Raw genomic sequence first — 144179 nt, 5'->3', positions numbered from 1 at the left:
AAATGATTTCAGAATCCCCTATTCTGACTTTGGAAAATTATTAAAAATTGTATAAAAATAATTATGGGTTAAAATTTATATGTTTAAAATCTTGAATGAGCCTACTTTCAAGAGAAACAAATGGGAATATAATTCGAATTCTTTATGAGAAGATAATCAATTTTTAGTGCAGAAAGGTCAAAACTATCAAACAGCAAAATAGGGGAAACTTTAAAAACAAACTGTACTTATTGACTAAACCAATAATTCTAAAAATTTTATGGTAAGAAGATATGTGAGTCTGGTTTCAAGAAAATTTGCGGATTTTAATTTGAAATTTTGTAGCTTAAGATACAAATAATTTAGTAACAGTGACTCAAGTAGACAGCTTTAAAGGATCATATAAGTAAATAGTGGAAACACATATGAATAAGCACGGGTTACATTAAAATGGATCACGAGGCAGAGGCCAATTTGGGTCATGTGGGCCATACGGGCGTGTGGGCCCACATGGTCGAACATCATGGGCTTGTTGGCCCATTTTCACTGTTTGACTGATAAGGTTGCACAGGTTACCCAAGTCGACTGTGAACCTAGTGTAGGGTCGGTAAGTTTACCTAGACCCCTAATCGACTAAAATGACTGTATGATTAATATGATTAAGCCTGATGATGTCCCACTAATTTGATACTGTATGCCCTGTTTACATGCATGATATTATGTTATAGCATGCCATATCTGTATATTGCATTGCTTTGGGTTGAGGGATTATAATGTTTGGAGGAAGTGTACTGAAAGGCCTCGAGCCTAATTTATTGGTAGCTCAGCTGCAAAGTACTGTCTAGTGCTGCATTCGGTACTACTTGGAGTGTAGGGATGGGTGGGTTGATTATATCCCCACATGGAGTGTAGGGTTGGACAAAGATGGTGTGTAGAGGCTAGATGGGTAGGATTTTTGTGACTGCATATCTATTACTGCTACTGATACTGTGATGGGCTAAAACCCTACTGCATGACTGTTTTTGTACTAAGATGGGCTAAGGCCCAAACTGGACTAATATTGATACTGAAAAGGGCTTAAGTCCAGACTGTGATTATTTGTTTACTGTCTGTTCATTTGTATGGGGATTACACACTGATTTTACATAAACTCACCCCTTCTGTTTAATCTGTACATGTAATCCCTAAATATAAACAGATCGGTGCGGCGGAGGACTTAGTGGTGGCCACACAACTTCTTTTACACTGTTTATTACCTATTTATGATTTTAGTTTTATTTGAGAATATTTTGCTGTAATTATGACCTTTAAGATTTTGATTTAAATTTGGATTTTATACGGTTTTATGATTTAAATCTACTAGTGTTAGGTAAAACTCGGGTTTTCAATTGAAATTAATGTTTTATAAAAAATACCACGAACAAGCAAACTGTTTAAAAGCTTCCGCAATAAAAATAAAAAAAACGTTTTGAAATTGAATAGTGATTTGTAAATGAATAATATTTTGAAAATGAACTACACGATTTGAACATAAGATAATTAAAAAATAGTTAAATAGAGAAAATGATTTAGCGACGACATATTTTTCGAAAAGCACTACCATGTGATGTTGTCAAATTCGGCCATAACATCTAGGTCAGGTTTAGGGTGTTACATAGTCGGTATAATCATCAAATGAGTATGTCTTTTATTAGGTTTTAACATGGCTACGCTAAAGGTAGGGATAAAGAGAAGTGAATTTTTAGGTTTAATCATCTTAACCCTAACTTTGTCTTGGATCCTTTTGTGTCATAAGTTTCATACAAATGGGTCTTTGGAACCCTTCCAAACTTATTTTGAACTCATGCTCAACCTTTATTTCTCAAAATTTGAGCAACCTTTTTTTGCTATTCATTGTTTGAACAAACTTTCCTTTATTCTTTCATCTTTCTTTCCTTTTCTTAACATGTGAAGAGCATGTACATCTTTTTTATTTTTCCTCAAACTTTGATCACCAAGACAAATTTAGTCAAGATAGGTCCACAAAAAATAAGATAAAATGAAAAAGATGATAATATGGCTCATGGTGTAGGTAATTTACAATAAACAGAACATTAAGCGCCAAAGTAAAGTTTCAATGGTTAATTTAATAAGGTCAGTTTCAAAGGCTCAAACGATCCAACGAAGAGTGCCTATATCATGTTTAGATTCTTATACCTCCTAGGATTTAGCCTCAAGAAAGTTACTAAGTCAATTCTGAAGACTTAAACCTTCATGCATGTCTACTTCCAAAGAAATTAATTTTTCATGGCAAATACTACATAAGACTAAAGAACATACAAGCATTCCATCACTTAAGATAACACAAAAATAACTTAGATAAAATCATAAATCATGCTTGCATTTCAACAAACTTATGAACAAAATTTCTCTCCGAACATTCATTTACCCCAACATACTTAGGTGAAAAGATTGAAACATACTTGAAAATTTTAAAAATTCATGCAAAATATTACTTTAACCTCCTTTAAAAATAAGAATTGTCCTTATTCTGAAAACAAAGTAATGAATGAAAACTAAACACTAGGTAGGGTTGTAAGAAAAGAGAGGTGAGTCATAAAGGCTACTTAAGTATCAAGTCTTTCTTAACAACCTAATCTTAGACATGTTCATTCCCATTACCACATCAATTCTTTGTTTCTAATGAAGACGCATATAGTTTATTTTATTCATGCTTGCAATATCCTATTTATTATGCAAAAGTAGAATACTAGCTAGGAAATAAAAATAAACACTTAAAAAGAAATAAATACTAAAGATAAGAAATTCCCCCATTTTATTTATTTAACTTATCCCCATTTTCTTCCTCCTTTGATGTTTCATCCTTGCTTTCATTCTCATCCTCTTCCTTTCATAACTTGAAGATATAATCTAGAAACTCAAGAACAAAATTGTTAGAGATATTTTTGAAAGTATTTCTTACAGAATCATCTCTAATCTTCACATATTTCCAATAAGTCTGTTGTTGGTTATTTATAAATTTCATCATATCCATCATAATTGAAATTTTTAATTTCTTCGTAATGTTTGAAGAAGTGGGCATAGGAATGGTCAACTCAGGATCAACACTTGGTTCAACGGGCTCATCAGCATTCAACTCCTCTCTTGGTTCAGAAACTTCTGGTTCCTTTATTAGTTCTGGATTGTTTTGTTATTCTTCAGATTATGTTTCTTATGTCTCATCAATTGAGTTAGCTTCCGATTTGGATTTTTTTGATGACTCGTAAGTTTCTGGTTCGGTTGGTTCAATTGGGTTTAGCTCATGGACATTCTCCACTAACCTTTCAAGATTATGGGCTGTGATTCAACCTTGAACATATGGGCCATTCAAGTTTGCTTTGTTTTAACTTGGGCCCTTAAGCAAAGGCACTTCTTGTCTTATTTCTAGCATAATCGTGGATCTCCTTGAGAATAAACTTCCCAACATTGATAGACCTTTTTGTCACAATTGCATACAAAAAAAGTATTCACTCCACCAAGATGGTGGAACTATGTGAGAGAGGCATGAAACTATATTGAATAAAGTAGAACCATACCTTAGCCACTGGTTTTAGATATTCCCTTCGACAAGAATGACTACCATACTTTCTTATAATCCATTGGGATCCCAGATTTCTCACAACATTAAGCACTTGTTGAAGAGTGATAAAAGATCTAAATATAAGCTCCTAGAGAATATTTACAAGAGAAATGAAAGAAAGAAGATTTGAAAAATTTTCTCTTGATGTTTGATGCTTGGATCTCTTTCTTGACTCTTGAAGTGTATTTATATCAAGGAACAAGTTTGTGGATGTTTATGGCTATTATGGATGAATTCTAGTGTTTGGAAACATTAACTTCGAGCTTAAAAACTATCCTTGCAACGTATTTCTCGAGACTTAGCAAGATCTCTAGAGACATGGCTGAAAGATAGCCAATGGCAGGCTATATCTCGAGACAAACTGGCTTATGTCTCTAGACATACTAGTTAATATTTCTAAACATGCAGCTCCTGAAGCAGAAATTTGCTTCGAAGTTTTCATTTCTTCAGGCTTACCCTTTAAAAACATTTAAACACCTTAGAACACTTTGATATTAATCTAAAAATATTTACATAAATTAAAACATATTTAAAGCATATATTTTTTAGTATATTTGTAGACCTATTCATGGGTCGGGCCACCCGGCCAAGCTCGAAAGCCCGCCTGAAATGTGGGAGGTTTTGGGCAAAAATATAGGCTCAAAAAATTGGTTTAGACAAAAAAATAAGGTTGTCTTAAAAACCGACCTAGGGTAAGGGAGTTTTCGCCCGGGCTTGGCCTAGCCCGAATTCACTAAAGAACAAAAAATCTACTATTTTTTTTGTTTTTTACTGTTATTTTATTGTTGTTTTCTCACTATTTTGCTACCATTTGACTATTATGTTGCTACTATTTTGTTGTTATTGTTTGGATATTGTATAAAACTTTTTTTATTGTTAATTTTGTTATTATTTTAGAGGCATTTGTTAATTTTATTATTATTTTAGAGGCATATACTTGTTAAGTTGCATCTATCTTAGTGTTATTTAAGTATACATATTTTTTAAATTTTATTTTCAATTTGCTGGGAAATATTTATTTTTGATTTTTTAATATTTTTGATGTATTGTATATATTTAAAAATTATATAAAAAATTAATACAGGCGGGTTGGGCCAGAATCGAGTTTTAGCTTTTTTATTCGGGCCGGGCTTGGGCAAAATTTTAGGCCCATTTGTCAGGCCAGACCCAGGCTTAGCAAACAGGCCTAAATTTTTAGTTGGGCCCTACCCGAACCCAGCCCGGTTCGACCCATGAACACTTTTATATATTTGTAATAGCCCGTTTTCACTGTTGCCAGAAACAGTAGTTTCAAGACCATAATTCTGACAAGTAAATCAGTAAATATTATTTATTGAATATTTATAAGTATTTATTAAAGTCGTAGTAAAGTTTGTTTAATAAATTTTAATGTTTAAATAGTTAATTATATAAAAGGATTAAATCGTAAAAGCTACAAAAGTTAAATTCTATTAGTTAAACGTGTTAAATAGTTAAATTAATGAAGTCATAAGCGTTTATGCGGCAATAATACCATAAGCAAATGGTATTCATGGTTGGTGCTCAATATTAGTTAATTTATATGTTATATTATAATTAAATTAAAAGAAAAGTTAGGTTAAAATAAAATAAACAAAACAAAACATCACTTTTTTTAATGCAAACTGAAACCCACCATTGAATTGTAATTGAAGTTCAGTCAAGCTTCCTTCCTTGCATGCATGTGTTTTTTAGGTCTCTTTTTTTTGTAATTTTTATGTTTTTGTTATTGTATTAGCTTAATCTAGCTATCTCGGGGGGTCAATTTGTAAAACTGTTAAAATTTTAGGGACCAACCATGAATGGGTTAGGTGTGATTGTGAACTTATTTGTTAGATTCTTGAGTTTAATAGCTAAATATAAGTATTTTGTTAAGTCATCTTTGGTAATTTTAATGTTTAGGGATTTATTTGTGAAAATAATAAAACTTCATGTAAATAGGTTAAAATGAGGATAAATATGGGCTGATTATGAACCCTATGAAATTTGGCTAGTAGGAATTTCAGTTAATTATGGTTAATTTGTGTTTCTGGTTTTGGGACTAAATTGCATAAAGGTCAAAATGTGAGGGTAATTTTTTAAATTCACATTGATTATGGTTATAGACTTTAATTAATTATGTAATCTATTTGAATTGTTTGATTGAATGAAAATTATTATTTAGATTAAGAAATGGGCCAATCGAACATAAATCGTGGAAAAGCTAAAATATCAGATTAGTCGTCGGTTTTGTTTTTGCAATTGTTTTTGTCGAGGTAAGTTCGTATAATGATTAAATTATTTCTTATGGAATTTTTTAAATGATAATGAATAATTATGCTAGGTAACTTAAATGTTTATTATGTATTATATGCTAAATTGGATTAAATTGCCATAGTGATTATTTGACAAATTGGTTGAAAATGTAATTACATGAATGTGAGCATGAAATGTTGTAATGAAAATGAAGTTCAAGGATAAGGATATATAATGTGTCCCGTTTGAACCTTGTGAATACCAAGGATGCAAATGACATGTCATTAGGGGTTATACAGTTTCGGGTGCTGGTATTGAATGTCCTACTGATGGCTAAGGTATTGCATATGTTGTGGATTATCCATATCTTGTGTGAGCAACATCGTATAGCTTAACATCTCGACTGACAAATCGTGTGAGTATAATATATATGGTTACAATTACAGATACAAGCACACTTTGTGTGAGTATGGTTCTCGTGTATCCGACGTTGTTTCATTTGGTTCAACGGGTAATAAAGGCCTAAATGAGTGAATTCAATCATATGAAATGTTATGTGAACATGATTAATGAAATGGAAAATGTTGGCGTATTTGCTTGATTGGAATGAATAATTGATACATGTTGGAAATGTGATAATGTAATGTAAATTACTATGCTTGTAGTTTATGTGCATGATATGGATGAATCACATGTTTCATGTATGAATTCACTAACTTACAAGTTTGGTGATGTAAATAGAAATTGGGTAAACTTATGAGCATGTTAATGGTGTTATACATGAATTATATAAATTGAACCTAATAGGTAAGTTTACGTTTATGATTATATGAGCTTACTAAGCACTAGTTGCTTATGTTAGTTGTTTTTTGTAGATCATCAGAAAGCTCGATCAGTTGGAATCTAGTCGGAGCACATTCACACTATCCATCCATCATTTTGGTAGATATTTGGTTATTTTGTTGATAGTTATAGATGCCATGTAATAGGAGCTTTTATGCTATTTTACCAATGTGGTATGGTTTGAGCTTATTACTAGCTTACTTGCATATATGACTTTGATTTCGGGCTTGTAAATGTCTAAGTATATAAGTGTCTTTGGTCACTTATTTATGCTTTTTGAAAGTAGTTAGCTAATGGTGGAATGGATTGTGAATGAATTTGTTAATTGGTATGTTTAATACATGTTTATGATATGGACTTGTAGCCTTGAATTTGAATTAATTTGGTGTATGAATTGTCATGCCAAGTGATGGCATTTTTGTAAGGCACATAGGTTGAATGTTTCTAGCATGTTTTTGGTGACTTTGAATGTGTTTTAAACATGTGAAAGTAATTAGAAAAAGTTTGGCTTGGTGTTTAAGAAAGGACTGATGAATTGGCTTGCATTAGGGGTCATTCTGGAAGCACACGGCTTGGGACACGAGCTGTCACATGACCATGTGCCACACACGGTCACACCACACGGCCATGTGTCATTTTGATTTTAAGTGCAGGTTGGTACACACGGTTACATAAAGTTACATAGCCTGGCGACACAGCCATCTGACCTTACTTTTAATATACACACATTTCGGCACACAACCGTGTGACGTTATTTCGAGTACTCACACAGACTTGCACATAGGTTGGGACACAGCCGTGTGACCAATATTTCGAATTGTACACAGTTGGCCACATGGCTATGTGACCCATGTTTCCAAAATTTTCAAATTTTTCTAAAATTTTTTATTTTGTTTCAAATTAGTCCCTAATTGTTCCCAAACTATTTTTTAAAGCCCCGTAGTCTCGATTTAAAGCTCGTAAATGTATTTATGCTATGATTGAAATTTGAAATTTAATGTTAATATTTAAATTTGAATAATTGATTCATATAATGTTGAATGTTTTGATTTGTACTATAATGATAACCATAATTCAACAACCGAAATGGGTTAGGGGTGTTACAATATTGCAAGTATTTGAAATTTTATGATAAAATTTTTAACCATATTTTCACCAAATGACTTAAGAAATATAATACTTATAAAATTTATCTTAAAATGTTGTCATATCAAAAGCTTGAGTTATCAAAGCTAACAATCTCCCCCTTTTTGATATAACAAAAATTTAAGAGAAATTTACATTTTGAAAAAGCTAATTCTAAATCATTTAGTCATTTTCAAAATGTAACTCCTCCTGAATAAAATATTCCTTGAAAAATTATAAGCACAAACAATTAAACAAGACATAAACATCTTGAATTTCAATAAGGTATATAATAAATAAGCATTAGAGAAATTCAATAAAGTCCAAGACTTTAAAAAGACTTTATGTATGCACTCAATGTAAAACATGAGTAGGCCTATATGCATAAGATACCTATTAATGTCATGCGTTTACATAATGTATCAATAAAGCATATATGCATGAACATTAATTCATTCGCATAAGCATATGAAGATATGCATTCAAAACAAAGTGAATATGCAAATTTCATCTTTTTCTCCCACTTTTTGGTATATCAAAAAGCATTTGAAGAATGATACCAATTTTAAAGATATTTTGAAAATTAAAATTTAGGAAGAAAGATCGATGTAAGAATGCAAAGAGTGGTAATAGATTGATGTGAAGAAAATTCAATTTCATTATCACAAGTAAACAATGAACTTTGAAAATTAATGATATGAAAAAGAAGCATACTTGAAATCTATTTATAAATAACATTTTATGCAAAATTTAAAGGTCATACAAATAAGTCCTAATTGCAAAAAAGTTTGACCAATTTCCTGCCTAATGAAGGATACCAATTGATACTGACACTAAGATACCAATTATTAACAAGAAATGTGAACAAGGCATGAATTGAGAATCGAAGAATTGCATGCTAAAGATAATTCAATAAAGCTACAAGTGATTCTTATTTCTAATACTCCCCATTAATAAATGCATATCTTAATGATTTTCTCCCTTTTTTGGATACCAAATATTATTAAACAAAATAAGGTATGAAAAAAATAATGAAATCAACAATGTGGAAATTAAAATCTCATCAAAGCTACAATTATATCAATTATGAAGAGCTTAATGTGGAGAAATTCATACAAGACATAAATTATTGAATTAAAAAACCATATAGACAAACAAGAAGCATTTCATTTAATAAGTATACTTAGCATCACACAATTTCACCATGCTTAACATAAAATGAAGGTTTTCTAAAGCATAAGACATGGAAAAGTGTCATGGTCTATCATTTTGGCTACAATGCTGCATTAACATCCCACTTGGTAGACAGGACCAGGCTGAAACCTTCGGATGAGAGACCCCAATGGTGGACCTTGAGCGGCAGCATCTTGCAAGAACCACCGAGCAAATAGTATAGCGGGGGTTCCATGAGCAGACGAGGCCAATGGGGATGGTGAACCCATGATATGAGTTGAGATGACAAGGATCCCATTTATGGGACAACAGTGCTTGGAGAATGCCTATGAGATGGGTTTTGAGTGCAAAGTAAGAAAACTGTCTTTGTTTCAAATATTTCAATATTCCTTGGGAGCATATATGTAGAAGTTATTTAGCTCTTTAGGGGGTGAAAGGTGTAGCTCTTTAGCGAGCTACACCATGGCAAGCAAGATGTGACGGTGTGCAGTCATCATTAAGTGGATGCTCGATGTCTCCTCAAGAGGAAACTTGGGCCTCTTAACGCTCAATGTTTAGAAAGTTGGGGTTAGACCTTAGATTTTAATTAATCCTTGTGGGACCCTCCACCGAAAGTCTATCGGGTTACCTTTGGGATCATACGGCGATCCTTTGTAGGAGGAGCATCAAGACGCGATAGGACATTGAGATAACTAGTAGACAAAACAACTACTAGTAGTGTGGGAATTAGAGATTGAGCCTAATGCTTTGAAGTTGGGACGATGTGCTTGGCGGGCCTTGCATGATGTTTAGTGTCCATCATGCTTGGGATGAGCCTTTGGTGGAGCAATTGAGCTTGGTCTTAGAGTCACCTTGATGAGCAATGTGACAAGCTAAAAGCAACCTTTAGTTGGTATGCGACCAACATTCAAGTAGTGCCATTGGGTTCCAACACATGAGACACCTCAACGAGCGTGAACTTAGTGTTGGATTACCCCAAGCTTAACAAGATACCTTGAGTCTTGGACCGTGATGGTTGGAGCTCAAGATCATCATAGAGATGATGCTTGAGACCTCTTACAAGCACGAATGTCACATGTGCGATGCAAGTGGGTGTCCTCCCTTGATTTAAGCGATTGGGTGTAAGCATTTTCATAAGGCTAGATCGAGCGAGAGGCTTTTGGAACAAGGCATCGATGGGAACTAAGATAGTCTGTAGAAAAAGGACATGAGAAAGCCTGATTAGGGTTAATAGCAGTCATGGTATGACACAAGATCGTGCAGGTCAAGGAATGGACAGTCCGTGACACAAAGGCATCCATTCAATAATATAACAATGTAACTGTACAATGGATACCAATGTGAGTGTGACGTGAGGGAGGTGATTATGATGTATTAGCACAAAACAAATTTTAAATTTAAGTACAAAATATGTCATGGAAATGGTACCTAAAGAATTTGTCAATTAATAATAAGATACCAATGAAAGGAGTCCTAATTCCTAAGCCTAACTAAGAATATTAATCCTATATCATAGGCCTAAGTTTAATCCTATTTTTCATGTCTAATTTTAACCATAATTCTAAGTTTAATTCTAACCCTAAAACTAGTTCTAAATGCTAATCCTAAAACCAATTGGATTTCTATAGGCTAATCCTAGACCTAATCATATGCCGAGCCAGGTCAGGTTCTGGCCAAACCGATGTAGAATTTTAAGCCCGTTTTTTGGGCCCAGACTGGACTAGGCCCAAAAATTTGGCCTAAAATTCTACCAAGCCCGACCCAGATTAAAAATGCTAAACTTAAGCTCAACATGGCATGCCTATATTAATTTTTTTAGATTTTTTTATATAAAAACAAATTTAAAAAGCATAATACATCAAAAACACTAAAAACTTTAAAATAAAAGTTTCCCAACAAATTGAAAATACACTAAAAAAGTCTTTATACTTAAATAACACTAAGATAGTTGCAACTTAGCAAACAAATGCCTCTAAAGTAGTAGAAAAATTAAAAATAAAACAAGAGTTATACAATATTTAAACAATAACAACAAAATAGTAGCACTATAATAGTGAAATGACAACAAAACAACAGTGAAACAACAACGAAATGGCAGTGGGACAACAACAAAAAATGGTAGCGGAACAACATTAAAAACAACAATGAAATAGCACAAAAAACAACAACAATGAAATAACACCAAAAGCAATAAAGAAATAGCACCAAAAGCAACCTAGAAAATGTAATCAACCAACCAAAATATCTATATATATATATATCTCAACCAATCAGCATATTTAATTTTATAACAAGCTATAAATTGTAAGCTAAATTAAATTGTTAACAATTAGGAAGATAACATAAAAAGAAAATGAAGAAACATCGTCCTCATCATTCTCATCATTTTCACAATCCATTCCTGATATAAAATAAGAATAAATAGTTAGATAATCAAATTGACGAAATGTTATAAAATTATAACAATAAAACAAGAATAATAATTATTCATTGAAAACCTTTTAGGTCTAAACCTAATGATTCTCTTTTGTAACTTCGAACCTTTATCAACTCAACGAGTAGTAATACAACTATATTCATAAGGTTTAAATTTTAAAAAATTAATTAAATGCTGATGTATCATCCATGTGGCAATCCACGTGTATGCTACATCAGCAAAGTTAAAAAATAACTTTTCCATCCATTTTGGGGTGATTTGACAAAAAAAAATTAAGAATTAGAAAAAAAAATTAAATAGAATACTTAGATAATTTTTTTGTAAACTTGAATGGTCAAAAAAGTCACTATGATTAATATAAAAGTTGTAGTTGTTGCAAAAGACTACTCTCATTGAACCTTTTTAGTTTAAATACGGATGATATTATATAAATTATAAAAATTTCATTGTCATCTTTTGATTTTTGTGAATGAAGAATACCTTTCTTATTAACAAAAGAAAAGAAAAGAAACAAAAATTAGCAAATAAATTGAGACTTACTTTATTTTATGAAAGAAACTACTTGGTTCGTTTTGCAACATCTATGAATGCCCCTTGTCCCAGTCATTTATGCCCACAACTTTTGCGATTTTCATCAACTATTTGTCCCAATAAAGCATCTATTTTCACTTGGAGTAACTGATTATCTAGTTTTAATTTCCCATTCTCCTCCACAAGTAGTGCCCCATCACTCAACTTCAAAATTTCTCTTAATCGGGCATTTTCATCTCTAAGCTTTTTATTTTGGAGGCAAAGATCTGGACTGACCTGAAAATAGTTCCAAATATAATATTAATAAATCAACTTTTTGATCATAATCTTGAATAATCATGTGTAATGTAACTAAATAGGGGAGAAAAAATAAAGACTTTACAATCATTTTCACTACTAACTACCATAATTTAGTTATTGAATTTTAAGACAAAAAAAACAACCTAAAATCAATGTACAATAGGTTATGGCACTACTGTTTACATTTAATTGATGTATGATTTGCTAACAGTCTTTTGATCTAATGGCAAGTGTTGCTTTTTATTGTGTGGTATGTGAGTTTGGATTCAATATTTAATTTCTTTTGTAAGGCCTCAAAAAGTCTGATATGATATCTGACACTGTTTTGAATTCGAATACAATGAAATTTTAAGAAAATTTAGAAAAATAAGTTAGAAAGAGAATTTTCTAACACTGATATTCGCACTTTGATGCCCATGTTTTCTAGTATTTTTTAGATGGAATATGGAAAATGAGAAGAAATATGACATTGGATTAAAATCATTATGTTGGGATATTTTTATTATTTTATTATTTTTATATTAAATAATTAAAGAAGTATGAGGAAAATTGTTCATACTTTTCTACAACCAACGTCAATGAAGAAGAGAATGAAGGAAACTTTGATTTTCTTACAATTTAGGCCATTTCTGTCCAATTTCATATTCTCCATCCAAAACCTTTGATTTCTAAGTGAATTTCCAAGTGAAATAAAGTGTCTAGCAATATCAAAAGATTAGTTTCCAACATAGATTTTATAAGTTCATTGATGGAGGTGGGAGAAAGTTAAGAAAGTGTAAGAAATCAAGGTGAGAAGGTAAGAGATCAAGAGTTCTCTTGTGAATTTTGTGATTTCTTGAAGTAGAGACAAGAGATAGTGACATTTTATATAAATTTTGATTATATTCATATTGTGTTCATGAAGAGAAAAAAAGAAGTAATGGAAGTGTTGTAGACAAAGGAATGGAAGTGACAAAAGTGTGGAAGGGAGAGAAGAGAAGCAAAGAAAGTAAAATCTAGCTAAAGAAAGGTAAGAACTGGTATGAATTCTACTTGTTTTCTAAAGGACTAGATTGAAATATGTGATAAAATAAGTGTGGCATATTTGAATTTAATTAAAAATAATATTAGCGTAAAGGATTTCCCTGAGAGTTGATAACTAGAAATTGTAATAATTTAAAGTGAGCAAGCGACATACTAATTGACATGAAAGTTGGAAGTATGAACAAGTTTACGTGTACATGATATGCAAGTTGTTTTGGGGGAAAAAACAGTAGCAGTGGTGTAACTTTAAAAGTTTACCAAAAATTGTATAAAGTGAATTAGAAAGAAAATTTTATATGTCTAGAAATCTCAAATTCTAAATATCAGAAGTTAGTGAAGAAGACTCAATCTATTAGGCAGTAGCCCCTGAGTCGACTTAAAAAACAAGTTGGTAGTAACTTGCTTTGATTTAAATTCTAAATTTTTTATGATAAAATGTCATTGAGTTACATAGAAGAAATGATGTAAGAAACTAAATTGTAATTAATAAGAAATTCAGTTTTGGTGAGATAGGGTCAAGATGATTTCAACTTTGAAAAATCATCAAAAATTATACAAAAATAAATAGAATATAAAATTTAAATGCATAAAAATTTTAATGGGTATATTTTAAAGGGAAACAAATGAAAACATTATATGAACTTTGTATTAAAAGATAAATAATTTTTAGTGGAAGAAGGTCAAAACTCCCTACCAGCAGAACAAGGGTGGACAAAATAATTGTATTAATTGACTTGCTTAGAAAAATTGATCATAATTTTTGTATTAGTTACAGGATGTTTAATTTCCAGAATTTCATAAAACTTGATTATGAATTCCAATGAATGAGATATGATTAAAACTATGACTATTACTTAGACGATTAGTTTGTTTTGAAAGTTAAGAATTAAATATATTAATTATGAACGAAAATGTTCTGTGTATTTTGTAAGTGGATTAAGTGTTAAATCTTAAGAATTATTCGCGTAATAGTGAATGATGTATTTGTGTCGTGTGTTAGAGGATACTTGGAAAGTGAACTGTAATCATGAAAAGAAATTAAAAAAAGAGTGCATAAGTGAAAAAAAATTGTGTAATGACCCTAGTAAACAAGGAATAACTAGTGATATATAATTGGCATACTATAGGAATACTAGAGTGCTCCCATATTATTGGCACTTTGGTACCTGTGATATTCGCACTTCGATGCCCATATTTTCTGGCACTCTTGTGCTCCATGTAAGTCGTGTTTATTTCATGTATCTTTTTCGGTTCTTCATCGTTTACTAAGGGATTTGTGACATAAATGAAGTTAGGTGAAGTAAATGTGCTTCGTGAAGTAATTAAGCTACGTGAAGCTAATAGTGTGCATGAAAAGAACAAGGTACATGAAATGAACAAAGTACTGAAATATTTGGTAAGTGAAAAATAAGTGGTATGTAACAGACTATATCTTTGAAGCATGTTACAGGAATTAAATACTTGATATATCTATAATGAAAAGATCTAGACAAGACATGAAATAAACTAGCATGTATAAATGAACTAATGTATATAAAATGAATAAGAGGATTTAAATGAAATAAATGATAAATACTTGGAAAAATATAGAATTCATGTGAGCATTTACTAAACTTCTATGAAACTTAACGCGTTGTGTTCAAACACGTAGTTTTGCCAAAAGTGTTTGAGAACAAAGAATTTGAGTTAGGCTTGATGAATACATCCCATCATCAATGTAAGAATCATGAAGTGTAAGTTTTGAGTTATGGATTTAGTGTGGCATGTCCGTAAAAGTTTAATAAGTATACAAGTGGTAAGTAGCTAGTGCGATGGTACAAAATTGTGTGATGACCAAGTGGTAATGTTTTAAACTTTGTGGTATACTGATTAGAGTTTGGACATGGATGAGTTACATGATGACGGGAGTAATGTTTTTAGGTATTTTAAGGACTAAAAATACTTGAGAATGTCTATGGATGACATGTTTGATTCTTGAGTGAAGTGTTTGGATTGAAATTTAGCATTCCTTACTCGGGTTTAGGTTCGAGCTCGAGCAAGGGTTGTTACATTATTTTTGGAGTTTATTACTTTCAAGTCTCCCAATGAGTGGCAAGTGTTAAGTTTCAAGCACGATTTTTAACATTTCTAGGAGTCTTTCTTCTAGTGTCAAAGGGTTAGAACTTTAGTTTGCAAACCATACGGCCTTAGGTGATTTCTTCACTTCAAATCTGCCTAAGTTAGCCTAACTTTTGGAAGTTGAGAGTTCTCAATGGAAATTCTCCAAGACACCGAAAATAAATAGGACGTGGCTCAAAGCAAAGAAGAAACAAGAGAAAAAAGACACAAGAAAGCAATAGCAAACCAAGTGTTTGAGTAAATGCTCTCAAAATTTTTTTATGACTTTGGATGGGATACAATAGGATGATTACAAATTAGGGAAAATGCTTTTATTTATAGTTGAGCTCCCTCGAACCAACAATATATTTTAATTTACATTGACGATCAATATCAAAGCCAATATACAAATTGAGATTCTTAAGGGATTTATAAGATCCTCTAAGATTAAAAAAATCAAATCTTCTAAGCTTACAAATCTTATAAGATTATTTTCCATGTTTACCACGATAACTCTAGTTTTACTTGAGTGCTTCATTGGGCCACTAAGATTTCAAGTAGATGACTTTTTCCACATGTTTTACAAATCAGGTCAGTTTAAGTGGGTTGAATGAACCACATTTAATCAATTGACCTCTATGGGATGCTTTGTGTGCTTTCTTGACAGGCTTTAATTTATAGTTGAGCTCCCTCAAACCAAAAATATATTTTAATTTACATTGACGATCAATATCAAAGCCAATATACAAATTGAGATTCTTAAGGGATTTATAAGATCCTCTAAGATTAAAAAAAAATCAAATCTTCTAAGCTTACAAATCTTATAAGATTATTTTCCATGTTTACCACGATAACTCTAGTTTTACTTGAGTGCTTCATTGGGCCACTAAGATTTCAAGTAGATGACTTTTTCCACATGTTTTACAAATCAGGTCAGTTTAAGTGGGTTGAATGAACCACATTTAATCAATTGACCTCTATGGGATGCTTTGTGTGCTTTCTTGACAGGCTTTAATTTGAGACTCGTGACATTCTCTTTCATCCATTCTCGTGATGCCCTTTTTGCATCCTTAGGATGACACTGGTTTGACTTGTCTTGGAACTACCTCAACACCTCGATCGATTCCCAACTAGCATCTCTATTAAGTATTCCATCCCTTAAAACATTTGCCTCAACTAAAGTCTCCGCTATTGCCTAACTCAAATCATTTCTCTCCTTTGTACATCTTGTTCGCAAAAGCTCACCACTCTTACGTGCCCCCATTGTGCCTTGCCTCAATTAGGATCCCCTTGATTCACACAAATAGGCTTAAGCATGCCCACATTGAACATTGAGTTAACATTAAGTATTGTCGCCAACTCTGGTTTGTAAGCCTCTCGGTTTACATGCTTCAGAACTCGAAGGGCCCTTATGTATTTGTCAAGACAACGATAAGTCAAAATAAAAAACACTAGGAAAGTATTTGAGATGTACCTCACTCATAACATTTACTCGATTTGACTGCCTAGTTTGCATCACTACTTTTCCCACAGTTTGATGGACAACTCACCTCTCTCATAAATGGTAGCCTCATTGATAACTTAGTAGGCTTCACATCAATTTGTTATACCTCTAGCATTTCCAAAGGGGTCTTTTTAGTACTCTGATCTATCGAGTAAATGTTCTTTCCATAATAAACATCCTTGGCTAGTTGGCTTGCTGACAATAACGTGATTCCACCTTTCTCATCACAACTCATTAGCACAATGCAACGTCATTGACAATAATCCAAGATACATATACAATTGACAAGAGCATTACATCGATTAAAGAAATTCAAGCCAAGCGCGAAATTATAATCATATAAATGAATTACCTAAAAGTCTTCCTTGTCTTTCCACTCATTGATTTGTAGCTCAGCTCCTTGTTCTACTCCCATAGTTAGGCCCTCTTTGAAATTACCTAGAAGTCTGATGCCCCCGTATCAATAAGGGTACTCCTCCTTCGGCCTGTGATGTTGATGTCCAAAAACATTAACCATTTCTACTAGTGATCCCTCTTCACTTTAGCATAATTGAACATTATTGATCCAAGCTTCAATAGTCTACCATCCTCAGGTTCTGCTTCCTCTTCTTTGTTGATCGCGACAAACTTGGATTGTTCTGGGTAGTCTCGCACTCTATGTGGACTCGCACTTCTTTTCCTTCAAGTTGTTGGGTTTCTCCTTTCCATTTCGTGGTTTCTCATTGCCACCATTACCAGTTGTATACTCAAATTTGTCTTTCTTCATCTCCCTCACTATTGCTCTTCTCTCTAGGCTTGGAAGACTCAAGCTTGTTTTTCCTCAAAAAACTCTTAATTAAAGACTCTGTCACGATCATTGCTTTGGATAGTTCTTGGACTCCTTAACATTCTAATTCCTATTTAACCCACAACTTCTACCCATCCATTAAAAACAAGAATCCCTATTTCTCACTCAAATCTGTGATTTAGAGAATTAATTCATTGAACTCCTTCACATACTCTTTAATTGTACCTTGTTGTGAAAACCAACGTAACTTAGTTCGAGCCTCTTCGACATATTATAGGTAAAACTGTTCCTTAAACATTTTCTAGAACTCTTCCCAATTTCTAATGTGATTTGACCACACTTTTTATCTGTGGATCTATGATGCCACCATAAAAGAGCGAAACCGATAAAATATCTAGCAATAGTATTTATCTTAACATCATCATCCTTGATGCGCACAACACGAAAGTATTGCTCCATTCCCCATAAGAAGTTGCCCACATCCCTCATTGACTTTACCCCCTTAAACTTCTTCAATTTAGGCAATTTAGTATTGCACTCAACACCCCTTTTCCTACGATGACTTTGCACACAACTAGCTCTACCTCGAGCTCCTCAATTTTTATGTTCAAAGCCTTCATCATGACCTTAGTTTTCTCCTTCAAATTCATCTTCACAACTTTGATATCATCATCCCTCATTGTTAGCCTATCCACGATGAAACTGAACACCCCTTGCATCGCTTCCACATTAGAACTGAGAGACTCTACCAAAAATTCTCTGAATTTCTCTTCCATCAAATCCAACTCTGCAGTGTGTCCCTCAACTACCTCGAGTGTCTCCTTCACATAACCCATGGATCCTTCGAGATTGGCCACCGATCTTCCAAAGCCGACAATATATCTCTTGATCGGCTAGCTATCCTGCCCCCATTAAGGGTCTCCCTAGGATCAATCTGCTCATCTACTCCTTTCGTTATTTTGACTAGTGCCTTCAAACCTTAGCTCGGATATCAACTATCACGAGGATAGAACTTTAATCTTGCAAACTGTACAACTTTAGACAATTTCTTCACTTTAAATCCGCCTAAGTCAACTTAACTCTCAAAATTCAAAAATTCTCAATGAAAATTCTCCAATGCACCAAAAATAAAATGGAAGCAAATAAAAGATAAAAAAGCAACGAGAGAATAGAAAAGCTACAAGAAAGAAATAGCACACCAAGTGTTTGAGTAAATGCTCTTCAAAGTGTTTGATTACTTTGAACGAGATAAAATGGGATGATTACAAATAAGGGAAATTACCTCTATTTATAGTTGAGCTCTCCCAGATCCAATGGTACAATTTAATTTATATCGACAGTCGAGATCGAAGTCAATCTACAAATTGAGATTCTTAAAGGATTTACACGATCCTTTAATATTACAAAGTCAAATCTTCTTATATTACTTTTCATATTTATCATGGTAACCCTAGTTTTACTTGAGTGATTCATTGGCCCATCAAGTCTTCAAGTAGATGCACTTCTCCACATGTTCCACAAATCGGGTCAGGTCAAGTGGATCAAATGAGCCACATTTAATCAATTGACATCTCCATAAGACATTTTGTATGCATTTGTCACGGGCTTTTATCCACTGCCCGTGACATTAGGATCATCATGAGTTAGTCTAATTATTGTCATTTTTAATCAAAAGTCCGATTATTGACCAAGAAGATTTTTGTTGATTCATTTCATATTGAAAACTTTATAGAGCTGAATCCAAGGAGTTAGATGTTCACATTGATTGTACTTTTTGCAAGCCATTATAAGATTATTGTAGTGTAAAAATTGTTGTAAGCAAGTTGTTCTTGTAGTTTAGTATGCAACTAAGCTATCAAGGGGAAAGGTCTTAGTGAGAGAGTGACTTAGATTATTATTTTTATACTTTACTAAGTTTAGTTGCAACTAAACTTGCATAGCTTCCCTCCTAATTTAAGAGTTTTTCTTTGTGTATGTGTGTGGGGATGAGAGGGGGAGAGAGAGGGAGAGAGAGAAAGAGACTCACAAGACGATGGGAAAGTGTTTGGACAAGTGTATTTTGCATCTCATTCTTATTTCTCAAGTCGTCAAGTTGATATTTGATCTCATTTAACTCGTTCGTTTGAGATAACAAGCTTTGATTTAGAAAAACATTCCTCTCCTTCAAACATTGGTTTTCTGTCTTTAAATCTTCATTTTCTTTACCAACAGTCTCCGATTTTTGCATCATTTTCTCCTTTTTCATCTGCACAATATATGTTAAGGTTAATTGAAGAGAAAAGTAGAATTAATTTACAAGTATCCATTCGTAGTATATTCACTAAGAAAGAAGAGAATAACGTAAAATTTATAATTTCATGGAAAATATTCAAAATAAGAGAAAGGATTTCTGCTATTCATTAATGATTCTCACAATTAGTTGGTTTTTACTAAACTAATTACATAACATTATCTTAATAGAAGTGCGATATCTGAGATCTCACGCTTATTTTATAACATTCTTCCTTCGGTAAAAGTATCATGTAGGCTCCTATACTATGAGTCAGATTGCATTTTATTCTCTTTACTTAGAAAATGTACAAGTTAATCCATGTACATTAGCTCAAAGAGCAAACTGATCATCCTATTAAAAATTTCATCTATTTCTATTATTAAAAGTTTATCCATGTTAATCAAGTATGAGGTACACATGGCATGTCACATGTCACTATATGGTTATTCCATCAATCACAACAACTTTTAATAGTACAAATGAGTAAACTTTTAACAGAAAAGATCAATTTGTTCTTTAATTTAATGTACACGAATTAGTTTGCCTATCTTCTAGGTAGAGAAAACAAAATACAATCCGACTCCTAATATAAGGGTTTCAATGATAGTTTTACTTTCTTTCTCTTCAAGTAATATCTTCTATTGTTTTATAACTCTGGATTAAAATTTTTGTCCTTTATATCGGCCGATCTTACACAAGAGACAGCGACAGTGAATTACCTTGCATCTTTCTCTATAAGCTTTATATGTTTTTCTCTTCTTTTCAGCTTTTTGTAGATCTGCATTACCCACAATTGAAGCTGATGGCAATGACCATTCCTCGTGTACACTACTTGCTGCTGATTGGAGATAATGTTGTCCACTCAATTTCGGAGCATCAATCTTATACATTTGTTGTACGATTTCCATATTTCCCTCATCTGTGGACATAACATTCAAATGAAAATTAATTAAGCAATTCAATTATATTTCCTATTAAATGTTGGAAAACTTGATGGAACACTAAAAGAAAACTTATCAATAAACCAAAATTTTTAATTTAATAATAATTTAATAAGTAATCAAACATAAATTTACGTTTGTAGTTTTTATATTATCATATACACAGAGGTGAAGACAAGGGCTTGACTTCCAAAATGGTAATTTACAGTAGAAGTCCTTTAAAATTTGTCAAATTATAAGTTAGTATAATGAAAAATTATATTTAACTCCCAAAAATTTATTATTCATTTCTGCCTCTAAAGTAATTTGCTGATTTTGCCCTGCACATATATATATATATACATTGTTAGGACATTCTGATTATAAACTTGAGCTGCAAAATATTCCAATTCTCTAAAGTCTAAATGATATTATAAAATTCAATTAACTAGGTATTTATAGTTACTCTAATTATTATTGTGAACTGAGAATTTTCTAAAAACAATTAAGCTTTCTACAAGTTAAATTTACAAAGATTTATTACTTAGTTTGTAAGCTGACAATAAAATGAAAAAGAAAAAATAAAAATAAATTAGGAAATTTATTTGGGAAAATGAAAATCATCAAAATTCTGAAAATTAAGTTTAGGAAGTCATTGGAGCATGGATTATTACTTAATTACTTAGCCTAAGAAGTTGAAAACATACAACAAAAACTTGAATAAAGCATAAGATCATCACAAGACATTTGTAGAAAAAAAATAGATCACCAAAATAGGCTCGTATTTAACACTTACATGAGTTAAAGCTGCGCTTGTGAGGGCGTTGAAGGATGTCTTCTCCAGTATTCTTACCGGCACAAGTGCTATAAAAATTTGGTTTGCCGAAGTTATTCATGGATTAACCACTCACTTTCTTCTCTTTTCTTTTCTTAACTAAATAGTTCACTTTTTTTTTCTTTTTCTGGAAAAATATCTGTTGGAATCTACTGGAGATTTATGAAGCAACTCAAGAGTCAAAAGGGAAGTGCAGGATGTTGATCGATCGTACGACAACTTGGCGTTTTCTCTATCGTGATCGCTCAATACTCAACGATAACACATGAGCCCCTTCAAATGGGACCACTTATTTTTTATTTTGGAGAAAAAGATAATATTGGATTAAGTATTAGGCAAGACACAAAATAAAAGGGATAATGGCACCATTGGCCCTTCTACTTCAGGTTTGTTCTAATGTGACCCCTAAACTTTAAACTATCCAATTAAGCCCTTGTAACTTATTTCTGCTTATTAAAGTGGGCCCTTGATCTTAACGGCGTCAATTTTTTGCTAACATGACCCTTTGTCCAATAAGAGCGCACCACGTGCATAGATGCATAAAATGAAAGTAATTATGCCTCTGCGCTGTTTTTGGAAAATTAGACATTATTATGAAACTAAAATGAAAGTGAAGCGGGGATTAAATGAAAATGTTAACAAAACACCAAAAGAATTTAAAGCGAATCGTAATATTATGATAGACCATTGAACTTGAAGATGCATTAATCAGGAATTGAGATACCCAAAAATGAATCACTGCACTGTGGAGAATAGAAAGTGTAATATTACATTCTAACAAAAAAAAACCACTATTGATTTAAGATTTGGAAGTTTTGATTCAATAAACGTAGAAATTGAAAAAGGAAACAAATCCATAATTTCAAAATTTCATCATCGTCTTTTTCATTTGAACTACAATTTCACCATCTTCTAACCAATGCCATCACTCAAGTAACCCACAAAGGATTCTCCATTCTCTAAAAGTTAAAACTTTGGGAAAAGACAAAGAACCCTAAACAAATTTGCTTTACTTTTTTCATAATAGCCATAAACTCTTATCTTCAACAGGAAAAAAAAAGGTAGTTTAAAAGCCTAACTTTAAAGGCCAAGCTGGTTAGTATTTCTTGGTCCCTAAACATAATCATCATTCTTCTCATTTTGTTTACAAGTTCTCTACCAGCTTTCCTTATGGTAGAGACGTTACAGAAAAGACAGAAATAGGAGAACAGGAGAGAAAAAACAAAATTTGAGGAGAAAAGAGAGAAAGGGACATGTGAATAAACAACCACAAATTCATCTGCTTTTCTTGCACTATTACTACATGCATTTAAGTAGAAACCCTAGCAGACCTAGCTGTTGCAATAGCTATCATAACATCTCATAGTACCTAAAATAAAAACAAGGCAAAACGCCTCGTATTACTAAAGCCAAAACTCTTCGTTATGGTTCATGCAAAAACAAGCAAAACATACTAAAACTTTTATTCTATATCAGTTAGAATGGCTGCCGTATTTTCTTATAATCTATTGGGATCCCAGATTTCTAACAACATTAAGTACTTCTTGAAGAAAATCGCAATTGATATTTGTCATCATGGCAGAGTGCTATCTTCTTCAACATCAGGTAAGTTAAACAAATCATTAATGGACTTAGAAGTAAGGGGTACCTTCTTCTTACAAGTAAAAACCTCATTAGCATCTGGCATGACCAAATTGACGTAGAACTCTAGCACTAATTCCTCTTCAGGCATTGATCGTGCATTACAAAATTGATTCAAATTTAATGTATCAATCTAATTCCTCTTCAGGCATTGATCGTGCATTACAAAATTGATTCCAATTTAATGTATCAATTTTTTTTTGAATTGAAAAAGGCACAGACATCTTGTCATTTCTCTCCAAATTGAAACTTTTTTCCAACATCATAGGTTGATTTTTGAAGATGGAATCAAATCTTTCCCTTGCTTCCTTATCTTGAATCACAATTGGATTTTTGGAAGAATTCTTTGAAAATCTAGTTCTTTGATGAGACATGATAACTTTTCTCGAAAGAAAAGAAAATTTTTGGCTTTTTGAGGTGAAGGTTGCGACGACAATGAAGTTGCAGCGGCAAGAGGATTGCGATGGCAAATAAGGATGGTAACAACGGTTGCTGCGGTGAAAAGGGTTGCTACGATAAAAAGTTTGTGGCGGCGATAGTGGGGAGGAGTTTTTGGAACTTGATGTTGACGACAAAGAGAAAGAAAAGAAGGTAGGTTTAGGGTAAAGGTGAATTGCTTAGGTGTTGTGGAAAATATGATGGTAACAAGGGGTTTATATAGTAATAAACTAGGGAAATTTTTTTAGCTAAAATTTTGCTGCAAGGGATGCTTGGGCGACAATGTATGGAGGGAAGTGAAAGTGGCGACAAATTTAGAGTTTTGAGGGTGTTATGGACAGAAATTAGGTAGTCTCTTCTCCTCTTTATTGTTTTGGGCCTCTAGCCCAAACTGCAATTATTTCCTGTATTGAAAAATTAAACTGACTAGAAAAGTAAACTGATTAGTACTTGGGCCAACTTTGACCCTCTTATTTAACATAAATAGATAATAATTAAAATTGCAAATAAAAAATAAAATTAATAATTCCTTTTAGGCTACTTAGAAAATTTCTTCTCGAGACATTACATCAAATTAAATTCCCAAGAAAGGTTGGAGGGGTCACAAATGGTCGTGCTTAAGTTCCAATCTCCTTAGACAAAACTAATTTAATGTACTAATGTCATTTATTAAAAAAAATTAAGAGCCATTAACTTTAAATGTACCCCCTTTTTATCTTCTAATTTTCCCACTCCATACGAATAGACTTTGTAAATGGTGTATAGCCCTTTCCATTGGTATTTGAGCTTCCCAAGAAATAATCTTAGCCTTGAATCGAACAACAAGACTTCTCGACCTTCTATGAATTCTCCAGGTTGTATACGTTTTTCATGCCATCTCTTAGTTTCCTCTCTATACATCTTGGCATTCTTGTAAGAAAGCAATCTTAATTCTTCCAACTTGTCAAGTTGTAACATTCTTCTTTCATCGGCTTGCTTTAAATCCATATTTAATTTTTTTAAGGCACAGTGATTTATTTTCCAACTCGAGCGACAAATGACATAACTTTCCAAAGACTAACTGATGAGGAGTCATTCCTAACGGTGTCTTGAAAGTTGTTCGATAAGCCTATAGAGCATTATCGAGCCTCTGTGACCAATTTCTTTTGTTAGGTCGACTGTCGGATAATGTGATCTCCAACAATGTTCCAATCGATATCAAAAGTCTGACAATCTACAAAGAATAAAACCAAATAGAGTAAGCTTATGTAAAGCTTAGTAAGCTCGTAAAATAAAAACATTATATACCTGTCAGTTTAATTTACATATCATATTTATAACATAGAAATTACCAACCTTTACCTTGTTTCATCATTCCAACTATACAAAATGATTAAACCTGAATCGTTCACATCATCAATACATAACATGTTAGGATTCACATACCAAGATATAATCAACAAAATATAATTCAACATAGCATCTCATTTCATTTCCACTTTGATAGTTAACTGTTTTGTTGGGAGGACAATAGTAAATCAACTTTGGATACAGGAGAAGGTAATGCTTACACAAGCTAACATAAGGACTTTAATCGATACATGATGCTGCTCACACTAGTTTTAGAGAATCCGTAACACATGCAGAATCTCAAGTACTGTATCCATCACTGATACATAGTACCTACTAGATATAACACTGACACAGAGTTCCTGCTAATACAACATCGGCACAAGGTACCTGCTACTGAGATTACCAGCAACTAGTGTCACGGGGCTAGACCTTTCGTCTCGCGATCCGTGCAGCCTTAGGCGATTCGCTCGTCCAAACTCGCCCAAGTCAGCCTTTGCTCGAATGAGGATTCCTTAAGAACTCCTCCAAGGCACCAACTCGTACAGCGGAAGCAAACTTATGCCAAAGAAGCTTATAAAGAACAACAGAAAGGGACGCACACAAAGTGTTTGAGTAAATGCTCTCTATTCTCTTATTCACAAAGAATAATGAAACAATGAATGGAGTGAGTACAAATGAGGGGGAGGCTCTCTATTTATACTTGAGCTCCCCCAAAACCGACGGTCAAGATACAATTACATCGACGGACGAGATTAAAGGTTACCTACCATCAAATCTTTAAGAATATAATATCATATCTTCTAAGATTCCATATCTTAGATAAGATATGTAATCTTATAAAATAATATCTTATAAGATTCCATATCATATCTAAGATCTCTAAGATTATAATATCATATCTTCTAAGATTAGTTACCATATTAGCCTAAGTTGCCATCTCTTCGCTATCGGGCCAACCAGGCTTCAATCTGACAGGCTTCTTTAGTATCTCATTGAATCGAGCCAGTTCTCGTGAGCCAAATGATCCCCATCTGAGCAATAGACCTCCCTTGGATGCATTTGGTGCGATGGTCACGGGCTTTGAACTGCGGCCCGTGACATTCTCCCCCACCCATTCTCGCAACGCCCTCGTTGCGACTTCCGAATGGCACTGGCTTGATTCGTCTCGATCTCGTCTCGACGCCTTAGCCTTTCCCTTTATTTGGGACTTTTGCCTCAGCTTTCGTCGCTTCTTAACTCTAGCCGTCCTACTCGTTTGTACATCTCGACGACAAGGAGTTATGTCACTCCCTTGCCCACATTCTAACTTCCCTCGAACAGAATCCTCATGATTCGCGACACTTGGCTTCACTTTGCCCACAGTCTCTCGGCCTCATTGCTCAAGAACTTCGAAAGGGCCCCTACGTTCTCGCCAAGTACACAAGTTAGAATGCAAAACACTATCAGAGTGTTTCGAATGTACCTTTGCATTTACTCGGGTCAACTGTCCCACATGCATCACTTCTTTTTCCTTGAAGTCCGATGCACCACCCACCTCTCCCATAGGTGGAAGCCTTGTCGATGACTCGGCCAACTCCGATGCTTCACTCGATTCGAGCCTCATTGTTCCTAGCTTCACTGTTTTCATCGCAACTTCTTCCTCTAAGTTCGATGACAAACTCACCTCTCCCTTGGGTGGAAGCCCCTCCGACGACTCTCTATGCTCGGACGTTGCCTTTCCTTTGACTACGGCTTGCTTTGGACAGTTCCGCAACTCATGCGGACCACGGCACAAGAAGCACTTTACTCGCTTTTTTTTGCTCCTCTTAGCCCTCTTGGCTTCGGCTTTACCCTTGCTCGAACCAAGCTTCTTGGGCTCCGTATCTGCTCGATCATTCCCATCGATAACAGACTTCCTCGGACACTTCCGCAACCGATGCGGACCATGACATAAGAAGCACTCGACTGGCTTCTTCTCACTTTTGGCCTCCTTAGGTTCAACACCCCTTGCGCTCGAACCAAGTCCCAAGGCCTTACCCACCGGCTTCTTCTTAAGCGCGGATTTCCTTGGACATTTCTTCAACATATGTGGACCGTCGCACAAAAAGCATTTCAGCTTGTCTCTTTTCCTCTTGGGTTTCTTCTTCCCAACTCGTGGTTTCCCATTACCACCATTGTCGCCGTTGCCATTGCCATCCACACTATCTTCCTTGTGATCCATTTCACATACGCCCCTTCCATCGGACTTGGAAGACCCAAGCTTGTCGTTCCCTTGACCAAGCTTCACTATGGATTCAACTACCGTCATGGCTTCCGACAAGTTTTGGACACCTCTTTGTTCCACCTCCTGTCTGACCCACGGCTTCAATCCCTTTTGAAAAGCAAGCAATGCTTCTTCATCGGTCACATTTGCAACTTGGAGCATGAGTTCCTTGAACTCACGAACATACTCCCCCACTGTGCCCCGTTGCGTTATTCCGTGCAACTTTGCCCGAGCTTCTTCCTCGGCAAACTCTGGGTAAAACTGTCCCTTCAATTCGCATTGGAACTCCTGCCACGTCCCAATCTCACCTTGCCTTTTATCTGTGGTCCTACGTCGCCACCATAAAAGCGCAATGTTAGTAAGAAACATTGAAGCAGTAGTTACCTTAACCGCATCATCCACGATTCCTTTGGCACGGAAGTAGTGTTCCATCCTCCACAAGAAATTGTCCACATCGCATGCAGACCTTATCCCAGCGAACTCTCTCGGTTTCGGGACATCCTCGTTATTGAGTGCTGCACTTGACACTCCTTTCCCCACGGCTGCTTGACACAAGGCTAACTCTCCCTCGAGCTCCTCTATTCTTGTGCTCAAAGCCCTCGTCGTGGCTATTGTTTCCTCCTTCAAAGCCATCATCATGGCTTCGAGAGCATTGTTCCTCTCCGTCAGCTTCTTCCTTTGGGAATCTAGCAACTCTTGCACACTATCCCTGTGGAAAGTGAGACACTCGGTAACAAAGTCCCTTGACTGTTCCCTCAAGTCATCAATGCTTTCCCCAAGCGCATTGCTCGACTCTTTGGCGTCCTCCATGGACTCCTCAAGTTTCCCCACGCGTTCCTCAACAGCCGACAACATCTCCCTCAAAGACTTCCTCGCCCACCTTTGTTCAGACTCTTCTCTTGACATCCCAACGGTGCCTTCGAACCAATAGCTCGGATACTTCTTGGTTCGAACTCTAGCTCTGATACCACTTGTCACGGGGCTAGACCTTTCGCCTCGCGATCCGTGCGGCCTTAGGCGATTCGCTCGTCCAAACTCGCCCAAGTCAGCCTTTGCTCGAATGAGGATTCCTTAAGAACTCCTCCAAGGCACCAACTCGTACAGCGGAAGCAAACTTATGCCAAAAGAAGCTTATAAAGAACAACAGAAAGGGACGCACACAAAGTGTTTGAGTAAATGCTCTCTATTCTCTTATTCACAAAGAATAATGAAACAATGAATGGAGTGAGTACAAATGAGGGGGAGACTCTCTATTTATACTTGAGCTCCCCCAAAACCGACGGTCAAGATACAATTACATCGACGGACGAGATTAAAGGTTACCCATCAAATCTTTAAGAATATAATATCATATCTTCTAAGATTCCATATCTTAGATAAGATATGTAATCTTATAAAATAATATCTTATAAGATTCCATATCATATCTAAGATCTCTAAGATTATAATATCATATCTTCTAAGATTAGTTACCATATTAGCCTAAGTTGCCATCTCTTCGCTATCGGGCCAACCAGGCTTCAATCTGACAGGCTTCTTTAGTATCTCATTGAATCGAGCCAGTTCTCGTGAGCCAAATGATCCCCATCTGAGCAATAGACCTCCCTTGGATGCATTTGGTGCGATGGTCACGGGCTTTGAACTGCGGCCCGTGACACTAGTGCCTGTTAAATATAACACCGACACAGAGTGCCTGCTACATCCTAATAACATGTCATTTGTATCCTAGCTATTCACTAAGTGCACACAGGCTTAACTTGTATACCTTGATCCTTTCATGATATTAACCATATACCAAGATTAATTTGATACCAATTTTTCATAGCATAAAATGTTTCAATTCGAACAAATACAAAGCCATATTTTTCCATTCAAGTCTTTGATCACATTTATATCTTATCTTTATCAACAATGTTTATTAAACACATATACACAAACAATTATATACAACTATGATTTCAACAATAATAAACATAAGAACATCTAATACGAACATACCAAAAAGTAGTAGTTACCAACACTTCTACGATGACTATTCAACGACTTTTCATTTCCTGTGATTATAAATCAACTGATTCATTTTTTGATCTAATATAATAATTTAATTCAATTAACCAATTCAGATACCTTAAAACACTTAAATCCTCATATTTGACCCTTTATCAACATTTTACACTTTTACTCTACACTTTTACCTTTTATTCATTTTAGTCTCTAAACCCAAAACTTACGCAATTATCACAATTAATCCCAAAACCTAGCCAGCCGCATTTTATTTATTCTAATACAACCCATAATTATTGAAATTTCACAACAATTTCATGTCAAAATTATTATTTTATCAATTTAGTCCTTAAACTTAAAACTGACAAAAATCACTTTACAAAATAATCCTATTTAACTATCAAGCTTAATAATCTATCATCAAACTTAAAAAACATCACAAATACATCAATGGTATAATTCAAAAAATTTAACAGTTTTATGAATTAGTCCTCGGGTTAGCTAGATTAAACTACAACAATCTCAAAAACATAAATTTTACGAAAAATTAATACCCAAAAGACTACATGCATGAATAAAAGCAAGACTGGAGCTTGGAGAAGTTGAAACTGTGGAGTTTCAGTGAGGGAGACTTCAATTAGGGAAGATGATAACAATTCACTTATGTTTTACTTTTAATATTATTATTAACATTTGAACATATATAATTAAAATAACATATAATTTAATTACTATCAATTCATAAATCGTCCATCATGCTAAATTTTGGTCAAATTACTATGTTAATCCTCCCACTTTGACTACATAAGTTGTGAAAAATAGCGATAATGACAATGTATCGCAAAGAAAAAAATAATAATGAACATACAGATTTTTACGTGCAAACCCTTTCGGAAAAAACCACGAGCAAAGTAGAAAATAATTCATTATGTCAAATTCGAATGATTACAAGAGGAGTAGACTATCTCTATTTATAGGTGTGTAAAACTATATTTTAATCAAAATAAAATAGAAGTAATGCAATAAGGTTAAAACACCTTATTCAAATCAACATTAAACAAAGGAAGTATACTTCTACTTTAACTTCTCTTGCACACTTGTATTTTATTTTATCGTGAATTTAGGTCATATCCCTAACAATCTCCACCTTGACTCGAATTTTTCAACAAACAAGTTCTTCATCACGAACTCTCAACGAACAAGTTATCTACATTTTCCATAAAACCCCTTAAAGGTTTAACTTCAACAATGAACACCAACCAAGTCTAAGCAATGCTCAAACTTGGTTATGGGAATAATATCACGAACAAAATGATACCAAACATCAATGTGCTTTGTTCTCTCATGAAACATTTGATCTTTTGTAAGGAAGATGACACTTTGACTGTCACTAAATACTGTACTGATTTGAAGGTCTTCATTGAGTTCACTAAAGGGTCCCTTCAACCAAATGGATTCTTTACAAGCCTTAGTAATAGCCATGTACTCAGCGTCAGTGGTAGATAAAGCAACTGTAGTTTGCAAAGTGGCTTTCTATATGATTGCACAACCTCTGATTATAAAGACATAACCTGTGAGAGATCTTCTTCTATCAAGGTCTCCAGCAAAATCAGTATCAACATGCCCAATGACTACATCTCTAGTTCTTCCAAACTGTAAGCAAACATCAGTATTACCTCATAAGTATCTTAAAATCCACTAAACTGCTTTCTATTATTTTTTATCGGGATTCTCCATCTATCTGCTAACTGCATTGACTGCATATGATAAATCTAGATGTGAACAAACCATAGCATACATGAGAGATCCCACTGTACTAGAATATGGAACATGTGACATGTACTCAATCTCATCATCTGATTGTGGAGACAAAGCCAATGAAATTCTGAAACGCATTGCTAAAGGAGTACTAATAGGCATAGCACTCTGCATATTGAACCTACAAAGAACTTTCTCAATGTACCCCTTCTGACTTAGGAACAATTTACTTGCTTTTCTATCTCGGGGAATCTCCATATCAAGTATCTTCTTTGCTGGTCCCAAATCTTTCATCTCAAATTCTTCACTAAGCTGGGCTTTGACCTTTCTTATCTCTCTTTTATCTTTCAATATTATCAATATGTCATCAACATAGAGGAGTAGTACACAAAAGAACCATCACTATTTTTTTAAAGTAAACACAACTGTAAAAGCTACTTCTTTTGAAATCATGAGAAGTCATAAAGGAATCAAACCTCTTGTACCACTGTCTTGGTGACTGTTTCAAATCGTAAAGAAAATTTCTCAATAAGCAAACATAGTTCTCTTTTTCTGAGACTGTAGAATGCTCTATTTGTTGCATGTAAATATCCTTCTCAAGTTCTCCATGAAAAAATACAGTTTTTACATCTAACTGCTCAAGCTCCAAATCATGCATAACCACAATACCAAGCAAAGCTCGAATCAAACTATGCTTCACAATTAAGGAGAACACATCTGTGAAGCCCACACCTAAAACTCGACTGTAACCCTTTGCAACAAGACTTGCTTTATACCAGAATTCTTCATCTCTTGGAGTCTCTTTTTTTTACACACCCAATTTCAATGAACAACCTTTTTGCCTTTAGGAAGTTTCACAAGATACCATGTTCTATTTTTATGGAGTGATTCCATCTCTTATTGCATAGCAAACGTCCACTTTTTTGAGTCTTCATAGCTAATCGCTTCAGAATAAGTAGATGGCTCTTGATTTGCATTTATATATTTAGTCACATTTAAAGCATAAACAACTTGATCAATTCGGCATACCTCTTTGGAGGTTTAATCTCTCTCCTAGTTCTATTTTTGGCGATAGAATATTGTGGTGAAGAAGCTATTGTATTCTTAATTTATGTACTGGCTTGAGGAGTGGACTCTATTGTGGATTCTGAATTAATTTGATGTTCCACCTACTTTTTTATTATTTATTGGAAGATTTTTTAAGAGATAAATTAGGTAGCATAACAGTTTCATCAAAAACAACATCTCTGCTAATCACAACTTTTCTATTTTCAAGATACCATATCTTATACCCTTTTACACCAACTTTATAACCAAGGAAAACACATTTAATGGATCTCAGTTCCAATTTTCATTATCAACATGAGCATACACAGAACACCTAAAGATCATTCAATCAAAAAAATTAACAAGATTACCAAACCATACCTCTTGTGGAGTCTTTTTTTTTAATTGCAACAGATGAAGATCAATTGATCAAAAAATATACAATAGAGGCTGCTTCGGCCTAAAACAACTTTGGTAAGTTGGCATTGACAACATACATCGAACTTTCTCCATGATCATTTTTTCATTCATTCTACAACACCGTTATGCTGTAAAGTATAACGAATTGTCAAGTGTCTCACAATCCTTTCTGACTTGCACAGTTTATTAAACTCATCAGAACAAAGCTCTAAGCCATTGTTTGTGCAGAGGTTTTATTTATTTTTTCTATTTGTTTTTCAATCATAGTTTTCCAAGACTTAAATGAGGAAAACATATCACTTTTCTTCTTTAGAAAAATGCCCAAACTTTTCTAGAAAAATCATCAATAAGTGGTAGCATATAATTAGCTCCACCTCTCGAAGGCACTCTGGATGACCCCCATAGATCAAAATGAGTATACTCCAATTTTCCCTTCGTGTTATGGTTTCTTCTAGTGAATCGAACTCTCTTTTACTTCCCAAAAATGCAGTGCTCAAAGAGCTTCAGTTTGTAAATTCCTTGCCAATCAAAAAGTCCTCTTTTGCTCAATTTTACCATGTCATTCTCACTCATATGACCTAGGCACATATGCCAAAGTCTAGTAATATCATCATCTAACAAGGAAGAGGAAGCAACAGCTGCATCACTAGTAACCGTAGAGTTGAATTTCATTTATGTGTCTTTCCATGATCATCATTAATATTTTGATTTTGTCTCCCATGAATAATAAGACCCTTTCCCTAATACTCGGATTTAACCACAAGATGTTTCATCTTATCATATGAGGTCAAAGAATCATAAACGACATCAACTGTGAGAGACTCGCGGCTATACAAAATTGTGTCTCTAAAGGTTGAATAAGACAGGGGTAACGAACAAAGCAGAATCAACCCTAGATATTATTTATCATACTAAACCTTTATGACCTCAAGGTCCGAGAGAATTTCTTTAAACATTGTTTAGTGTTCGTGCACAGACGCACCTTCCTCCAAATGATCAGCATAAAGTCACTGCTTTATATGCAGCTTGCTGGTTAGAGTTTTTGACATATTGATCGACTGTTTAATGTCACAGCAATAATGTACAAGTGTACACTATCGATGCAAGTATAGTACACAGATATGAGTCTATCGGATATCAATCCCACGAAGATGGTTGTCTTTTGTCTATTAATGTCAGTGCAATAAATAAATAAAATGGGATAAATTGTTAAAGTAATTGTCGAAGCAATAACTTGAAAATAATAAGATAAAATATGATAGTGAGAAATTGGGATCCCTGACGTGAATATTTAATAGAATGCTAAGTGCTCACAAGGTAAAAATGATAGGTGATTGTCGATGCATTAAACTGTAATGAATATCTTACCAAACTTAACCTCTATATTTAATCTAAGACTTAAACACACACATTAGCCACACCTTTCAGTGATGGAAATGAAACAATATTAAGAACAAGTGGATAAAATTTCTCTAATCCTCAAGCAACTTCCGTTGTCATACTTGTTAGCTTGAACTGTCACTGCACCTTCCAGTGTCAGTGGCTGCAATAACACTTCCATGCTAAAAACATTCAAACCCAAAGATTAAACCATAGAAGCAAGATTAAATAAAATAACATTAAACCCATAAATAATGTGTATTTCCATGCTAACATGAAATCGAAAGTAATCACCAGCGTTAGAAAAAAATAAAAGAAACAAGTAGATAATACTATTTCTAGACAACTCAAATTGAATCTATCTATTCCCTCTTGTTTCACACTCTAACCTCCTCGTCAAGAGCTTGTTTGCATCCTTTTCACGTTGGTTCACCCGTCGGAGCTTAAGCCACCATAGCCGAAAGCTTCATGAGGTACGTTGAAGTAAATGACCCAAAAAGCTTTCTTCTCCTATTTTTTTTCTTTTGTGAATATTTATATATTTTTCCCCAAATAGCTCAGATGTCCTTTCATCAGAATCATGCTACCTCTATACGTACAAGTTAGTTGTACCAGACTAAACAGCTCACACATTTTTGTTCCTATCCAGACAGTTGTCAGGTGCGGAAACAATTCTTGGTGCAATCTAAAATTTCTCATGCAGTGACATCAGTACCAAATTATGACAAAATTAAGGATAAATAGGCTGAAATCCATTGAGTTATAAAATGTAATTTATTGAACTGAAAAATGCTAAAATATGTGCTAAAGATAACTGAATGGGTACTAATTAACCAATAAGTAGGGAGAAAACATATGTTCGTTCTAGTTCTATCACACCCCCAAACTTGAGTTTTTACTTGTCCTATAGTAAAACAAAAACTAGCAATGCTACACAAGAATTCACTAAGGCAATTGATCATTCTAGCAACTTGAATCACCTAAAATCCCAATGAATGAGTCATTTTGATGTCAGAATATTGCATCGACAATACATAAGTATGAAAGAATAAGATTGCAACTTCATTAAAACCAGTATCATGCTTTAAATCTTAAATTATATCTACCAATACAACAATTATGTACAATATATGTCTCTTTTTTTGTGAAATGAGGGATATCATTACATTACTGTACCCTTGTTCTTGAGAAGTAACGATGGAGTGCAACAAATCGCTAGGGTGTACGTAATTGCGTTGAAACATACTCATGCAACAACAACCTTTGGCTACATTCATTTTTCTAATGCTTACATTGGAGTGTTCCCTTTTCAACATTTCACAATGCACCACTTTGGAGTGTCACTTATTCATAACTATATATACATATGAGTAGCTATAAAAGGCAGATTCATTCAAGATTCAAGAAATGCTACTAGTCATCCATTACTAATACACGCCTAAATCATTCATCAATGGATTGAAGATACAACATTCAGTCAAATTTATCCAACTCATTCATTTATAGTTCACATGATTCAAGAATTAAGCATCGAATGTAACAAAAAAAATTTCAACATATTTGCATTAATCACATATAAACCTTACATGCTTCGTAAAAAAAATTTAAAATATAGGTGTATTTCTAATCCCCATATGCATTCTCTAAAACTTAAAGTAAAATGCGATGACAATAACAATGCAACGACAATGTTCACTAACGAAATGAAAATTACAGCTACATGAAATGCATGAATACTACAGCTAAAACGTAAAATAAACTAACTCAGTTTTCCTCAGCCATTAATGTGGCTGCACAATGTTTCTTCCTCCTCTTTTTCTCCTCATTCTTGTGCTTTTTATCTTTGGAGCACTTTCTCCTCTTTTCTTTGGGCTTTGCACAGTCCTCGAATCGTTCCTCAGGTTCCGGCTCTACCCTGGCATCATCGGCTGCTTCTTGTAGAGGAGGGATCACCTTAAGTGGTCCGGTATAGACCACTATAGCCAACGAATTGTAGTACTCCTCACTTATTACCTCTGCAACTTCCACCGGTCTGGCTCCATCTTGCTCCTGATTATCTTTAATTGCATCCACAAGCTCGGATGCATTGACAATGTCCTCAATAGATTCTTTCTCAGCATCTTCTGTCTCAGTATTTTCTTCCTCGGCCTTCTCATTCACAATTTCAACATGGACATCCTTCTCTTCCATAGCAACTTCCTCCTCAACAACAGGCACTTTTTTACCAGCAATGACTTCACCCTCGACCAAGTTATCAATCCTTCGCATGCACTCCTCGATGTCCCTTGATTCCTCTTCTTTCTCAACATCAAAGACGTGCACAATGGGAGGAGATTCCACTGAACTATCTCACTCCGTTAAATCATCTTTCTTGGAGGAGGGTTCATATTCTCAGATAATCGGTGGGAACACTAGAAATTCTAAGAGTCGGGTCAGGCTTAACTAACGTAATGTGGCTACAATAGAGCTGTTATAGGCCCTAGTATAAGCGTAGAACAAATTTTGTGATTTGTCCATATCCTCTATTGTAGAAACAAGCCTGATCAGCTTATTGCTGATGGAATTGGCCAACTTCTCGATATCTTTAATTTTGCGCAGCAATGATGTCTCTGCAGTCAAGTTTGTTCCCTTGCTTTCTATTATGATTTTTCCCTTCCTTGTCTTGCTAGTCTCTTCCACCGTCATTGTCGGCGTACATTTTCCACGAGTCATTCTTTCAATAGATGCTTCATTGATCGGGCCCTTATTTTCCAAGATCTGTTCATCATCACGGGGCAAGATCCCTTTCTGCTGGCATAGTAGCATTACCAACGACAGGAAAACCAAAATTTCATTTTGTCTTGTGGCGCAGTCATTAATTTCCTGGTGGAGTATTGTGTTGACATCAATCTTTCAGCCCTTGACAATTGAATGTATCAGGCAGATTTTATCAATGTTGACCGTAGTGCTGTGAGTAGATGGCAGTAGCCTGTAGTTGACAAAATGAAACTAGATTTTGCTTTCTAGTGTTAGGAAATGACGGTGCATCGTGTAATTCCTTTGATGTGAACCCGTCCACAATGCTCCTTCAATACATAAATCTGTCACCAGCATGTCCCTTTTGTCGTCTATGATATCTTTAATAAACTTGGAGTGTTTATCGATATCCACCTTAGTGTTGTACAGCTTATTGATTTTTGTAGCATCCCATATGATTAAACCTTCTTGAACAAAGATAAACTCCAAATTATGGTCATAAAGGTTAGCGTAAAACTCACGTACCAATGAAGGAGAATAGCTTCCAAGATGTGCGTAAAAAGTTTCCCACTTCAAATTAGAAATGGTTCTGGAAACTTGTTTGCCCAAGTCTTGTTGTTGTGAAAGGAGCATGCCCTATTCTGGGTGGAAGTTTCGCTTTAAGACGTTTTCAAACCGGTCCTTGGTCACTTTCTTTAAAAAGATCACCAGCTCCTTTTTCTTTGTTGGCATGGAGGATTCCGACTCACGAACTGCAATTGTAGAGGATGAATGTTCTTCAATTTTTCTTTTATGAATATTTATATATTTTCCCCAAATAGCCCAAGTGTCATTTCATCAGAATCATGTTGCCTCTATATGTACAAGTTAGTTGTACCAGACTGGATAGCTCACACATTTTTGTTCCTTTTTGGACAGTTGTCAAGTGCGATGACAATTCTTGGCGCAATCTAAAACCACTCGTGCAACGACATCAGTACCAAAGTATGAAAAAATTGAGGATAAATAGGCTGAGATCCACTGAGTTATAAAATGTAATTTACTAAACTGAAAATGCTAAAATATGTGCTAAAGATAACTAAATGGGTACAAATTAACCAATAAGTAGGAAGAAAACATATGTTCTTTCTAGTACTATCACATACATAGTTGTTCTAGCCTCTTCCATAATGTAGCAGCAATCTTCTCCTTCATCACATCTTGCAAAAATTGGTTAGATAAATGTAGATGTAATTGCGTCAAAGCCTTTCGATCTTTACGCTTCTTTTCTTCATCCATCAATGTCAAAGGCATCTTATCTATCCCTAGCAAGGCATCCTCCATATCCATTCATCTTAATCTACCACAACGCGAATCTAGTGTTGTGATCCAACAACGAAATTTCATATTTCAGCGACACCATTACTGTGATTGAGAAAAGCAACCCGGAAAGATCAGATACCAATTTGTGAAAATTAGAACGTCGATAATGACAATGTATCACAAAGAAGAAGAAAGAAAAATAATGAACACACAGATTTTTACATGGAAACCCTTTTAGGAAAAAACCATAGGCAAAGGAGAGATAATTCATTATGTTGAATTTGAATGATTACAAGAGGAGTAGATTATGTCTATTTATAGGTGTGTAAAACCATGTTCTAATCAAAATAAAATAGAAGTAATGCAGTAAGGTTAAAACACCTTATTCAAATCAACATTAAACAGAGGAAGTATACTTCTATTCGAACTTCTCTTGCACACTTGTATTTTACCACTTGTATTTTATTTTATCATGAATTTGGGTCACATCTCTAACATAAGCCATTTAATTAATAAAATTTAATAGCGATTAATTTTTGCAACTTTTACGATTTAATATTTTTTGCTTAATTAGCTATCCAAACGTCAAAATTTTTGGATCAAAATTCATTATACCTACATTGTAACTCTAAAAAAATTTAATAAAAAAATTTACGGGCTCTAATTATAGAAACGAGATCTTGATACCTCATTTTTCAAAACCACTTAACTTTAGGGACAAACCACTTGATGTTAACTATTCGTCCAATTAACAAAAATTATCAAATTAAAATTTAATATAATACTATATTTGACTCGTAAATATTGAATAATAATATTTACGGACTCACTCGTCAAATTTGTGGTCTCGAAACCACTGAAAAATGAGATGTTACATCTTTAGCATATGTAAACTTTGGTAATTGAATGACTTGTTTTGTGTTTTGATTCATGGCTTGAAATGTTAAGTTTATTTTATGCATAGATAGTAATTTTCTTGAGAAGACGTTAAATATGAGTGTTGAGCTTGTTTGGTATGTTCTCAGGGTATTTTGATTCAAATGAACTTCGTACTTGGTGCATAAATTGATAGGTTGGTTGGAGAGTTTGAGATAGGTACCAAATTTTCTATTTTTATGAAAAAATAGGGGCCATGTTGCAACCTCGAATTTTGGGTGTTGCAACTTTGCCATTACAGTGAGTGATATCGTGACGAGCTAAGCTCGTCGTCGTGACGTGACATACTGAGATGGCCACATCGTGACGAGCAGTAGATAAATCAATTATGTCAGTCCATACATTTTACAATTTTGCAGTTTTTTTCCTGTCTTGTACTTGGGTTGAATAAGAGCGTTCTTAAGCTCGATTAAGGCTCAGAATTGTTTGTTTAACTTGAAATGAATATGATTGACAATGAATTGCATGTGTAAATGAGTGTTTTACTGTAAATTTGAGAGTAGTTGTTCCAAAAATGAATGCGACATGCTGTAGCTCAGACCTAACGATCGGGTCGGGCGAGAAGTGTTACATTATGCTACTTTTTATTCTATTCAATTAGTCATTTATTTCCATAATCAATCCCAATTATATCAGTTCAATTTAATTAACTATTTTCAACTCACCTCAGTATCATAACATGCAAAATATCATGAATATGAAACAATTAAATTGATCCAAATCATAGAAATACAAACTGAAAACTCGAGTTACTCGTCGTTGGCTCTCGCCTTTCTTTTCCCTTTCGACAGCCCAACATCGTCTTTAGCTATGATAATAAAAAAAAACATAATATCAAATTCCATATTAGATCACATTTAGTTACAAAGCCAAACATATTTTGCAATTTATTCAATTTAGTCCATAAGCTCGGGACAAGCATAACTTTCGATCTAGAGCTTCAAATTAAAATTTGATTTCACATATACTCATTAAGGACCTTCTACTTTCTATTCCTACCAAAATTTCATAAAAATTTTACATTTTATTTAATTTGGTCCCTAATTTATGAAATCATCAATTAAGCTATTCAATTTAGTCCTTTTCTTAAATTAAGCTTAATTTCTATCATTTACACACCTAATTCGTCAATTCTCAACAATGGAAACTTTTAAAAATTTTAATAATTGAAAATTTTGATACATGGGTTAGCTAAATCAAGCTCTCATGATAAAAATATATATAAAAATAAAAGAAAATGACTTAAGGTCTTACTTGCAATAGTGGTCAAAGTATAAAAGTTTCGAAAGCTTCACTTCCTTCTTAGAAATGTTGGACGGTGATGAGGTTGAAGATGATGACTCTTTTTCTCATCTTTTTTTCACTATCTAAATATATATAGTATGATTAGTTTAATTAATTTAATTAGTTAACTTAATTAAAGTTTATTTTAAATTAATCACTTGTTAACCACTTAATGATTCCATTAACACCGTCCACCATCTAATGGTTATTATTGATTTATTAACCATTTTAGTGCCTTAGATAATTTTTATATAGGTCCACAAGTCTTTTCCTAATTAAAAATTTTTTGTTATTAAACTTTTACAATTTATTCCTTGGGCCTTAATTAACTATAATTTCGGCTAAATTGACTAACCAAATTTTAATTCATGTATACACTTACTCCATAAATATACCTATTTAATATTTATGAACTTAGTTTACAAAAACGGGGTTCCAAAATAGCATTTTCCAAGACCACTAGAAACCGGGTCATTACAAGAATATGTTTTCAATTATTATTAAAACTTCTCTAAAGCTTGGTGATAATATGTAATGTGTTTTATTTCATTCAAAACTACTTTCAAAAAGTGATTTCAAGAAAATTTGTCAACCTACAAAAAATATTTTACTTACACTCATTCAAACACCAATAAATATAAACTTTAAAAAAAATGGTTTCATGCTCAATTTGGCCCCTGAACTATGTCTATTTTCCCACTTTGGTACCTTAAATTTTTTGTCTCAGTTTGTCACTTAAATTACCATTCTGTTATCTAATTTAGCCTATATTTTGTAACGCAATAAAAAATTGGTTGACATGTGGCACTGGTTAGAATGTGCCACGTGGTACATCCAACCAATGAGAATGTGCCACGTGGAATTTAGGTTTATTTAAATCAAAACATTAAATTTAAATAAAATATTAAAGATTTAAAGATTTAAAAAAAACCTTTGACTTTGACCAATGTTGACCAATATTGACCGACACTGATCGATAGTTAACATTAAATTTTAAATGTTTTTCATAAATATAAATTTTCAAAAAAAATACTTTTTTCTAAATTTTTTTAAAAAAAGTTATTGATCTTTTTAAATCTATATATTTTGATTTTTAAAATTTCTAAATTTTAATGTTAAACTTTTTTTCAATTTCTAAAATTTATATATATTTTTAGTTAAAATTTATCTATTTTTTAAATTTTAGATTTTTTGAAAAGAAAAATTATGACCAAATTTCTAGAATATATATATTTTAAAAAATTTAAGTTTTTTTTGAATTTTTTAAAATTTAAATACTTTTTTAGCTCAATAAATCAACAGAAATAGCCAAGAGGGGGTGAATTGGCCTTTTAAAAATTTGTGGAAGCAATACAATAAAAATGGAAACAATGAACATAAGAATTTAGAGTGGTTCGGCCCGAATTGCCTACCCCACTACCTTAGCTCTTCACCACTAAAGATTTTTCCAAATTCACTAATTTGATTCAACCTTTGAAGACAAAATTTAACCTTACAACTCCCTCAAGACTTCTACTTAAATCTTAAGACTTAAACTCTCTCAAAAGAGTAAACAAATGAGCAAACTAAGAAACAATCTTTACAAGATTTGGATGTTTCCCAATTAAGCACTCACACAATAAAATCACTTGAGTTGATAAAACACAAAGAATTGCTCACAAGTGTTTGTAGGAAAAAGATGAAGAATTGAAGCACAAAAGGTTGATGATGAATTCTTTATGTGTCTTTAAGCTCTTAACCTTTTGTAATCTCTCTTGTAGGGTTGGTGAGGAATTGAATAGAGTCGTTGCAGATGTAAGAACCAGTGCGTTAATGTCTCCTACAAAAACATGTGTAGATACCTTTGAAAAAGAATCGATACTTTGAGCATTTAATGCCTAAATTTAGTGATTGTTAAAGTCTACAGTATCGATACAATAGAGGAAATGTCGATACTTTTATGACCTTGGGGAAGATATCGATACTCAAGTAATTTCTTGTTTAATTTTCAAAACATCGAACCTTAAAATGGTATCGATACCAGGGGAGGGTATCGATAAATTTTGCTAGGTATCGATACTTTTATGAAGGTATTGATACTTTGTATTTGTGCTCAAATTTTATTTTATTTTTTTTGTGAAATGGAAGCTCAAATTGGTATCGATATCAGGAATGGGTATCAATAACTTTTGAAAGGTATCAATACTTGGTTACAGGTATCAATACTTTAGATTTTTGCTTGATTTTCTAATCTGCCATAAATTGTTGTGTCAAATTGGGCCTCGTGTGTAATTTAACAAGCTTGTTTTCAAGTGTTTTTAGTGCTTTTAGTGTCTTTTTAGTAGTTTTTATGTTATTTTAGATTTTGCAAGTAGAATTGTGAAATCGCCTCTTCTTCCTCAGTTTTGATCCAAAATGGCCCATTTGTGCCATTGGCAAAATTAGTGGTTGATCGAGTGTTGTAAGATGTCATCGGAGGCCTGAATGTGAGCGAAAATGTCACCTAGAAGGGGGATATCGTAGCACCGAAGCGTGAAAGTCGCAACATCCTACAGACATGAAATGAAGAAAAGAGAAAGTCTTCTACAGTGGTATTGCGATACCTACCCTTGGGTATCGCAATATCCACTCAAAGGACCCCCTACTTGTAAACTGTTGTGGGTATGACAATATCGTTGTCTAACGTGGAGAAAAATGACTGTAAGGGGTTGTTTTTGTCCAACACCAGCACCAATCAAAATACAACGTCTAGGGGCATTTTGGTTACTAAAAGTCGGGTTGTAATAAACTATTTAAAGCCATTTTTGGCCGAGAAAAAAGGAGGCTGTAGTTTTAGGATAGAAAGCTCTTTAGTTTTAGGATTTCATTCATCTTTTATTTTAGGAGTAGGGTAGTTTTCTTCTCTATAGTTTTAGGGTTTTAGTTTATGTTTCTTTCTAGTTTTATTTACTTTCATAGCTGTTAGTTAAGTTAGTTTTTGTTGTAGCTTAGTTTTATTTACATGTTAAAAACTTTAACCTTAGTTGTAATCATGCTTTAATCTTTGAGTTAATGCTATTTGAGTTTTCTTTCTTTTCATTTCTTAAATCAAAGCTTTCATCTTTTTGTTTAATTTTATGTTAATGCCTTCCATAGTTGTTTCTTTCATGTTTGTTAGCTTTAATATGGTAATGGGTAACTATACCCAAGGGGGGTTGGTTGATGGAGATGTGGGTAAGTTGATTTTTGGACAAAGGACTAAATTGTAACAACTTGGACTAATTTGAATAGAACTAAGAACTTAGATAGAGTAAGACCGAAAGGTAACCTTGTCGCACACCCGTTCGTTAGTCCCGGATTAACCCACGAGATCAAGAGATAAACCAAACCTAATCCGTCTAAGTCAATAAAATTGAGATCGAGAGATAAAATGGAGCCCGTTAGTAATTAAAGTATTGTAAGTTCCTTGTTCGAAGATCGGTGAACCACATCAAAATCAACTAGCCACCATTAGTTATTTATTGGATAATTTCTTAGTTTTGTGTTCTTTACAATTTAGTTTTTAGGATAGTTAATTTAGAAACTAGTGTTAAAAATCTTTGTTTATGCTTTGTTGTACTATAGTAATTAGTGAGTAGCTAGCTAGACTTGTAATAACCCGTTTTCAGTGAAATCAGAACAGTGGTTTCATGACCAAAAGTTTGTCTTGTAAAATTATTATTTTATTTTCTATGGGACGTTAGTAAGGTTGTATTAAAATTTCGTTAAGAAATTTTAACGTTTGCATGCTTAATTATGTAAAAATGACTAAATTGTAAAAGGTGTAAAAGTAGAGTTTTATTAGTTAAAGGTGTTAAATAGCTATGAAATTTTAATATAAGGGACATGAATGGTAAATAGATCAATTAAAGGGTTAGTGGACATTCATGGATAAGGTATTAGTGAAATTTTGAATGATTTTAAAGGTTAAAAGGGTAAATGAGTAAATAAGTTAAAAATTAAAGAAAACAAAATGTAAACATCTTTTTCAAATGCTAAAACCACCAAAATTTTAAGGTGAAATAGCAATTCTTAGGGTTTCTTGATTTGAAAAGCTTGGGTGGTGCATGTAAGTGATTTTTTATTCCGTTTTTAATGATTTTTATGTTTTTGGGGTCGTTATAACTTAATCTTACTATCCTGGGGATCAATTTGTAAAACTATTAAAGATTTAGAGTTTTGCCATTAATTTTCTTGCATGATTCTTAATTTTTAAGGAAATATTATGAGTCATTGTTGATAAATAAACAAGTTTTGTAAAGTGATTTTTGATAAAAATGTTATTTAGGGACTTATTTGTAAAAGTAGTAAAATTCATGGTAAATTTATGAAATAACAGTTTATATGGTGGATACAGGTCCCTAATGAATTCGGCTAGCATAAAATAAGGATGAAAATGCTTAGATTTTAAATTATGAGCTTAAAGACTAAATTGTGAAAAGTTAAAATGTTAGGGGCAAATTTGTAATTATGCATAAATATGGATTATGGATTGAATTGAATGTTTGAGATTGATTGAAACACTTAATTGAATATAATTATTTATTTAGATCAAGATAAATCTCAACCAGATCTAAATCGAGGAAAGACAAAAATTACGGATTAGCTTGATCGTATTTCTATGCTCTAGTTGTCAATGTAAATTCATAGTATTTCAATATGTAATTGATTTTCTACTTGTATATTTTTACATTATAGTTATGTAATTAAATGCTTATAGTTAATTATTCCCTGAATTGTACATACGTGTCCCTGGTTGTACTCCGGTACCCCTGAATTATACATATGTGCCCCTGATTGTACTTCGGTACCCCTGAATTACACATATGGGCCCCTTTTTACACTCCAGTAACTTTAAATCGAGTAAAATATGATTTGTATTCAAATTTTGTTAAGTTTGATATAATATGTTCTTACTAAGCTCTATAAGCTTATTCGTTTTCTGTGGATTATTTTGTAGATCGTTGTTGCTGATTTTTGGATGAATTGAACCTTCAGCTCACACTATCCATCGATGTTGGTAGTTCTTGTGTCCCTTAGGGTAGTGGCATGTATATGTGGCTATAGAGGTTTTTTTGGTACAATATGACAATATACTAAACTAAGTTGTTAGGTACTTTATTAAGATTGTAAATAGGTGTCTTTTTAGTATAATTAGATTGGTATGAAATTGAACACTTGTGATTTGTTTTGGCTTGTGAGTGAATTAAGTGCTACGCTAGAAATGGATCAATGTTTACATGTTTTAGTTGTTGATGGTGGATATAATTGCGGTGTCTATGAAGGGCACATTGGTTGGTTGTTTTTAGGACATTAAAATGGTATGTTATGTTGAGTTACTTGTAGTCTTAATTGTGGTATGCTTTAAGATGATATTAACTTAGTTGTGTATGTTTTAAATGTGGTAATGCATATGTTTAAGTAAGCTTGTTTGATTGTGACTGAGATGTCTTATACGACATATTGGTTGAATGGATTTGGTCATTTGAATTGGTCAATTCAAGCATGTTTTGTTATGTTTTTAATACCTTGGTCATGGGGGTAAATTGCTTGTAGGTACACATTTGGCTTGCTGATGGAAATGACTTGATTTTGGCAAATTTCATGTCCACACGGCCTAAGACACGGGCGTGTGTCTTAGTCGTGTGTCCCCTGTAGGTTTTAAAGGCATTCAAGTTAGGCAGTTACACGGCCTGACACACTGGTGTGTGAGGTCATTTCGAGTGTTACACGGCTTGGCACACAGGCATGTGGCTTGGTCGTGTGACCCAACTCAGAGAGTTACACGGGCATAGACACGGGTTGGGGCACGGCCATGTGTCCCTATTTCTATTATTACACGACCTGAGACACGGGTGTGTCTCTCATCCGTGTGAGCCACACAGCCATGTGACCCCTGCAATTTAATTTTTCCAACTTTTTCTTAAATGTTCTAAATGTTTCTGATTTAGTCTTGAATTGTTTCTAAAGTGCTTCTAAGGCATCGAAGGCCTGATTAAGGGACGTTATGCATGTAAATGAATGGATTATGCTATATTAATATTAATGTTTGGAAATGCATGCTTTTTAGTTACATTTATACGATAATACTCCGTAACCCTATTCTGGCGACAGATACGGGTTAGGGGTGTTACAAGACTATTTTCTTGCATGTATTTTTTAATAGAAATCATTAAATCACCAACTCCTTTGGGTTCATTCATTGGAATACTTTGATGTTTCATTATAACACTACAAATATTACAACTGACACTGTACACATGCACTAAAACCAGAATTTAAAAACAGTTTTATAAATTCAATATTTTAAAGCGCACGTGCGTAATTGGTCATTTTCTGAACTTCGAAGCTCAAATCGATGCAATGCTTCCATTAACAAATGTTGTAACTAAATTGAAATAAAATGCATGTAGCATATAAATAGTGGATAGTGTTGGTGTTAAACATAACAAATAGGATTTGTTGTAATTATACTCCTACCTCTACTTGGACACGTGAGAACATGAAAAGCGATCGGAGAGACACATATAGATAACCCTTAATCTTATACTGCCCATATGATTACTCAATAACCAACCACCCGCATGCTCCATACCACCCACTGGAAGATCATCCATCCTTAACCACCCAATTGAACCCTCCGTTAAGCCACTCGTTATTAATGAGTATACCCTCCTCAAAAGGGGGACCACCTAGGGACCATTGAGGGGACGACCTCGTACTACCCCAACAAAGGGAATGTCAAAATCGTACATGACAACCAACATGTAACTGTCTTGGTACCTAGTCGACCACACATTTATCATATCTCGAGTTTATTGACGACGTGGCTCTATCCAATAAGAGGTACCCACCCACTTTGTAAAGTTATACCTCGTATTTTTTTTAATTTTCTTCTCCCAATTAAACTCTTTTTTTAGTTTACCACTTAAACTTTAATTAGTGTAGGTCATTTTATTATTAGATTCCCACTTAAACTATGATTAGTGTAGGTTATTTTAATATTTTTGACCTACAAAATTAGCCTATAAATAGGCCATTTTCCCCCTAGAAAAATAACTCATTAGACATTTAGGTATTAGCTTTTACAAAAGAATTTTGTGTTTACATTTTGAGGGTTCTTATTTTGGGTTTTGGGATTTAGTTTTATCTCTATCTTTTGTACTCTTCAATTTTTCCGTTTTAGTGAAATTAGTTTTTTATCCTCTTCAGAGGGGATTTTTTTAAGTAAAATATTTGTGTTTGATCTTTTCAATTTTCCTCATTATTTTACTTATTCGTTGCTTAACTGGGTTTATCCCCAACAAATTGGCATTAGAGGCAGGTTTAGTTTCTGCAATTAACACGTTCAGAGATGGAAGCAATAAGGTTTGATATTGATAAGTTTGATGGCATCACAAATTTCAATCTATGGCAGATTCAAATGACAACAATTTTGATTTAGGGTGATCTTGAGAAGGTCCTTACAGAGAAGAAGCTTGTAGACATAAATAAATCAGAATGGGATAGGTTAGATAAAAGGTTTTTATCCACGATTCAATTATGTCGAACAAATAATGTGTTGCAGGAGGCTTTGATGGAGAAAATGGCATTCACCTTATGGAAAAGGTTAGAAACCCTTTACGCGAAAAAGTCTTTGGCTAATCGATTAGTACTAAAACAACAGGTGTACACGTTCCGCATGAATGAAGGTGAGCACCTTAGAGACTACATTAGTCAATTTATTACTCTTTTTAATGATTTAAAGAATGCTGAGGTTTAGATTAATGATGAAGATCAGGCTATGCTATTATTGTGCTCTTTAACCCCTTCATACAAGTTTTTTAGGGAAACTCTGATTTATAGCAGAGATAATATCTCATTTGAGATGTGAAGGGTCGTCTATTGAGTAAAGAAAAACACAAAAATGAGTTTGGTTTGAATAACAAGTTAGATAGGCAAGCATCGATTTTGGTAGCATTAAGGAAGCGAGACAAAAGATGTCGCTATTGTAAGAAGTTAGGTCACGTTAAAGCAGATTGTTAAACTTCAAAATAAAAGGGCTACTAAGAGCAACGAGAAAGATTTAGTTGGTGTTAATTTGGCCAATGATAAGGGTGATGATTTCTTGTTGGTGTCAACAAGTGAAAACTCTCAGCTTACGTCCAAGTGGATCTTGGATTCGGGGTGTTTATTCCATATGTGTCCTAACAGGGACTGGTTCTCCACATAAATTTCAATTGAAGATGGAATTGTGTACATAAGGAATAATTCACCCAGTAAGGTAACCAGTATTAGTATTGTCTAGATCAAGATGCACGACATGACAATTAGGATACTGTTAGATGTCAGGCATGTGTCTAACTTAAAGAAAAATCTTATCTCCTTGGGAATTTTGGACTCGAAGGGTTGTAGAATCAACATCGAGTCAAACATCATTAATGTATCTCGTGGGACTCTTGTTTTTATGAAAGGTAAAAAGATTGGCAATCTTTATGTTCTGGAAGGATCAACGGTGACCAGTGAAACAAGACGTCCCTCGCATGTTAAGGAGTTGAAGTCGATTTGTTTGAAGTGGAGACAACTTGATCATAGGAGAGAAAAATTTATGACCATTACATATAAGAAAGGTTCTCTTTTGGATGCAGGTTTTGAAAAGATAGGGCATTGTGTTTGTGGAAATCAAACCCAAGTTAGTTTTGATTTGGCAGTGCCCAAGTCGAAAACTAGAAGACTTCAAGCTTCTAAACATAACTTTGACTCAATTAATATCTTGCATAGTTCGAGATAAGCCCGTGGTAGGCTTTGGCAAAGAAGACATTGTGAAAATACGAGTCAAGGTAAAGATTTGTGGAGTTATGCCTCGTATTTTTTGGCTTTTCTTCTCCCAATTAAACTCTATTTTTAGTTTACCAGTTAAACTCTAAATAGTGTAGCTTATTTTAATATTAGTTTCTCACTTAAACTTTGATTAGTATAGGTTATTTTAATATTATTTGAGCTACAAATTTAGCCTATAAATAGGTTATTTTTCACCCTAGAAAAATAACTCATTACATATTTAGGTATTAGCTTTTACAAGCTTTCAGAAAATTTTGTGTTTACGTTTTGAGGGTTCTTATTTCAGTTTCAAGGCTTAGTTTTATCTCCATATTTTGTACTCTTCATTTTTTCCGTTTTAATAAAATTATTTTTATCCATAGTTTTTTATCATCTTCGGAGGAATTTTTTATGTAAAATATTTGCATTCGATCTTTTCAATTTCTTCATTATTTTGCTTATTCGTTGCTTAACCGAGTTTATCCCCATACACTTTAAATACTCAAGGCACGATAAATAATGGATCACCTCTACTTAGTAACCTTAGATTTATAGCCACACATAACCTCCTCCTCATTCTCTTCATCTCCTATATGTTTGTTACTCTCAAGTATTTGTACTCTCCGCCTATCATAAATGAATCAATTTTTTTTATCACCACTACCATCTTCTTGTCTTCCATACCAATTATCAACAATTGCTACTAATTTAATTGGTTTTATCTTATTTCTAGTCTCAATGGGATCAAAGTCTGATGTTGACGATTTTGAAACTTACATAAAAGATTGATTTGACATTTAAAACAGAACATTATGAATGGAGTTCGAATCCACCCTATTAATCTTTTGAAAACTTTCATTCAGTTCAAGCATATATATGTATATAATATTTTTTTTCTTTTTCAGTTCAATGGAAACATAATAAATGCACCAAATGATAATAATTCTCAAAATAAAAAAGAACAAAATACAAATATCATTTGCAATTAATTTATGAGATAAATAAGAGGATTGTTCAGACTCAGGTCATTCGCCCAAATGTTGGTTTTATCTCCTCACTTCTTCATAAAGTTTGTTCTGTATTATAAGCCCAACTCCATTCATGTAAAAGAAAAAGTCACTTTATAAAAAAAGAAAAAAAGAGTATTTGTTACTCGCTTGTGATGAATGGAAGTTTCAAGGTTTGCACCAGAAAGATAATTGTAAACAAAGAACATCTCATATTCTTCTACATGATACCCAATAAGAGTTATGAAGAATTCCTCTAGTGACGAACTCTGCTTTGTAAGTTGACTGTACCAGAAGGGTTTGGGATGCTGAAATTACTATAATTCAGCTCAATAGGAGAATCTGCAAAAGCCATAACCATTTTTTCCTGTCAGGGCACCAAGTCTGCTCAACTTCTTCCTTCTAAATTGGTAGACGATTACATATCAAGGGAACCTCTTAAGGCCAGCCTCTATTACTTCTTAAGGCAGTGTGAACTACTCTGTTGTTAGAGATTAGGTATCAGACCAGAAAGTTCAATTAAGGAAAGGTCCAGAACGGTCGGACGAAAGCAAGTTGTGGTTTGAGTAAGAGAATTATGGAAAAGGTGAAGAACCTTGAGAAAGGCCAATTGACCAAGTTTGGAAGGAATTCCATGTTTGGTTCTTTCACTTAACCAGTTCATCAGCAAAAACCCAGAGAGCCTATTAGCTCTTAAATGCCTCCTGCATTCCACCTCTTATTTGGTTTGCACTCAGGTCAAATAAGGGCAAGAAGACAAGGTTGAAGTACTAAGTATACCTTCCCACAATGATCAGTCCAACAATCCACGGCTCTTAAAGGCACAAGGAATGAATCATAACAGCCCAAGTTTAAAATGAAGGGCCAGTGGCAATAGTCAAAGGAGAGTACAGCAATACACATTGATATAAAGAGTAAATAGGACAAAAAGAAGCTACCAAACGATCATGAATTAGAAGATTGATGAGGATGGATCTGGTCAACCAGATTAGCTCTGGATTTATTGACAGCATCAAAGCAAAAGTATATATGATCCTCAAGTTCTTTGAGCTTGTCAAAAAATTTGTTGCGGCTATTGCGGAGATATTTCACGACTTCATAGATGGGATATATGTCCCTACTTTTCAATGCAATTCTTATAAGCTCCCTATCGCCCTTAACAGCAGAATGCAACAAGTCAACAAGGCAGACAATAGACTCAAGATAATTGATATGGAAAAAAGTTCCACTTCTGGCAGCAGCATACAGCTGAGCCATATGCGCAAGCTGTTTCTTCTTCAGATGACTTGGAACATAAATAGGACAAAGTGAGGTAGAGACCAGGCATACAAAGGCAGCCAGGGCATGAGTGGAGATAACCACGGCCGAAATGGCAACTCCAACAACAGTGCCAATTAGGCAAAAGGCAGAGCCAGAAGTTGCGCGGTGCAAGAAGCGAAATCTAGAAAGGGATTTGTTGCGGTGGTGATCAAGCTGCTCCTTGAGCTGGGAGAAACTGTGGTGCATTTCGTTGAAATCATGGGAATCAGGAGATGGGAAAGGATTGTCAAGGCTATCGAATTGGGTGAAAACATCAATGGCGGAGTTACATTGCGAGATATGGATAGAACTTGGGTCATAAGGGAACTCCTGAAGAAGATGAGTAATAGGGGCATACAGAGTACGAGCACGAGATACGCATTGGCGGAGCATGAGGCAAAGAGTGGTGATATTTTCGCTGTGATCAAAGTATGTAGAAAGCAAGTGAGTGAATGTAGCATTGGGATTTGTGTGGAGAAGAGCTTGGTCGACGCAATCTCTGTTGGGGCGCAGTACCGGCGACAAACGCAAGTGATGGGTATCTGTACCCTCGCCTTCAATCACACTCTCGACTTGCATTTGAGCTTCAATCATGTGGCGTATCTCATTGTAAGAATTGTTCTGCAAAGCGAGACTGTACTCGTGACTGAGATTTAAAGTAGGCGAGAGCTGAATGGTGCTGGATCTGGGGGTGTCATCAGTGAAATTCCCGGATAGAGAAGAGCAAATTTGATTGAGGCATTTACACAAACAGTTCTCGTGCTCGCGAAGAACATCGGGGAATGGCGAAGCAACATTACCTTGGGAATGTTGGGGACAAGAATTTTGACTCATTGAATGAGAACGAGTTTGAGTTTCCAGCGGGCTTGGGAACGAGGACATGAAGTTGAACGAGAAGCCGCCAGGGTGCGGCACGCAGGGGAATGTCTTCTGAAAATGTCGAAAATTCTAGGGAGTGCTTCATTACCGTGTAATATAGTAAAAGAAAAAAAAAGGGGAAGGGGGGGGGTAGATTTCTTCCTTAGGCACTCAATAACTTAACTAAAAAAAATTATAATTTAACGACTAACATTTTTGAAATTCTTTTAGTCTCTATAATAAATATTTTAGCTATCTTTTCTCTCAATTTAATTAGGGTTGAACAAAACTCGATTCGACTTAAAAAAATGAAAGAAAAATCAAATTTTGAGTTAAACAAATTAAATTATTCAAGTTAACTCGAATTTTTTTTTTAATTTCCAGCTCCAATCGAGTTTGTTTTTCGAATTCGAATAATTCGAATAAACCAAATACTAAACTATAATATTTTACATTTTTACCCAAAACTCTCAAACCTCTATACTTTTTCCCAAAACTTTTACTCTCTCCCATTTTCTCCCCAAAACTTTTATTCCCCTCCCATCCCTCCCCCTTCTACCACAAAATCTTTTTTGAATATTCTCCCCCCCTAATTTTACTCCCCTCATTTATTTTTCCCTACCTCAAGCCCCAAAACTTTTTATTTTCCCCTAAAACTTTTATTTCCCTCCCATCCCATCCCTTCTACCCTAACTCATCCCCCCAAATTTTTTTTAATATTCTCCCCAAAATTTTACTCCCTCAACCCCAAAATTTTTTATTTCCCCCTTAAACTTTTACTTCTCACCTTTTACCGTGAAACCAAAAATTAAAATCATCCAAAAAAATCCCTAAACCTAAATAATAATAATAACTTTATTTATATATACTATTTATATTATAAATTAAATTTCACATTTTATACTATTTATATTATTGAATTGTTTAATTATATTAAATTTTTATAAATTTTTGTTAAAATTGAATTATTGATGATGCTATAAATTATTCGTGTTAAAATTTTACTTTGGTATTATTTTCACATTTTATCTTTAAGATAAATTTTATTAAAAAAATCACATTTTTACATTTAATATGTTTTTTAATTTCAAAATACATAGTGACAATAATCAGAATAAATGTAACACCCCTAACTTACATCCTTCGCCGAAATACAGTTACAGAATGTTACCATGAGTGAGTACTGGAAGTTTATGATGAATTATCATAGATTTGAAGCTTTAATTTCATTATATTATGATTTTATTAAGTGATTTTAGTAGAAAATTATTTTTAGGACCTAATTGTGAAAAAGATAAGAATCGGGGTTTTGTACTGAAATTCTGAATATCAAAGGTTGTATAATAGTCTAAAATGACTAGATAAAGTGTTATTTGAGGAAAAATTTATATTATAGATCGGGAATCCGAATATAAACGCGAAAAAGAGAAAATATCAAACTAGTCCTTGAATTTTTACAAATTCTACTGATTGACCCAGATAAGTTCATATGGATAAATTTAATGAATTGTTATGAAAATTTTATGAATGCTATGGTATGTTATTGTATATGAATGTTATTAAACTAAGATAATTATGAAAATATGAATGTTTGAATAAAAGCTCTAATTTAGTGGAACATTGGATTGAGTACTTTCGTTCAGTGACTCATACACATTGACAGAAAAGGCCATGGTTGGACCATGGTAATATGTGATATGTGATTTCTGTATAAGACCATAGCTAGGCTATAGCATCGGTGTGATATGTGCTTTTGTGTAAGACCATGGTTGGGCTATGGCTTTGGTGTGTGATATATGATTATGTGCAAGACCATAGTTATACTATGGCATTGTGAAAACGAAGTACTCAATTTCTAATCGTTCCCTAAATTGATTAAGAAAAGTAAGCGATAAATGCACCCAAGAAATTGAAATTGATTATTATTTGATATTGAGCTTAATTAAGTAAATATTGAGGTAAGTAACTTTATTGAATTGAATTTAAAAAATTGAATTGAATGAGAAATATGTGTTAGTATTGAATTATGTTATATGTGTTATTAAAAGTAAAATATATTGATACATGAAATTTTGTGCTAAGGACTAAATTACAATATATATATATATAAAAGTGATATGTGAAATACATGATAAGGATTATTAGTGAATTATGGATGAATAATGAATTTAGAAACATATTGCATGTATTAAAGATAGTGAAGATATAAGCATACGGATTATCGGTGCAAGGATTAAATTATAAAGTATATAGAAGCATTATGCGAAAAGTGTAAAAGTGATATATGTGCATAATATAATTTTCCCAAGTAGACGAGATTAGAACTACTAGAATATTAGTGGCATGCCATTAAGGAACCTTAGCGTGCTCTTTATTATTAGCACATTAGTGCTCTCTAATTATTAAAACGTTAGTGCTCTCCAATTAGCACATCTGTGCTCTCTGTATAGCACTTTAGTGCTCTCTGTTCATTAGTGCATAATAATGCACCTCTGTATTTGTTCCGTATATTTGGTGTGTTCTATAAAGTCTACTTTGGGCTAAGAATATGAAATAGTGAATTGAAAATAGAATGTGAAATATGTTGCAAATATATGGAATATATGAGTTATATACTTATGAAATGACTATGGAATGGATATTGCAATTGTATAATGAAATGTGAAATAAATTGTGAAAAGCTATTTATATAGCAAGCATGAGAATTGAGATATTTGTGAAACAAATGAAATATGATATGGTTGTTGTAATAAACTCAAGTGTGACATGTCGAGAAATTAAGTTTATCAAAGTTGAATTTATATATAATATGTGCAAGTACGCTAACCAGTGTGGTTGCTTGATGCATAGGCAAGTGCCAAGCCATTGGTGGAATGGTAATATGATTATTTATATAATGCATTGAATTGGTAAGGTTTAAATTATGTAATTTTTTTTATGAAATGACTCATCATGCGATCAATTCAAAAAAAAAGGCTTTGGTTAAATGCACTAACTTGTGACCATAGTTGAAAGATATGATTATGACTTGTGTTTTAGGCATATGGGATAAATGTGGAAAGTAAAGAAATGCAAATGAAAATAAAGAAATTTAGAAGAGTTAAAGTTATATATAAAATCTTACTAAGCTTACATAAGCTTACTCCTGTGTGTTTAATGTTCTTTGTAGATTGATGTGAAATTAGTGGATCGGATCAACACATCAGGGCACACTATCCAGATTACTTCGGTAAATTTTATTGTGCCTCTTAAGGTTTATATGGCATGTATAGGGTTTAATTGAAAGGAAGTGAAGGTATTATAAACTTAGTTATCAACATTTTTCACTAAAACAGTTTTGGACAATAGTAGGACTTTGAAAATTCACCAAAAATTGTGGAAATTGAATTATAGGTTGAATAAAATATTAAATTAAATCTTATTGAATCTAGTTTTACATAGAAGAAACGATGTATGTAAAATAACTTCATATTACGAGATATTTAAAATTTTATGAGACAGGGTCAGAGTGATTTTAGAATCCCCTATTCTGACTTTGGAAAATCATTAAAATTTGTATAAAAATAATTATGGGTTAGATATTATATGTTTAAAATTATTAATGAGACTATTTTCAACAGAAACAAACAAGAACATTATCCAAATCCTGTATGAGGAGATAATTAATTTTTAGTGAAGAAGGGTCGAAATTGTTAGACAGTTGAACAGGGATGACTTTAAAGAATAAACTGTACTTATTGGCTAAACCATAAATTTTGAAAATTTTATGGTAAGAAGATATGTGAGTGTAGTTTTAGAGAAATTTAGCAGATCTTAATTCAGAGTTCTGTAGCTCAAGATCTAGATAATTTAATGATGATGACTTAAGTGGACAGCTTTGATATGATCATAAGTAAATAGTGTAATTATGTGTAATTATTCTGTAAACTCTGGTAACATTCTGTAACCCTATTCCAGCGAAGGATGTGGGTTAGAGGTGTTACATAATTAGAATAATTGAAGTAACTAAGAAAGTAAAGAAGCTAACCCGTATATAAAAAATTAATAAATAAATTATGAGGGATTGAAAGTTAATAATAAATTTGATTATGGTGGGCAAATTTGATTACGTTGGGTGACAGTGGTTACAATAACTCAAAATATTTTTTTTAATTTAACTCGAACAAATATATTTGATTTTATTTGATTCAAATTTCATCTCACTCGACTTGATTCGAGAAAATTTCAAATCAAATTAGGATGATAAAATAGGATTCGTCAACTCGATTAACTCAAAATTTTTTCATTCGATTCGATCGAATGCTCAACCCTAAATTTGACCATGATTTTATACAAAATAATAAAAAATAAATTCTTTTTAAAAATTTAGAAAATTTTGTATAAAAATTCTAAAAATTCTAAAATTACATAGAATATTATAAAAAATTAAATAAAAATAGATAAAGTGAGAAAATATAAGGGGAAATTATTTTTTTATTATAAGAAAATAAAAGGAAAAATATTCAAAATATACTTTGTTTTCATGATTTGGGTTTTGAAAAATAATTTAAATGAATTAAAATTTTGAATTGAATTTGAAAAAAAAAACACTATGTAATTATGACACTTTTTTCATGTTGCAACATTTCACAAAAACCAATATCGGAGTCAATTTCCCCTTTTGATCAAACTACAACAAGTGAAACCTTTAAGAACACATATCATCCACTTCATTCTCAATATCCTTCAGTTTCAAATTCGCATAAGACTTTTTTATATCCGATGTTTCTTTCAACCTATCCCAAACCAATCAAATCTTATTTTCGATCTATTAAACCAAATCCAAACCAATCATCCTCCTTTTTCCAAGCCCAATCCAACACAACAGAGTTTGACATTTCTATCGATACGAAGCCTCATATAAAACTTGTAACACCCCTAGCCCGACCCAATTATCAGATCCGAGCTACAGGATGACACATTCGTTGCAAGAATAACTACAATCAATTAGACAATAACATAATCATTAGAACATACAAATTATATGTTAAACACATTTATATTATGATACAATCAAATCCGAGTCTTAATTGAGCTTACGAAAACTCTTTTGTTGACTCGAGCATGAAATACGATCAAGTTTGTTGTTTTCTCTCCTTTGTAGATTGTCACCTTAGGAACTCGTAGAGTCGAATCATCACAAAGCTCACACTATTACCGAATTTATCATAATATGTTCTTTTTTGGTTGTTAAAGTTGTAGCATGTAAATAAGGATAAGGTGACATGGAAATGGTCATTTTCTTATTAAATGGTATGCTTGATATTTGTGGAAAAGGTTGACTTGAATGTAAAGCTTGGTATGTGACAAATTGATGCGACTGTCAAAGGCCGAAAATCAGGCTCATGAACGTGATGGGCTCAAATTTCCTCAAGGCCCAATAACGAGGTCGAAAGCCAAGTAAATCCAAGTAATATTGAACAATACCATCCCATACTTCGTTACCAAGGCCTAAGATGCGCATACGACTGAAAAAGAAAATCAAGATTCACTTTCCTGTTTTAAAGAAAATCAAGAAACTGAATCTTGGTCCAATTTTGTTGTTTTAGACAATTTCAAGAGTTAAGAAAATCAAGATTTCAAATCTTTGAAATCTTAGTCCAAGAAACCGAATCTTGCAGCCAAAATGCCTTGGATTTCATGTACGACCTTGAACGAGCCAATTTCGAGAGCAAACGGATCACAAGACCAAGTTCTTGAAACAATGGCCCATTAAGATGTATACAAACTCATCCTAAAGTTTGGAAAGTAATTTAATTGAATATCAGACAAAATTATCGAAGTGGTCAAATTGTAAAATATTTAAACTATAAGTCTAATTTTATTTTAATAGGTAGATCATCATGTAAGAATTCAGCCCAAGGAGCCCATTTAATTCCTTTGGCTGAATTCCTATTAAAAGTCCACACTTAGAATTATTTTGTATTTTTATTTGATGAGTTGTCATGTTAGTTATTCCATTAGGGTTAGGAAAACTTATTTTGGGGGCCTATAAGTAGCATGAACATCCACCCTTATAGAAGAACAATTGATTTTTGTTTTTTTTAAGTTAATACTAATTCTCTTTGAGTTTTTCTTTAAGAGTTGTTGTTGGGTTTCTTTTAGAAGTTGTTTTAACAATCTTTTAGGTTGTGGGAATCATCTTCAAGTTTTTCTTGCCAAGATATCTTTCTTAGAGCGAGAATTAGAGCCATTGAAAGGAGTAATGGATTCTTAATGTTTCCAAGGCTTCTTAGGACGTCATCTTCTATTTTTAAGTTTTAATTTATCATTTCTTATTTATTTTTATTTATTTCTTACTGTTTTGGCTTGCTTATTTTATTGATTTTCGTTCTAGGTTCAAATTGGTTTAAGAGAGACGTTCTTCTATCTTGTTCCATCAAGAAACACATCAAAATTAGGAGTTTTAATATTTTCTTGTTGTTTCAAATATTCTTGCACAAAATAGTTTGCTTTTGTCTTTTAAATCACTTCTAGCAAATCTGTTTTGTGTTTTGTTTTTCTAGATTTGGTTGGGGCGTTTTCTTGAGGTCTAAGGACAGTTTATTTCCTTCCAAGAAACCCTAATTCATTTTCTATTGGACTCTTTACCAGTCGGTTTATCTTTCTTTGCAAAATAACCTATAAGCAATTTGGTATTAGCAATTTGGGCGTTTAGGTGTTCGTGGTTGATTTCTAAACTGATTTCCATTGCAAAACAACCTATAAGCAATTTGGTATTAGTAATTTTCATTGACTCTTAGCCTTAGGTTTTCATTTGTTTTTGCTTTTTATTGTTCCTTTAAGCATTCTAACACTTTATTGTTTCTTGTATTAGTAAGTTAAAGCACGTTTCACATTTTGTCCTCCATGCAACACAATTCTTTGGTGTCTAGCCGATTTTGGACTCATAGTGCTATTAGGTTTACTTTGTTAGTTGATTCTAATACATTCTAATTAATTGATATAGACACTTTTAAAAGAATCACAAGATTAATTCTTACCTCATTGAGAATTTAATTTTATTTTTGAGTGCATAATGGTGAGATTTGTTTAATTTTTTCTTTTTGAGTGCTATGTTTTCTTTTTTTAGATTTGTCACAATGTCTTGTAGTGGCAAAGGGAGGGATGACCAGAGTGACACACCAGTAGTGACCATTGAAAGTCTTGCTGGTTTCGCAATGAAATTACAACGTAACCTAAATGAAGTCAATGATAAGTTCAAAAATAGGTTCGGTAGGTTGCAACGAAGTCTAGAGGATCAAGATGCAGCAGAAAGACAAAGGGATGCTATACTTCAGACAATGAGCAATACATTGAATTAGTTGTGGACTGAGCAAAGGACTCAAAATTGGGTGCTAATGATGATGAGGTTGAACAGCCTCATGCTCATAGACATAATGCTAGACGTGTCTCTCATGCAAATGATGAGACTTTGGTTAATAATGACAGCGAGCAACATTTTTTTTAGCTAAATAAAAGTTCTCAGTTCTAGAATTTCATGGAAAGAATGATCAAAAGACTTATTATGATGGAAAAAGTGATTATAAATTAGTTTTTCAATCCAAGAGGAGATGGCCAAACGAAATGAGGAATATAATTGAGCTATCACCTTTTGTGCAATGTTATTGGTGTAGTTTAAAAGATCATAAGGGTTTCCAATGTCCAATCAAATATCCAACTAGAGAAGAAAGTAAGTATGACTTTGTACCTTTTGTTGACTAATACTCTAATGGAAAAGAGATTTGTGATAGTGAACTTTGTGAACCAAAAAAAGATGATGGTGAGAATTTTTTCCTTGAATCTATTGAGTTAGAAGAGATAGAAACGTCATGTTCTCCTATTGAGATGTATTGTACTTAATTAAATATTCATAATACTTGTGAGGGGGATATGGGAAGTGAGGCAGAATCATGTGAAAAGATCGAGAGAAAGATACTTTGAGTGATAAAAGTCTACTTGATGGTCCAAATTTGGTGAGTGAAAATCCATATGAGCTAAAATTAGAGAGTTCTCAAGTAGAAAAAGAAAAAGAAAAACAAGAAAATACCCATATAAAAGTGAGAAATGATTATGTTTTAACTAACCCTAAATCAAATTTGTTTAATGGTGTTTCTTTATTACAAGATTTCAAGGATCCATTGACGAACTTCCAATTATATTACTCTACCATCGATAGATGATTTTACTTATGGGAGAGAGGTAAGTTGAACATTAATACTTCTCCACAAGTGCTACAATGTAAGGAATGTAAGAAAACATTAGAAGTTTATTTAATAAGGCATACCTTGAATGTTTTTAATAAGTATGCTACTAATTTTAGTTGTAAAATATTTTTTTACAACATGTTTTCTTGTTGGTCAAATTTTATTAAACCTTGGTTTGATAGTTCAATTGATTTTATGGGTTTATCTAGGTATGTCAAGGTTACTTTTGTTGCATTCGATAGGTTTATTAAAGAACTTTATGCATTTGATCTTGCAACAAAATTTTCTACCTTAGACTTTAAATATAAATTTTTAAATAATAATATTAAACTTCTAAATTTTGATTATTATGTGAAATTATTGACTAATCTTTGGAAATTCTTATGGATGACCATGCATATTCAAAGAAAGTTACAATTTATTTTTTACTTGAACACTCATGTGGCTAACATTTCTTTGTTTAGTGTTGATACCTTATTTTTAAAGGAAACGTCCATGATCGAAGCTAATTTGAAGGATTAAAATAATGTCTTTGATCTTGAGATAGTTTTGGTGTACAAGAAAACTTAGGTAAGTATTTTTTTATTTTATTATTATTTACTCTAATCCTTTTTATTTTTCTTCAGCTAAAGATTCAGGGATGAATCTTCTTGAGGAAAGAGGAATGATGCGAGTATTAAGGCCGAAAATCAGGCTCATGAACGTGATGGGTTCAAATTTCCTCAAGGCCTAATAACGAGGTCAAAGGCCAAGCAAATCCGAGCAAGATTGAACGGAACCATCCAAGACTTTGTTACCAAGGCCCTAGATACACACACGACCGGAAAAGAAAATCAAGATCCACTTTCTTGTTTTTAAGAAAATCAAGAAACAAAATCTTGGTCCAATTTTGCTGTTTTAGACAATTTCAAGAATCAAGAAAATCAAGATTTCAAGTCTTGGAAATCTTGCTCCAAGAAACTGAATTTTGCGGCCAAGGTGCATTAGATTTCATGTACGAGCTTGAATGAGCCAATTCCGAGAGCAAACGGATCACAAGACCAAGTTCTTGAAAAATATGGCCCATTAAGATGTTTACAAGCCCATCCTGAAGTTTGGAAAGTAATTTAATTGAATATCAGACAAAATTATCGAAGTGGTCAAATTGTAAAATATTTAAACTATAAGTCTAATTTTATTTTAATAGGTAGATCATCATGTAAGAATTCAGCCCAAGGAGCCCATTTAATTCCTTTGGCTGAATTCCTATTAAAAGTCCACACTTAGAATTATTTTGTATTTTTATTTGATGAGTTGTCATGTTAGTTATTCCATTAGGGTTAGGAAAACTTATTTTGGGGGCCTATAAGTAGCATGAACATCCACCCTTATAGAAGAACAATTGATTTTTGTTTTTTTAAAGTTAATAATAATTCTCTTTGAGTTTTTCTTCAAGAATTGCTCTCGGGTTTCTTTTAGAAGTTGTTTTAACAATCTTTTAGGTTATGGGAATAATCTTTAAGCTTTTTCTTGCCAAGATATCTTTCTTGGAAGGGGAATTAGAGCCATTGAAAGGATTTGTGGATTCCTAATGTTTCCAAGTCTTCTTAGGACGTCATCTTCTTTTTTTCTAGTCTTAATTTATCGTTTCTTGTTTATTTTTATTTAGTTCTTATTGTTTTGGCTTGCTGATTTTATTGATTTTCATTCTAGGTTAAAATTGCTTCAAGGGAGATGTTCTCCTATCTTGTTCCATCAAGAAACCCATCAAATTAGGAGTTTTAATCTTTTCTTGTTGTTTCAAACATTATTGCACAAAACAATTTGATTTTGTCTTTAAAATCACTTGTAACAAATCTATTTTGTGTTTTGTTTTTCTAGATCTGGTTGGGGCATTTTCTTGAGGTCCAAGGACAGTTTCTTTCCATCCAAGACACCCTAATTCATTCTTTGTTGGAATCTTTACCAGCCGGTTCATCTTTCTTTTGTTTTAATTTTGTTTGATTCTTTTTTGTGACAACTAATTTGTTTTTGTTGTTTCCCGTTTCAGTTTACATTTGTCTAGAGATTTAGGTTAAATTCGTAACTTAGACAAGCTACAATCCTATTCCGCATGCGTGTCGTATCATTCCATATCAGAAATGGTATATGGGCTAGCTATGGTTGACGTTATTTAGTTGATGATATTTAAACTTGCATATATCATATATGTATGCTAAGAATTGCATACAAAATAAATGGTAAGTTTGCAATGCTAAGCAAGAAATGTAGCTTGTATGTTTTGGTAAATTGCAGGTCAAGTTCATTGATTGTTTGGAAGTAAGTTTAATGTATGCCTTGTTTTGGTTCAAGATAAGGTCTCATAGGTTCATAGGGTATAAAATGAAATGAGTATGTAAGTTGTAATAAACTTAAATGCTATAATTGAAAAGCTTTTGTGAAAAAAATGGTTTGATTAGGTCTAAATGATGAATATGTACTGAATGTCATGTTAAATGACTGATTAAAATTGTAATAAACTTTTTTGGCATGTTTTGGTTAGGTAGAATTGCTAGTTGGGTGTTAATGTTGAAAGGTTTTGGTTGGAAGCTATAGGATAGGTACCAAAATGTGCATTTTAACAAAAATAAGGGTCACGTCCCGACAACAAACATCCTATGTCGCAATGTCCATTGTAGTAAGTGACGTCGTAATATCAGTATGCATGAATTTTTTATGTGACTTACTATGTTGACGACATCACGATGTGAAAACTATAAGGATGTGACATCAACCTGAGATTTTCCAAACTTTACTATTTGGTCTATTTCATGCTCGTGTTAACAAAAGAGCTTTCGTAAGCTCGTATAAGACCTAAAAATGATTGTATAACATAATTTGAATTTGACTAATTCTTAATTACATGTGTGAATGATTAAATGTTGCATAATTGACCGCAGTTGCTCTGGCAATGAATGTAGCATCCTTTAGCTCAGGCTTGACGATTGGGTCAGACAAATTAAGGGTGTTAGAGAGAGGTTTTTAGAGTAAGATCTTAGGTGGAAAATAATGGTGAATTTGTAATTTGAGATGAAAATGAAGGAAGAAAGCAAGAAAAATGAAAGAAAAAAAGGTATTCTTCCTCTTGTAATGGACGACACAAGGGTGGAAAATAAGCCATTTTTTGTATTTTTCTTTTATTTTATTAAGCTATATAAGACATGGTCAAAACTCAACAAAAATAAAACAAGTAGTTCTAATTTAACCCTTAATTTTAAAATCCCAAATCTGTAACTCTCATAACTCCTAACACTAGCAAATATTTCTAATTATAAAATCTAATTATAAACTCTTGTCAATTAGCCGAATTACCCCTCTAATGGTAAATTGCACTTAAACCCTCTTCCTCATAATCACTTATCACTAAGCCCATATTTTACTTAATGAAATTATTACACTTTAGTAATAATTCACCATGTCACACTCCATTATAAAATCATTAATTAATCCAAACTTTATTTTTAAGAATTTATGGTACTCTTCCCAAAATAGTGCCACTTAAAACATCATTAATTTTGAAATGTTACATCTTTTCCCACCCTTATTCAATTTGACACCTTTCTACCCCACTTCAATAAGCTATTTAGATTGAAAGATAAAATTCTTCACTATCCCTTCCATCCTTCATCTCTTACTTTAAAATGCTATGCTAATTGTCAACTTCACTTGTTGACTCACTTCTAATTATCATCTCATATCTTGATGTAAGAAAGATGATTGAAAAAGCCTATTTCATTTCACCATTCACCTACTTTCATAAGTGGATTACATGTCATGATATTGCTTAGTTGACCTTCCACCATTTTATCACTTAATGATCATATAAATTTCTCTTTTAATTAGTTTCTAACATTTGTCTCTCATAATATAAATGTCTCTTTTACTTAGTTTCTAACATTTATCTCTCACAACATTATCCACATGCTTGGGAGAGTAAAATTAGAAGTTTGCACAATTTATTTTAATTTTACCCTTTAACTATGGTCAAACCACACTTAAGTTCTCCAATTCCCTTTCAAATTTCAAATTATTCCTTTTTACCAACTTCCATATTTTATCCCATAGAAGTTCCTCTACTGTATTAATAATAAAATTATTCTCAAAACACAAACTATATCGTTATATTCTCAAAATTATAAATTATTCCAGAAATGACAGTTCATGTCCTAAATTAGTATAACTACTAGTATTAGAATTTTGAGAAATTTACATTAGCATATAAAATGTATTATGCACATAAGTATAACCTCCACCACATCAATATTGTATAAAGTGCATCATACATGACATGGTATACAAGTATATCCTCCACAAGACCAGTATTGCACATAGTGCATATTAATCTCATACTCTCCGATACCTCATACACAATAATACACAATATTGTTCAATGTTCATATTGCCATTCCAATCATATCCATATCTATTTTCATCAATTTTACACAACATTATATTCATTCTCATATCAATTCACATTAAGAGCACAAACACTCTCTCAATACATTCTATACATAATTCTTAATACATTAGCTAATTTCTTTATCAATTTACTCATTATGTTCATCCATGGGATCATATCTTATATTATCCATTCCTTTTCCAATTTATTTCAAGACACGCATATAACCATTTCAATATGCAAATATAAGCAATCCATTCTTTTAACAAAAAACAACAGATTCTCATTTTCCAATAACCATAACAAATACAAATTCACAACATTTCAATTCACCTTATTTTATACACATATTACCAATAAAACTTGACTATTACACTTATCATTTTAACATTTTTTTGCATATACCCTTTACAATTTTAGCACTATTTATATCAACCAATATACATATTTACAAACAACAAAATCAAGTAAAATATGGGGCAAAGGGAATTCATTAATAACTTGTATATAACTTTAGGTACTAAAATGACACCAAACCTTTAATCTTCTTCAATAAAATATCTTATATTTTCCCTTTTTCTCCACCAAGTTTCTCTACTTTTTTTTTCTCTTTCCTTACTTCATTAACTTAACTTTAATACTCAAAACCTAATTCTCTTTACTTCAAATTTTCAAACCAAGCTTCAACTCTTTTAAGTAAATCAATGAATGGAATTTTTTTTTATATTTGAAAATATTGATTAGTATGAGAAACTATGGAGAAATTAAAGGAGAAAAATGAAAGAGCACTTACCTTCACTGGTAAGGAAGAAGAACAAAGAAAGTTATACTTTTCTCCATGAATTCCAACTAATATTTAATTCAATGGTCAAAATTCCATCTTACATAATTAGTGGAAATCCAAGGGTTGAGATTTAACCTCTTAATTATCAAATTTCATTAAAAATTATAATATATAATGTCTTTGAAGTTCCACTTTACCCCTTGCTTTAATTCCATTTCATAATTTAAGCTAATGCTAATATGTCATTTCTCAATTACTTTGGTTTAATTCCCTTCTAATTCCCTAACATTATTCAATTAATAAAAATATTATTCCCACACAAGCCCTTTAACTTTTCCATTTAAGACCCCATATTATATAGTTTGTATTTCTAAAATTCACTATTCATCTCATAATTAACTACTCATATCTCAAAATAGTAACGTTATGGACAATGTCGTTTTAAAGACATTTTTCCAGATTTAAGGCCTAATTGTGTTACCTTATTAATTTTGAATATATAAATATTGATACTAAAAATGTAAAAGAATTCGTACATATCATAGTCAATAAAACTTGTGACATATAAAGACCCAAACTTCCCTAAAAAAGAATGGCTAGAAACAGTTTGCTTGGTAAAGACGAAACTAAAAGAACGAAATAAAAGCCACTCTTCCAAATCTTCTCCATTTATGGAAAGAGAGAGAGTTCTTCCAAGAGAGGAAAAAAAATTAAATCAATAATTAAAGAAAATCCGAGTATTTCCCTACCTCCCTCTTCTGCTCGCTAAAGTTTCATCCAAAATCTATTAACTCTCTATTTTTAGGAATTTTCTTTTGCACAATAAGCTCTCCAAAATGGTTAGTTGTTGTTTCTTCTTTGTATTTTCCTAAAATATTTTGATGTATTTGTTTATGTTTAATTATTGCATTTTATATATAATTTTTTGTTAGTCAAATAAGATTAATTTGAAACTTCTAAGCTTATGTCTTGTGTGATATGGTTTTCTCTTTTGAAACAGGACCAATTGGACAATGATAAAAAGGAGTTAGTGGAGCGGTTCATGTACATAGCTGGAGAAGGGTAATTTGATAACTTTTGCAGTTCCACTTTCAATAAGTAGTTTGAAAATTGTTTGCAAAAAAGGTTTATAATCAAAGACAAAAATCAAGGAACAATAGATGTTTGATAGAATAGATAAGATAGTAATGGAAGTATAAAATATTGTAGAAAACAATAGAAATTAAAGATCAAAAAACTTAAAAATGTAGCATTGATATTAATGACTAAAAAGGTTCTAAGTGACCCTTAACAATTACCCTTGTCATGCCTTTTTTCCAAGAGAGGAATATTGGTTTTTCATTTTTCTTATTTTCTTTCTAATATCAAATTAACCTTTTGCTTAAAATCCACTTGATTCAAATATTTTATCATTATTTTTTGCTAAAAATGCTTTAATGTCATCTATCATTAGAAGAAAATTATTTCCAAAATCTTGTCAATGCTAAGTGATAAGTTACCATTTTTTTTAATCATCATTTAAAAAAAGACCAAGTCATCAAGAGCTTAAAAGTGTCAACTTAAAAGTTTAAAATAGAAAAATATAAGCTACAAATGTAATTTCAATCATTTTAATTTATAATGCACAAAATTAAATTATAAATATAAAAAATAAATATTTACTTTTGGAGTGTCAATTTCATTTTGTTTAATATAAACATATGTACAAATGTATACGCTGAACATAAAATTTTTATGGTATTCCATCTTTGCATATGTATTCTCAAGTCATGCACTTCATCTGCTTACATAAAATATTCTTTAAAGCTTTTTTATATTATTTTTTTTAATTGTGAATTTTATGAGAATACTTTAAAATCCTACCTTATTATATAGTCAGGTTTGTCAATGGTTCGATTTTATCTTACCAACATGAAAATTTCTTTTTAAGGTAGAAATGTATAATTTCTTTATTTTTTTTTCAAGTTTGTTGCTCAATATGCATTTATTAGCAGGTAGAAAGTTTGATATTGTTATTGTCTGACTATTAAAGATAAAGATATTGAAAAAGAAAATGATCTAAAATTTAAAAAATCAAGATAATTTCAATCCAACCAGACTATTTTTATGCCAATCACTTTATAGAAAAAATGTGATTAGGTATACAATTTGTTAAACCGATCAAATTTAGTTTACACAAAAAATTTCAATGCTTTTGTTGTCTAAAAAAAAGTGCAAAATCACCTTAAAACACTAAATCTGATATTGAAAATCAAGTTTAGTTTACTTGTGATTTGGAATGATCAATATAGATACTTAGTTTTGGTTATTAATATTTTATCTCTTTTTAGAGATAAATGAAATTATGTTCTAGAAAAATATAGTTCGAAAAATAATAATAAAGTTAACTCAAAACAAGTATCAATGTTGCTTTCCTTTATATCTTTTTCAGGTGAACAACTCTTTTTTAGAATAGTAATTTTTCAGAAAAATCACTATTTGGGAACAACCATAGCAAGAACAAATAATTTCAGAACAAGCTTCTAGTTTACAACAGTTGTCGTCTAGTGTTGTTATAATTTAAGAACAACTCTTGTTGAGAATAACTAATGTATGAAATAACTCTTGTTTAGAGCAACCTTTACTAAGAACAATCATATTGAAAATAATTGATATTTGGAAAACGTCAAAATAACCTTTATTCAAGAACAACTTTTCTTTACAAACCACTCAAGTTCCAGGAAGGATTTTGCAGAAGATGTTTCACAAGATATTGCTTCACTAAAGTAGAAGTGAAAACAACCTTGGAATATGGCAAGGTTCGGTTATATTCACTCTTGGGATATTTTGAAGAGATTAGATTGATTGATCAAATATGGAAGTAGTTAAGAGGTTTCCCCTTAACGTTTTCCTATAACATTTAGTGTGGCCCCCTTTCATTTAGAAACATCATAAACTCTTGTTCACTATTCACCATTATTACCAACTTAAACTATTTTTAATATACCATTAATATATTTGTAACTAAAAGTCTTATTCATTACTCCTATTAAATAGCTAATTTTGTAACTCTCATTCTCCACACCTATAAATGAGTTCTCACAACTCATTGGGGGTATTTTACATTTTGAAATTCTATGTTTGAAAACTCTCTAAAGCTATCTCAACATGCTCCTTTACTCAGCTACGCTTAGCCTTTCTCCACTCTACAAACTATGACCTATTGTTGCATTCAATGTTACAAGGTTTGCTCCAGTATTCCTCTCCGTCTACATTCCATTCATTTATTTATAATGCTTCTCTTTACCAATGAACACTCTACAATAAATGGATTTAGATATTATAAAAGGTACAACACTTTCTTTAGAGATTTTCTTTAATATACATTTTATATATGTATATATATTATTTCAAATAATAGTAGTTGTGAGCTTTTCCTTATATTTTAGGATACATTAGTGAGATTTATACCTTTATTTTTAAAGAAAAACCAAAAAGTACCATGTTCTTCCCACCTTTTTATGAAAAAAACAACAACATGCACTTCTCACTTTCTTAAAGAATATATAAAAACATGTTCTTCCTACTAATTTTAAGAAACACAAAAATTGGTCGTTCTCACCTTTTTAGAGAAATAAAGAGCATGTTCTTCCCACTATTTTTAAGAAACACAATGGAGGTCATTCTCCCTTGTTTAAAGAAATAAGGAGCATGCTCTTCCCTTTTTTTTAGGAAAAGGTTAAATGTAAAATTAACACATGAACTTGTCCACTTTTCTCAAATTGATATCTATGGGTTTTTTTTGTCCCAGATTGGCATCTAAACTTTTTTCCGTCCACTAGTTTGGTACCTGAGACTAACACCGTTAAGTCTGAAACAGGTGGCAGTATCAAATAGTGGTATATGTCATTAGTGACATCATGATGATGTCATTATTTTTCTTTTCTTTCATTTTTCTATTTCTTTTTGTCCTAGTTTTTACCCTTCCATTTTTCCTTTCACGTTACTAGTAATCCTCCTCCCCCTTTTTTCTTTCATTCGCCCCTAGTTTCTCTTTTTCTTGCCTCATCGCCATCATTACCATCGTTGTTTCTCTTTTTAAATTCTATGTTATTGTAAAAATCTCAACCCTTCCATTTTCTAAAAAAATGCATCCTTTTCTTTATAAAAATAAAAAGGTGAAGTTTCCAGATAATCCCAGAGGATTTTCTTTCATTTTCCTTCACATTCTCACCAACCAAACAGAAGGCAAAAATCAAAATACAAAGTTTACACCTTTAATCAACCAAAAACGAAAAATGCTCTTTAAATTAAGAAAAAAAGGGGATTATCTGAGTAGAAAATCAGCAACTAAGTAAATAGGCAATGAAGTAACGCTCTTGATTAAAACAGGCCATGACTTCACCATTCCTAAATACCACCTAACAAAACCCATCTTCCCAAACGACGCCTTTGAAGACAAAAAGGAAGAATAAAATGAAGAACTGAAAAACAACTAGGTCTCGATGGTTTTTACCCCAATCTTTATTTGGTTAGAAGATGGTAATCAAATAATACTTTGAACAAAAAAAACCCATGATATAACAACATTATATTCCACCAGATTTCATAATGTATCAAAGGCACAACAATTTGGTTAAAATATTAAAAGAAATGTATTTCTCTGTGTTCTTATAACTTCCAACAATTTCAAGTCTATAAGTTTCCATTATTATTTTATAGGAATAATGTAAAATGTAATTGCATAATCTTAACCTAAATAGACTAAAATAGGAAATATTCAACTACAGAACAACTCTGGCCAGAAAAAAGAAAAAAACATATCAACCATTCAGTAGTTCATAATAATAATCCATTGAATATATTAAAATGAATGATACAATCTGCCAATACTTAAAGCGATATTTGATGGTTGAAGCTAGCAAAATGAACACATATTAGACAATAGTTGCCATATAGATAGATTTCATTTTCTCTTCCAATGGTGTCTCTTAGCTTTAAAAGGGTTTTCGTGTGGTAGCTGAACAATGCCTTTGTAACACCCGCCCATATCTCGTCTCTGTTACCGGGTTAAGGATCAGAGTGTTATAGATCCAAACAAAATAATTTATCTCAATTCAAAACAAGTATTCAATTAATTAATAAATCATTTCATAGAATAAATATTCACATAGGCCTTAATTTGGGTTTTCGGGGTTCTAAAATTAGTTTAAAGTAATTGAGGATCAAAATAAATCAAAACATAAATTTTAGGAGAAAAACTTGAAAATTTGGAAATAGGGGTCACATGGTCATGTGACACAGACCAAACTGTGTGGATATTTGAAGTACAGACACACGGCCGTGTCTCAGACCGTGTTTGAAACCATGTAACTCACTGACTTGGCTCACACGATCATGTTGTAGGTCGTGTGCTAGCCCGTGTAACTCACTGACTTGAGACATATAATCGTGTCTTAACCCGTGTCTCAAATCGGGTCAAACCTGCACTAAAACTAACATATCACACACAACCGTGTGGAATGACCGTGTGGGGCACACGGCCGTATGACAGCCCGTGTGCTTCCAAATTAACTCATTCACAAGCTAAAATCAAGCCAAACTTGCCCAATAAGGTACACCTAAAAACACAAACCATCCTATGACCAAAACAATCAAACATACATTTAAAACATATCAAAATTAATAACCTAAACTTCTAACCAATGTACTATTCATAGAAACCTCAATTATAACCAAACATTACCCCAAAACTTTATCCATTAACACACCTCATTTCAACTTTCATAATCAACCACACTATTATGTTCTAACATACTATTAAAGTTTACCATTCCACATTACATATTATGATCACAAATACAAAATAAATCTTCATATCTTACAAAATTCTAATATTAACTTTCATACAACAAAACCTATATACATGCCACAACCTTAAAAGAGATGGAAATGCTACCAAAAGTAGGTGGATAGTGTGAGCTTTTATGTCAATCCTTCCAGCCGTCCACAATTCTTAACTACAAAATAACATGAGATAAACCAATAAGCTTGATAGCTTAGTAAGATTATTGTGCATAATTTTACTTGACTTGCTTTAAGTAATTTAATCACTTAAAAATATAACATGAAAATTAAAATTCTAAATTGCATTGTCTATAAGTTTTCAAGTATTTCATCATCACTAGAATATATCAATTCCATGTAATCCTTTGTATCTTTTAATCAAGTTCATCAATAATTAGTTCACATATTTAGTCCTTATTCCATATTTCAAAGCATCTTAGATACAAAAGCAGTGACACCAAAATGCAACAAAAGCATGGGTGTACATTAAGGGGAACCATAGTGCTGATAGAGGCACGAATGTGCAAATAGGAATACCGAAGTACAAACAGGGGTACGAAGTACATACAAGAGTATTGAAGTACAAATAGGGGTACCGAAGTACAAACAGGAATACCGAAGTACATACAGGAGTATCTAAATACATACAAGAGTATTGAAGTACAAACATGGGTACCAAAGTACAAACAAGAGTACCGAAGTATATTCACATATATGTATATATGTATAAATGAATTAACTAGAGATAAAAAATATTGAACACAAGCAATTTCATTTACGTATGGAAATACTATAAACTTACCTACAACACTACTGATTTAAACACAGGGATCTATTTTGCAATTTTCCCTTTTACTCGGTTTAAGTATTTCTGGCTTGATTCTTGATCTATATAATAAATAATTGCGATCCATTAATTTTATATACATTTCGAATTCAAAGTAATGCATATGACCTTTAGCTTTTCATTAATTACACATTTTCCCTAAACTTTTATATTCATCACAGTTTAGCTCTTGTACTCAAAATTTTCCAATTTAACAAAACCTTGCCATCTCCCCAAGTTAACCAAAATTCATACTAAGCTAGGGCAGTCCACATCTATTCAAAAATTGCAAAATTTTCCTAAAATTTAAGTATTTAAATAATTTACTCCATTTACTAAAACTATAAAAAAATCAATCAATAAAAGAGTCAAAATCAACATCTAACACTTCAATACCATTATTTAACATTCAAATTAACAAGAGTTCATCAATGGTAATATCTAAACTATTTAACAGCTTTAAAAACTAAGGTATGGGTTAGTTGGACCTAGTTGTAATGATCTCAAAAACATAAAAATTTCAAGAAACAAGCTAAAAATTCATACCATGCATGGGCCTTATGTTTGGCCGAAACACAAGCACCAAAAATGGTGTTCTTCCTTGGGATTTTCGGTTCAAAAATGTATTGTGGAAGATGACCATGTTGTTTTTCTTATTATTTTACTTTAAATTATCATTATTTACCATTCTACCCTTTTTAATTAACATACATTTCAACTTTTCACAATGGCATATTTACTTCATAAATCCCCTCTACTTCATTAATTTTACTATAAAATCAAATAACTCATTAATTACTAAGGTTTGCACTTTTCACAATTTAATCCTTTTTATTCAATTAATTAATTAAACCTTAAAATTTCTTCAACAAAATTTAATACGACTTTAATGTAACTCCATAGATAATAATTAAATAATAACCACGACCTCACATATCAGAATTGTGGTATCAAAACCACTATTTTCGTTGCTGCTGAAAATGAGATATTATAGCCTTGTTGGGGGAACTCCCTGATTCGATCCACGGCGTGTTTGGTTGTCGAACTTGTGCCCAAACCCAAAACCATACCCGACTCAACGAACTCAACAGCTTTGTTAGCGGTGATTTTTTTCAATTCATCTTGGGTTAGAATGATAGGTGGGGACATAGGTAGGAGACATAGATAAAGCGTTTATTGAAGCAGCAGTTTTAGACCAAGCAATCCCTATCTTTTGAGGGTTAATAGCAATGATGGAAAAAACAAAAGAAAGAAATTAATTACAGGACAAAAAATTTTGAGAAAACAGTCAAAAGAAAAAAAAAGAGTTTTTATTTTTTATTTTTTTAGATTATGACATCAACATGACATCATTTATGCCACGTGTCATAATCTTATTCCACCACCTATCCTGAACTTAACGGTATTAGTCTTAAATACCAAACTAGTGGATGGAAAAAAAAGTTTGGGTACCAATCTGGGACAAAAAAAGCCATATGTACCAATCTAGGAGAAGTGGACAAATTCAGGTACTAATTTTATACTTAACCCTTTAGGAAACACAATAGCATTTTCTTTGAAGGGGACAATAGCATGTTATTTCAAAATTTTAGTGAAAAGCATCAACATACTTTTCTCAATATTTGTCTAGAAACACAAGTTATTTATTGGGGAAAATAAATTGCATATTCTTCTCATTTATATCAAAGAAACATATGGCCTAATATTCCTAACGTTTTAAGGAAAAAACAATAGTATGATATTGTCAACTTCTTTAGAGAAAACCAATGACATGTTTGTTGGTTTTTCTCTGTAAGGAAGAAAGGAAAGATAGACCAAACTTAGCAATCAAATGTGATTTGCTATGTTCTTATATTTTCAATACTAAATTCACATACAAAGTTTAGCCTTATATAGGAAAAATATTGACAAGTTGGCAAGCTTAGGAACTTGAAATTACTCATTGGTTGATTTTTGTCTAATCAGCACTGCTAAAATTATCTTATCAAATTTAAGATAAATAAAATAAGCTAACAACTTTCTAAACTAGTTGACCCTTCAGTAACTTAAAGTATGCCACTCAATAAGACAACCCGCGTCTTGTGTGTTTGCGAGTCTTGTTCATATTTGGACAACCTGCCAAATAGTCTGCCAATGGGTCTTCACTAAATAGTTTACCAACTAACAGTCTGCCATTCTTCTTGCATTTGGCTTGTCAGCTAGATGACTCACACCATTGTTGTCTGCGGGACTGCTTGATTTGTTCACACTTTGCTTGTCTACCGTATGTGTGAGCTGTTGCATGAATGGCCATCTCACAATACTCCTCTTTGGTCTTCATACTGCAAATTTCAATTTCATTCCTCAACTTCTCAAACCTCGTTATTCCAAAAGGCTTGGTTAGAATGTCTACCAACTGTCTCTCTGTATTGCAATAAACTAGAGTCACTTCCTTGTTCTATTCAACTTCCCTCATAAAATGGTACTTGATCTTGAAGTGTTCTATTTTTCCATGGAAGGAAGGGTTCTTTACAATTGCAACAACATATTGATTATCACACAAAATTTGTATTGCTTCATCATGTATAAGATTCAAGTCATTTAGAAGTTTTTCAACCAAATTACTTAGTTGATTGCTGCTGGTGTTGCCACATACTCCACCTCACCCTTGGATTATGCAACAATTTGCTGCTTCTTGGAACTCCAGGAGAACACGCTAGAACCAAGTGAGAAGAGATATCCAAAGGTGCTTCACATATCATTTACTGATCCTACCCCAATCACTGTCACTATAGCTCACAAGCTTCAATACATCTGCTTTTATAAACCAAACACCAAATTTGGCAGTCCCTTTGATATATCTTAGCACCCTCTTAGCAACCTGAAAATGTGATATGTTATAGCAATGCATGAACCTTAATAACAAACCTATTACATACATAATATATGGTCATGTTGTTCTTAAATACAACAAGAAAGATTGAATAAAATAACAATTAACCCAGAAACCATGTGAACTTCTATACTAACATGAAATAGAAAGCAATCACCAGTGTTTAGAAAAGAAAAATAAAAGAAACAAGTGGAGAATACTATTCCTGGACAACTCGACTTGAATCTATCTATTTCTTCTTGTGTCGTACTCAGGGCTTCTCGTCAAGAGCTAAGCTGCATCTATTTCATGTCGGTTTACTCGTTGAAGCTTAAGATGTCATAGCCGAAAGGTTCAAGGGATAAGTTGAAGAAGATGATCGAAAAATCTCTCTCCCCTATTTTTTCTTTCTATGTGAATATTTATATTTTCCCCCAAATAGCCCAAGTGTCTTTTCATCAGAATCATGCCGCCTCTATACGTACAAGTTAGTTGTACCAGACTAGACAACTCATGCATTTTTGTTCCTATTCGGATAGCTGTCAAGTGCAACGACAATTCCAGGTGCAATCTGAAATTACTTATGTAGCAACATTAGTACCAAAATATGATAAAATTAAGGGTAAATTAGCTAAGATCTATTGAGTCGTAAAATGTAAATTACTAAATTGAAAATACTAATATATGTGCTAAAGATAACTAAAAAGGAAAAATTTAACCAATAAGTAGGGAGAAAACATATGTTCTTTCTAGTTTTTTCACACCTCCAAACTTGAGTTTTTATTTGTCCTCAAGTAAAACAGAAACTGGCAAGGCTACACAAGAATTCACTAAGGTAAATGATCATTCTAGCAACTTGAATCACCTAAAATTCCAATGAATGATTCACATTCAGATGACAGAATATTGTATCGACAATACATAAGTAAGAATGACTAAGATTGCATCTTCATCAAAACCAGCATCATGCTTCAAATCCTAAATTTTATTTACCAATACAACATTTATTGTACAATATATGTTTTGTTTTTGAAAATGGGATATCATTGAATTACTGTACCCTTGTTCCTGAGAAGTAACGATGGAGTGCAACAAACCCCTAGGGAGTACGTAATTGTGCCAACACACTCATGCAGCGACAGCCTTTGGCTAGATTCATTTTTCTAATGCTTGCATTAGAGTGTTCCCTTTTTAACATTTCACAATACACCCAATTTGGAGTGTCTCTTATTCATAACTATATATACATATGAGTAGCTGTAAAAGGTAGATTCATTTAAGATTCAAGGAATGCTACTAGTCATCCATTACTAATACAGTCTAAATCATTCATTAAAGAATTGAAGATACAACATTCAGTCAAATTTATCTAACTCATTCATTGATAGTTCACATGATTCAAGAATTTAGCATCGAATGTAACAAAAATTTTCAACACATTTGCTTTAACCATAAATAAACCTTGCATGCTTCATTAATATTTAAAAAAATTGAAATGTGGGTGTATTTCCAATTCCCATATGCATTCCCCCAAACATAAAGTTTGCATTGTCCCCAATGAACTAAGATTAAAATGCGATGACAATAAAAATGCAACGACAATGTTCACTAACAAAATGAAAATTACAGCTACATGCAATGCATGAATACTACAGCTAAAAAATAAAATAAACTAACTCAGTTTTCCTCAGCCATCAATGTGGTTGCACGATACTTCTTCTTCCTCATCTTTTTGTCCTCCTTCTTGTACTTTTTGACTTTGGAGCATTTTCTCTTCTTTTTTTGGGCTTCACACGGTCCTCAGATCGTTCATCAGTTTTTGGTGCTGCCCCAGCATCATCGATTGCCCTAACAAATTGTGGTGCTCCTCACTTGTTACCTCTGCAGCTTCTACCGGTCTAGCTCCATCTTGCTCTAGATTATCATTAGTTGTGTCCACAAATTTGGATGCATTGACAATGTCCTCAACAGATTCTTTCTCAGTAGCTTCTGTCTTAGTATTTTCTTCCTCAACCTTTTCATTCATAACTTCAACACAAACGTCTTTCTCTTCCACATCAACTTCCTACCCAACAACAGGCGCCTCTTGACCAGCAATGACGTCACCCTTGACCAGGCTATCAATCCTTCACATGCACTCCTCAACGTCCCTTGAGTCTTCTTCTTTCTCAACATCAAAGACATGTACAATGGGAGGGGTTTCCACCAATCTATCTCGGTCCCCTTGGTAATCTTCCGCAGAGGAGGGTTCATACTCTCAGATAATCGATGGGAACACTAGAAATTCTTAGAGTGGGGTCAGGCTTAACTAACGTAGCGTTGCTACAATAGAGTTGTTATAGACCCTAGTATAAGCGTAGAACAAATTTTGTGATCTGTACATATCCTCTATTGTAGCGACAAGCCTGATCTGCTTATTGCTGATGGAATTGGTCAGCTTTTTGATATCCTTTATTTTGCGCAGTAATGATGTCTTTGTAGTCAAGTTTGTTCCCACTATTTCTTCTTTGGTTTTTCTTTTCCTTGTCTTACTGGTCTCTGCCTCCTTTATTGTCGGCTTATCTTTGCCACGATTAATTCTTTCAATAGACACTTCATTGATCGGACCCTTATTTTCCAAGACCTCTTCATCATTATGGGGCACAATTTCTTTCTGCTGGCATAGTAGCATCACCAATAATGGGAAAAGTAAAATTTTAGTTTTCCTTACAGCGTAGTCAGCAATTTCCTGGTGGAATATTGTGCCAACATCAATTTTTCTGCCCTTGGCAATTGAATGTATCGGACACATTCTATCAAGGTTGACGATGGTGCTATGAGTAGAGGGCAGTAGCCTGCAGTTGACAAAATGAAACCAGATTTTGCTTTGCAGTGTCAGGAAGTGGCGGTGCATCGTATAATTCTTTTGATGTTAACCCGTCCACAATGCTCCTTCGACATATAAATCTTTCACCAAGAAGTCCCTTTTGTTGTCTATGATATCCTTAATAAACTTGGAGTGTTAATCGACATCTACTTTAGTGTTGTACAACTCATTGATTTTTGTAGCATCCCATGGGATTAAACCTTCTCAAACAAAGATAAAATGCAACTCATGGCCATAAAGGTTAGCATAAAACTCACGTACCAATGAAGGAGAATAGCTTCTAGGATGTGTGCAGAAAATCTCCCACTTCAACTTAGAGATAGTTCTAGAGACTTATGTGCCCAAGTCTTGCTGTTGCAAAAGGAGAATGCCCTGTTTTGGGTAGAAGTTTTGCTTTAAGATGTTTTCAAATCAGTCTTTGGCCACTTTCGTTAAAATGATTACCGGCTCATTTTTCTTCGTTGGCATGGAGGATTCTAACTCACGAATTGTAGTTGCAGAGGATGAGTGTTCTTCAACAGGCTTTGTGGCTTTCTTGACTGATCCTCTCATTCTTACCATATTTTGTTTGTTTTGTGGAGTGAAGATGGTTTAAAGGTGTCAAGGTACAAACTTGGGGAAGAGAAAATGAATAATAATTACTGCTTGGGTGTTTGACAATCGGCACAGTGAAGAGGGGTTTATAATGAGTGAAAGAAGAATATAGAATGACGTGATTTTCTAAAGGGAAATAAAGCTGGCGGGAATAATTACGTCTAATTAGAATTGCGCCCACTCAGACAGATCAGACGGCTAGGTGGCTTTTAATGAAACGGTGAGATCTAAAATTTCTTATTTGCCCTCATTTTTGTTGAGCCAGAAGTGAGAGTATAATAGTACGAATTGTGTTGAAAATAAAGCCCAAGTGCGTCGACAATACCTAATTATTCTACAAAAATAGAAATAAATAAAAAAAGAATAAAACAAACTTGAACACAAATAAAATTAAAATAAAATTAAAATTTTTCGACCAATTTAATGGTCTTTACCTGCTTATTATCAATATTCCCAAGATAATGTTTCAATCGCTAGCCATTCACTTTGAATTAGTGTCTATTATTTAAATTTCTGATTATGACTGCAAAATGAGGAAATACTTCGAAAACATCAAAAGATCCAAACCAATGAGAGCGCAATTTACCTGGGTGCAACTTCAGTCTAGAATTGAATAATAAAACTTGTTAACCCGCAGTAAATTGTCATTGCAAAATAATCCTGTCATGCTATTATTTGGTCTTTTCCTTGTAAATTGCAGTGTGTTCATAGCCATTTCACCTAATCTCCTTTAGTTCAGTGATATCCAATAGCATTTTCTTTCCAGCAGTGTCATAGTCCATGTTCACTTGTTTAATTGCCCACTTTGCTTTGTGTTCCATTTCAACTGGCAAGTGACATGCTTTCCCAAAAACCAATTGATACGGCGACATCCCTAATGAATTTTTGTATGCTGTCCGCAATGTCCATAAAGTGTCATCCAGTCTGGAAGACCAATCTTTCCTCGAAGGGTTCACAACCTTCTCAAAAATGTTTTTAATTTGTCGATTTGATGCTTCAGCTTGTCCATTAGTTTGCAGATGATAAGTAGTAGCCATTCTATGATTAACTCTATATCTTTTTAGTGCGGCTGCCACTTGGTTGCAATGAAAGTGTGTACCCTAATCACTAATCAATGCATTTGGTGTACCAAAGCGAGTGAATATATACTTGTGAAAAAATTTAAGCACTGTCTTTACATCATCCTTTGGGACTGCAATAGCTTCAACCCACTTTGAGTCATAGTCAATAGCTACTAATATATAAAGATTTCCTAATGAACTTGGAAATAGTCCCATAAAATCCATACCCCAAACATCAAACAATTCAACCTCCATAATTGGCTGTTGCAACATTTCATTGCGTCGGGATATAGAACTTGTGCACTGACACCTGTCGTATTGATTCACAAAATTGTGAGCGTCTTTGAATAATGAAGGCTAGTAGAATCTTGATTGGAGAACCTTAGCAGCATTTCACATGCCACCAAAATGACCTCCATAAGGAGTATCATGACAATGCTTTAAGATTCAAAGCATCTCCTCTTCCGGAACACAACACCGAATAATGTTGTCATTGCATACCTTAAATAAATACGGTCTGTTCTAATGGTACTTCACTACTTCATGAAGAAATATTTCTTTTCTATGGTCTGTGACACCCAATAGGAGTTTTCCACACACTAGGTAATTAACCAGATCTGCATACCAAGGGGTTGCATCTACAGCAAATAACTTCTCATTTGGGAATACGTCGACAATTTGAAGTATGTTTCCATCTTTGCTGCCAATTTTCAATCGAGACAGATGGTCTGCAACTTGATTTTCTGAACCCTTACGATCTTTTATCTTGATGTCGAATTCTTGAAACAGTAAGATCCAGTGTATCAATCTTAGTTTTGCATCATTCTTCGCAAAAAGATATCTCAAAGATGAGTGATCAATAAATACAGTAACCTTTGCACTGATAAAATAAGAATGAAACTTGTCGAAAGCAAAGACTATAGCCAACAATTCTTTCTCTGTAGTGGTATAGTTTATTTGAGCCTCAGTAAAAGTTTTGTAGCATAATAGATGGCGTGAAATATTTTTCCCTTGTGTTGTCCTAGAACAACACCCACAGTAAAGTCGCTTGCATCGCACATAGCTTCAAAAGGTTGAGACCAATCTGGTGCAATGACAATGGGTGCATTTACTAGCTAAGTCTTTAATTGAATGAATGCCTCCAGACATGCATCATCAAAGAGGAATTTTTTATTGTGTTCCAGCAATGAGCATAAGGGCTTTGCAATTTTCAAGAAATCTCTAATAAATCTTCTATAAAACCCCGCATACCCAAGAAAAAACAGTGAATACCTTTCACATTTGTCGGTGGAGGTAATTTCTCAATGATTTCCACTTTAGCTTTGTCTACTTCAATGTCTTGACTAGAGATACGATGGCCGAACACAATGTCTTCAATTGCCATGAAATGACATTTTTCCCAATTTAAAATAAGATATGTGTCTTCACATCGCTGCAGTACTTCATCCAAATTGTCAGCGCAATGATCAAAATCATTCCCATAGGCTGAGAAATCATCCATAAAAACCTCTAAAGAATTTTCAATCATAGTCGAGAATATTGCCATCATGCACCTTTGAAATGTGGCTGGTGCATTACAAAGACCGAAAGGCATATGACAAAAAGCAAAAGTACTAAAAGGAAAAGAGAAAGTTGTTTTCTCTTGATCCTCCGGTGTAATAGCAATCTAATTGTACCCAAAATAGCCGTTTAAGAAGTATTAATAAGCTGTTTCAGTAAGCCTGTCCAACATTTGTTCAATGAAAGAAAGTGGGAAGTAGTTCTTCCTTGTGGCAGCATTAAGTAGGAATTAATTCGTCTTTGTCGTTGCTAACCACTGTGATACCACTCTTTTTAGGAACACATTGCACTAGACTTACCCAATTGCTATTAGAAATAGGGTAGATAATTTCAGCATCAAGCCACTTTATAATTTCTTTCTTAATAACTTCCTTCATCTTTTCATTTAATCTTCTCATTTAATCTTCTTTGTTGCTCAATCGACTACTTGCCTTCATCTTGCAACTTGATCTTGTGCATGCAAAAAGATGGACTAATACATCAAATATTGGTAATACTCCAAGCAATAGCTCATTTATGTTGCTTAAGAATATGGACCAATTTTTGTTCTTGAGTTACATCCAGTGTTGCGGTGGCAATAATTGGGAGAGTATTATTATCACCAAGAAAGAAGTATTTAAGATGAGTAGGTAGTGGTTTTAATTCCAGAGTAGGAGCTTCGTCGATAGATGATTTGAAAATTGGAGCTATTCTGTTAGCTAAGTCTAAGGATTCAATCTGTCATCCATGCCTGAGTTCAATATTATTAGCGTCAACCATGTTATCACAATTATCTAAAGATTCATCATTAGATGTCACTGCAAACTTCTCAGAAAGCATCGTGCTTTGGTCATTGAATTCTTCCGCAATTAAATCATCTAGCATATCAACAGTATGGCATTCTTCTTTATCCTGAAGGTAACATGCTCATTATTAAGTCGCATGGTTAGTTCACTTTTGTAAACATCAATAAGAGTTCATCCGGTGGCTAAAAATGTTCGTCCCAAGATTATGGGAACCTCCTTGTCTGCCTCATAGTCAAGTATGATAAAATTAGCCAGAAAAACTAATTTATCCACACGAACTAAGATATCTTTAATTTGCCCTTCAGGTTGAGCCAAAGATTGATCAACTACTTGAAATGTCACTGTAGTAGGTTTCATGTGACCAATCTCTAACTTTTTAAAAGTTGATAGCGGCATTAGGTTGATGCTAGCTCCCAAGTCCCATAAAGCCTTGCCTAAATAATGGTTGCCAATTGAACATGGGATAGTAAAGCTCTCAGGATCTTTCATTTGGGGGGAGGGCAACTTATTTGTCAAAAGAGCACTACCGCCCTCTGCGAGTGTAATAGTTTCCATATCACTAAGCTTCTTCTTATTGGACAAGAGCTCCTTCATAAATTTCTCATAATTTAGAATTTGCACAAGAGTGTCTACTAAAGGAATATTGACCTGAAGTTGCTTCAGTGTATTCAGGAACTGTTGGTATTGCTTATCCTACTCATTCTCCTTGAATCTTTGTGGAAAAGGTAAGGGTGGAGATACATCTGATTGCACCAAAACGTTTGGTTGTGCCAATAGTTTTGAGGGTCAGACATTAGGCATATGAGTGACAATTTGTGGAACTTCTTTATCTGATGCATCGACAAGCTCTTTAAATTCAACCTTTTTACTAGGGATCATTTCACCAGTAATTTGAGGTGCGACAGTAGAGTCTGTAGTCAACTCACCAGTTTGTTTACCACTCCTAAGCGTGATAGCCTTGCAGTGTTCTTTCCTCCTTGGACTAGGGCTTTTCATGTCAGTGAGTAGTGTGCCTGGTGGTTGAGTATTTAGACTCGAAGCAAGTTGTCCTAATTGTGCCTCCAATGCCAGAATGGAAGATGAATTCCCTTGCACAATTGCTTTTGTGCAAGTCATATGCTCCCGCATTAAAGCCTCAAGAGCAGCTAACAGGTCAGAAGGAGAAGCTTACGTGTACTATTATCGTCGATGTTCCGGAGCATACTGATTCGGCATTGAAGAGTGTGATTGCGTCTAATTTTGGTGTGGGTGCATCTGGCTTTGTTGCGGCTTTATCTGAGTGTTTTGATTGTAGTTCTATTGTTGTTTATTGTAATTCCTTTATTTTGAATTATAATTGCCTTGAGTAGATACATTCTCATATCGGAATGTCACAGTATTTTGTCCAATATTCTGAGTTCCCCAGTACTGTTGATTATGTGAATAATTATTATAAGAGTTGCCATAAGAATTTTTGAGGATGTTACTGACATAAAAGGCATTCTCTGTATGTTGTGGACAATCTTCATAGCTGTGGTTGTCACTGCAAATCTCACAATAAAAGGTAGGAACATCAACTTGTTGAACGGTTTGTATAGGTGCAACGTCACTAGTCCCTTGCATGTTTTTTATCATATTTGTAAGAGAAGGAACTTGAGCACTAAATGCAGATATTGCATCCAATTCAATAACTGCCAGAGTAGCTTTTGCTTATTAGCTCTAGAGATATGGTATTAATAATCATTTTGAACAATTCTCTCAAAAACACCAATCTCATCATTATAAGTACAATTCAGCAATGTTCCATTGGTTGATGTGTTGACAGGATTCCTCATGTGTGAATTTAGCCCATTATAAAAAATCTCATTTTTTTTCCTGTTGAATGTCGTGCATGGGACAATGTCGAAGCAAAGATTTATAACATTCCCATATGGTGTGAAATATTCTCATCGTCTAGTTGATGATAAGCTGTAATATCATTTTAGAGACGACCATTCATTATTGACAGGTTAAATCGCAAAACAAACTGTGTTGCTAGTGCATTCCAAGAAGTAATTGATCCCGAAGGTAGCCCAAGGAACCATATACGAGCTCTTCCCTGCAAGGAATAAGAAAATAATTGCATCTTCAAAGTGTCATCAGGAACGCCTTGTTGACTAAAGGAAGCACAAAACAATAAAAATTGTTTAAGATGTTCTCGTGCATCTTCATTTAGCAGCCCGACATATTGCCCATTAGAATTCAATATTTGAAACATTTCTGGCTTGAGTTCAAAATTTCCAGCTTGGATTGCTGGCCTAACAACTCCTGGTTGTAAGTCATCCAAGACAAGTACTACAAAATCTCGTATAGTTCTATTTTGTATTTAAGTGTCTTATTGCAATGGTGGGTCCTTAGCATTTTGGTTCTACATCGGGGATATGACTGCATTGTTTCTTGGCAAAGCCATATTCTTTTGTTCTCGAAGTCTCTTCTGAATGGTTCTTTCAATTTCTGGATCAAAATCAACAATAAACTCCGAATTACTTCAGGTCATACAACACCTAAAATAAAATGTGCAAATAACGACAAAAGAAAACCAGTTGGTAGCAACTAAATATTATGAAATAAAAACAAACAAAAATAAACATCAAACAAATGCCATCCCAAGCAATGTTGCCAAAACTTGATCGGCTGTTTAACATCACAGCAATAATGTGCAAGCGTACATTGTCGATGCAAGTATATTAGACAGATATGAGTCTGTCGAATACCGATCCCATGAAGATGGTTGTCTTTTTTCTATCAATGTTAGTGCAATAATTAGATAGGAATGAGATAAATTGTGAATGTAGTTTCGAAGCAATAACTTGAAAACAATAAGATAAAATATGATACTAATAAACTAGGATCCCCAATGTGAATATTCAACAGAATGTTAAGTGCTTACAAGGTATAAAAGGATAGGTGATTGTCAATGCATTAAATTGCAATGAATATCTTACCAAGCTTAACTTCTATATTTAATCAAAGACTTAAACATGCACATTAGCCACATCTTGTGATGATGGCAATGGAACACTACTACGAACAAGTGGATTAAATTCCTCTAATCTTCAAGCAACTTACATTGTCATGCTTGTTAGCTTGAAATGTCACTGCACCTTCCAATGTCAGTAACCGCAATAACACTTCCATCCTAAAAACATACAAACCCAAAGATTAAACCGTAGAAGCAAGATTGAATAAAATAAAAATTAACCCAGAAATCATGTGTACTTCCATACTAATATGAAATAGAAAGTAATCACCAGCGTTTAGAAAAGAAAAATAAAAGAAACAAGTGGAGAATACTATTCCTAGACAACTCGACTTGAATCTATCTATTCCTTCTTGTGTCGCACTCAAGGCTCCTCGTCAAGAGCTAAGCTGCATCCTTTTCACGTCGGTTCACCCGTCGGAGCTTAAGCCGCCATAGCCGAAAGCTTCAAGGGATAAGTTGAAGAAGATGATCCAAAAAGCTCTCTCCCCTATTTTTTTCTTTTTATGTGAATATTTATATTTTCCCCAAATAGCCCAAGTGTCATTTCATCAGAATCATGTTGCCTCTGTACGTACAAGTTAGTTGTACCAGACTGGACAACTCACGCATTTTTGTTCCTATCCAGACAGCTGTCAGGTGCGGTGATAATTCTGGGCACAATCTAAAATTACTCATGCAGTGACATCAGTACCAAAATATGACAAAATTAAAGGTAAATAAGCTAAGATCCACTAAGTCATAAAATGTAAATTACTGAATTGAAAATACTAAAATATGTGTTAAAGATAACTAAAAGGGAACAAATTACTAAAGCTATATCCCTGCTCACCGTTATTTTCTTAGAAAAAGGTCATAGATCTTATACCTTTTTTTATTACTGCTATATCCAAGGAATATCTAAGGGTACAATCTTTTCTCGAGTTTGCTTCTTTTCACATGCATAACATGAAAAAACAAATACAACTAAATACTTTTAAGTGAGTGACTAAAGGTTTGTACTTGAACCAAGCTTCAAATTGAGTCTTCTCCTTCACAACCTTTGTTGGCAATCTATTCAACAAATAGATTGAACTATTTACTGCTTTAGCCCAAAATTCATTTGACAACTTGTTTTCAAAAAACTAGCACCTCACTTTGTCCATCATAATATTGTTTTTCCTTTTACACACCCCATTTTGTTGTGGAGCGTAAATGTTAGTGAGCTGGTGATGGATCTCAACTTCTTCACAATAGCTTTCAAACTTGTCTGAAGTGTACTCGATTTCATTATCAAACCTGATCATCTTTAGTTTGCTAACTATTTGATTTTCAACCTGCACTTTAAACTTCCAGAAAACTTATGCTGCATTAGTTTTTTTTGTTTCAAAAAAATTATTTTTATTCTGAGAGCTTAACAGATTGATACTTAAACTATATCGTGATTTCCATATTAGTTTTTTTAAACTATATCGTGATTTCCATATTAGTTTTTTTTCTCATAAGTGATACCTCAACTATTTTTCTTTTCCCAAGTTGGTATCTCTGTTAGTCAAACCATTAAGTCTATTTTTTAAAAAAGGTTTAAACCCACAAATTAGTACCTAAACTATACTCTTTTCCCCAAATTGGTACCAAAATTTTGTTTTGGTTACAAGTGGTACCTAAACTATTATTTCTACCCACTTTATACCAAAATGTTATATTCGTTAAAAAAGTTCTAGCAAATAATATAAACACTTAATTTTTTAATTTTATTTCTTTCTTTCTTTTATCTTATTTCTCTTTCTTTACCTTTTTTTATTTATTTCCTTTTTTTTTCTTAATTCTTCCTTTATAATATCTTTTAGTGTCTTGAATGCTAGAAATTCACCCTCCTAAGGTCAAGACGTTGGCAATTAATTTCGTGTTCGAACTTCACCATCTGCTTGCTCAACCTAATGGGATCAAAAATGTTTTTTCATCGATTAAAACCTCTATTTTCAAAATTAGACAGAACTGGCCAGTCGACTAGTTCAATTGAGAATTAGTTAGGGTATTGGTTCGGAGATAGGATTGAACTGAGTTAAAAGACCTGGTTGAACCAATTTTTTTCTATTTTTAATTTTTAATTTATTTTTATAATTTTTTTAATAATTTATTTGACCTAATCAAACAACCATTTAAATCAAGATTTGGCAACCTGACTGGTTCAACCATTGGTCCAGTTCTAAAAACCTTGATTGACTAATAGTTGAACTAACAAACATACCAACTTGAGAGAAAAAGTAGTTTAGGTACCAATCGTAACCAAAACATATTTAGTTACGAAAATTGGGGAAAAAGGCATAGTTTGGGTACCAATTTGTAGGTTAAGCCTTTTTTTTAAAATAAACTTAACGGTTTGACTAACGGAGGTTCCAAGTTGGAAAAAAAAATAGTTTAAGTGTCATTCCAGCAAAAAAAAAGTACCAAGATGGAAAAAGGAGTATAGTTTAAGTACCAATTTATGAATTTAACCTTATTCTAAGGGTAAAATAGTCATCTTTATCTATTCCTTTCTATTTTATAATGATATTTTATCCAACCAAATAATAACATATCAATTACATGTCTATTCCATTCCACACAACCAATATGTTGTTATATTCATTTTTGTTATGAGCATTCCGTTCTCACATAATAGAAATAAGTCACAGTTTCATTCTATTCCATCTAACCAATCGTAATGCAAATAGATTCAAATGGAAGGCATATCCAAAACTAGAAAAGTCACGTGCAACCCTTAAGATTACCAGATCTCTCACCCCACTAGATTCAAAAGACAAATCCTAAAATACCCGAAAAGAAAAAAAATGTCTAACTAACACCAATCGAATTAACTATCATCAACCTATAAAAATTAACCAAGAGTCGGGAGACTTCCAGCCAGAATTCCTATAGCATAAAGCCATATTCAATGAAATCCTCCAATCATGCCTTTTAACACAGTCACATAACATGTCAAAGATCTGATTTCAAGAGTGAGGACAGATGCACTATGAGATCACTATATGAAGATCACCAACACTCAACTAAGGTGTCATTCCAACAATTACAAGCATCCCAAAAGAGACTAGACTCGCTCAAAACCATGCACAAACCCCATGTTAATGTCCTAAATAGAAACTTCTTGTGCCCAATTGCATTAACACCCACATTCCACACAAATAATAATAATAATAAAACAATTACAAATTGTATGAAAAAAATCGCCCCACCTAACCTTTTGGTTTCGATTTGGATCAGTTCCAAGATCACCTCACTCTCATGCCCATCACCTCACAAGCCTTATAATTTCTCTAATTCCCATGCTCCCTTAGCTTCCCTTAAGATTATCTTCTTACTATATATTTCGAATACTATAATCTGATAGAGACCCATTTACCACTTGACTAGATTTTAGACTTCCCTTCCTATTAATTTTTTTTCTCTAGATTGTCTTTCTCCTTTTTTTCCCCTTTGACATCAAAAATTGAGTTTTTATCCCTCAATGAATCTTAGTTTCCGATTGGCACCAATCACCTTCATCGTGTTATTAGAAGCAATTGACAGAGAAATCTAACCGAGCCAATTTTCTTTCCATGTTTGTTCTTTTTTTTTTGTTTGGAATGACAACATTGACCACCCGACTTTCAACTTATGTATATCATTTCTAAGCAATAAGAAATAAAAATATGGGTTGGATGTAGTGTATAAATCATTTTAATACCAATAGATATTCTATTTTATATAGTTTCAAAAAAGGAATGATATTCGATGCACTTTAGTGCATGAGTTTCATTCACAATTAGTTAATAACAATACAACACCTTATTATTGGGTAAACTAAAAAGTAGTGGACGATTTATATATAAATAATAAATTTATTTAAATATAAATATTTTTTTGATATCTTCTATATCCATTTTATTATTCATGTTTGGAGTTCGTGACTACTCCATTCATCCATGTCCTCTTCAAGGTTAGAACCTGCATTCTCTCCTTGAGAGTGCAATGTGCCTTATTGTTGCACTCAACACTTATTGATATAATTAAATATTAATTGTAATTATTATTTTTCTTGGGTTTTGAGTTTAGAATTTATAGTTTAGGATTTAAATTTTAAGTTTTATATCAATTTTTGAGTTTAAGGTTTATGGTTTACATCGTGTTTCGAGTTTTGGATTTCAAATATTTTATTTATGTTAAATAAGTTTATTTGTATATATCTATATATTCCCACATTTTTTTATTTACAAGTAATAAAATTCCATATTATTATTCATTAATAGTTAATCAAATATTCACCATGTAGAAAACCACATTATAAAAATCAAGAGATTATATATTTAAACTCAACATAACACAGACTCTAGAAATATTATTCTAACATACGCAAAATTCACTACTAGAAAAAATACAAGTATCATTACTAACGACCTATTTTATGTATTATCAATTGCTTTAAACTTAAACGATAAGAGAGAAGTATACGAGTCAATATGATACGAGTCACAAAGCCCAAATTCTTGAAGGCGAGGCCCAATAAGCAAATTCCCAGCCCAATCAAGAAATCCATCCATACTTAGTTGAAAATCAGGCCAAATTGTCAAAGTGGCCCAAGTTGTAAAGTTTTATTTTTATTTTTATTTTTTTATTTATTTATTTACTTAGTTTAAATTTTTATGTCAATATTCAGTCCAAGAGTCCCAGATAAAATGACCTTTGACCAAATTTCAATATTAAAATAATTAGAAGTTTTTTTATTTTAGTTTTCTAATTAGATTAGGACTAGTTATAAGGCCTATTTAAAGGCATGGCTGTCCACCTTGTTAAACACTAATCATTATTATTAAAATTTCAGATTTGTTGAGAGCAGAATTTTCTTTGAGTTTTCTCCAAGATTTCTCTCTTTAGTTTTCTTTAGAAGTTGTTTTAACAATCTTGTGATTGTGGGAGCCATCTTCAACCTTCTTCTTGCCATTGATATTCTTTGGAGGGGAGATTAGAGCCGTTTGAAGGGAGTTGTGAGATCTTTCGAGATTTCAAGGCTTCTTAGGACTTATCTTTTAATTTCTTACTGTCAATTCTTTCTTTATTTCTACTTGTGCTGAATCATTATCTAATCTATTTTCTGTTCTTATTGTGTTTTCAGCCTTTTTCTATCTTAAGGAATCAGCCCAAAAATCCCCAATTTCTAGGGTTTTTCCATACTCTTTTTGGGTGAAATTAGATTGTCGAAATTTGGGGAAAACTATCTTGGTGTTCAATTGGGCAAAATCACAATCTCCTTGAGGGTTTCAAGAACCCGAACACTTATTTCTATTCTCAATTTGATTCTTTGCTGATTTGGGGATCTTATTTCAGATCTGGAAATTCAAAGTTCTAATCTTTTAATTTTTCTGTTTCGTTTCGGATCTGATTGTTTAGGGTTTTCGTAGGAGTTTCCCATGACTTGGCAACTCGATCTTGGTCCGCGCGCAACCCCGTATCATTTGGTATCAGATTTTGGGCGTTTTGGGTGTTCTTGATTGATTTCTAAACTGATCTCTATTTTTTAAAGCATAAACAGCAGTTTTACCCAGAAAAATTGTTCAAAAAAAATTCATTTGAGTGGGTAAACGTTGTCCGATTGATCTGAAATTTTACATACATTTTTTTGGCACTGTGATTGAATATTAAAAAATTATTCCCGCAAAAAAATCAGTCAAAAATGTCAAAAAAATCAAAAAAGACGAAATTAAATAAAAATTTAAAAAAAGATTCAGCGGGTTGAATTTGGTGCCCAAAATTTCCAGATCAAAAATTCAATATATAAGGACACTCCAGATTTAATTTCATGATTTTTGGAGATCGGGAACACCTCGAACGAAGTTGTCAAGTTACTCCGCAGTTTTTCGGGTTTTCTGTTTTCAGGAATTTTTATTGATTCTTAGCTGTAGGTTTTCATTTTTTTACCTTTATTCTTCCTTTACATTATCCAACACCTTCTTGTTTCTTGTGTTAGTAGGATTTAAACGTGTGCACAACTTCTTCCTCGGTGCAACACGAATCAATTGGTGTCTCGTCAGTTTTTGGCATCCTAGTGCAAATTAGGATTCTTTGGTAGTTTGGTTCACACTCTCTAATTGGTTGATATAAACTCTGATAAAGAACTCACAAGATTGAATTCGACCTCATTGAGAATTTGATTTTTCTTTTTGAGTGATTAATGGTGAGGTTTGCTAACTTTTATTTTTGAGTGTTGAGTGTTGAGTGTTTATTTTTTACAGGTTTTGAAGATGTCTAAAGGTGATAATAATGATGCACTTATGAAAGTCCAACAACAGTTAGACGAACATACTGCTGCAATCACACAAATAAATGCTACACTTCAAGCATTGAATACTACTTTGAATGAGGTACGAGTGGATCAAAAACATCAATATCGAGATCCAATTAAGGAAGATAGGGATAACCAGCCCTATAGGTGCAGCCCTCAACGTGTCCCTAGAATGGATGATGATTTTCATGATCGTGGACAATCATCTTTGGCAAAACCAAACAGCGAGCAGCAACGAGAACATCTCTTTCATACTCGCTGCCATGTACAAGGTAAGCTTTGTAGAGTTATTATTGATGGTGAAAGTTGCTCGAATATAGCCAGCACGACGATGGTGGAAAAGCTTTGCTTAACCACTACCAAGCATCCACAACCTTATCAACTACAAGGGCTTAGCAACAAAGGCCAATTTAGGGTCACTCAACAAGTGCGCATCGCCTTTTCTATCGGTAAGTATCAAGACGAAGTTGTGTGCGACGTAATGCCTATTCAAGCCTGCCATTTGTTGCTAGGAGAACCGTGGCAACTGGATCGAAAAGTCACTCACGATGGTCGTACCAATAGGTATTCTTTCAAGCATCAAAGAAAGAAACTCACCTTAGTGCCGCTCACTCTGGAACAAGTCCATGAGGACCAAATCAAATTGAAAAATTCTGTTAAAACAAGTGAGGAAAAAGAAAAAGAGAATGAAAAAGAGCAAAAAGAGATTGAGAGTGAAAAAGAAATTGAAGAAAGAAGAGAAAATGAATTAGAAAAAGAAACAAAAGAAAAAGACGTGGAAAGGGTAGTGAGGAATGTTTCCACTAACCAAGATATGAATTTTTCTTGTGTTGCTACTTTTCAAGTTCCCGAAAGATCGAAAGATAACTTTCAAGTTCAATACCTCTCAAATGAAAGACGCTTTCATACGATCAACTTAAGCAAAGATGAAATCACACTACATGATCCCGAAGGTAAGCGAGGTAAGGAAATTTTAGAAACCGAGTCCAGTGCAGATTTGAAAATTATTGATAAAACTTTTGGTGACTTAGTTCTTAAAAGATCCCCTCATTTTGATCCGATTAATTGTTACTCTTCGATTGTGGTTGATAAAGTCATTACGAAAAGAAGCGTGATTTGTTATTCTCTTGATTTACCTTGTGTAAAATCCTTGAATTTGTCCAAATCTATTTTGGAGAATAAGGTAACGAAATTTTCCAAATTTGTTTTCAATTTATATTCGTGCCTTAAACAGTTTATGTGGTTGTACATGAAGTTTGAGTTCCATTTGACAAACGTTAACTCAACAACGAAGATTCGACTACACTATGCCCCCGATGAGCGAAGGTTTGTTTTAAATGAAAAAGGTAAAATCGACCCTTATTCTTCTGCTTATCGAGGTAAGATGCTTGAAACCTTTGAAACACTTTTGTACTCCTCGGATAGTGGTAAAGATCGTGTTGATGAACACTTAGATCGAAACATGCTTGACTGTCCTATTTTATTTATTGATGATCTATCTGTTTTGATGGTTGATAAAAAGATTCTTGTTTTTGATAATGCATGTGTGAGTGAATCTATAGACCGTCGATTAATGCATGGTATGATTATGCAACTCTGTGAACCATGTGAATCTTTTCAAATACCTACTTGTGACGATTATGTTTACCATTTGATTTATTACTCGCAATTTATTCATGGTTTGTGGGAACAATGTGAGACGACTGAATGCCTTAAAACATGTCCATCTTTGTTTCAAATATTTGACGAGGCAGTGGTGAGTAAATTAGATTGTTTGCATGGTAATCTGAATCTGTCCATTCACATGCGTTATACCTGTTCTATTATGCTTATGATTGGACTACAAGCTTATTTCCGTTGCTATTTACTATCTCATGGCTATTCTTCTCAGTGGACTCAATTGCCATTAGTCCCGTTCGATAGAGGAAAGTCGAGTTCATTTGATTTTTCAGATTCGAGGACGAATCTTTTTGAGGAAGGGGGGAATGATACGAGTCACAAAAGCCCAAATTCTTGAAGGCGAGGCCCAATAAGCAAATTCCCAGCCCAATCAAGAAATCCATCCATACTTAGTTGAAAATCAGGCCAAATTGTCAAAGTGGCCCAAGTTGTAAAGTTTTATTTTTATTTTTATTTATTTATTTATTTATTTACTTAGTTTAAATTTTTATGTCAATATTCAGTCCAAGAGTCCCAGATAAAATGACCTTTGACCAAATTTCCATATTAAAATAATTAGGAGTTTTTTTTTATTTTAGTTTTCTAATTAGATTAGGACTAGTTATAAGGCCTATTTAAAGGCATGGCTGTCCACCTTGTTAAACACTTATCATTATTATTAAAATTTCAGATTTGTTGAGAGCAGAATTTTCTTTGAGTTTTCTCCAAGATTTCTCTCTTGAGTTTTCTTTAGAAGTTGTTTTAACAATCTTGTGATTGTGGGAGCCATCTTCAACCTTCTTCTTGCCATTGATATTCTTTGGAGGGGAGATTAGAGCCGTTTGAAGGGAGTTGTGAGATCTTTCGAGATTTCAAGGCTTCTTAGGACTTATCTTTTAATTTCTTACTGTCAATTCTTTCTTTATTTCTACTTGTGCTGAATCATTATCTAATCTATTTTCTGTTCTTATTGTGTTTTCAGCCTTTTTTCTATCTTAAGGAATCAGCCCAAAAATCCCCAATTTCTAGGGTTTTTCCATACTCTTTTTGGGTGAAATTAGATTGTCGAAATTTGGGGAAAACTATCTTGGTGTTCAATTGGGCAGAATCACAATCTCCTTTGAGGGTTTCAAGAACCCTAACACTTATTTCTATTCTCAATTTGATTCTTTGCTGATTTGGGGATTTTATTTCAGATCTGGAAATTCAAAGTTCTAATCTTTTAATTTTTCTATTTTGTTTCGGATCTGATTGTTTAGGGTTTTCGTAGGAGTTTCCCGTGACTTGGCAACTCGATCTTGGTCCGCGCGCAACCCTCTATCACAATATAATGTGTACATGAAGTTAATTATATGAATGATTGATTCATATTAAATATACAAGATTCAGACATACTCATAAAGTTTGTGAAAATTTTGTATAATAAATATATTCATAAAATTTTTATACCAAAAAATTAAAATTTTAGCTAAATCGGTAAAGTTAAAATTTAAAAATCTTGAAGGTTTATGTTCAAATCTTATCACCTATTGATTTATATTATAATATAAAAATAATTAAAAAAAGGAGTTTATAATTTACTCATCACACCACTCAACTGGACATATATTATATAATATAAATTTGTAAAAGAGTTGTATTCAGATAAAGGCCTTTCAATAATGATAATTTCAAGATTTGAAATTAGAATAAATTCTTAGGGAAGAACTTCACTCACTTCTTCAAACTATTTGTTGGTTGGTAGACTACTTTTTTTGTAACTCATCATAATGGTTAAACATTTAGTTTAATGTGAAAATCATTTAACATCCTGACATGTTTTGAGAAAATGAATATATGCTTGATTTTGGTTGGTTTTGTTAGAGCTTCATAAGGGTATTATTTTCTTCATTACTTTGACCTATTTGTAATACTACTCACTGTATCTTCCGATGTATGACAATGCCATTTATTTCTAGTTCAAGGTAAAATTTTGCTTTCTGCATTAATGGGTGTCGATGGTCACTGTTTCTATTGTTTTCTTCGAGAATTTCATTTACTTTTTTTTATTTAATTCTAGTGAAAAAGTTGCTATTGAATATTTGAACCTCTGTGATTGGGACGTTGAAGCATCTATTGACTATTTCTACGACACTCCGGTTCTTGTTGATGACGCACTTTTGGAAGAGCTTTATAATAGATATAAAGGCAAGCTTCTTTTCCAATTTATTGCATTTTCTACTTATCGTAGGTTGTACGCATTTTCTTTAGGGCCTTTACGGTTATGCACGTCAATAGTGTAAATGGAACATTGATAGACAACACTATTAAGGGTGAGTTTGGATGGGCGGTGCGTTTACCTGTGGTTAGTGTAAAAATAGCGGTGGCGATGAGATTAGATACTGTAGCGATACTGTAGTGTGAGACAAAAAGTAAGCTAAACACACCGCACCGCACCAAATCACCCATCCAAATCCACTCTAAATCACTTGAAATAGTGATATGAATATATATTTTTATTGTGATAAAATATAGAATTTCATTATCTGTTGCTTACTTTCCGTTTATCTATACTTGGCTAAATTTAGTAGCTTGTGGGATCCTTTCTAATAAATTACTTGTGTTAATGTGTTACACAGATCCCAACATAGATATGATATCGGTTGATGGTATTACTCTACTATGCAATGACCTTGAGGTAATTTTTTAAAAATATCAAATAAAGCATTGATGCCTAACATTTTGTTAACCCCTTTCTCTTTTGTGTTTCTTTTCTATTTTTCCATAGACGCATAACATTATTTCTATTTCAAAATTTGAATCTTTTGACAGGTGGATCCCCAAGATATAATTATGGTATGTCTGCACCCTGAAGTACAATCTCTTATGGTAAAAAGGCATTGGTATGAAGAAGGTTTTTTGTTTTTTGTTTGCATGTATGTTCTCCTCATTATCTTACATACCTATAATTGCTAAAGGTTTTAATGTATTAACAAGGAAATGGACAAGCTCATAGTCCATGATTGCAAGGACAATTTTAAGCCATTGATTTTTTTATATATTTTGTTTTATTTCTTAATTAAATTTAGGATTTAATATTAAAAGTTGAGTGCTTTAAAGAATAGGATCTATGGTTTTAGGATATAATATTTCAGCATTTAGGGTTTTTATTTTTAAAAAAATATTAAAGTAATTTTCTAAATATCTTAAATCTAAAAAATTATAAAATTTCCATCACCATCATCTAATCACTTACATTTGTCCATGATTGCATGGACTATTAGCAAAGTGGTACCCTATGAACAAAGGGTTCCATAATCCAATTGACAATTGATTCCTTTTATCACCCTCTCATTACACTACATATGTTAATGATCATGTTATGTGTTTTTTGTTGTTCTAAATAATGAAATGTTGCGTTTGGTTGAAATACCTTTTAGTACATCACTTCGTAATTTTTAACCATTCTCATAGCTTGTTTTAAGCAAAAAGGAGGAAAACTCTTTATTTATTTTGAAAATGTCTTCTTTTTTTTTGTAAAAGTTTTATACATCATTCTAATTTAAAGTCTAAATTTATACTAATTATTTCTTATATTATAATTGTATTTTAGTAAATATATCATACTTAAAATTTTCTTTTTGTCAATATACTAGATTACCAAATGAGACATAAGTTTTAAAACTTACATCCTACATAGTTGTACTAATGACAAATGGTGATCAAGATTTTGTCTGTATAAAAGCTAATGTGGTATAAGAATAGAAATATATGAATTTTGGTCCATTAATGTTGGCTAATGAGGTTTTGTAATTATTTTAGTAGTGTTTGATAAAAATTATGAATGTTTTGGGCATTTGATGTCAAAATATTATGCTAAAAAATTAAGGAAATTTGGACAATACTACAAATAGTTAGAATCTTGTAGGAGGTCTCATGAAATGGAAAAGAAGGATAGTTACAAGTTTTTCTCATTTGATTTCAACATTTTATGGATAATTATGTTAATATTTTAATAAATTGTAGTTAGTTATTTCATGGCACATGAATGCTTCTACAATGTGTGAATATTCCAAGATGGAGTTTCTACAAGGGTTACAAGAATTAAGGTGGAAGTTTACATTCTTTACTATATCTTCTAAGTTTTAAGTGATATTAGATTCTATGTTTTATCTTCTATGATGAGAAATATTGATAGAAAGATTTACTCTTTCATGGCAGTGTAGATACTGTGGAGAAGTTCCGTGATAAGATATCATACATTCGCTCTGAGCTGAATGATGAAAGTATGTTTGGCATTCCATGGATATTCAGGAAATTTATTTTAACTTGTCATGCATGAAATGTAGAAGAAATGAATGAAAAATTTAGCTTGCAATGCTTCCATCTTTTTTCAATTTGTCTTTTATTATTTTTAACCCAATTTGGCAATTAGTCTTTCAAAAAAAAATAGCTCTTTTTTTTAATCAAAATTTTTTAACGATGTTGGCATGTTAACCCTTATGACATGTGTACTTCATGTTAATACAAGTTCTAGAACTACCCATAGCCCCTCCCCAACCAATAAATAGGAGAACAATACACTTTAGCGCACTCGAACCCACGTCCTCCTACATTGGTAATAATGCTCATACCAATCAAGCTAAGACTCAATTAGCCATCAACAAATAATTTAAAATTATAATTATATTTTAAAACAATAAAAAATCAAAAATTATAAAAAGTTCATAAAAACTAAAAAAATGGCATGAGGTATACATGGATTTTCATACAAGTAGTCATGTTTAAAATTTTAATATTTTAGTCAGTATTTTTGTTAAAAATAGAAATTCAACTCTTTTTAGGAAGTTGAAAGCCAAATTGACAAAAGATGTAAACTTTGAGAGCTAAATTTATATTTTGCTAAAAATATAGTCAAACAATTTTCTTCTTTTTTCAAATCATTTAGGTTTATTAATATTTTGTGACTTAGTATGTTTTTTTCAAGATTCAAATTTTTTTCTTTGGGTGATTGTAGATAAGTTTCATGACATATACAACTTTGCATTTAGCTGGGCAAAAGAAAAGGTATTATTTTTTCCTGACAACTATCCCTAATAGTAAGTTTCCTCTAGGAAAAAAGACACTTTAGAGCTGATTGAGTAAATAGTTTTTAAGTAAACTTCATTTGGATCCATGTTACATTTTTTTGGAATGGTTTTTTTCTTTATCCATGTTAGCAATAAACCATTTCACATGCTTTTTTATTTAACTTAGTCAAACATATGTTTTGGTAACTGAACTTGGCCTTAAGGTTCAAATTGATACCTAAACCTTTTTTTTTGTTCAAATTAGTACTTGAACTTGGCTTTATAATTCAAATTGGTTCAAATAAGTTATTTAATGCTAGTATAAATTTAGACAAAAAGATAAGTTCAGGAAGCCAATTTCAAGTACTTAATTTGACAAAGAAAAACAGTCTTATGCACTAGTTTGAACCTTGAAGCCAAAATCAAAAACAAAAATGTATATTTACCCATATCTATTTTGTTAGATCTATTGCTTGATATTTAAGTTGTAAAAGAACAATAAAAAAATTTGTAAAAAATACTTTTAACCTTTAGATTAATTCTCTATTATATATATTTAGTAATAAATATATTTTAAGATGTGATTATAATTCTTTTAGAATTTCAATTAGAATGCTAATGTGGTTAAAGTATACATTTCATTGATAATAACTTTATGTAGTTACTAATCTTTTATTATTTATCTTAGGGCCAAAAATCTATGGCATTGAATACTGCAATTGGTATGTGGCGTTTGTTATTTGCTGAGAAGAAGTGTCATTTGCTTGACCATTGGTGCCAATTTTTACAGGTACTTTTGAAACATAGTGTTCTTTCCATATTATTTTTTGTTAGAAATCTTATTAGAATATTCTATGAGAAATATTTGTTATTGATTCTAGAGAGCTACATCCTAATTCTTAAAGACACTATGAAAGAAAACATCTACCCAAAGTACTACCCTTTATATCATCTTGTAGGACATGACTAACAACCAAGGGAGGACGGTCAAATTTGCATAAACCTGGCCATCCATTTACTAGAAAGATTTACTATTTAAGTATTCCACCAAATTGCCTTGAGAAACACATGCACCAGTTATTGACGTTCGTAGAGCTCTTTAATGCTCCTTACAATGGAAATAGAATTCAATTGTACAAAATAATCAAACAATAGTTGAATCATTTCAGAATCATCAAACTAAAAGAAATGAATTGTTTATATCATGCATCCTATGCTAAAGTGAGGCCATCATACACAATGGAAAGCACAATTTGAATCATTGTCCACATGCATATGTTCCTGGTAAACCTAGAATCCACTAACCCTTACTGTCATTAGTCAACCCTGCCAGAGTTTGATTTGTTCTCAACTCCATACCTTCATTCGTATTAACTTTTTTCCAACCATCCTCAGGAGGTTTTCATGCCACCTATACAACTTGCATTTTCGTTGGCTTATTCTTAGAGTCACTGCCACAATGTTCCTAAACCAACCAAAGGGCAATTATATCATCCAGACAAAAGAGTCACCAAAGATAATCAAATTTCTTATTTCCATTGCCAATAAATAATCCTAAATAAATTCTATTCGTATTATTCACTGTAAAATTAAAATTATCTTGAATATTATCAATTAACAAATAGATAAAGATAGAAAAGAAGTGATATAGATGAAAGTGGTAAAACTTTCTTCCATATGAAGCAACAACTTGACAGTCTTGCAATTTATGCAAGCTATTTTCCTTGTTGTTACCATAAATAGGACATGAGGGATCACTATTCATCCCTATACTAAACCATTCAACATTCGTTAATAATTTGTCTCTAAACACAAACTTCATATTGCATCATCCTTTGCTTTCATTTATATTTCCACATCATCTTCCAAGCTTTATCCATTGAATCCTAATTGTCTTTAATGCATCTGCTACATAGAAATATTCAATTTTCAACTCTCTCTAAAAACATATATTCTGGCTTATTAGATAGTTCAGTGAGTGACTATTCACAATATGCAGCACAATAACTTAGCTAAGATAGCTTGCAAAATCATTCCACTTCCAATTACCATTCCCATCCACCATATCTTTGACATAAACAATGTCCTCCATTATATCATTACACAAATAATAATTTCTTAATGGATCAAACTCAGAATCCATCTATAGATAAAAAAATTTTCATCCTTCTATCACCAATTGCCAACATAAACTTTCTCTAAGTTCTTTTCACACTTTTTCCAAAGAACGTTATACAAATGAACAATTAGACTCGTTAATGTGTTTAGGATATCCCTTCCAAAACGTATTTATTATGAAGCATCTACACTCCATAAGCCTTTCATTTGTAAGAATATTGAATCCCGACATTAATAAGAAAGATCAATTCTACTATCATAATATCTTTCACAAGCCTTCCACTATCAATAGGTTGACATGTTTCCTATTTAACAAGAGAAGGCTTTCGCTTTCTCCCAGTAGCTCTAAAGAAAAATTCCTAACCAACTTTTCAATCTTATTATAAACTCTTACAAGAATCAATGAAGAATGCTTAAGATAGTTTGGAATCTCCGTAAGAACCAACTTCTTTAAAGTAATTTTGCATCTCACCCATTGAGTTGCTTTTTAACTTTACCAATAACCAACTAGAAAGTGTCTTTAGTAATCTATCTGCGAAAGAGAGGAATACCTAAGTGCTTGCCAAATACGTAACCATTTGGAAACCAAATTTGCTCTTAGAAGTCATATTCATATTCGCATTAGTATTAGGAGAAAAAATAATTGAGTTTTCGATGAATTGATTTCGTTGTCTAAATAATGACAAAACTATGGCCACCACTTTGGCTTGTTCCAAATCTATCTTGCAAAAATGGACGAGATTGTATTCATAAGAGTGATGAAAGATAGGGGACAATATTTTCTCCCTTATTGCATTGTGAATGTTGTGACCTACTATTTTCATTTCAGGAACAAATAGATAAGATGAGAGAGGGTCGTTTTGCCTAATACCATAGAATTTGCATTGATACGTATAAGATGCATTGAAGAATAACTTGGATTATCCATTGAGGAATTCTAGCTTCGTAAAGAGTATCATCAAGAAAGTCATATCAAACCCAATCATAAGCCTTCTCTAAATCAACCTTAATGACCATCCACCTTATTTTTAACAAATATTCACTCAAAGAAAAACTTATTATATGGTCAAGATGTTATTTGTAATGTTTCATTCAACCACAAAACTAGCATGATTAGGGGAAAATAGGCATGACATTATCCTTTCAAGCCTATTAACAATTGTTTTCATAATCACCTTGTAAAGAATCAAACTTGGACTAATAGGTTAGAAATGAAACATGGAATTTGGGTTTACCATCTTTGGATCAAAACCAACAATGTTTTGTTGAGAGTTTAACTTAATTTTTGTCTTTAAGACACTCATTTCACCATACTAGAAATCAATGCACTAACAATATTCCACTAGCTCTCAAAGATATGTGTATGAAGACCACACAATCTTGGTTCTTTTAGAGGTACCATATCAAGCAAAGCATGCTTAATTTCCTCACCCGCTATCTCGTACTTCAACACCCTCATATCATAATTTTCGAAAGGCATCCATGTAAGGGAAACTTTCTCATTATAATGCCTTCAACTTGTAAAAGTTACTAAATAAAGAGACAACCTCAACTTTCAATATTTCCTCATCATTGCACCAATCACCATTACCAATCCTCAATACCTCAATTTGGATTTCTTCTACAAGGTAAAGTCTGACTATGAAAGTATTTAGCATTTCAATCACCCTGAACCAACCTACCAGCTTTAGACTATTGTCTCTACAAAATCTCCTATTGCTCCAAACCCTTTCCAATTGGTCTCGTAAGTCAATATCCAACAAAATTAAATTACTAGATTTGTAAGTCTCTATATCTTTCTATATGTAAGTAACTCTCCTAATAACGTTCTGTTAAAATAGATGACGATAATGGAAATAGAATGATCGTAAAATAAAGAAAAATTAGAACATACAGATTTTACGTGAAAACCCTTTCCAGAAAAAACCATGGGTAGATCGGAGAAGAAATTCACTAATCTTGAAAAATGAATGATACAAGAGGAGTTTCGACTACATTTAGTTAAAGGTTGAAAAACCTTATTCTAATCAATGTCAAATAGAAGAAGTGTAGTTCTATACGTATTCTACTTGTGCGACATGTCTGTACCGCGGAGGCCTCCGGTAACATCATCATCTGACAAAAAAGAAGAAGCGATGGCTGCATCACCAGTAATAGTTGAACCTTGCAAAACATATAACTTGGCTGTCTTTCTTTATCGTTTCATCACAATGAGAGAACCCTTGCTAATGTTCAGAACCCCATTTTCAACTGTGTACTTGTACCCTTTTGAATCAAGAGTACTCAACGAAATTAAGTTCCTTTTCAGTTCTGGTATATGGCGTACGCCACTAAGTGTTCTAACAACTCCATTGAACATCTTAACTTTGATCATTTCAATACCTATAATTTTACATGAAGCATTATTTCCCATCAAAATAACACCTTCAAACACTGTTTCATATATTGTAAACCAATCCCGATTAGGACTCATATGGAAAGTACAACCAGAATCAATGATCCATTCCTCGCTCACTTTAGAGTTGTCGATAGAAGCAACTAGAAGTTCACCATTGTTGTAGTCTTCTACAACATCAGTTTCACCAGATTGTTCTGATTGTTTTTCCTTTTGATTCGTTGCCTTTTTTCTTTATCCTGTTCTACAACTTATAGCACTCAGACTTAATTTGCCTTTTCTTTTTGTAGAATTTACAAGTTTTACCTCTGTTTGAAGATCTCGATCTACCTTTAGGTTTACTGTGAGGATTTCATTCTTGTGTCCTCCCAGGATTATCATTAGTATTTCATTCTTATCTCCCACAAATAATAAGACCCTCCCCTTGAAAGTCAGATCCAGCCACAAGATACTTCATCTTCTCATACGATGTTAAGGAAGTATAGACTTTATCAACTGTGAGAGATTTGTGACTATACAAAATCATATCTCTAAAGGTTGAATAAGACAGGAGTAATGAACAAAGTATAATTAACCCAAAATCTTTTTTATCATATTGAACCTCCATGGCCTCTAGGTCCGAGAGAATTTCTTTAAACACAGTTAAGTGTTCGTGTACAGATGCACCTTCCTCCAAATTATGAGCATAAAGATGTTGCTTCATATGTAACTTGCTAGTTAAGGTTTTTGACATGCATAGTTGCTACAACTTTGCCAATAATGAAATGGTTGTCTTCTCTTTAAACACGTCTTGTAAAATTTCATTTGACAGATGCAGATGTAATTGCATTAAAGGCTTTCTATCTTTGCGTTTCTTCTCTTCCTCCGTCAATGTCGAAGGCATCTTATCTAACTATAGCAGGGCATCTTCCAACCCCATTTGCACAAGAATTTCCTGCATCTTTATCTGCCACCACGCGAATCTAGTGTTGTGATCCAACAACAAAATATCTTACTTAATTGTCACCATTACCATGATCTAGACAAGTAACCCGAAAAGCTTTGGTACCAGTTTATTAAAATAGATGCCGATAATGGCAATATAATGATTGCAAAAATAAAGAAAAATAAGAACAGATATTTTACATGGAAACCCTTTTGGGCAAAAACCTAGAGCAGAGGAGAAAGAAATTCACTAATATTGAAAAATGAATGATACAAGAGGAGTCTCGACTACATCTATTTAAAGGTTGAAAAACCTTAATCTAATCAATGTCAAATAAAAAAAAATAAGAACAAATAGATCCCCTTATTTTACCACTTTATTTTCTTTAACAAGGATTCAAGTCACACAACTTTAACATCTTCCTTTCATGAACATTAATAAAACCAGACACATCTCTATTCCATAGGATAACCATATCAGTGAAAATTTCAAATATCTTCTCCATACTTTCATCAAGTTCCTAGTTATTCTTTACAAATTGTTTAAAACCATTATGAGCCACCCAACTCAAAAAGGAGTAAAAAAGTCTTTTATTTTTTTGCCTCTTCTCTAACCTATAGTAATAAGTAAACGCCGATGATCAAACTTCAACTTAGGCAAATGTCGAGTTATCATTGAAAAGACACATCCCACTCATGTTACAAATTTTGTAATCAAGTCTCTAAAAAATTGACCCATGATTCCATGTGAAATCAATTCCCTTGAAACTCATATCTCATAAATTGTGCTAAAAAAAAGAGAATCAATTCTCCATAGAATAGAAACATAAAGGTTTTCAAGTGGGATTTGGGTTTGTTGGAATACGTCAATTTCATTTTATGTGTTTATATAGTCATGGTCAATTTGTTCATGCTTGTGTTAAATGTAGTAATGTAGTACATGAATTTTGTCTTTCAATTGTATATGTTATTCATCAATTTGGGTTGCTTCTAATGAATGTTGACAGGTTGTTCTCTCATGGATTGTTGCCAAGGATTTTAATAATGACTAAGAGGTAAAGCTTACGGCAGAAATAGTTGGTGTACTAAAAACCAAACTTCTCAACAACACTATCAACCTTAATTCTAGTTATTTTTTCATTAAATAAAAAAAAATCAAGATTGTGCTCTTTATAGTACTCATTGATTAATTGATCAAATCTGGAGTGTCTATACCTTTGTTAATTTTAAATAGTAAGATTTAAATTCATAATCATAACACAGACATGAGGAAGCCTATTCCTACATGATCAAGCTTTTAAGTTGTCATCTTCAAAATCATCTTTCAGCCTTTCTATTTCATTCTCACCATCCATGACTACATTATTATCATCTATAGCTTTGGTGAGATTTCTTTCAATAAACTCCATTGCATTACTAGCTAAAAGCATTGGGTGACCTTGAATTCATGACTAAATTCATTTTCATGTACACTCTCTTCTTATATGTTCTCATTTAACCATTCATTTCTTAGGAGAAATCGAATAAGATGAGTCTTCAATATGTCTCTGGTTTTCCTCTCATCCATTGCACCTAAAAAGGCTATTTCCCAAATTTTTTTACTATTTTCATCAATATAAATCACCAAATGCTTAATCTTGTTGCACTGGGCCTTTAAATTCATTATGTTTGGGATTTCGCTATTAGCTTGGCCTAATGGCACTAGGCTCATCCCCTGCTCTTATTTGCACGAACAATCTGGGTAAGGCCTATAATGCCTGTTCCTTTCTCATTTTTCTTTTTCAATGACCCAACTCAATTTGCATTAAAAGGTTATTACTTTTTTTGCTCCAATTCTTCTTGTCTCCTCACATGTTTACCAATGTTATTAATATTTTTCTCTTCTTATAAATTTGTAAGAGTTTCAAATCTTGAATGACCTATATTCATGTTTTTATTATTAGTGGATTCTCCATTTCATGTTTGTTTGAGTTTTCAAGAATGATGCTCCACCAACACGCATGGCTCATAACTTCCAATTTCAAATTGACAAGTCTCGTGTGGTTTTGGTGCCAACACATAATCTAATGGCTCTTTCTTTTCCTCTAGTCTTGAAATTATAGTACATGCTTATTGCAAATTGCCATATCTACCATATTGGAAAGATAAATTTGGGAAACCCTCACACTTCACCCTCTGCAAATACTCTTTAATTCTTGTGGGGTGTGCCTCGCATTTCCTATCACTTTGTAAACACTTGGCGCAACCAAAACTAAAGTAGGGATGACGTTGCAATGAGGAGGCATGCGACGTCAAGACAGCGTGATGTATTTCCCAAGTAACACAACCATATTTTTTACAGCTAAGTAGGATTCTTTCTTCTAGTCAAGCTCTGATTACTCTAGGGAAATTTTAGTCATATTATTTCTTTAATCTTAGCTTATTTAAAGGGTCATTACAATAGAGAAAATGGAGTGTTCTATGATAATGTTGTATTTAAGAGAAAGTTGTGTGTTCTGGGTTCAAGTTTTGCACAACCAGGGTAATTTTTCTCCATCTTGTATTCTCATTTATTTAGTTAGTAGTGAAAAGTCGAAGCCTACTTTTTTTTGTTGTTTATTCAGGTTTTTTAGCCTACTTCTCTATCATGAATATCGCGATAATTTCTTTAAAACATGACACAAAGTAAGGCCGATGTTGCGACGAGAAAACTCGGGATATTGTGACAACGCAATGAATTTCTCACTTACATTAGGCTAAAGGTTCTTTGGAGTAAAAGGAGGATACTGAAGTCACTCCAGATCAGTCAGAAACTCCATTTGATTCATAGGTATCTCCTACATCTCAACTATAAAATTATTGCCTAACTCATAACAGGAAGATATGGGAGATCAAACCATTGTAGAGGTTCTGTAATGGAAATCTAGTGGTATATGCTCTAAGCATTGCCGAGAGCATTGATTCAACTGATCCTTTGAATTACTCTGAGGCAGTTCAAGCTTTTGATTCTTGTAAGTATGACAGCTTTGTGTATCTACATCGCTTAAATGATAGGTCATTTATATATTTACTACTTTATGTTGATGACATGCTGGTTGCTGGTATGAACTTATTTGAAATTAATCAGTTAAAGACCATCATTAACTCTAAGTTCGATATGAAGGATCTTGGTGCAACCAATAAAATTTTAGGGATGGAATTTTCCAGAGATAGACACTCCAGGAAGTTATTATTGTTATAGTAGAGGTACATCAAAAAAGATACTTGAGTAGTTTACAATGCAAAATTCAAATCTAGACAGTACTCCCTTAGTTGCACACTTCAGACTTTTGGCTTTAGAATTGCCATAGATTATGGACAAAGAAAAGTACATGTCTAAGGTTTCCTACTCTAATGCAATCGATAGTTTGATGTACACAATGGTCTGCACTCATCCCAATATTTCACATGCTGTTAATGCTGTGAGTAGATACATGGCTAGACCCGACAAGGTACACTGACAAGAAATTAAGTGGATTCTCAAGTATTTGAGGTGCACATCTAATACTTGTTTGGAGTTTGGGAGAAGTTCAGAGTTTTTAGTTGGCTATGTGGACTTAGATTATGCAAGATATTTAGACCAAAGGAGATCTCTCATAGGTTATTTGTTTACTTTTAGCAACTACGTTATTAGTTGGAAGACCACGCTACAGACCACCATGGCGTTATCGACTACAGAATATGTCAATCACAAAGGCTGTGAAGGAAGCCATTTGGTTGAGAGGTCTATTCGGGGAGCTGATTAATTAAAAAAGAGCGATTGTTGTATATTGCAATTGTTAGACTATTGTACATCTCACTAAGAATCAGATGCTTCATGGGATGACGAAGCACATAGACATCAGGTATCACTTCGTTCGAGAGGTGGTTGTAAAATGAGATGTTAAAGTTCATAAGATTAACACAGAGGATAATCTAGCTAATATGATGAATAATATTTTGTCTAGTTTCCAATTTCAAGCACTACTTGGACTTGGTCAGTATCCTGCAAAGATTGAGTTAGGCTCGTGACGAGGCCTGAAAAGAAGGCATGTTAAATACAAGTCAAGGTGGAGATTTGTGGAGTGTGCCTCGCATTTTCGGACACTTTGTAGGCACTTGAAATAACTAGAACAAAAGTAAGGATGACGTCATGATGACGTGATGTATTTCCCAAGTAGCGCAACCGCATTTTTTTACAACCAAGCAGGACACTTTCTTCCAATGAAATCTAATTACTCCAGGAAAATTTTAGTCATATTAGTTCGCTAATCTTAGCCTACGTAAAGGGTCATTATAATAAAGAAAAATAGAGAATTCTATGAGAACGTTGTATTCAAGAGAAATCTGTGCGTTTTAGGTTTGAGTTTTGTACTAGTAGTGTAATTCTTCTCCATATTTTATTATTGTTTATTTGCTTATTACTGAAAAGCTGAAGCCTTTTTTGCCCGTGGTTTTTTATTCTCTTGGTCATATTGATCAGAGGAGTTTTTCCATGTAAATTTGTGTACTTGATCTTCTTTATTTTTTCTTTTTCATTGTTTATTCGGGTTGATTCCCAACATTTCTCACCTTGAAGATGAGTGGCGTACTCAAATCTAAACACACTACCAATCATGCAAATTGAACATTTGTTCCATTATTCATCTTACAATTGATTTTGATAACCTGCTCAATAGTCTCCCTAATGGAACAAAACAAGATTATTATTAGTTTTTGTTTATTCACCAAGAAATCCGACAATTTCATCCAAGCCACCACACTAGGTTAAAATGGCTAGGGCATGGAAAACGACAATGTCCAAGGCTAAATTGTGGGGTACTACCTGTAGACAACCTAAGGCCCCTTTTATAACATTCTAGTGTAATCCTTTAACTATCTAAGTCTATCCATATAATAATCATTTCCCAGGTCCATGAGTTGGACCAATTGCAAAGGATTCCATAAAGCCAAAATCTTTGCATAACAGTGTATTATAACCAATTCTCTTTCTTAATAACTTAAAGATCACATTTTTGGACATACTTCTCCCCACTAAAAAAAATGTACACTTTAAGAGAATTTGATCAACAATATACCATGTAAACCATTCGTTACCACATCCCTATCAACCAAATGAATCATCATTGTTCCCACCCTCATCAGTGATCATAGGATCTTCAGGTATTCAAAAAAATTTCCTTGAATAAGACACTTTCTCATTTTAATACTTCAATTATCATTATGTCCTATAATCAAACTTTCTTATTTTCCTTCTTCAACCCTTATTCGAGCTTGACATTCTAATAGGATCGTCATTTCTACCAAACTCATCCTCTTATAACCAGATACAATTTTTTTTGTTAAATTTAAATTTTTGACTTCTTAAAAAATAAGTGAACTTTTTTTTAAGATAATAAGTTGAATAATGTCAATGGTGAAAATTGGTTGAATATGTAAAAGCATGAGAATATATATCCCATTATTACTCCTTAGAAATAATCAAATTCCTTATGTCAAGGACAAGGAATAAAGTACTAAAACGTTAAAACTATCTTCGTAATCTCTTTTTTAAAACAAAACGAAACCAATTAAAAACTAAAATCTAAATTTAATTACTAAAAATGAAAAAGGCTAATCTAAAGTCTAGTGATTTACTTTACAATTCAAGCAATTGCTAAACTTTAGTAAATAACTTTAGTAAATTTTTTAGCCATGATCATTCATAAATAGTTAGAGCTAAAGCTCTATGTTTTCCCCCAATATTGCTCTTGAAAAAAAAACAAATTGTTTCTTTCAATGTTAAGCTACCAAGTTTGATCTTCAATTTGAAATGAATCTTGCCTAATCATCATTTGAGTATACTTCAAATCCCTTAGTTATTTCTTCTTAAAAGATTATCTGTTCACAACCAGTCACCTTCAAACATAAAAAATATGATAAACTTCTTCAAGGTTTTTTTTCATGAATTATCTTACAACACTAACAAGGAAAATTATGTCTTACCTTTTCTAGGACTGATTAATAAGCTTTCCTAGAGGACATTGACATCTTCTAATATCAATTTTTTGTTACTAGTTTCTTTGAAAAAAATTGTACTTTTTATTTTATTTGAGTGTTTGCAACCTTGCATCTTGACATTACACTTTTTTTAATAAGATGTAATCATCTTGTGAAACATGTAACACTCTATACCCGGCCTAGATGTTAAAACAATGTCTCGAGAGCTACATTAAAACATCTAAGAAAATCTAACCTTTAATTATATAAAATTTTTCGTCCAATAAACATTCAAAGCATCTTGAAAAGCCAAACCTGCAACTAAAATTCAAAGAGAACGTATGATAGTATTAGTTTATTTAAACTATAAAAGTAATCAGAAAGGAGAGATAACCAAGCTCTTGATACGCCGAGCCTCCTAGGGCGAAGGGTGACTTGAAATCTAGTCAAGCAAACTAAATGAGTTTAATACTCAGTGTGTAACAGACATAAAATCAAAACAACAATTTAAATATAACAGTAATTTCATAAATTCGAGTACAAAATTAGTAACAGAAAATATCCAATATTATAGCAACGAATCAGATAAAATCACAGAACAGATCAGATAAGATCGCAGAACAGACCAGGTACAGATTCAGTTTCCTACCCCGATCCACTACACACCATCTCCAACAAATCCAACACACCATATAGGGTATCAAGTACCCATCCAGACCTAAACACCACTAGGTGTCGGTATGACACATTCCAGAGTAAGTGTAGACTAGCTGCCAGAGCAGTATGCAATGGATCACCAGAATCAAATGCAGAATTGTGCCTAAGCCACTCAATTCGGTAGGTCTTTAACTGCCAACACTTCTTTTTTTACCGTTCCCACCCAATGCAGATGCAAAAGACAGATGTTAAATGTCAAGGTAGTACATACAGTTATCCAAATATAGTTCATAATCAGATAATTCAGATCAGTATCGTTTAACAGTCATTGCATTCATTATATGTACAAAATATAAATTATTCAAGCTTAGAACATGGGATAACAAGTTATGAAGTCAAATTCAGATCATACGGACTCTTTGGAAGGCCTACATTCAATTCGAACGACACTTACGGTCCTAGAGAAAATTTTAGTATTTTGGCCCATACGCCCGTGTAGATTCACACAGCCTGGGTGTCTGGCCCATGTGGCCCACATGGCCTAGCACATGTCCGTGCGACCCTTCTTATGTCACACACAGTCCATCACACTGCTTAACACACGACTGTGTGGCTCAAAAAAGTGAGTTACACTGTCAGGCACATGGCCCAGCGCATGCCTATGTGAATCAAATCTCACAATAATGCTCACACGGCATGGACGCACACCCGTGTGACTCTACTTCACAAACAATGAGTTACACGATGTATCACACGGCTGTGTGACCCACACGGACTACCACACTACCATGTGGGGTCGACAGCCATGTTTTTTAGCATTCAAAACTTACAGAAATTTGAGTTTTTGTTACACACTTAATATGGGTTCAACATATAAACAATCGAAGTGAATCCGAGACCTAAAAAGACAATCCAGCGACCAATTACACAAGTATTCACAACAAAACGCTAAAATTCAAAGTATGAAATGAGTTAGGACAAAAAGTTTTGACGAACCCCAAACTCAAGGATTCAACCCTTTACTTTCGCAAAACACAGAAATCCATAGAACTACAACGTTTGAGGAACATTGTTCTCACCATCTTCACCTAAAAGAATACCAAACGAACAATTAAACAAAGAATTCAAGCAATTAAGCAAAATCTACTTTGACAAAATGAACGAACAATACTAACAGGAATTGACATCAGCTTACGCAATTATTCCAACAATCAAAGACAACAAAATATGGAGTTTTCCCCATCGTAATAATAGCAAAATGACGAAAAATTAAAAAGAAATAAGGCAATAAAAGGAATAATAAAATAAAAGGAAAAGAAGAAAGAAAGAAAGAAAGAAAGAAAATAAGAGGAAGAGAATAAGGAGAACGTACAGGAAAGAGGGAGAACTTCAATTAATTGGTTTTCAAAAAAAAATAATCACGCTTAACAGAGTAGTAACAAAAATTATTTCCTTATTGGACACATAGAGACTCGAACATAGAACCAGAAGGTATACAAAAGCTTAACCATCGAACTAGCAGGCTCATTTTTGACACAAAATTATACAAAATTAAACTTAAGTCGATAGTTCAAGGATAGGGATTAATTCAATTTAAAACATAATCACAAAACTTCTAATAGTGAGAATCAAATCCCTGACCCCGAGCATATAAGCAGAACACTTTACCACAGATACCGAGACTTAATTATTGACAAGCATTAAAAAACAAACATTCAAATTTTTTGGGCGTTACAACTCTCTCCCCCTAAAATAAATTTCATCCTCGAAATTTACCTGACTTAAATAGATGAGGGTATTGCTGACGAAATGAATACTCATGATCTCAAGTAGCTTCCTCAGTGCCATGATTCCGGCACAGAACCTTAACCAAAGGAATAATTTTCTTTCGGAAGACTTTAACATCTCACTCTAGGACCTGAACAGGCTCCTCCTTAAAGGTGAAATCGGGTCTTACCTCAATTTCCTCAACAGGGGCGACATGAGAATGGTCAGATCGATACCATCTCAACATCGATATGTAGAATAGATCATGAATCTGATCTAACTCAAGAGGTAACTCCCGCTAATAAGCAACAGGTCCGACATGTTTCAGAATACAGTAAGGTCTAATGAACCTCAAGCTTAACTTGCCCTTAGGTCCGAGCCGGAGAACCATTTTCCACGGGGAAGCTTTCAGAAACAATTTATCACCTACAGAATACTCAATATCTTTTCTTTTTAAATCCACATACAATTTCTGTCATTCGAAAGTTGCCTTGAAGTGGTCTCAAATCAGTTTAATAGTATTCTAAGTCTTGAAACTAGCTCAGGACCCAAAACTTGATGCTTACCTAACTCGACCCAACATAGTGGGGTACGTCACTTATGACCGTATAGAGCCTTGTAAGGTTCCATCTGAATGTTAGACTAGCAGATATTCCTCCCAACTACCCCAAAATTCAATGACACAGCTCCGTAACATATACTCCAGAATTTGAATCACTCGTTCAGATTGTCCATCGGTCTGAGGATGATACACAGTACTAAAATCTAATTAGGTGCCCAAAGCCCTGTAAAGTTTCTTTCATAACTGATGCGAATCTTTATCAAAGATAACTAAAATTGGAACTCCGTGTAGTCTTACAATTTCAGAGGCATACAACCTAGCTAGTTTCTAAAGCGAATAATCTGTCCTGACAGGTAAGAAATAAGCAGACTTGGTCAATTGATCGACAATGACCCAAACCGAGTCTGTCTTAGAGGGTGTCAAAGGTAACCCACTAATGAAGTCTATTGTCACACGCTCCCATTTCCACAGGGGAATCTTAACCAACTGTAGCAGAACAGAAGACAACTAATGATCAGCCTTAACCTTCTGACATGTCAGACAGTAGGAGACAAAGGTAGTAACCTCTCATTTCAAACGAGCGAAAATCGCTCTCTGATCGGTCACTGCTGTAGAACTGAGAGCTTCAGCCACAACATTGGCCTTACAGGGATGGTAACCTATGTTGCAGTTGTAATCCTTAAGCCACTCAATCCATCTATGTTGCCTAAGGTTTAACTCTTTTTGAGTTAGAAGATACTTGAGGCTCCTGTGATCGGTGTAGATGATACACCTTCCACCATATATATAGTGCATCCAGATTTTTAAAGCGCAAACAACTGCTGCCAACTCAAGGTCGTGTGTAGGATAGTTGCCCTCGTGCATAAGCCACTACCTTATCGTCCTGCATTAGAACACACCCCAAACCGACATGTGAACCATCACTATAGACAATAAACTCCCTACCAGACTCAGACTATACCAGAACATGTTCCTGAGTCAAAACAAACTTGAGCTTCTCGAAGCTCGCTTATTGCTCATTAGACCACACAAATAGAGTGTTCTTACGCAACAGTTTAGTCGAGGGAACTGCGATAAAAGAGAACCCCTCGATAAACCTTTTCTAGTAACCTGTCAAACTTAGGAAACTCTAAAGCTCAGACACATTCTTTGGTTATTTCCACAATGTTACAACCTCAATTTTCTTGGGATCAACTCGGATCCCATCGGTAGTCGCAACAGGCCCCAGAAAGGCAACCTCGTACAACCAAAACTCACACTTGCTAAACTTAGCATACAGCTGTTTCTCAGGGAGTATCTGCAGAACTATTTAAAGATGCTCGTATGCTTGTTCTCATTCTTTGAATAAATCAGGATGTCATCAATAAAGATTAGTACAATATGATCTAAATATGGCTGAAATACTTGATTTATTAGTTCCATAAACACAGTCGAAGCGTTCATCAACCTAAAGGGCATAACTAGGAACTCGTAATGTCCATAATGAGCCCTAAAAGCAATATTATACACATCGATTTCTTTAACCTGGAGCTAATGATACCCAAAATGGAGACTGGTTTTAGAGAATACAAATGCCCCGCAGAACTGATTGAACAAGTCATCGATCCTCAAAAGTGGGTATTTATTCTTTACCGTCAACTTATTTAGCTGATAATAATTTATACACATTCTCATCGATCCATCATTTTTCGTCACAAATACATCTGGTGCCCCCCACGGAGACACACTCGATCAAATGAACTCACGATCTAGAAGTTCTTGAAGCTGAGCCTTTAGCTCCCTAAGCTCCTTCAGTGCCATACGATGAGGAGCTATGGACATAGGAGCAGTACACGATAACAGTTCTATGCCAAACTCAACCTCTCTGTCCAGAGGTAGCCCCGAGAACTCCTCAAGGAAAACAACTGAAAAGCCTTTTACAATTCTAATATCTTTAACAGAAAGCTTTGCAGAACCAAAACCAGATACAAAGGCTAGGTATGTCTCACACCTTTTCCGAGCTATCTTTCCAGCTACAAGAGAGGTGATTATGTTAGAGGGGTATTCTCGATGCTCACCAGTCATAATAAACTCACTATTCTCATCAAACCTCATAGTAACTCTCTTAGAGGAAAAATCTAAGCTGACCCGATGTTCCACGAACCAATCCATTCCCAAAATCAGATCAAACTCTCCAAATGATAATTCCATCAAGTTAGCTAGAAATACCACACCCTAAATCTCTAACGGAACATGTCTATAAACTTTGCTAACTCGGATCGACTGGCCCAAGGGGCTAATTACAGAAATCTCTCTAACAGTACACTTAACAGATATACCCAAGTTCACAGATATAGTACTAGATACAAATGAATGTTTAGACTCAATATCAATAAGAGCAAAGTATAGAACAGTAAGAATAAAGAATGTACCCCCTAAAACGTCAACGTCATCTCTATCCTACCGGCGTATCACCTCGTACACAAAAGTAGGCTATCATTCCTTAGTCTAAACCGTACCTCTGCCCAATGATCGCTGACCTCTACTAGAACCGCTACCCCCTGGCCATTCCATAACCCCTATGTGGCTATTGAGCTACTCTTAGAGGCTGATCAGAACCCGAAGCTGGAGTCAGTGTAAGAGCTTGCACTTGATCAGATCGTTGGGGACAATCTAGAACATGGTGCTCCATCGATCCACATCGAAGACAAGTCCCTATCTTCCTCCAGCACTCACTCAGATGGTGCCTTCCATAGTCTTTATAGGTCTTAATCTCAATCAATGCAACTGGAGCCTCAGTCCTCGGAGGCCAATCAAACCTCGCTCGTTTCTTCGGGTGCTTAATAGAATTAGAGGGACCAAATCCCTCTTAACCTTACTCTGGCCTCTCTCTCAGTCTTTCCTCTCGTGCTCAGTGTGCTTAACCTCCTCCGGTATCTTTACCTTGTCAACCAAGGTTGCAAACACTCGCTCCTGCTGAGGAGCTATCAAAACTCTCAGATCATACCGCAGACCTTCCTCAAACCATACACTCTTATCATAGTCGGTCACAGCTAGTGCTTAAGCACATCTGCTCAATCTTAAAAACTCAGCCTCGTACTCAGCCACAAATCTCTCACTTTGAACTAAAATCATAAATTCGTGCCTACTAGCCCCTACATAACTCACCCCCACCTACTTGTTTTGGAAGGTAATCTTAAAGGAATCCCAGGTAATCTATTCGGGCTGAGCACACTATTTAGTGGTCAGCCACCACTAATAGACCTCATCTCTTAGAAGAGGCACGATACCCATCAATTTCTGAAAAGAAGTGCAGTCGATGTCATTCATGATGCGCTCAGTGGCCTCCAACCAATACTCGGCCACTGTAGGGGTGACTCCAGTGACACCCCTAAACAGCTCAGCACCATTCAATCGGAGTCATTCAATAATCGACCCTCAATCTTGAGATCAAGAAGGACTCTTAGTGACCTTCTCTAAAACTCACAGCATGCCCTGGGATAGTGCATCGTCCCAAGCGGTAAGAGTTTGAGACTCGGTCTCAATAGTAGGAGTGTCTATCGACTCACTAATATCAATATAGGGCAGACTGCCCATCGAGGAAAACTCAGCTCGAGCTCTCCCTCAATGCCCACAGACACCACGTCCACACCCACCATGTAAACTCATGCTATCACTGTATCTACAATGTCAAAAGTGCTCAAATTAGTTCAGAGTCCTTATCAGATTCCTTATGACAATTTATAATAGAATACTTAACTAAACAACAGAATCAAAGATTATAGATGTTCAACTAAATGGTATAACTAAGCAGGAATACTTACAGGTTTGACGTCAGAACTCAATCTTTTACAAAATTAGTTATCAGAGTTTTCGAATCAGGATTTCATTTAAAACACCTTTTTATCAAAGCAAAATCCCAAAAAAACACAACCCGAGTGTTATAAATCTGACTCTGGTACTACTAAATGTAACACCCCACATTCAGCCTAGACATTAAGACCAAGTCTGGAGAGCTATATCAAAATATCTAAGAAAACCCAACCTTTAATTATATAAAATCTATCGTCTGAAAAACATTCAAAACATCTTCAAAAGCCAAACTTACAAGTAAAATTCAAAGAGAACGTATGATAGTATTAGTTTATTTAAGCTATAAAAGTAATCAAAAAGGAGAGATGACCAAGCTCTTGATACGTCGAGCCTTCTAAGACGAGGGGTTACCTAAAATCCAATCGAGAAAACGAAATGAGTTTAATACTTATTGTGTAATAGATATAAAATCAAAACGACAATTTAAATATAACAATAATTTCCTAAATCAAGATACATAACCAGTAATAGAAAATATCTAGTATTATAGCAATAGATCACATAAGATCACAGAACATATCAGATAAGATTGCAGAACAGGTCAAATACAGATGCAGTTTCCTACCCCTATCCGCTACACACCATCTTCGACCAACCCAACACACCATATAGGGTATCAAGTACCCATCTAACCCTACACACCACTTAGTGTCGGTATAATACATTCCAGAGTAAGTGCAGACTAGCTGCCAGAACTGTATGCAATGGATCATCAGAATCAGATACAAAATTGTGGCTTAGCCACTCAATTTGGTAAGTCCTTAACTGCCAACACTTCCTTCTTTACTGTTCCCACCCAAAAAAGATGCAAAATACAAATGTCAGATCTCAAGGTGGTACATACAGTTATCCAGATACAATTCATAATCGGATAATTCATATCAGTATCGTTTAACAGTCATCGCATTCATTATACCTACATAATATCAATTATTCAAGCTCAGAACATTGGATACCAAGTTATATAGTCTAATTCAGATCATATAGACCCTTCAAAAGGCCTACGTTTGATTCAAACGATGCTTATGGCCTTAGGGAAAATTTTAGTATCTTGGCTCACATGCCTATGTGGATTCACATGACCTGAGAGTTTGGCCCGTGTAGTCCACACGGCCTATCACATGCTCGTGTATCCCTTTTTCGTTCATACACAGTTTGTCACACGACCTGGCATACAGCCATGTGGCTCAACACAGTGATTTACACAGTCTATCAAACGACCGAGTGCATGCCAATGTGACTCAAATCTCAAAATAATGCTCATACGGCCTGGACACACGCTCGTGTTCCTGGCCTGTGTAACTCTACTATGCAAATAGTGAGTTACACAGCCTATCACACCAGCGTGTAGCGTTAACAGTCATGGTTTTGACATTTAAAACTTGCAAAAATTTAGGTTTTCGTTACACACCTGATACAAATTCAATGTATAAGCAACCAAGGTGAATCCAAGGCCTAAAAATGACAATCCAATGACCAATTACACAGTTATTCACAAAAAAACTCTAAAATTCAAAGTATAAAATCGAGTTACGTCAAAAAGTTTTGACAAACCCCAAAACTTAAAGATTCAACCCCTTACCTTCGCAAAACACAAAAATCCACAAAAATACAATGTTTGAGGAATGTTGTTCCCACGATCTTCGCCTAAAAGAAAACTAAACGAATACAAGAAATTAAGCAAAGTCCACTATGACAAAATGAACGAACAATACTAATAGAAATTCACATCAACTTATGCAATTATTCTGACAATCGAAGACAATGAAATACGAAGTTTTCCCCGTTGTAACAATAGCAAAATGACAAAAAATTAAAAAGAAATAAGGCAATAAAAGAAAGAATAAAATGGAAGGAAGAGAAGAAGAGAAAGAAAGAAGATAAAAGGTAAAGAAGAAGGAGAACGTACATGAAAGAGGAGGAGTTTCAATTAATTGGTTTTCAAAAAAATAACCACAATTAACGAAGTAGTAACAAAAATTATTTCATTATTGGACACACAGAAACTTGAACACAGAACAAGAAGGTACACAAAAACTTAACCATCGAATCAATAAGCTCATTCTTGACATAAAATTATACAGAATTAAACTTAAGTTGATAGTTCAATGATAGGGATTAAGTCAATTTAAAACATAATCACAAAACTTCTAATAATGAGAATCGAACCCTTGACCCTGAACATATAAGAAGAACACTTAACCACATATACCGAGACTTAATTATTGACAAACATTAATAGACAAACATTCAAATTTTTAGGGCGTTACAAAACTGACAATAATATCTTCAACATAAAGTATGATAAGAGAAACTTTCCTATTAGAAAAATATTTTATGAACATTGTTCGATCAACTTGACCTACAGAATACTCATGTTTCTTGGTTACCTTCGTAAACATATCAAACTATGCTTTAGGAAATTGCTTGAGACCAAGACTTTAAAAGCTTAAAAACCTTATTTGCATTGCCTTTTATCTTAAATCTTACAAAAATTCCTCTTCAAAGAAACCATTGAGGAACACATTTTCTCTTCTAGCTAACAACCTTGGTTGGTAGATAAATATAGAAAAAACCATATCGTATCTAACTTCACAAAAGGAGAAAACATGTCTTGATAATCAATGCTAAGTTTTGGGTGAACCCTTTAGCAATAAGCCTCATTTGTAATAACTAACATCTCCACATGGATATGCTTAACAATAAAAGTAAAATTCCATACCACATGTTGCTTCCCCTTTGGAAAATCTAAAGACCTCACAATCAATATTCCATTTAAGAACATTTTTCTCTTCTTCTATAACAACCCTCAATTTTGATTGCTCAAAACCCCCTATTTGTTATGGAATTTCTACATTAGATACTTAGTAGCAAAAGCATGATATTTTGATGATAAACCATCTTTGCAAACAAATATGTAGCTTAAATGTTTGGTTCATGATCTTTACACCTTTTCTCAAAGAAATAGGAATGTTTGTTCTTTTTTTTGTTCGTCCAAAAGAAGATTTTATTAGCAAAAGAGTATTATTAAAGAGAAAAAGATAAACAATAAATGAATGCTAAACCTAAACAATGAAATAACAACTCCATAAGCTAAACCAAAGAATAAAGTAACAACATTATAGCATTTTTAGACAACCAACAAGCCAAAAAATGTTATAACCAAGCTAAAAACAACTCTGATCTAGTAGTTTCACCCCTTGCTAACATAATTGTGAAGTTATTCTTGCCTTTGCACATGATTGAAAAGTTAGCATCTGCAATTCGACCAGTGCAATTATCAATTTCAAAAATCGCACTTCCAAAAATGTCAATGCATATTCACTTTGTTCTCAATTCATACAATACATGCTCACATTAAGCTCTTTCCTCATCAACTCACACAATTAAATTCAACAACGACACACCATCATTCTTTGTAGCTCCAAAATATTAACTCAAGGTTCATCTATAATTTATTTTTTGCATTAAGCGACTAGTAGATAAACGTTACACATACAAAACATAAAGTTTTCCACTCATTAACATCAACTAACAATTAAAAATTATCCACAAAAATAGAGCTCTCCTCCATGAAATATTTCATATATAAAGTCATTATCAAACTTTCAAATGGACCCTTAATTGGAAACCACTCCTAATCAAAATTAAAATCCAGACACATTGTTTGTATCTTAAAATCATTACACTGAGTAAGCTTACTTTCTTGCACTAACACAATTTTAATGTTGAGATCCAAAAATAGTTTTCTTAGAAAATTCTCTTTTAAACTTAAATATGCCCATCTCATATTCCAATACAATATTCTCATCCTAGCTACGTTAATATCCCCAATCACCAAATTACCATGAAACTAAACCCTGCAAATTGTGATAAATCAAATAAAAAATTTCAAAAAAATAAATCACAAAAAACCCTCCACACCTTTCACCAAGAGGATAACAATAGAGTAAGATAATAAATGAAAACAAAAAATAGAGTTTTCGATTAACAAATGATACTTTTAGCTCGATGACCTTGTAAGAAATAGGAATTTTAATATAGTCATTAGCAATAATATAAATTTAAAAAAGTCTTATGTAGATTATCTAGACTTGGTTTGGTATCATTTCTCTATTCAAAAAGTATGTGTTCCTCTATTTTTTCATGAGCCTTTCTCATTCGATAAATAATAATCACTTTATAAACTATAGGTTACCTGTAGACAAAAATAGAGGTGCTAGTGTTTGGCTTGAATTGTAAAAGTGTTTCTAGAAGGGTTACTAAACTAGCTTAGGGGGATAAGCTGATTTTTTTTGGAGGGGTAATTGACATAGCTTTGGTTGGGATGAAATTGTTAAGCTTTGATTTTAGAAGAGTTTAGGAGTCTAGGTAAAAGAAACAATCTTGTATAATTGAATTCTGCCATTGAATGAAAGTTTTCGAGTAATATGTTTGTTTTTTTATAAAATGTAACATCCATAGAAGTGTAGAGTTTCATATTGATATGGAAGTAATACTTGCCTTTTAGGATCTAAGAAGAGACATTTAGTTGCCTTTAGTTCAAGCTTGCTTCGATGTTGTTGTTGTTTATGAACACATGAGATACTCCAAAATGCTTTTGATAGAAAAGATGAGACGATTCTAGTATTTGAACAAGATAGAATATTTTGACACTAACTTACTTTAGAAGGTTTAGGATTAGTTTTTCTTTTTTGAAAAAATTGGTTTGGCAACTTCAAGAAGTAGTCTATCTTTTTAATCTTGCCACCTCATTTTGTTTACGTATGTCAATACATAAACTTTGATACATTTTTCTTGATCCATCAAATTTCATCAAGTATAAAATAGAATTGAAGTAATCTTTGACATTATCTTATTGAAAACTTTTTTTTTTAAATTTTGGTCAGATCAATTTCTTGAAATTTTTGAAGATGATGATTGCCTTTGGATTTTCTTTCAAGTATAAGCAAGCATCAATAATGAAACATACCAACAAGTAGTCAAGATATTTTAATCTCTAGAGAATCCCATATGTCACTATTAATCATTTCAAAAGGATGAGATGTTTTTGTAGCCTTGCATTGAAACACTATTGTTAGAATTAAGTGACCCGAATCCTTATTAAAATAAAATACAGTGGTAAAATAAAATAAAAGTGAAATCCATATAGAAGTACACTTCTTTTATTTTATTTTAGAATAAGGTTTTTAAACCTTATTAAACTTCATCTATTTGATACTAATTAGAATAAGGTGTTTCAATCTTACTACACTCCTTCTATTAGAATATGGTTTTACAAACCTATAAATAGACATAGTCTACTCCTCTAGTAATCATTTGAACTCGACATAGTAAATTATCTTCTCATTTGCCCGTGGTTTTTTCCTAAAAGGGTTTTCACGTAAAAATCTATGTATTTTTTATTTTTTCTTTCTCTTTTCTTTGCGATACGTTGTCATTATCGACGTTCTATTTTTTCACAACTCTTTTCTACATGAAGAATGCTGAGATCAGTCTTTTAAAATATTTGAAATTGACATGGACCTTATATATAGTTCATAACATAATTCAAAAACTCATCAAGATCAATGCCATGAAGAATGTCGGGATCAATCCTTTTAAATATTTGAAATTGGCATAGACCTAACATATAGTTCATAACATAATTGCATTACCATTGGTGGATCAAATAGGAAAAATTGGAGTTGACACACTTTTTGCAATCTGAGCTTATTCTCTAGGATTATTAAGATCGTAAAAAAAAAGAAAAAAAAAAGATATTTCTTAGCTTTACCAATTATCCTCCCCAATTTCAAGTAACAGAATTCACAGTAATTTGGGGCAAAAATTATTGACACAGTTGAAATCATTGGTGAGTTGGTGAACAAGCAAAATTTTTCACTAACCTCACCTTACAATTAGCTTATTGGTAACAGTTACTAGTCCTATTGTTATCAGTTTAGACATTGAAGTATTAGTACCAAATCATGATATGTAGGTATTGAGTAGTGTATCTTTACTCATTGTATGATATTACATCGGAGCTCACTATCGATGAGTTATGCTTTTGCATTTAGTTAAATAAAGCCATAAGAAAATATCCTATTTGCACAACAAAAACATGTTCCTATGGTATTTTAAAACAACGTGGTTATTTATTTATTTATTTATTTGTTTAATAAGACAAGATTTTGCATTGATGATAAGTTCAACCAAATTGCATTTATACTTGATACAAATATTAGATCCTATAAAGTCAATGACTGATGTAGGTTCACTCAGAATTATGTGATAAAAGAAATGGCAAAAATGAAAGGATTTACTATCTTTTGAATCATTAGGATTTCTGCCTTGGTGGATCTTTCTTGTTTAATTGCATTTTATGCTATGATGCCGCTTGAACAGACTCGACATAATAAAGCAATTTCAAGGGACACATGGTCTCAACTTTTGGAGTTCTTTAATGTAAGTTAAAAGCACCTCTTAATATTCCTCTTTCCATATGCAATTTGAATAAATTGTATAGCTTTATACTACCAGATCACTATGTTGCTCTGACTTTGAAGATGGGTGATATGCAGATAGTTATGTTGTTTAGGCTTCATGCTGATATCAGAAAATGATATAAACCTAAGAGTACAGATCATCAAAATTCAAAACCTTTAATATGAAATACTAAAGAAAACTAGTCAGGGGTACTTGGATTCATTTTTCCTTCAAAAATTACGATTGAGATTAAGTAGATGCTTTTTCATTTTATCACCAAGGCATGGATAAACATCACTTCTCTTTGATCCAAAAGAATTCCATCTTTGTCTCTCGTTGACTCCTCCCATTTGACCCTTTAATTTAGCAAACAAAAATGATTTTCCAATTAGAGAACAAACTATTGATTGCGATGCAGTTTGAGCAATAGAACTTCCAAATAGGTTGTTATAGACAACATTTGCTTCATTTATTTGGAATGTATGTGTTTTCTTCTCTCTTTTTACTACTCACTCATATAAATGGCATATGTTTTCACAATATTGAAAAAGACTACTTATAATTATCTTGTAGAAAGTAGACACTGGACTAGAAAATTATGATGCTGAAGGTGCTTGGCCCTATCTTATCGATGAATTCGTGGAATACTTGAACGAGAATGGCATCAATCATTCAAAGATGGTAGCTCACTAACTCGCACTCGAAACAATGAAAGGACTGTTGGTTTATTTATTATTCAGGAATTTTCGCAATCAATTGTTATGGGTTTAAAGTTGTAAATAAACATAGTGTTCCATGACTTGTTTCTAATTAATTTGATTTTTACTAATTTATCAAGCTGATTGATTATGAATGAAATTTTATGGTTTGTTCATTAAAAGAACAAAGCTCAAACTACACCTTCAATTATTGATGTTTATGAATAAAATTACTTAAAACTATTTTTATATTGTTTACTTTTGGTTAATGATATAATTAGAATTGTTACTTTTTTATTTTATCTTTAATATATTACTAATTAGTTATTATATATAAAACAAAAATATTTATTTATAGATTATTCTTGAATAAATTTTTAATTCGTAACAAATATTTTTTAAAAAAAAATTGATATAAAAAATAGATAATGTTTTGGTTGAAATGGTAAAATAAAATATTAAAGAACATAGTTTCTTAGGTTTGAATCTTATCATGACTATATTTTTCTAGATTGTATATAAAAATATAAAAAGATTGGAGAACCCTCATAGCTTATTTGTTCTTTTATAAAACGATTGTGTATTTAGTTATTTTCTAACTAAGTTGAGACTTGGTTGATCGGTGACACTAATTTATTAAGGTATTTAAATGGGTTTTTTTACCCAAATAATATAAAAAAATAATTAATTACGAAAAAGATATAGAAAATAGAATAATTACGAAAACAGGCATTTGCTACAGTATTCTGACGGTGCTGCCTGACATATTGGAGGCACCAGACTAAAATGTGATGATCTAAAAACTCCAGGGACCTTATATGAAATATTCCTTTTTAATTGGCAGCTGAAAAAACCGTTGAAGGGTGCAGCCTATATGGCGGCACCAAATTTTAAAAGGATAAATTGCACCCTAAACCCCTTATTTATTATTAATTTTTATTCTCCTTTAACACCAAAAATAGATTGACCTCTTATCAATTAGTTTAAAATGTTTTTCTACTAAAAAGTATTTTTGTAAATAAGTCGATTTCAACTCGAAATAAATTTTATTTATTTTTCAAAAAATATTTTTATTGTTTAAATTATGTTTGACATAACAGTTAACGGTATTTATAATAGTTTTCTTTTACTCACATTATATTTGGAAACTATAAATTTAACTAATAATTATAATTTATACATAATAAGATTTTTCTAAACCTTTTATAATTATAATTTTATACTGTGTCCATAAATCAAATTAATAATAAAATTATAAATATTTTTAAAAAATAAATAAAATTTATTTCCATTGGAATTGGCTTCCTTACAAAAATACTTTTTGGTAGAAAAACCTTTTAGACTAATTGATAAGAGGCCAATATATTTTTGGTGTTAAAAGAGGATAAAAAATAATAATATATAAGGGGGTTTAGGGTGCAATTTATCCTTTTAAAGTTTGGTGCCATCAAACCATCAGGCGGCACCCTTTAAAGTGTTTTTTCAGCATCTAATTAAAATGGGAAATTTTCATATAAGGTCCCTAGAGTTTTTAGATCATCACATTTTAGTCTGGCGGCGCCAATATGTTAGGCGCAGAACACTGTAACAAGTGTCTAATTTCGTAATTAATCTGTTTTCTATACTTTTTGTAATTAATTATTTTTTAAATTATTTGGATAATAAATCCTATTTAAATAATAGTATAGATATTTATAATAAACGATATTTATAATTTATAAATTTCTATATAAAACTAAAAACTATGTATAATTATTTATATCTTGTTCATGAATAAATTTTTAATTATTGGATAATATTTTGGATTATAGATTTTATATAAATATATATAAAAGAAAAATCCTTGTAGTATATTTATTATTTTGTAAAATAATTAGATATTTAACAATTTCTTAGTTAGGTTGAAATCGTAATGCAAACTTAATTAATGTTTATATTATTTATGAAAAAGAAAAGCATTCAATATTTTGGATGCAAGTGAGAATATTATAGCCGAGCAAGTGACGACTGACCTTATAGTCGTTGAATGAGGACATTTGATATGATGGAAAGATGTCATTTTCTAAAGAATTTAATTGATTGAGATGTGATTTAAATATTTTGTATTAAAAAATGTAGTTTTTTTTTTTTTTTGAAATGTAAATTACCTTAAGAGTTACATTCTTAGAAATAGTGTAAAGTGATTTTCACGATAAAATATGTGAGAAAGTTTAGTCATTCATTTATTTGTGTTTAAGGTATTAACTTACTCATAGTAAAAAGATAAAAACACAATTGTTGCTTAATCCCCTTTTTTTGGCCTCTACGACTTCATTTCATTATTTTAAAGTAAATATCTATTTTTTTTTGTTATAAATATTTTTAAAATGCATATTTTCATTAATATTAAATTTTAGTATCAAGATAAATTCAAGTTATATATGCAATATATGAATACACTTGAATTTATACATGCAATTTAATGAGAAAAAATAGCAAATTTCACATCTTCGCAATCCCGAATTAATATCAAATTGTTTTTCAAATGTATTCATGTAGTCATGTGAGAAAATCATACTTTGTAGATTAATTCAAACATTTGCTAATGATAAAGACTATTAAAAATATTATTAAATTTTTAATTCAAATATTTGTTAATAATAAAAAGTAATAAAAAATTTTAAAATACAATAACATTATTTTTTATTAAGATTAATGTTGTAAAATAACATTACATTCCCAAGAAAGTGTCGATGTAACACCTCTTGCCCGTCTTGACGACTGGTACGAAAATGAGATGTTACAGTGATACTTTCAAACTTATACAAAATTGAACTATTATTAAAATAGACTTTCCATGACATATTCTTGTTCTTAAAAGAAATCGATCGCATTTAGAAGATCTGGGGTTAGCTTGAAATCATTTTTAAGACATTAAATACTAATGGGGACAAGTCCCGAGCACATTTCATAGAAAGCCTCAAAAACCTTTAAGAAATCAAAGTTGAGAAAAAATTAATGAAATCAGAAAATTTAGGTAAAAATGAATTTGAAGCTTTATGAACCTTTTTAAAATAATTTAAGAACACTTTTTTAGGTGATTGGAGGTGTTCAGGGTTAATTTCGAGTCACTAAAAGGACAATGTGGTGTATGATGTTGTGGCATTGTATAATGTCGTAGCATTACATTACCTATAATCACGACATCACTCTTTGTATGATCAATGTTGCGACATTGTGAAGGACGATTTGACGATGCCACTCTATGTAGGCTTAGTGTCGTGACATTGTAGCAAAGCATCCCAAAAACACTTAAAAGCATCCTCAAACATCATCAAATCACACCATTGAATTCCAAATGACTTAAAAACATTATCAAGCACATTTAATCTCAAATTCATTTTAAAAAAACATGTTTAAATCATACCAAACATCAAAACTTAATTGGAACTAATTGAAAGTTTCATAAACATTACGAAATGACACTAAGTTTATAATTTAAGAGTAAACGCACTTAGCCTATGTATATGTTAGTACAAAATATTCTAATACAAAATAATACAAACTAACATCACTATGCAATTCCAATCTCACATGATGATGTGATCCTTCGAAGACACAGTCTCTAGCTTCTTGAGAGGGACTTTTACCTACGCGTTTAAACCACTAACGTGTTAAGCTAGAAGAGCTTAGTAAGTACATTAGGACATCATACTTCATTGTTCTTTACACTTAATGTTGAGTCTTTTTATAAATTAAAAGTTTCACTTTGACTAAGCCACTTACAAGTCACCAATTCTTCATCTCATTGTTTGTATGATGTTCATTTTTGACTAGTGATTACATAGCTTCCTTTATTACAAAATTTATGAATATGACATGTATATTCATTTCACTTGTTTGTCACATAGCACTTCAGTGTTAAAAATCTTATTTCTCTTACTCAAAGTATTAATAAAATCAATGGTTTAACGCCATTACCCGACCTATTCGCCGAGTTTGGATATGGAGTGTCACAATTGAACCGGTTTGTTCTAATACTTCAATCAATTAATTCGTCAAACAACTTTATTACTATATTTCGAATGTTTCTTAAAACAATATCCTTAAACCAAACTTAATTTGACTACCTTGGAAATTCCAATGGAACTACTTAATTACAATATATCTAACCCCGAGGCGAAGCCTCTAAAAGTACTCCTTCCTATGTGTATGACACCAAGCCGACAGTGATCCTCGATCGAACACAATCTTTCTTGGTCCATCCACAAGCTTTTTACTCAACCACGAGTCCTGCAGACATAAGATCTTATAAGTTCGAAAGAATTTAGTGAGTTTCTTTACTTCATTATTCAAAAGTAGACCCCATCTTGTAGGGGTCGTAAATGAAAAGAAACTAAATACATTTAACTTCCTGATCGTTTGGGGATGATTTCTCTTAATCTGAAATGGTAGTCTTCAATTCATTTTCCAAGCTTATCTATTGGCAGATATATCGTTAAACGATCTTTCCCTGATCGATCCTACATTCATTTAACTAGTTTGGGTGGTTTCTCAGATGTTTTTCCCTAACCGCGGACTATGTCCTTTCTTCACATACATTTTTTCTTTCAGCTATTCTCTATACAAGATATACATCTACTCATGACTTTTATGTTACATCCTTATTTACAAGTTAATGATCGATTACCAGCATAGATCCTCTTTTCCATCATGTATTTATAAAGTCATTCTCCTAAACTTCCACCCTAAGCACCCTTTGGATATGTCTTCCTTGACAAACATTCCAAATCTGACTAGTCCTTGGCGGATTCATTTTCTTACTATTATCTTGAAAGACTTGATAACCTCTTATTGATTAGGTCAACTAATAAGGATCCACGCTATTCTTGCGGACTAAATCTCATTTCACCCCACACTCGGGTTGAAAAGTTGGTTGAATTACTTCTTCATAATCCGCCCAATATGCAATACCTTGCTTTTAAGGTATAACATATCCATCTGCAGTAGACCGTTTGGGCCTACAATGTCTAGTAGACTGTTACCTAAGCAACCATTTGAGTCTACAATTTCTTTATACATGATTGTTCCCTACGGATCTAATTCTATGGTGTTTATACTTACAATAGATTCCCCTCAAAGAGGAAAATTCTTGACAAACATAATTATCACTTGGATAATCCCTATTAGCAACTCTTTCTATCCTTAGGTTCCAACTAACCCCTCGTTACCGATTATACTATCTGGAGTATATACGTTTGTGCCTCCTCATATAAACTACGGTTTCATTGAAGCCTTATGCTAGGAGTAAATCTCTCGTCACACTTCCAAGACCTTATTCTAACATACCGAGTTTCTTGGAGCACTTTCTGGTGGTTCTTAATGGCGGACCCTTACCTACAATCCATGGATAAATCCTCTTGTGTTTGCTTATATACAAGGCATTATCGACACGACATTACCAAAGTTGATTCTAGCTAGGTTACCACCATATGCCCTACCGACTTCCTTTCTTACCATTTTGGCAGACTTTTCCATTTATAATGATTTTGCCTTTTTGGCAGATTCCTCAAACCCGTTGGCTAGCTATCACCTCTTAACACTTGCAAATTTCCTTACTTGTGTGATATTTCCATAATCACCGTCTTGTCAAACTACCCCATTTTTATTGTCCCAGCGGACTATCCCTTGTTTATCATCCTGGACTACCCCACGTTTATTGTCTCAGCAAACTCCATATACTGCCATAACTGAGCTATGGTCTTACACTTGAAATCCACGTTTTTAATGTCCTGGTGGACTTCCCTATTTTTCCTATCCCAGTGGACTACCTCATGTTTACTGTCCCAACAAGCTACCCTATTTTTACTGTCCCAATAGATTATACCGATTGCCATAGGTGAGCCATGGACTTATACCTTAAGTCCCCATGTTTAACATCCTAGTAGACTTCCCTATGTATTGTCTCAACGGACTACCTCGTGTTTACTGTCCCAACGTACTATAATGGATGTTATAGTCGAGCTATTGTAACAGCCCGATTCTGGGCCTAGTCGGAATAGTGGTTTCGGGACCACAAATCTGACGAGGGAAAATATGGTTATTATTATATTTTTATGGTCTACAATTTCACGGAAAATTTTCGTAAAAATTTCGTTCGAAAATTTCGACATTTGGGCACTCAATTTAGTCAAAAGGACTAAATTATAAATAGTGCAAAAGTTGAGTTCTACGTCTTAGAGGTGTCTAATTGTTATGAAATTTTAAATTGGAGGTCTTTATGTGGTAATTAGACCATTAGTTAGTTGATGGACAAAAATAGACATAAGAAATGGGTGAAATAGATTTTTTTTAATGGGGGCATTTTAGTCATTTGGTTATTAAATAGAATTAAATGGGAAAAAGATGGCAAAATATGCTCATCTTCTTCATGGTGAACGAAATCAGCAAGGGGGAAGCCATATTTAGGGTTTTTAAGCTTTCAAGCTCCATAGTAAGTGATTCTAAGCCCCGTTTTTAATGTTCTTCGTATTTTTGGAGTCCCGGTAACTTGGTTTAGCTTATTCTACCATTAATTCGTGTTAGGGTTCATATTTGGAAAAATACCCATAGGTGAAATGTGTTTATTTTGCTGTTTTATGGTGGAATATGAAGCTAGAGATTATGTTAAACAACTTTTGCTAAGCAATTTTAAGCGAAAACGGGTAAATAGACATAATCGGTAAAAATGATTAATATTCAAAAGTATGTGTTGGAGTGGGAATTTGATGTTGCCATAGAAGGGAAAAATGTTCAGCATGTTATAAAACTTAAGAATAAGTGATGAAGTTTAATTTCCGAGCTTGGGGACAAAAGTGTAATTATGCAAAAGTTTGGGGGCAAAATTGTAATTTTTCAAAAAGTTGGGTGGTGGATTATTTTAATAAATGTGAATATTAAACGAGTTAAATTTGCTATTATAGATCAAGAAAGACGTGAAGAGTATATCAAACGGGGAAAAGAAAAGATAGTGGAGTAAAGTGCAAAATTACGATATTTTGCACCAAGGTAAGTAAACACGTGACTTAATGTATTATTTTGATATTATTTGATATATGTTGAGATTTATTTGGAATTAAAATAAATGTTTGGTAATATCCTAAAAATGTTGTTAAATCGGGAAAGGTGATAAAGGGTTGCAATATATGGTTTATTGGTTGAACACTCGGAATAAGCCGGAGTATGTTGTATATAAAAGGGGTTGCTGTATGCTGATTCCCCGATTCATTGGTGGTGCTATGTGCGTGATCCACCATATCTTTGAAATGTGAAAAGGGGGTTGCTATGTGCTGATTCCCCCGAGGGGTTGCTAAGTGCTGATTCCCCGATTCATTGGTGATGCTAAGTGCGATATCCACCGTATCTTTGAAATGAAAAAGGGGGTTTCTATTCTCATATGAAAGAAATAGAATAAGCAAAAGAGTTGTATTTTTGGAGATATCTGAATTTTACTGAAACAGGGCTGGATTGATTTCGAGATCCCCTGTTCTAACTTTGGAAAATTACCAAAAATTGTACAAAAATAATTATGGCATGAAATTTATATCCCTGGAATCCTTATTGAGTCTATTTTTATTAGAAACAAGAGAAACCATTTTTCAGATTTTGTACAGAGAGTTAAGTGAATTTTAGTGAGGAAGGGTCAGAACCGTTGGGCAGTGAAACAGTGGAAGGTTTAATGAATAAACTGTACTAATTGGCTGGGTCAAAAATTCTGAAATTTTTATGGTGAAATGGTATATGGGTCTAGTTTCAGGGAACATTTACGAAACTCAATTTGGAGCCCTGTAACTCCAGATAAAAATAAATTAGCAACTATGACGCAGAAAAACAGCTTGCTGGAAATTGCCTAAACAATAAAGTTATTCATGAATAAGTTTATATTTTGGTGTAGTTATGGGAGTAATTACTTATTTATCATGTGTTTACTTACTAAGCTATATGCTTACTCGATTTTATTTTTCTCTTGATTATAGTGACTTCCAACAACTCGGAAATTGGAACGAAGTCAGACAATCATCTACACTATCCTTCACATTTGGGGTATTTTACTACTAGTGTTTCGAAATTTTATGGCATGTATAGACGACTTATGTAATGTGGGATCATCATGTAAATATATGTTATGGTTCCCTTTTGAATGTAGTGTTTATTAATAGTTAAACTGTATGTGTGTTTATACAAATGAAATTGGTTGGTATATTGGAATGTGTTCTAAATTTGCAGGAGGTTTAAGCAAAAATAAGTAGGAATGCTTTCGAAATTTTTTTAAAAATTTAGTAATACCTCATACTCTGTTCCGGTAAGGAATACGGGTAAGGGGTGTTACATTTTAGTGGTATCAGAGCTACGGTTTAGTCGGTTCTTGGACCAATAAAATACGTGTAGAAGTCAGTCTATACATGCCATAAAATTATTGTGATAGTGTGATGATTTCTGACAATTTAAAATTTTGTTTTATATAGTAAAAGGATCCTGATCGAAGTGTGGCAGATGATGTTGAAAGTAACGCGCCGGCTCCCGCGCAAGGGACCGCGCAGGAAGAGAGTAGACATGAGACACATGGACAGGATGAGGCTCGGGAAGCCTTCCTCCGGATGATGAGTGATTGGTATACAGAATATGTCCGTGTAAATCCGAATGTTCCTCCTCCTCCACCCCCTCCTATTCCTCAACCGGTCCCCGTAGCTCCACGGAGTGCCGAATTGGTGAGATCAAGTAAGCCACCTGTTGATAGAATTCGAAAGCATGGGGCTGAAGATTTCAGGGCCAATGTTGATGATGATCCGGAAAAAGCCGAGTTTTGGCTTGAAAATACTATTCGGGTATTTGATGAATTATCTTGCACCCCTGAAGAATGTTTGAAATGTGCTGTGTCTTTATTGAAGGATTCGGCATACCGTTGGTGGAAAACATTGATATCGGTGGTTCCACAAGAAAGAGTTACTTGGGACTTCTTTCAGGAAGAATTTAGAAAGAAAAATGTAAGCCAACGATTTATTGATCAGAAGCGCAAATAGTTTCTCGGGTTGAAACAGGGCCGAATGTCCGTAGCAGAATATGAACGGGAGTTTGTCCGGCTTAGTAAATATGCCCAGGAATGTGTGCCTACGGAGGCTATTATGTGTAAAAGATTTGAAGAGGGGCTAAATGAAGACATCAGATTGCATGTTGGGATTTTAGAGTTAAAAGAATTTGTGGTGTTAGTTGATTGGGCCTGTAAAGCTAAAGAACTGAGTAGAGAAAAGAGAAGGGCAGAGATGGAATCTCGAGATGTAAGGAAGAGGACAATGGGCAGAACATTTCAATCTCATCTGAAGAAGTTTAAAGGGATGGATCCACGACCAACTGGTTCAGTTGGGTATTCACGTAGAGACCGAGGGAGGTCGTATTCTGGAGCTACAACTCGAGCTACCTCTGTAGCAAGTGTGGGCAATGTAGGAAACACCCGGCCTGAATGTCAACAGTGTGGCAGGCGACATATTGGTGAGTGTTGGGGATTTAAACGAGCTTGTTTCAAGTGTGGTTCCCAAGAGCATTATGTAAGAGATTGCCCTGAGAGAAGAGAGGAAGAAAATTTGCCAAGAGCTGGATCGGGTGATATTGTTAGTAGAGGGAGACCGTCGAGAAATGTGGGAAGCAAAGTTAGTGGTAAAAGTGTGATGAAAGATGCAGCTGGAGGATCAGAAATTAGAGCGCCTGCCAGGACTTATGCCATACGTGCTCGAGAGGATGCCTCATCTCCCGATGTGATTACTGGTACATTTTCTCTTCATGATATTGATGTTATTGCTTTGATTGATCCCAGCTCTACTCATTCATATGTATGCATGAAATTGGTAACTAGTAAGAAATTGCCTGTTGAAAACACTGAATATGTAGTTAAAGTATCAAATCCTTTAGGCAAATATGTCTTAGTCGATAACATTTGCAAGAATTGTCCCCTGATGATTCAAGGTCACTGTTTCCTGGCTAATTTGATGTTGTTACCATTTGATGAGTTCGATGTTATTTTGGGGATGGATTGGTTGATACTGCATGATGCCAAGGTGAATTGTAGACAGAAAATTCTTGAATTAAAGTGTGAAAATGGTGAAATTCTCCGGATTGAAACAGAGGAGCCGAATAAGTTGCCTATGGTGATTTCGCACATGTCTGCTCAGAAATACTTGAGAAAAGGGATGTGAAGTTTATCTTGCTTATGTGTTGAATACTGATATAACTGGGTCGAAGCTTGAATCAGTGACGGTAGTCTGTGAATTTCCAGATGTATTTCTAGAGGAATTGCCTGGGTTACCTCCGATTAGATAAGTTGAGTTTTCTATTGATCTGTTACCGGTACTGCACCGATTTCTATTGCACCATATCGAATGGCTCCGACTGAGTTGAAGGAATTAAAAGCTCAGTTACAAGAGTTGACAGATAAAGGATTTGTGAGACCGAGTTTTTCTCCTTGGGGTGCTCCTGTGTTATTTGTGAAAAAGAAGGACGGCTCTATGAGACTTTGTATTGACTATCGTCAGCTCAATAAGGTGACCATAAAGAACAAGTATCCTTTGCCGAGAATTGATGATTTGTTTGATCAATTAAAAGGGGCAACAGTGTTCTCCAAGATCGATCTGAGGTCTGGTTACTATCAGTTGAGAGTTAAAGAGTCTGATGTGCCGAAAACCGCCTTTAGAACGAGATGATATTTTAATCTATTCTTGGGATGAATCGGAACATGCAGAACATTTGAGAACTGTGTTGCAGAGAGAAAAGAAATTGTATGCTAAATTCAGCAAAAGTGATTTTTGGCTTCGTGAGGTTGGATTCTTGGGACATATAGTTTCAAGTGAAGGTATTCGGGTTGATCCAAGCAAAATTTCAGCAATTGTTGATTGAGAGCCACCAAAGAATGTGACTGAAGTTAGAAGCTTTTTGGGCTTAGCTGGGTATTACAGACGGTTTGTCAAGGGATTCTCGATGATTGCTTCTCCTATGACTAAGTTACTGCAGAAGAATGTCAAGTTTGAATGGACCGATAAATGTCAACAGAGTTTTGAAAAGTTGAAGGCATTATTGACTGAGGCGCCAGTGTTGGTGCAACCTGAGTCCGGGAAGGAGTTTGTAATTTACAGTGATGCATCATTGAATGGCCTTGGGTGTGTGTTAATGCAAGAGGGCAAAGTAATAGCTTATGCTTCGAGACAGTTGAAACCGCATGAGAAGAATTATCCGACGCATGATTTAGAACTGGCTGCCATTGTTTTTGCTTTAAAAATTTGGCGTCATTATTTGTATGGTGAAAAGTGCCGAATCTTAACTGATCATAAGAGTTTGAAATATTTGATGAGTCAAAAAGACTTGAATTTGCGGCAACGAATATGGCTCGAGCTAATCAAAGACTATGAGCTAGTGATTGATTATCACCCCGGGAAAGCTAATGTGGTTGCTGATGCCTTGAGTAGAAAATCTTTATTTGCTTTGAGAGCTATGGGTACGATGTTAACTTTATCTGATGATGGCTCAATGTTGGTTGAATTGAGAGCTAGACTGTTATTTCTTCAGCAAATTCAGGAATCTCAAAAGAATGACAGTAAATTGCAAGCCAAGAGAGCTCAGTGTGAAGCAGGTGTTGATTCAGATTTTCAAATTGGTTCAGATGATTGCCTGATGTTCAAGGACAGAATATGTGTACCGAGAAATGATGAGCTAATTCGGACTATTTTAGGTGAGGCACACAGTGGTGATTTATCACTCCATCCGGGTAGTGTGAAAATGTACAATGATTTGAAGAAGTTGCATTGGTGGCCGGGCATGAAAAAGGATATCTCGGAATTTGTAACAAAGTGTTTAATCTGTCAACAAGTGAAGGCTGAGCATCAAGTGCCATCGGGTTTACTTCAACCGATAACGATTCCAGAATGGAAGTGGGACAGTATCACGATGGATTTCGTGACAGGATTGCCTTTAACTCCAAAGAAGAAAGATGCTATTTGGGTAATTGTGGATAGATTGACAAAGTCAGCCCATTTTATTCCGATACGCATTGATTATTCACTTGACAGGTTGGCGGAATTATATGTTGTTGAAATAGTGAGATTACATGGGGTGCCTAAATCTATTATATCGGATAGAGATCCGAGATTTACTTCGAGGTTTTGGATAAAGTTACAGGAAGCTTTGGGTACGAAATTGAATTTCAGTACTGCATTTCATCCGCAAACTGACGGGCAATCAGAAAGGGTGATTCAAGTTCTTGAAGACATGCTCCGGTGTTGTATTTTAGAAATGAAGGACAGTTGGGAGAAATATCTACCACTGGTTGAATTTGCTTATAATAATAGTTATCAGTCAAGTATACAAATGGCACCGTATGAAGCATTATATGGGCGTAAATGTAGAACCCCTTTATATTGAACTGAACTCGGTGAGAATCGGATTCATGGAGTCGACCTGGTGAAAGAAACTGAAGAAAAGGTGAAAATAATCCGTGATTGCCTAAAAGCTGCCTCAGATCGGCAAAAGTCGTATGTGGATTTAAAGAGAAAAGAAATTGAGTTTCAAGTGGGTGATAAAGTGTTCTTGAAAGTATCCCCATGGAAGAAGATTCTAAGATTTGGTCGTAAAGGCAAACTAAGTCCACGTTTTATTGGACCATATGAAGTTACTGAGAGAGTTGGCCCTGTAGCATATCGGTTAGCTTTACCGCCAGAGTTGGAAAAGATACATAATGTATTTCATGTGTCGATGTTGCGACGTTATCGTTCGGATCCTTCACATATAGTTTCTCCTACAGAGATTGAGGTTCGACCAGATATGACTTATGAGGAAGAACCCATAACGATTTTGGCTCGGGAGGTCAAACAGTTAAGAAATAAAAGTGTAGCCTTAGTGAAAGTGTTGTAGCAAAAACATGGAATGGAAGAGGCTACGTGGGAACCGGAGGAAATTATGAGGAAACAGTACCCAAACCTCTTTTCCGGTAAGATTTTCGGGGACGAAAATCCCTAAGGGGGGAGAGTTGTAACAGCCCGATTCTAGGCCTAGTCGGAATAGTGGTTTCGGGACCACAAATCCGACGAGGGAAAATATGGTTATTATTATATTTTTATGGTCTACAATTTCACGGAAATTTTTCGTAAAAATTTCGTTCGAAAATTTCGACGTTTGGGCACTCAATTTAGTCAAAAGGACTAAATTGTAAATAATGCAAAAGTTGAGTTCTACATCTTAGAGGTGTCTAATTGTTATGAAATTTTAAATTGGAGGTCTTTATGTGGTAATTAGACCATTAGTTAGTTGATGGACAAAAATAGACATAAGAAATGGGTGAAATAGATTTTTTTTAATGGGGGCATTTTAGTCATTTGGTTATTAAATAGAATTAAATGGGAAAAAGATGGCAAAATATGCTCATCTTCTTCATGGTGAACGAAATCAGCAAGGGGGAAGCCATATTTAGGGTTTTAAGCTTTCAAGCTCCATAGTAAGTGATTCTAAGCCCCGTTTTTAATGTTCTTCGTATTTTTAGAGTCCCGGTAACTTGGTTTAGCTTATTCTACCATTAATTCCTGTTAGGGTTCATATTTGGAAAAATACTCATAGGTGAAATGTGTTTATTTTGCTGTTTTATGGTGGAATATGAAGCTAGAGATTATGTTAAACAACTTTTGCTAAGCAATTTTAAGCGAAAACGGGTAAATAGACATAATCGCTAAAAATAATTAATATTCAAAAGTATGTGTTGGAGTGGGAATTTGATGTTTCCATAGAAGGGAAAAATGTTCAGCATGTTATAAAACTTAAGAATAAGTGATGAAGTTTAATTTCCGAGCTTGGGGACAAAAGTGTAATTATGGAAAAGTTTGGGGGCAAAATTGTAATTTTTCAAAAAGTTGGGTGGTGGATTATTTTAATAAATGTGAATATTAAACGAGTTAAATTTGCTATTATAGATCAAGAAAGACGTGAAGAGTATATCAAACGGGGAAAAGAAAAGATAGTGGAGTAAAGTGCAAAATTACGATATTTTGCACCGAGGTAAGTAAACACGTGACTTAATGTATTATTTTGATATTATTTGATATATGTTGAGATTTATTTGGAATTAAAATAAATGTTTGGAAATATCCTAAAAATGTTGTTAAATCGGGAAAGGTGATAAAGGGTTGCAATATATGGTTTATGGGTTGAACACTCGGAATAAGCCAGAGTATGTTGTATATAAAAGGGGTTGCTGTGTGCTGATTCCCCGATTCATTGGTGGTGCTATGTGCGTGATCCACCATATCTTTGAAATGTGAAAAGGGGGTTGCTATGTGCTGATTCCCCCGAGGGGTTGCTAAGTGCTGATTCCCCGATTCATTGGTGATGCTAAGTGCGATATCCACCGTATCTTTGAAATGAAAAAGGGGGTTGCTATGTGCTGATTCCCCGAGGGGTTGCAAGTGCTGATTCCCCGATTCAGTGGTGGTGCTAAGTGCGGGATCCACCGATAACGGTTAACATTCCGAGTGTTCAACGAAAAAGTGTGGAAGGTGAATATTGCCATATGGTGGAAAATTTTATGGGGTAAATATTGAGTTGAATACTGAATCGACCCATGTATGAGATGGGAGAAAATATCAAAAACGCAAAAGGAACGATTTAATTATAAACTGTGTTGAACAACAGCAATTGGGTAACTTTGAAAAAATCACCATAAATGGTGGAAAATGAATGGGAAGCTGAATAATATATGAAATTGAAGTTGAATGTATCTATTCTCATATGAAAGAAATAGAATAAGCAAAAGAGTTGTATTTTTGGAGATATCTGAATTTTACTGAAACAGGGCTGGATTGATTTCGAGATCCCCTGTTATAACTTTGGAAAATTACTAAAAATTGTACAAAAATAATTATGGCATGAAATTTATATCTCTGGAATCCTTATTGAGTCTATTTTTATTAGAAACAAGCGAAACCATTTTTCAAATTTTGTACAGAGAGTTAAGTGAATTTTAGTGAGGAAGGGTCAGAACCATTGGGCAGTGAAACAGTGGAAGGTTTAATGAATAAACTGTACTAATTGGCTGGGTAAAAAATTCTGAAATTTTTATGGGGAAATGGTATATGAGTCTAGTTTCAGGGAAAATTTACAGAACTCAATTTGGAGCCCTGTAGCTCCAGATAAAAATAAATTAGCAACTATGAAGCAGAAAAACAGCTTGCTGGAAATTGCCTAAACAATAAAGTTATTCATGAATAAGTTTATATTTTGGTGTAGTTATGGGAGTAATTACTTATTTATCATGTGTTTACTTACTAAGCTATATGCTTACTCGATTTTATTTTTCTCTTAATTATAGTGACTTCCAACAACTCGGAAATTGGAACGAAGTCAGACAATCATCTACACTATCCTTCACATTTGGGGTATTTTACTACTAGTGTTCTGAAATTTTATGGCATGTATAGACGACTTATGTAATGTGGGATCATCATGTAAATATATGTTATGGTTCCCTTTTAAATGTAGTGTTTATTAATAGTTAAACTGTATGTGTGTTTATACAAATGAAATTGGTTGGTATATTGGAATGTGTTCTAAATTTACAGGAGGTTTAAGCAAAAATAAGTAGGAATGCTGTCGAAATTTTTTTAAAGATTTAGTAATACCTCATACTCTGTTCCGGTAAAGAATACGGGTAAGGGGTGTTACAGCTATGGTCTTACATCTTAAACCTCTTTGAAGTGTTGCCTCATAAAGTCTATAGAACCTATAAACCATCATCATGGTGTAACTCTAGCAAGCCAGTCAATATCTTTTCGTCTCACATCTAACATTGATGGTCAAATACCGCATGTGTCCCCTCCGCAAGGCTCAGAGCTTCGCACATCATGTTTTGCATTCAAAAACACCAAATTGTGGAATTTGATTAAAATTCCATTTCTTTATCCATCTTCCTATTCCTCCATTCCTCTACTTCTAACATTGATACTCGAACTCTGTATTTTCCCCTTTGAAAGGCTCAGAGCTTTGCACATCACGTTTTGCACCCAACAATATCAGATTGTGGAATCTAATTAAATTCCACTTCCCTATTCATCCACCAAAACCTACTCCATCTATCCCTTCAATAATTTTTTCCTTCATACTCCACCATTATAAACATGCAATACAAGCATTTCATAAACATATTATCATGGAGTACGCTACTTTCTAGGCATAAAATTATAACTATTTCATGCATATCAAAATACATTGGAGGATGCTTATGTATCTACACAACTTGTACATGCATAGCAAATTTCATTCAACAGAGACCATACATCATCATAGAAACTCAACACAAATTCATGTCTATCATACAACATCCCAATAATGGAGTTTAGAAACCCACATGATACTTCTTTGCCTCATCAACTTAGCTTTTTCGAACATCAGAGCTTTTATTTTCCTAACAGATAAGCATGGCAACCAAAGTCATAAATTAAACTTAACATTCCAGCTTAAAAAGTCAATTTCTAAAAAAATGCAAAGCCCCTTAAAGATTCTAAAAATTCTTAACTTTATTTCTTAAATTTATGAACATCGAAGGATTAAGAACCTTACTAGCTCATTGGATTCTCTACTTTTTCGACTCAAACCTCATGATCGTCGTTCCATGCATAGTTTCCTGCAATTATCTCTTCTTCAAAGCAACCAAAGAAGAAGATGAAGAAAAGAAAATAAAGCAGAATTGAAAAGAATTCCCTTCAGAAATTCACTTCTCAGCTATTTACAACCCTTCATGCACGATCTTCGACCTTATCAAAACAATCCATTGGTAATAATTTTGTCTCCCACTAATAAACTAGTTGAATCTCATCCAACTGAATCAGAATTGGGACTCAACTGTGTCCAAATCAGCCTCTAAATTTTCTTAATTTTTCAGTAGAAGCCTCTAACTTACATTTTCTTTCAATTCGAATTCTTATAGCACTTGTATCTATCCATAAGTTACATGTACATCAAATAGATGTTAAGACAGCTTTTTCGAATGGTGATCTCGAAGAGGAAGTCTACATGGAGTACCCAGAAGGTTTTGTGCTTCTTGGGAATGAACATAAGTTGTGTAAGTTGATCAAATCATTATATGGTTTAAAACAAGCGTCTAAACAGTGGCATGAGAAATTTGACTCGGTTATCTTGTCATATGGTTTTTTACATAATGGTGAGGATAAATGTATTTACACTAAATTCACTGATAGGTATGGTGTAATTATTTGTCTCTATGTAGACGATTTGTTGATTTTTGGAACGAACATGGAAGGTGTTCGTGAGACCAAAGAGTATCTAGCCTCGAAATTTAAAATGAAGGATCTCAATGAGGTAGATACAATTCTAGGTATAAATGTAAAAAAGTATGAAAAGGGCTTTACACTAAGTCAATCTCACTACATCGAAAATGTATTAGAAAATTTTAAACACTTGAATATCAAGGATTCGAACACTCCATGTGATTCGAACTTCAAGTTAAGTGAGAATAATGGCAGGGCTATGGCACAACTTGAGTATGCCAGCGCAATCGTAAGTCTAATGTATATAATGCATTGTACTAAACCTGATATCGCATTTGATGTGTACAAATTAGTGAGATTTACAAATTATCCTAGTACCGATCATTGGAAAGGCATTTGTAAGATTTTTGGCTATCTCAAGAAAATAAAAAATTTGGGATTATTCTATGGTGATTATCCTGTAGCACTAGAAGGTTAGTCGGATGCAAGTTAGATTACAGGTCTATGTGACAATAAGTCCACATCGGGATGGCTTTTACAATTTGAGGTGGAGCCATTAGTTAGGCCTCTAAGAAACAAACTTGCATCTCACATTCAACTATGGAGGCTGAATTTATAACATTGGCAGCTACAGGCAATGAAGTGGAATGGCTAAGAGATCTCTTGCTAGATATAAAGTTCGCTATTTCCATATATTGTGATAGTGAATCTATCATGTCTCGAGCGTACAATAAAGTGTATAATGGAAAGTCTAGACATATAAGTTTGAAACATGAGTATGTGAGACAATTGATTAGGTACGGTGTGGTAACTGTTACATATGTTAAGTCAATTGACAATTTAGCAGATCCAATGACAAAAGGTTTGTCAAGGGATTTGGTTAAGAGTACAACCACTAAGATGGGATTAAAACCATTCTAATCACATAATTGATAATGGAAACCCTACCTTATTCTAGACAAAAGTTAGTTTTAAGGTTCAAAGGGTAATAACAAGTTATCGAATGACAACGTACATGATAAGGGGTTGCGTGTAGACGAAGATTGAGTTGTCAAGTCACGGGAAAAGTCTTATGAAAACTATCGACACTTAGATCTGAAATGAAAATAGAAAACAGAAAATTAAACTTAAAAGACCAAGAAAACCAAATTGAAATAGAATGATACTTGGGCGGCAAGAAAGGATGAATCAAGAACGTTTCTTGATGCCAAAAAATGTTGCAAAACAGATCCTTGAAGCTTGGAATGGCTAGAAACGCAACAAGAACAATTTAACCAAGTTAATCAACAATTCGACACAAACAAAAATAATTAAAAAAGAACAAATAGCAAAAAAGATGGATAAAGTCCTAAGAAGCCTTGAAATCAAGAAAGATTTCACAACTCCCTTCAATCGGCTCCATTCTACCCTCCAATGTAGAAACACGTCAAGAACAAGGCTGAAGATGGCTCCCACAATCTAAAAGATTGTTAAAACTACTTCTAAAGAAAACTCAAGAGAGAATTCTTGGAGGAACTCAAAGAGAATTTTGATTCAACAAAAATCTGAATTCAATGTATCATATATAAGGGTGGCCGGCCAAGCCACATGTATAGGCCTCCTAACTACTTTCCTATCCCTACTAGAAAAACTAAAAAAAACCCTAATTGTTGCCTTCAAGGTAATTTCGTCCAAGGCCTTTAAATGAGCCTCTTGGACTGAATTCTTACATAGAAATTTATTCATAAAGTCTAAAATTAAAACTAAGTATTTAAAGAATTAAAATTTTACAAATTGGGCCACTTTTACAATTTGGCCTGATTTTCAACTAAGTCTAATTTAAACTTCTTGGTTGGGCTTGAAACATCTTATTGGGTCGTATCTTCAAGAACTTGGGCTTGTAATCCGTTCTCTCTTGAAATTGGTTCGTTGATGCTCGTAACTGAGATCCAATGCGCCTTAGCTGCAAGATTCAGTTTCTTGGACCAAGATTTTCAAGATTTGAAATTTTGATTTTCTTGATTCTTAAAATCGCTCAAAATAGCAAAATTGGACCAAGATTCGGTTTCTTGATTTTCTTGAAAATAAGAAAGTGAATCTTGATTTTCTTTTTCCTTTGTATACGTATCTAAGGCCTTGCTAATGAAGTCTTGAACAGTTCCATTTAGTTTCATACGCTTTTGCCTGGCCTTTAACCTCGTTATTGGGCCTTGTGGTAATTTGAGCCCATCACATTCTTGAGCTTGAGTTGGGCCTTTGTGACTCGTAGCAGTACACTAAGGATCAGGATTTAGTGTTTATATTTTAGGAGGATGAGTTTTACTCTTAATGAATGGAAATTAATTGTAATGAAATCCACCTATATGGACATGAAGTGGTGTCGCTTCAACGAGATTTTGTTTATGGTTTTCCCTCGTACATGTTCATGAAACGGAATGAGTACATGGCCATAACAGTGCTAAAGCAAATTAAACTCTTACTCTAATACTTTACGATTATGTGTGAAATTTTTCGGTATTGACTTTAAGAGTGATGAATTAAGTGACTAGTCATCATTCACTTTGTTGATACTCTGAGAGTTTGCACTAAAGGAAGGTTCAATCTGCAGACACCCTTCTTTATGCATAATCGTTGTGTACTTATTTTCTGGAATTTGCAATCTAGTGGGAATTATTGGAAATTATAGATTTCAAATTAATTAGTCATGAGCACTATTCAAATTAAAAGTGATGATTTATCATCTTACAAGTTTAATTATTCATAAGCATTATTCAAATTAAAAGTGATAATTTAACATCTAATGGATACATTTCCATGTGACATGTTTCTCTTAAGAAGTATGTCCAATATGAAGTGTTGTGGCTCTTCAAAATTGTATTCATTTAATGCATATAAATAGAGGCACTATGGTGCTCACAAAATATACAATTACAATCAATCTTATTTTCAGAAACTAGAGTAAGAGTTAGGGAATTCCTCGATTTTGCTAATCAAAGGAGATTCAAAACTTCATTGTATCCCGGGAAGACCTTTGTCTTAACCCTCTAGCACTTTGTGTGGGGGCAAATAGTTCTCTTTGGAAAGCATCATCCGCTCCTCTAAATGTACTGTTTATTTTCATATAAGTCTCCAATTCTATCGTTTCCACTCAAATATTCAACATCTTACCCCATTGTAACTTTTCTCAATTGGGATTCTCTTGATCCTTACAAATAGGCTTAGACATGTCCACATCGAACACTAGGTTAACCTTAAGTATTGTCGTTAATTCTGTTTTGTAAGCCCTTTGACTTATTCGTTTCAAAGGTTTGAAAGGTACCTTATGTCTTTGCCAAGCCAACAATATGTCATAATGAAAAACACTAGATAAGTGTTTAAGATGTATCACATTTAGCATTTACTTTGTTTAATTGTTTAGTGTGCATCACTTCTTTCCCCATGAATTTTAATGAATAACTCATCTCTCTCATATGTGGTACTCCTATTGATAACTCAATGGGTTCTGTGTCGATTTGTTGCACCCTTAACATTTCCAAT

The 144179-nt window shown here is 33.4% G+C and overlaps 3 protein-coding genes across 4 annotated transcripts; 1 reads left to right on the top strand and 2 right to left on the bottom strand.

Annotated features, from left to right (window-relative positions):
* Window positions 1–11974: 11974 nt before the first annotated feature.
* Window positions 11975–19923, bottom strand: LOC121216745 (uncharacterized). Its single transcript, XM_041092143.1, has 2 exons — window positions 19698–19923; window positions 11975–12236 (listed from the first exon to the last, which is right to left on the bottom strand). The coding sequence occupies exons 1-2, from the start codon at window positions 19914–19916 to the stop codon at window positions 12033–12035; spliced, it is 423 nt and encodes a 140-aa protein (XP_040948077.1). The 5' UTR covers window positions 19917–19923; the 3' UTR covers window positions 11975–12032.
* Window positions 19924–50956: 31033 nt separating this feature from the next.
* On the bottom strand, window positions 50957–52316 carry LOC107903834 (UPF0496 protein At3g19330). The gene has a single exon (XM_016830005.2). It carries the CDS (start codon window positions 52200–52202, stop codon window positions 50967–50969), a length of 1236 nt encoding a protein of 411 aa, XP_016685494.1. The 5' UTR covers window positions 52203–52316; the 3' UTR covers window positions 50957–50966.
* A 13936-nt stretch (window positions 52317–66252) lies between these two features.
* On the top strand, window positions 66253–123586 carry LOC121216744 (DCN1-like protein 1). Of its 2 annotated transcripts, XR_005912922.1 has the most exons (12): window positions 66253–66443; window positions 66605–66666; window positions 94991–95118; window positions 95550–95608; window positions 95743–95766; window positions 96937–97019; window positions 97132–97196; window positions 97928–97977; window positions 98668–98769; window positions 104424–104471; window positions 122618–122677; window positions 123272–123340. XR_005912922.1 is itself a non-coding variant. In XM_041092142.1 (11 exons), exons 1-11 carry the CDS (start codon window positions 66441–66443, stop codon window positions 123389–123391), a joined length of 756 nt encoding a protein of 251 aa, XP_040948076.1. In that variant the 5' UTR covers window positions 66257–66440; the 3' UTR covers window positions 123392–123586. The 2 variants fall into 2 exon arrangements, 1 of the variants encoding a protein (XP_040948076.1); XM_041092142.1 differs by lacking the exon at window positions 104424–104471 and having other exon boundaries at window positions 66257–66443; window positions 123272–123586.
* The last annotated feature ends 20593 nt before the right edge of the window (window positions 123587–144179 follow it).

Source organism: Gossypium hirsutum, chromosome D05, assembly GCF_007990345.1.
Source record: "Gossypium hirsutum isolate 1008001.06 chromosome D05, Gossypium_hirsutum_v2.1, whole genome shotgun sequence".
Lineage (NCBI taxonomy): Eukaryota > Viridiplantae > Streptophyta > Magnoliopsida > Malvales > Malvaceae > Gossypium > Gossypium hirsutum.
This window is presented reverse-complemented; position numbering and strand designations above follow the sequence as displayed.

Bases quoted from the DNA above. Each gene is read 5' to 3' on its own strand.
- LOC121216745 (XM_041092143.1), bottom strand. From the start codon at position 19,916: ATGAAAAAGGAGAAAATGATGCAAAAATCGGAGACTGTTGGTAAAGAA. The intron at 12,237-19,697 runs GTGAGTCTCTTT...AACTATTTTCAG, and splicing joins AAACACTTTCCCATCGTCTT to GTCAGTCCAGATCTTTGCCT.
- LOC107903834 (XM_016830005.2), bottom strand. From the start codon at position 52,202: ATGTCCTCGTTCCCAAGCCCGCTGGAAACTCAAACTCGTTCTCATTCA.
- LOC121216744 (XM_041092142.1), top strand. The intron at 95,767-96,936 runs GTATGTCTGCAC...AATAAATTGTAG, and splicing joins ATCCCCAAGATATAATTATG to TTAGTTATTTCATGGCACAT. The intron at 97,020-97,131 runs GTGGAAGTTTAC...CTTTCATGGCAG, and splicing joins CAAGGGTTACAAGAATTAAG to TGTAGATACTGTGGAGAAGT.